General features: G+C 54.6%; 24 protein-coding genes across 25 annotated transcripts; 13 read left to right on the top strand and 11 right to left on the bottom strand.

Moving 5' to 3' along the window:
* Positions 1-23,582: 23,582 nt before the first annotated feature.
* On the bottom strand, positions 23,583-24,438 carry IUM83_16812 (uncharacterized protein; the record flags this gene model as incomplete). The annotated part of the gene is made up of 2 exons (XM_067941722.1): positions 23,583-23,764; positions 23,874-24,438. 2 exons carry the CDS (start codon positions 24,436-24,438, stop codon positions 23,583-23,585), a joined length of 747 nt encoding a protein of 248 aa, XP_067781259.1.
* Positions 24,439-33,708: 9,270 nt separating this feature from the next.
* IUM83_16811 (uncharacterized protein) lies at positions 33,709-34,254 on the bottom strand (the record flags this gene model as incomplete). Its single annotated transcript, XM_067941721.1, has 1 exon — positions 33,709-34,254. The coding sequence occupies one exon, from the start codon at positions 34,252-34,254 to the stop codon at positions 33,709-33,711; it is 546 nt and encodes a 181-aa protein (XP_067781244.1).
* Positions 34,255-34,652: 398 nt separating this feature from the next.
* On the bottom strand, positions 34,653-38,378 carry IUM83_16810 (putative integrase; the record flags this gene model as incomplete). The annotated part of the gene is made up of 1 exon (XM_067941720.1): positions 34,653-38,378. One exon carries the CDS (start codon positions 38,376-38,378, stop codon positions 34,653-34,655), a length of 3,726 nt encoding a protein of 1,241 aa, XP_067781260.1.
* An 857-nt stretch (positions 38,379-39,235) lies between these two features.
* IUM83_16809 (uncharacterized protein) lies at positions 39,236-39,850 on the bottom strand (the record flags this gene model as incomplete). The annotated part of the gene is made up of 1 exon (XM_067941719.1): positions 39,236-39,850. The coding sequence occupies one exon, from the start codon at positions 39,848-39,850 to the stop codon at positions 39,236-39,238; it is 615 nt and encodes a 204-aa protein (XP_067781207.1).
* A 4,160-nt stretch (positions 39,851-44,010) lies between these two features.
* Positions 44,011-44,513, top strand: IUM83_16808 (uncharacterized protein; the record flags this gene model as incomplete). Its single annotated transcript, XM_067941718.1, has 2 exons — positions 44,011-44,161; positions 44,245-44,513. 2 exons carry the CDS (start codon positions 44,011-44,013, stop codon positions 44,511-44,513), a joined length of 420 nt encoding a protein of 139 aa, XP_067781219.1.
* Positions 44,514-44,546: 33 nt separating this feature from the next.
* IUM83_16807 (putative Poly(A) polymerase) lies at positions 44,547-45,260 on the top strand (the record flags this gene model as incomplete). Its single annotated transcript, XM_067941717.1, has 1 exon — positions 44,547-45,260. One exon carries the CDS (start codon positions 44,547-44,549, stop codon positions 45,258-45,260), a length of 714 nt encoding a protein of 237 aa, XP_067781222.1.
* A 9,372-nt stretch (positions 45,261-54,632) lies between these two features.
* IUM83_16806 (Cyclic nucleotide-gated channel cone photoreceptor subunit alpha) lies at positions 54,633-56,098 on the bottom strand (the record flags this gene model as incomplete). The annotated part of the gene is made up of 2 exons (XM_067941716.1): positions 54,633-54,653; positions 54,758-56,098. The coding sequence occupies 2 exons, from the start codon at positions 56,096-56,098 to the stop codon at positions 54,633-54,635; spliced, it is 1,362 nt and encodes a 453-aa protein (XP_067781193.1).
* A 629-nt stretch (positions 56,099-56,727) lies between these two features.
* On the top strand, positions 56,728-58,749 carry IUM83_16805 (Integral membrane ankyrin-repeat protein Kidins220 (protein kinase D substrate); the record flags this gene model as incomplete). Its single annotated transcript, XM_067941715.1, has 2 exons — positions 56,728-57,468; positions 57,562-58,749. 2 exons carry the CDS (start codon positions 56,728-56,730, stop codon positions 58,747-58,749), a joined length of 1,929 nt encoding a protein of 642 aa, XP_067781192.1.
* Positions 58,750-58,982: 233 nt separating this feature from the next.
* Positions 58,983-60,929, top strand: IUM83_16804 (uncharacterized protein; the record flags this gene model as incomplete). The annotated part of the gene is made up of 1 exon (XM_067941714.1): positions 58,983-60,929. One exon carries the CDS (start codon positions 58,983-58,985, stop codon positions 60,927-60,929), a length of 1,947 nt encoding a protein of 648 aa, XP_067781221.1.
* A 1,993-nt stretch (positions 60,930-62,922) lies between these two features.
* IUM83_16803 (RING/U-box superfamily protein) lies at positions 62,923-63,754 on the top strand (the record flags this gene model as incomplete). Its single annotated transcript, XM_067941713.1, has 2 exons — positions 62,923-63,499; positions 63,723-63,754. The coding sequence occupies 2 exons, from the start codon at positions 62,923-62,925 to the stop codon at positions 63,752-63,754; spliced, it is 609 nt and encodes a 202-aa protein (XP_067781220.1).
* Positions 63,755-66,146: 2,392 nt separating this feature from the next.
* On the bottom strand, positions 66,147-69,314 carry IUM83_16802 (Voltage-gated Ion Channel (VIC) Superfamily; the record flags this gene model as incomplete). The annotated part of the gene is made up of 1 exon (XM_067941712.1): positions 66,147-69,314. The coding sequence occupies one exon, from the start codon at positions 69,312-69,314 to the stop codon at positions 66,147-66,149; it is 3,168 nt and encodes a 1,055-aa protein (XP_067781233.1).
* A 583-nt stretch (positions 69,315-69,897) lies between these two features.
* On the bottom strand, positions 69,898-70,881 carry IUM83_16801 (Catechol O-methyltransferase; the record flags this gene model as incomplete). Its single annotated transcript, XM_067941711.1, has 4 exons — positions 69,898-70,068; positions 70,155-70,232; positions 70,324-70,726; positions 70,805-70,881. The coding sequence occupies 4 exons, from the start codon at positions 70,879-70,881 to the stop codon at positions 69,898-69,900; spliced, it is 729 nt and encodes a 242-aa protein (XP_067781190.1).
* A 609-nt stretch (positions 70,882-71,490) lies between these two features.
* On the top strand, positions 71,491-72,544 carry IUM83_16800 (Catechol O-methyltransferase; the record flags this gene model as incomplete). Its single annotated transcript, XM_067941710.1, has 6 exons — positions 71,491-71,552; positions 71,626-71,791; positions 71,871-72,005; positions 72,064-72,165; positions 72,226-72,303; positions 72,386-72,544. 6 exons carry the CDS (start codon positions 71,491-71,493, stop codon positions 72,542-72,544), a joined length of 702 nt encoding a protein of 233 aa, XP_067781191.1.
* A 7,744-nt stretch (positions 72,545-80,288) lies between these two features.
* Positions 80,289-82,110, bottom strand: IUM83_16799 (WD40/YVTN repeat-like-containing domain; the record flags this gene model as incomplete). Its single annotated transcript, XM_067941709.1, has 2 exons — positions 80,289-80,314; positions 80,496-82,110. The coding sequence occupies 2 exons, from the start codon at positions 82,108-82,110 to the stop codon at positions 80,289-80,291; spliced, it is 1,641 nt and encodes a 546-aa protein (XP_067781205.1).
* Positions 82,111-82,257: 147 nt separating this feature from the next.
* Positions 82,258-84,896, top strand: IUM83_16798 (TKL protein kinase; the record flags this gene model as incomplete). Its single annotated transcript, XM_067941708.1, has 10 exons — positions 82,258-82,439; positions 82,522-82,593; positions 82,656-82,721; positions 82,798-82,923; positions 82,988-83,053; positions 83,129-83,200; positions 83,278-83,343; positions 83,420-83,586; positions 83,659-83,697; positions 83,776-84,896. The coding sequence occupies 10 exons, from the start codon at positions 82,258-82,260 to the stop codon at positions 84,894-84,896; spliced, it is 1,977 nt and encodes a 658-aa protein (XP_067781206.1).
* Positions 84,897-86,672: 1,776 nt separating this feature from the next.
* IUM83_16797 (Elicitor-like transglutaminase M81-like protein) lies at positions 86,673-88,445 on the top strand (the record flags this gene model as incomplete). The annotated part of the gene is made up of 1 exon (XM_067941707.1): positions 86,673-88,445. One exon carries the CDS (start codon positions 86,673-86,675, stop codon positions 88,443-88,445), a length of 1,773 nt encoding a protein of 590 aa, XP_067781203.1.
* A 172-nt stretch (positions 88,446-88,617) lies between these two features.
* IUM83_16796 (TKL protein kinase) lies at positions 88,618-91,421 on the bottom strand (the record flags this gene model as incomplete). Its single annotated transcript, XM_067941706.1, has 9 exons — positions 88,618-89,948; positions 90,032-90,213; positions 90,284-90,349; positions 90,416-90,487; positions 90,562-90,627; positions 90,699-90,827; positions 90,899-90,964; positions 91,037-91,102; positions 91,183-91,421. 9 exons carry the CDS (start codon positions 91,419-91,421, stop codon positions 88,618-88,620), a joined length of 2,217 nt encoding a protein of 738 aa, XP_067781204.1.
* Positions 91,422-93,018: 1,597 nt separating this feature from the next.
* On the top strand, positions 93,019-94,047 carry IUM83_16795 (1-aminocyclopropane-1-carboxylate deaminase; the record flags this gene model as incomplete). Its single annotated transcript, XM_067941705.1, has 1 exon — positions 93,019-94,047. One exon carries the CDS (start codon positions 93,019-93,021, stop codon positions 94,045-94,047), a length of 1,029 nt encoding a protein of 342 aa, XP_067781201.1.
* A 2,137-nt stretch (positions 94,048-96,184) lies between these two features.
* IUM83_16794 (Cation-transporting ATPase) lies at positions 96,185-100,465 on the top strand (the record flags this gene model as incomplete). Its single annotated transcript, XM_067941704.1, has 2 exons — positions 96,185-99,509; positions 99,612-100,465. The coding sequence occupies 2 exons, from the start codon at positions 96,185-96,187 to the stop codon at positions 100,463-100,465; spliced, it is 4,179 nt and encodes a 1,392-aa protein (XP_067781202.1).
* A 479-nt stretch (positions 100,466-100,944) lies between these two features.
* On the top strand, positions 100,945-102,597 carry IUM83_16793 (uncharacterized protein; the record flags this gene model as incomplete). The annotated part of the gene is made up of 3 exons (XM_067941703.1): positions 100,945-101,355; positions 101,437-101,851; positions 102,578-102,597. 3 exons carry the CDS (start codon positions 100,945-100,947, stop codon positions 102,595-102,597), a joined length of 846 nt encoding a protein of 281 aa, XP_067781199.1.
* An 822-nt stretch (positions 102,598-103,419) lies between these two features.
* IUM83_16792 (uncharacterized protein) lies at positions 103,420-108,297 on the bottom strand (the record flags this gene model as incomplete). The annotated part of the gene is made up of 4 exons (XM_067941702.1): positions 103,420-103,558; positions 107,399-107,488; positions 107,557-107,744; positions 107,818-108,297. 4 exons carry the CDS (start codon positions 108,295-108,297, stop codon positions 103,420-103,422), a joined length of 897 nt encoding a protein of 298 aa, XP_067781200.1.
* Positions 108,298-109,437: 1,140 nt separating this feature from the next.
* Positions 109,438-114,332, bottom strand: IUM83_16791 (Centrosomal protein; the record flags this gene model as incomplete). Its single annotated transcript, XM_067941701.1, has 8 exons — positions 109,438-109,468; positions 109,566-109,642; positions 109,728-109,793; positions 109,872-113,040; positions 113,111-113,643; positions 113,717-113,857; positions 113,980-114,162; positions 114,237-114,332. The coding sequence occupies 8 exons, from the start codon at positions 114,330-114,332 to the stop codon at positions 109,438-109,440; spliced, it is 4,296 nt and encodes a 1,431-aa protein (XP_067781223.1).
* Positions 114,333-115,301: 969 nt separating this feature from the next.
* IUM83_16790 (uncharacterized protein) lies at positions 115,302-116,596 on the top strand (the record flags this gene model as incomplete). Of its 2 annotated transcripts, none has more annotated exons than XM_067941699.1 (6): positions 115,302-115,337; positions 115,409-115,596; positions 115,680-115,994; positions 116,339-116,369; positions 116,434-116,502; positions 116,588-116,596. In XM_067941699.1, the coding sequence occupies 6 exons, from the start codon at positions 115,302-115,304 to the stop codon at positions 116,594-116,596; spliced, it is 648 nt and encodes a 215-aa protein (XP_067781198.1). The 2 variants fall into 2 exon arrangements, with proteins under 2 accessions (XP_067781198.1, XP_067781197.1); XM_067941700.1 differs by having other exon boundaries at positions 116,434-116,526.
* A 784-nt stretch (positions 116,597-117,380) lies between these two features.
* On the top strand, positions 117,381-119,054 carry IUM83_16789 (Protein phosphatase 1, regulatory subunit; the record flags this gene model as incomplete). The annotated part of the gene is made up of 4 exons (XM_067941698.1): positions 117,381-117,548; positions 117,630-117,890; positions 117,970-118,080; positions 118,152-119,054. The coding sequence occupies 4 exons, from the start codon at positions 117,381-117,383 to the stop codon at positions 119,052-119,054; spliced, it is 1,443 nt and encodes a 480-aa protein (XP_067781232.1).
* Between the last annotated feature and the right edge of the window lie 19,144 nt (positions 119,055-138,198).

Here is a 138,198-nt window from a genome sequence, read left to right as displayed (position 1 = left end):
CGGACGTGAGAAGACTTACGTCCTTCTCACGCGCGACTTCTACTGGCACCACCAGTATAGTGGGTGCGCAAGTACATCCGTGCTTGCGAGGTATGCTAACGCGTGAAGCCTGCGCCATTCGCGCAGGCTCCACTGTAATCACTACCGACTCCGTCGGAGTGTTGGAAGTCCATGTCTTTGGACTTCATCTTTGGTCTTCCCCGGATAGCGGAGGGAACACCGGTGTTGTGGTCTTTGTAGACCGTTTCAGCAAGATGGTACATCTTGCTGCGGTGCCAGCAGAGGTGACCGCGAAGCAGACGGCTCGTCTGCTCGTCGACATGGTGTTCAAACACCATGGCATGCCGTCCGACATTGTGTCGGACAGAGACCCGCGCTTCACAGCGCATCTGTGGCAAGAAGTGTTTACACTTCTTGGGAGCCAGCTTTCCATGTCGACTGCGGATCATCCGCAGACGGACGGTCAAACCGAGCGCATGAATCGCGTGCTCGTCGATATGTTGAAGAGCTACGCTCACTCGTTCCAATACTGGAGCGAGTGCTTATCGATGGCAGAGTTTGCCATCAACAACTCAGTGCATGCCTCGACCGGGCATACACCGTTCTACGTGAATGCCATGCGGCATCCACGTCTACCGAGTTTACTCGGAGTGATGGCTCCCACTTTAAGTGGGGGAGGATCTGCGACTGCATCACAGCAGTCGCAAAAAGCCGCTGACACCTGCACAGTGTCAGCCGCGACAACAAGGAACACCACAACCAGGTCTGCGCGGGGCGCAGACCTTGGCAGGAAGAACCAAGGGGCAGCGCAGTGCGCTGACCCCCAGAACAAGGAAAACGAGTCTGTGCAGAGCACAGACTCCTGTCGTGTAGGAACACGCGCTAAATTATATATGGCACACTTTCCCCACCAACAACACCCACCGAGTCACCGAAGACTCAATGGGCTTGTTAGGGTTAGAACCTGAAGGCCCAGGAACTTTCCCTTGCACCGGGTTGATGTTTCCCCTGTGTACCGAGCTTTCACTAGTCGACCGACGGAAGACTCAGCGTCACTAGCCACGAGCAAAGGCTAGCACGCTCTCACACACAAAATATACCTCGCAGGCCCTCAGAAGGAAGGGTCCCGGCCTTTTACGGCGTGATACGAGGGTGCCGGAGCTATACTCCGGCGGGAAGAAATAAACGGAGTGCGCTCTCGCTCCTCCAGTTCCTGGCGACGACTCGTCGCTACCAATACACCGGCCACTAACTCTTGGCCCTGCCAGGGATGAACACACGCTACACTAGTAGATGTGCCCACCGACAGTCATAATCCTACCTACCAGGTTTACCTTGAGCTGCAGGTCGTTCACTGCAGGCACTGGTGTCGCCCTTGCGTGGTTGGGAGGAAAAGCTGTTCTGTTATTGTTGCCCGAAGGCTTATCTTGTCTTCTCTTAAGTTTCCTATCGATCAATACAAATATCAAGTATAAACGCGTCCGTTTTGGACCACCAGTTGTAACTCACGACTCTTCGGCGCTTTCTCTGCGACGTGGCGGCGTTACCGACGACTCAAACGGCCGTTGAAACGCCACCGACGACTCGGGACAGGCGCCGATGACTCATAAGTTCGGATCTTGCCAGTAGGTTCGCCCCGCACTTAACGAGCTGCAACCGCCCGCTCTTGACTTGGGACCGTCGACGAGTCATCGTCACCGGCCTATTTAGGCCAATCAGCGATCAGGGAGTTTAGTCGATTGACTGGCGATGGGTTGTGACTTGCCAGTCGGTGCCGGAGCCTCGAGTCTTCTGCGCACCCTGTCTCGGCTACATTTCTCGACACCACAACTGCCCCCACCACTATGCGAACCATTGTCTGGCGAGCGTCGTGGTGCTCCTTGGGTCTGCTTCAACGTTCGTGGTGTCCAGCGTTCTCGTACAGGTTTCGCGAGCTTTGCCTGCCTTGGCTCAACGAATGTACCTATCTCTGACTTGGTAGCACAGGAACATGCCACAGTAGGCATCCGCGAAGCAGGTGTGTCTTCGAGAGTCGCTGCGGTCGGTGCAACAGCTCGTACTAAAGCTGTAGCGATCACTCCCGACGACTCGCAAAGTCACGCCGCAGCCAGGGTCATCGGCTGCTGAGTCTTCGGCGGCAACTGAGTCATCGGTGCGGTTTTCTGCTACAGCGCCATGGCACCTAACACCGCACCGCCTCCGGAGCAGCTTCAGTTCCTTCTGCTGCTTGGTGAATCTGAGGGTGCACGTGCCCTGCTGGCCGATTGCACGTCTTGAAGGCTCAGAGCCGCGAGCTCCAGCTGACGCTAACAACGTGACACCCAGTGACCGCTCGAACTGTTTCTGGTCACCCAGCTGGTTATTCAGAAGCATATGCTGATCACTTGATTGACACCTGCTGATTACGCGGATGAGTTTGTTGAACCCGTGAACATCGTGTTGGTTCCGGCATCCGAGTCGTCGGGAGCCGCCTGCGCACTCCCGGGGCAGCTTGTAAAAGTACTCGCTGCCATCAGTGTCGTCTTCAGGCTGTCGTAGTCTGTAATAATCCATCGATTTTGTGATTTCCATCCAAATTGGCCGCGTTCAGTCTCCAGTCATGCAATACTGCAGTAGTCATCTTCGTCTGTGGCTTGGGCTGCATTGCCCCAAGTACAGGTCATGGTGGCGACGAGTCTTCGTCACCTATTCCGCTTCGACAACCAGAACCATTTGCGGGTGCTGACCGCTAGTGGCTCCAGGATCGGTCGTCCAAAACGATTTTAGGCACCCATACACGAGAAAGAGAGCTTGAGTCATCGGTTGCACCACTCCCAACATCAAATCCAAGTCGCGAGTCTTCGGCGACGCTTGAAGCGGCTCGGGACGTTAGTTGAATATTATCATCGCACGTCCGCTTCAATTGAAAGTCGTCACCTGATGACTTGAGCTCGCATTTGAACTTAGTCACGGCTGGGAACATATGGTTGTGTGGATGCCCCTGTCGCTTGGGGGACAGTGATTTGCCCCGCTCCATGTACTGCCAGATGCGGTTGCCTGGTACAATGAGAGCTTCTGGAACGCGGTGTTCTTGTCCTTTGTATGAGTTAATCAACCAGTGGGCGGACGACTTGTTGTTTTGAGTCGTCGGCCACGGTGGTTTTGCCTTCGGTGGCTTGCTGCGAGGTCTGGTCTGCTTCTTTTTCACCTCAGCTTGTGCGTGAGTCGTCGGCATAGTGGCGAGAGCCTCCGTATACATAAAAACAGAGTCGGGAACATTGGGCTCGTCGCGATAAATGTCTGTTCGGGTACCGCCAATGAGTCGTCGGGGGCACGGGCAGGTATCGTTTGAGTCATCGAGGCATGTACCGGCGCTCCGTTTGCCTTCTGTACTTCCTCGCCACCATTCGCCGTCGACTCACTAGTACTCGAGTCTTCCTCAAGTGCTTCCGAAGATATGGCAACATCCTTTTCGGCGTCGGTCACCTCCGCTGAGTCGTCGGCGGTGGCAATGAGGTTCCGGTAGTGCTCTTGCCTGCTGATTCCGAGTCGTCTTCCACCGGCGAGTCATCGGGGTTGTTACTTCCGTCGTCAGCATCGACATTTCCGCCTTCTTGCCCCTTAGCGACCGCTTCTGGACGTCGTAGGATGCCCCTGGGCGTGGGGTAGCTCGGTCGATCCACTATCGGTTGTTGTTTGACTAATCACTGTTGATAGCGTTCAGCCTCCCACTTCAGCAGGGTCTCATCACGCGCTTTCTTGTCCGACTTCTGCACCGAGCACCATCCCATACGCTCGCCGGGTAATAATCGCACTGCAGTAGCGAGTCGTCGGGGCATGTCTCCGTGCACTGCACTTATCAGCGAGTCATCGACAGTATCTCCAATCAATTCATCGTCATCTTCTCCACTTGTAACACCTTCACTGAGGCTTCTGCCTCTCTCCTCTTCAAGCACCGTCGTTATCACATCGTTGCCTTGCTCATTTTTCGTCCATTCGCTCTTGCCCACGAAAGCGTAGATACACTCCGCTTCAATCGCAGGCTCGGCTAACTGTGGCAGCCCGATTGGGACCAACCCAGTTGTAGTTGGCGGGCTGCCTAGTTTAAATGGTCCGAAAACAGGAGTTCTTGGAGCTTGGGTGTGAGGTCTTTCTTGTCCACCTTGGACTTGACGATTTTCGTGAGTTGTTCGAAAACCTCGCACGTGTCAACATCGTGGACCTGCATGCACAGCTGGTAACGGTGTCGACAGTAGTGCGCTAGGTGATGTAAGCCTCCGCAGGCTGCACACGGCCCGTACCGGCGAGATTTCTCGTCGCGGTAGCCACGACTCTGGAGCCGATTGTCCCGGCCTTGACTGCGGCCAGCTGGGTCACTCCTGAGTTGTCGGTTGTCTGACCACGCGCAGGTACCTTCAGCGGCGACTCGTCGCCCCTTGTCGTTGGCTGCTGCGAGGTAGTCGTCGCTGCCGTCTGACGAGTAGCTGTCACCCCAGTCTTCGCCAGAGTACTGTGAGTCGTCGCTGCCGTCTGACGAGTAGCTGTCACCCCAGTCTTCGCCAGAGCACTGTGAGTCGTCGGAGCCGTGTTCACTTCCATCGTCGCTGTTGCTGATGCCATTATATCGGTGGCGCGGGTGCTGCAGATCGCTCCGAGCGTCCCTCATGTTTCGTCCATGAAGTTCGGCGATTATGTCGGCGACAGAGGCTTCAGCTAGGTTCACTTGAGGCATATTGCGTGAGTCTTCGCGACGACGCTCATAACCACGTTCGCGTCGGTCACGACGGTTGTAGGCATCTCGCGAGTCGTCGCGGCGGCGGTCATCACGTCGGCGAGTGTCTTCCGAGCGTTCGTGGCGTCGCGAGTCGTCGCGACGCCTGTCATCACGTTGTCGAGAGGCATCGCGAGCTCGGGAGTGAGACAGCGACGACTGGCGGGACGAAATGCGCTCGTCAATCTTCAATATCGCTTGGATCATTTCCTCCAACTCATGGATATCCGCGATACGCAGATGGCACAAACGCCGTTCGAGTTCCCGGTCGCCGCAGGTCTCGAGGAACCGCTTGACGTGGTCGCGTGCTTTGCGGCCGTTGCTCTCAAACCGGATTCCGGCGTTCCTGGCATAGCCATTGAGCCGGTTTAGGTAGTCGCAAACATGTTCCTTGTCTTCGCGCTTGGCTGAGTAGTAGCGAGTCTCCGCCGACTGGCTGAACTGGGAGCAATAGTATTTGATGAAGGCTTCGCTTAGAAGGCTCCATGTTCGCTTGGTCCCCTTGGGCAGTTGTCGGTACCAATGTAGAGCGCCGTCCCGAAGACTCAGCTCGAAAGGCAGGCACCATTCATTGGGTGATGCTCGCGTCCCTTTCATCTCGTAGACAAAGGCGCGAAGCCATTGCATCGACTTGTCGCTCTCGTTCCTGGTGCCCGAGAATGCTTTGATCTGCCCCAGTGATCGATGTGTTGCCACTTCGATCCTTGGGGTTGCGTTCAGCAACTCGAATTCGGTCACTTCATAGATTTGACGCAGGTATTCGTTCGTCTGCGCCCTTCCATCACCGGTGAAGACTGCTTCTTCGTCTGACGAGTCGTCGGTGGACTGGTAGCGACGGCTCTTGCTCCGTCCGGAACTGTTTCGCGTGCTTCTGTACGGTTTTGAGTCATCGGTGGTGCGTCTAGCGCGGTCCGAGTTGCCCGTATGTGGTGGGGTCACCATGTGGGAGTCTTGAAAGTACGGGGATCGCTCCCCAGACGCACTAAACACCCTCCCAGTGGGGTTTTGGCTTGGGTTTTCGTGCTTTGTCCTTTTTTGAGTCGTCGGCAGCGGTACGCTAGCCGGGTTGACCACTTCGCGGGTCGCACAAGTGTTCCGCAAGTCGTCCAGAGTGAACGAGTTCACGCCAAAGGCTGTGCGGAGTCGCTTCTTCCACTTCCAGAGCTCCGCGCCCGCTTCGGCCGGCACCCAGCACTCCAGAGTCGACGGCGAAGGGTGCTCCAGAGACCGAAGCCCCAATGCTTTCAGAAATCGCTCGGTTTCCTTCACCACTTGTTCGATTGTCACGGAACTCACTGGGCGAGCCAACTCGTGACACAAATCGGCCCAGACCGCTCGGCGAGTCATCGTTGGCTCGAATAGCTCACCCCAGTCGCTCTTCTTCATCTCTTCGTAGAGTCGACCGAGAACCTTGTTGGCTGCCGGCGTGTCACCGTTAAGTGGCGGCCGGTTACCGGAGGTTTGCTCAGTCACTTGAGTCGTCAGGACCGGTGACCTCGAGTCGTCGGCGGCGTCTTCAAAGTCTTCCAAGTCGTCATACGCTGGCCCTGGGCCATCCACATCATCCAGTTCATCCGCGAGATTGCGCGCCACGGAGCGCGAGTCATCGTCAAGCTCAACCGCGAGGTTTCGCGACAACGAACGCGTGCCCGCACTGCGTCCCGCAGACAGCACTGCATCTTCCGGAGACTCGGGTGTCACCACCGCTGGCGCAGGCGCCTTCTCCTCCAGGTAATTTTCATAATCTTCATCCATTTCTTCGTCCTTGGCGTCGGACCCAGTCATCGAGTCGTCGAAGCTGACGGTCCGCTCAGCAATCGAGTCGAGATGCGGCGTGATCAGGGCCGCAGTCGAGTCGTCGCCACGCGTTCCGCCAGTCTTCATTGGGGTTGCTGGTACCGCTGAACGTGATCCTTTCGCCATCCTTCTTCTCGTCTTCTTTTTCTTCTTCTTCTTCGCTTCTTCTCTTGGTTGCTGCTCGTAAAGTCGATCGACCTGCCGTTGCACGAAACACAGAAGGTCACACCAATCCCGGGTCGCGGCACCAGTTGTCGTGTAGGAACACGCGCTAAATTATATATGGCACACTTTCCCCACCAACAACACCCACCGAGTCACCGAAGACTCAATGGGCTTGTTAGGGTTAGAACCTGAAGGCCCAGGAACTTTCCCTTGCACCGGGTTGATGTTTCCCCTGTGTACCGAGCTTTCACTAGTCGACCGACGGAAGACTCAGCGTCACTAGCCACGAGCAAAGGCTAGCACGCTCTCACACACAAAATATACCTCGCAGGCCCTCAGAAGGAAGGGTCCCGGCCTTTTACGGCGTGATACGAGGGTGCCGGAGCTATACTCCGGCGGGAAGAAATAAACGGAGTGCGCTCTCGCTCCTCCAGTTCCTGGCGACGACTCGTCGCTACCAATACACCGGCCACTAACTCTTGGCCCTGCCAGGGATGAACACACGCTACACTAGTAGATGTGCCCACCGACAGTCATAATCCTACCTACCAGGTTTACCTTGAGCTGCAGGTCGTTCACTGCAGGCACTGGTGTCGCCCTTGCGTGGTTGGGAGGAAAAGCTGTTCTGTTATTGTTGCCCGAAGGCTTATCTTGTCTTCTCTTAAGTTTCCTATCGATCAATACAAATATCAAGTATAAACGCGTCCGTTTTGGACCACCAGTTGTAACTCACGACTCTTCGGCGCTTTCTCTGCGACGTGGCGGCGTTACCGACGACTCAAACGGCCGTTGAAACGCCACCGACGACTCGGGACAGGCGCCGATGACTCATAAGTTCGGATCTTGCCAGTAGGTTCGCCCCGCACTTAACGAGCTGCAACCGCCCGCTCTTGACTTGGGACCGTCGACGAGTCATCGTCACCGGCCTATTTAGGCCAATCAGCGATCAGGGAGTTTAGTCGATTGACTGGCGATGGGTTGTGACTTGCCAGTCGGTGCCGGAGCCTCGAGTCTTCTGCGCACCCTGTCTCGGCTACATTTCTCGACACCACACTCCACAAAGAACAAGGACCACGGGTCTGCGCAGGGCGCAGACACCGCGAAGAACCACGCAGAGGCCGGGCCTCTTGCGGAGAGCGAGCTGAACGAGTTCAGCTCGGATGCGATTGACTTTATCAATAAAAGACAAGCCGTAATTCGGTTTGTCCAGGACACGATTGCAGCTTCTGTTGATCAACAGAAGCTGAACGCCGATAATATTGGCAGGGGCAACACAAATGAATTCAACGTGGATTCATTGGTTTTGTTATCTACTCAAAACCTGCCCAAACATGCAGTTTCGGATTTCGGGCCATTCACGGTGATGGCACGCCACGGTAACGCATACACGCTAGACATACCGTCTAGCATGCGGATCCACCCGACATTTTATGTCGGGCGGTTAAAGCCATACCTCCAGCACGAGCCAAGTGGCTCGTCTGACCCGAAGAGACAGCCTCGACAGGGGAAATACTCCCCTCCAGCGCGTAGTCGCGCTGGAGCAGTTAATACAGTCGGGCCTACAGCCCGACCGGCACGTTCAAGGCGGTCTGGGAGACCGCCAGAGCCGGGACACGAAGGAACAGAGCGGCAACCGCCGCGCTCTGAAAGTACTCCAGATGAAGGTCAACACGGCGTTGACCATCGGAGCGTGTTTCCACCACCTCCGCCACCGCTGCGAGACGCACGCGGAGAAATTCGCTGGATCGTCCAGCGAATTGTTGATCATAGGAAAACAATCCGAGGTCCGGATTGTTTTCGCATTCGTTGGAGAGGTTTCCCTCCCCAACACGACACGTGGGAACCACGGAACGTCCTGATGGAAGACGTTCCGGACATGGTGAAGGAGTACGAAACCCAACACGCACTGCCAGCAAGAAGGTAGTGCGAGCGCTGTAGTAATCTACAACGCCTGGCAACTCGCGTGCTAGATAATTAGCACGGAGATCATTGAAGCTCTCAGGTATACATATAGTATACCTGTTGTGGTCGCGGTTGCTAATATGCACCGCCACCTGGACGGACAGTGCGCACGGCGCACGGACACCAGCCTCCACCGCAACAGCGTGGAGTTGCTAATACTTGCCACTTCGAGAAGGACTCGAAGTGCTTTGGTGTTTGCTTACCCGATCACGGTAAGCAACAGAAATTCGCTTAGAGATGTCGACGCATAGACGCAGTCGACATCGAAGAATCGTACACAGACACTGTGTTGTCTGTCCCCGTGGTAGCGGCGCACCTCGCGCTATCGCGCATTGTACACAGCAACAGAGAGTTTACACTCTGTTGCAATAGTGGTCTTCAACTTGATCGTGCTCATTGCAGATGAGCACGGAAATCCCCAGCACAAACAATTGACAAGCAGTCAATATTAATTGACGTGTCGATACCGACACGTCTAAGCTTAACGGGGGGATGGTGTAACGGGGTTACACACACAAGTGACAACAGTCACTTGTGCATGACAACGGTCACAAGTGACAACTGTCACTTGTGCATGGCAATTGCCGCTTATGGTTTAACAGATAAATATCTGTTAAAGGTTTTAGATACTTCCTCACATTGGTGTAAGACACACCAATGGATACATTGAAGTGGACCACCACAGTGAGTGGTCCACACATACCCAAAAGATCCTATTGGTAGAAAGCAGCATCTTTCTACCAATCAGAGACATGCATATTAGCGGGGCTCTGACAGCCAGCCGCTGCCAACCCTTTCATAGATGATAAACAGTTTTTAGCAGATTTTAGAGGAAGATCAATTTACAAACAATACAGTTCTCATTTTACCTTAAACTACCTATTTGGTGTTTTATTTGATTTATATTATACTTGTGGACTCAAGTATAATTAATTCAAATTATTAATAAACTCCTACGCTTCCTCATACACGTAGCGCGACGTGTAAGCTAAAGTAGTGAGCCAAAGTAGGCCCACTACACTAATTACCATTCTGATCTAGCATTTGCATCTTGACCAGTATTGTGTGACCTCCGTGTCACCCGTGCCCCCTCTCCTCCTCCCTAGGAGCTCACGCTATCTCGTCCCTTTTCTTCTAACCACTGCTGTATGTCTCCATAAACTCTCTCCTCCAGTCCGCGACGCAGCGTTTGCGCTGCGCCGTCCTCCGCCAGTTCCACCATTACACTGCGTCTGGTGTCCATCGCCACATTGGCGAGCCAGTCCGCCATTTTGTTGTGCCGTCTGTAGTGGTGTGACCAACCGGCCACTCTGCATATGTCCGCCAGTCTTCGACAAATGCGATACCAATGACGCATTTTAACTGACTTCGGCTCCGTTCTGTTCCTCATTATGCGCAAGATCATGGCGCTGTCTCCTACAATAAAGATCCCTGTGATGTCTCTCTCCACTGCGTGTGCCAACACCCTGTGGAGTCCAATAAATTCCGCCTCGTTGTTCGTGGTGGTGGCCTTACCAAGCGCAGTCGTCGCCGCCCACCTCGGCCGTGCCGATGCTGCCTCCGCGCCAACGTCAACGATGACACTTCCACTGCCCCCCGGACCAGGGTTTCCTCTAGATCCGCCGTCGAAGAAGCCCACTGCCAACCCGGTTGTCAGTGTGTTACTCCCGTTACAGCTCCTCCGATCCATATACCCCAGCCTCCACTTCTTGAGGATGAAATCCGTAACTCGCAATTTTGATTCTGTTTCCGCCGTGAGCGGAAGTAACCCCATTCGGTACCGCGCCATCGCCTCCAGCACACTGCTATGTGCTCCTGTGCTCGCCTCTCTTACTGTCTGTTCTTTCCTTCCGTCAGGGTGCACTCTCTCCACATTCCGCCTCCAGATGTGCGTCAGAGTGACTGCCACTCCGATCTGCCATAAGTCCTGCGTTACTTCAGTCAGCAGGTCCCACTCCTCGAACTTGGTGTGTCTTCCCCACCTCGTCAACCATGCCGGTATCAGTCGCATTTTGAAGCCGAAGATATCTGGTACTGCTCTGGATCGCTCTTGATCTCTACCAATGCTCTCCTCCGTGCCCAATCTCCAGCCCTCCAAAAACTTATTCCAGAACTCCTCCGCATCCTTGCATGTCCATGCAACATGTAAGGTTCCCTGCGACTCATCTCGCTTGCATCCTGCCACCGTGCACCCATAGCCATGTTCCGCACCCGCCCACATCCGGAGCCTGTTGTGCTTGAGCTTTATTATGTTCTGTGTCTGGTAAGGCGTTACGCCCTCCATTCTTTGTATTTGAGTCCGCGATAAACATTTTGAGCGCATTCGCCACTTGCTCATGTCCCTGCTCCAGTTTCCTCTGTACTCGCTGCAACGCTTCTTCTGCTGCTTTCCTTCGGTCCTTGTTCATAAGTTTCTTATACTGTTTCCTGTTTTGGGTCCATCTCCGCTTCCCTGCCCAGATCGGCATGCACCTCTGTAGCCATGGGTGTGGTGCAATCCACACCGTCAATTCCCCGACTCCGAGAAACCGGGCACACGCCTGCTCTGCCGATTCTTGGCTCCGATCCCATGGCAATCGCGTGAGTTCCGACCCCCACGAGTGATCAATCTGCACCCCGTTTCCCTTATCCAGTAGAAAGACATGGTGCGGGTCCTCCAACCTGTGCTTCACCTGCAGCACATTTTGTTGGGGTCTGTCGAAAAGTAGCTCGGGGTAATTAGCCACCATGTTAAGGCATACTTCCCTGAACACATGGGCCACTCTGCTTTCCATTGGCATGCTGTGAGTCTGCGGGTGAAATATCACTCCGCCATCTTCTGTAACGGGGTTACACGTACAAGTGGCTGCAAGCCACTTGTGAATTTAACAGATAGGTTATCTGTTAAACGTTTTGGATACTTCCTCACATTGGTGTAAGACACACCGATGGATACATTGAAGTGGACCACCACAGTGAGTGGTCCACACATACCCAGAGATCCTATTGGTAGAAAGCAGCATCTTTCTACCAATCAGAGACATGCATATTAGCGGGGCTCTGACAGCCAGCCGCTGCCAACCCTTTCATAGATGATAAACAGTTTTTAGCAGATTTTAGAGGAAGATCAATTTACAAACAATACAGTTCTCATTTTACCTAATCTAAGTCACTTGGAATCCTTTTGTTACTTAACTTATATTTGTGTATTCAAATATAATTAACCTAAGTAATTACTAAGTACTTACGCTTCCTCATACACGTTGCGCAACGTGTAAGCTAAAGTAGTGAGTCAAGTTAGACCCACTACACCTGGTAGCACTTTGTAGTCCGTCTAACGACCGACTGCTTGACGTTCGTACGCGGTGTACGAACGCGGAGCCGAGAACCACATGAGCACGGAGGTGCCCATGGAGAGCTCCAACACGCCTGCAACGCATGTTGCACGCGCTGACTGCCCCCGCCTGTCTGACCCAGAGTGGGAGGCCCTCCAACGACTGTCAACAGTCATTGGAGAAGCGGCGATAGCTACAATGCTGCGTACGCTATCGCCGACGGAGCAACATGGTGTTGCTCTGGGATTCATCATGAAGGAGCAGCGTGACGCTGCTTCCTCAGTGACGGCGTCGTCAGGGACGACACCGCGTGCTCAACCATTAAAGTTGAGCGTAAGCAATTACGTGGGAAGAGAGGGCGAGCCTCTCCTCCGATGGCTTGTCGAACTCGACACAGCCATAGCGGCTCGACGCATCGTCGACCCGCTGTCGAAGGTCGCGTTCGCCATGTCCTGCCTTGGCGGACGCGCAAGGAGTTGGGCGTACGGACGCCGACTCTCAGATCCTACGTGCTTTAGCACGTACGAGATATTCAAAGAGGAGCTCAAACAAGCGTTTGAGCCCCCGCAAAACGAGTTCCGGTCGAGGGCGGAGTTCCTCGACCTTCAGCAGGGTAAGCATGACGTCCATGCTTACGCGCAGCGCGCACGATATTTGGTATCAAATATCGTGACTAACCGATTGACGAGGCGACCAAGGTCGTCACGTTCATGAAAGGGCTTAGAGATGGGCCTGTGAAGACCTATCTCTTCCGAGAGTACCCGAGTACTCTCGAAGCTGCAATCACTCTTGCCATGCAAGAAGAGTTTAGCCTGCGGCAGGCTAAACTCCATGTAAACGTACCGAGGCCGCAACCGCGCCCGGTAGCGAGGCCGGGAGGTCCGGAGCCAATGGACCTCTCGAGCGCAACAACTGCTGGTTACCAGCAGCAGGGAGGTAACGTGCGATGCTTCCGTTGCGGAAGGATCGGTCACTTTGCACGGGAGTGCACAGCTCCCATGCCCCCCTGGAGGTGGCCGTCGTGGCGATGCTAGGCATCGCCGCGGACCAACAAAAAACGCGAACATCCAGTAGGCGCGGGGCGCCCTACTGGTAATGCAGTCGCGCGTGCCGACATCGGGCACGCGACACTGAGGACTGCAGCCGCCAGTGAGACCAGCTCTCACTGCAAGAAACAAGATGACAGGCCGAACCTAGTCATCTTGAAGGTTTACTCGAAGAGAGCGAGTGACTCTCTTCGAGCTTTGGTAGACTCAGGCGCGTCGAACAACTTTGTTCGACTACGAAGCCTGTCGAGACTTGACTTCGAGGAGGTAGATACACCTCGAAGTCTTCTGGAGATACGACTGGCAACAGGTGCCATCGTGAAGACCGAGAAGCGCGTCGTGAACGTGCGCTTCTCGTACAAACAACGAGTGTTTGTCGAACACTTTATCGTCCTGGACCTGGACGATAAGTTCGACGTAGTAATGGGCATGCCGTGGCTTGCACGGCATGATCCGGTGATAGACTGGAAGAAGCGCACGCTCGTGCGCTTCGGACGCGATAGCGGAACAGAGAGCGATGGCCCTGTTACCGCAGCGCGCGCACCAGCAGGTGCGCGCGGCTCACCAGTCGAGACAGCGCTTCATGCTGCTGTCCCGGAGTGCCAGGAAGTGCGCGAGGGCGCGCACAAGTGAGACCCACGTCGGCAATGCTGCCGACGTCGGAAGAAAAAAGATGTGTTGGTTCCGGGAACCAACACCCACGTTCAAGCGTGTAAGGGACAGTCCCTGACCCGAAGCGGTCAGGTCGACAACGACGCGTCGGCTCCGGGAGCCGACGCACCCTCGGTCATGAGGGGCTCCGCCAATGATTGGCGTCGAGGTGACGAAGGCGTGTCAACTCCGGGAGTTGACGCTGCAAACAGTGCGGACGGTTGCAAACGTACCGCACTGACGCAATTGCATGCTGTCGTGCAGCCGGGCTGCACGACGAAGCGCTCATGCGATCAAGCCGGGCTTGATATCGCGCGCCCGCAGACAGGGTCTGCCGGCGAAGGACACAGTACCGTGCAGCCGGGCTGCACGAAGGAAAATGCGGTCAAGCCGGGCTTGATACCGCGCGCCCGCGGACAGGGTCCGCCGGCGAACGACTGTCCACGGCCGGGCCTGGACAAGAAGAACAACTGTGCGGAGCCGGGCTCCGCACAACAAGAAAAGACGGCGCAAGCGGAAAACGCTGCGCAAGTCTCGGTCCGGGACCGAGACGCAACAAGAAACAGTCTGCTGGGCAGACTGCGGCGGTGACGCCGAATGTCAAGACGCTAAGCGTCTTGACGCGCACCGATACTGGATTCCAGTACCGTGACATGGAACTCGCTAGTCCTCCGACGACGGCGTCGGAGTTGACTTCGCTTCCAGCCATGAGCTGGAAGCGCTTCACGCGACTTGCACGATGGACGCATCGAGCAAGTCTGCGTTCTTTCGGACAGCGAAAGAACGGCGAGCGAGAGCGAAGAGCTGAGGCAGCTCTTCATGGGAAGTACCACTGAGAGTGAAGACACTCTCAGTGCGAAGACGAAGCGAGAGCGCTTCGAGGAACAAGGTTGGGACTCGCTGAAGTCGAGTCCCTATTACGAATTGTTGAGGGAGTACAAAGACGTACTCCCGGAAGACATTCCTGCGGAGCTTCCGCAGGATAAGGGCATTCAGCACGAGATTGATCTCGTGCCGGGCACGAAAGTACTGTGTCACGCGGCAGTGGCCACTGCCGCGAGAGCAAGTGAAGGCGATCGACGACTTCTTTGAAAGTCGTCGTAAAGCAGGACAAGTGCGGGAATCAAAGTCCCCGCACAGTGCTCCGACGTTCTGTGTCAAGAAGCCACAGGGCGGATGGCGCATCGTTCATGCCTACAACAAGCTGAACGATGCGACGGTACCGGCGCAGACGCCGATACCACGAAAAGATGTTATCATCGATTCGATGGCCGGGAGCACCGTTTACAGTGCTCTCGACTTGCGAGATGGATTTTATCAAATCCTAATGCGTGAGAGCGATATCCCTCTCACGGCAGTGAGCACGCCAAGCGGCATGCTCTGGGAATGGCTAGTAATGCCACAGGGGCTTAAGAACGCCCCTGCGACTTTCAACAGGTGCGTGACGCACTTGTTGCGCTCGGTGCGCGACTTCGCACCGAGCTACTTCGATGATGTGTTCATCCACAGCCGGGCTGTGGACGGGAAGACCGACGTAGAGATGCACAGGGTGCATCTCCGGAAGCTATTTGAGCTTATGCGAAAGCATAAGCTCTACGCGAACCTGAAGAAGTGTATCTTCGGGGCGAGCGAGATACCCGTCCTCGGGTGTCTCGTAGGGAAGAATGGTGTTCGCCCTGACCCGGAAAAGGTCAGAGTGATCAACGAATGGCCAACGCCTTCAAGTGTCAAGGAACTGAGGCAGTTCCTTGGCCAGCCACGTACTTGTGCAAGTACGTGGAGGACTATGCGGGCAAGATCCGCCCGCTGTCACAGCTTCTTAAGAAAGAAGCTGTGTGGAATTAGACACCCGATTGCCAAAGGCATTCGATGCAGTCAAGCGGGGCTTGACTGAGGCGCCGATCTTGGCAGTGGCTGACCAAGATCGCCCATTTCACGTAGTGTGTGACGCATCCGATTTCGCGATCGGATGCGCGTTAATACAGCACGATCACGAGGGCCGTGATCGTGTCGTCTACCAATCGCGTCAGCTGAAGCCAGCTGAGCGCAACTATCCGGTGCATGACAAGGAACTCCTTGCCATGAAGTATGCACTCGCAAAGTTCCGAGTGTACTTGCTTGGGAGTAGACCATTTGTGGTCTACACCGACCATGCTTCACTGCGCACCGCAGTGAAGTCGCCACATTTCACAAAGAATGGCGAGATGGCTCTCATTCTTTGCGGAGTATAACTTCCGGGTCGAATACAAACCCGGAAGATTGAACGTGGTGGCCGACGCGTTATCACGTCGGCCGGACTATGCAGAAGCTGTTGACGTCAATGCCATTGACGCCATGCGATCGAGCAAAGCCACATCATCTCTGTTGGATGATGTGAAGGCCGCGTACGCGCACGACGCGGACGCGAAGCTCTTGCTGGCCTATGGCACAGCGCCTTCTGACAAGTCCCGTCAGAAGCTGCCCAAGCACCTTCGAGCGCGTGCACACCGCTTTCGTGTGCACGAAGGACTGCTACTTTACAACGCAGTCGACGACAACGCGGATCGCGTTGTCGTGCCAAATGACCATGACCTCCGACTCAGGATCATGTACGAGTATCACGATGCCCCGACTGCGGGACATCTCGGACGTGAGAAGACATACGTCCTTCTCACGCGCGACTTCTACTGGCACCACCAGTATAAGTGGGTGCGCAAGTACATCCGTGCTTGCGAGGTATGCCAACGCGTAAAGCCTGCGCCATTCGCGCAGGCTCCACTGCAATCACTACCGACTCCGTCGGAGTGTTGGAAGTCCATGTCTTTGGGCTTCATCTTTGGTCTTACCCCGGATAGCGGAGGGAACACCGGTGTTGTGGTCTTTGTAGACCGTTTCAGCAAGATGGTACATCTTGCTGCGGTGCTAACAGAGGTGACCGCGAAGCAGACGGCCCGTCTGCTCGTCGACATGGTGTTCAAACACCATGGCATGCCGTCCGACATCGTGTCGGACAGAGACCACGCTTCACAGCGCATCTTTGGCAAGAAGTGTTTACACTTCTTGGGAGCCAGCTTTCCATGTCGACTGCGGATCATCCGCAGACGGACGGTCAAACCGAGCGCGTGAATCGCGTGCTCGTCGATATGTTGAAGAGCTACGCTCACTCGTTCCACTACTGGAGCGAGTGCTCACCGATGGCAGAGTTTGCCATCAATAACTCAGTGCATGCCTCGACAGGGCATACACCGTTCTACGTGAATGCCATGCGGCATCCACGTCTACCGAGTTTACTCGGGTGATGGCTCCCACTTTAAGTGGGGAGGATCTACGACTGCAATACAGCAGCCGCAGAAACCGCTGACACTTGCACACTGTCAGCTGCAACAATGGACAAACCACATGAGTCTGCGCAGGGCGCGAACTCCCCAACAAGGCCAACGACCACGGGTCTGCGCAGGGCGCAGACACCGCAAAGGCTCACGCAGAGGCCGGGCCTCTAGCGGAGAGCGAGCTGAATGACTTCAGCTCGGATGCAATCAGTTTCATCACCAAAGACAAGCCGTAATTCGGTTTGTCCAGACACAATAGCAGCTTCTGTTGATCAACAGAAGCTGAACGCAGGCTAATGCGGGCAGAGGCAACACAAATGAATTTAAAGTTGGTTCATTAGTTTTGTTAGCTACACAAAACCTGCTTAGACATGCAGTTTCGGATTTCGGAGCAAGCAAGCTTGCTCCGCGCTTCATCGGGCCGTTCACTGTGTTGGCACGGCACGGCAACGCATACACGCTAGACATACCGTCTAGCATGCGCCTCCATCCGACCTTTTACGTCGGACGGCTGAAGCCATACCGGCAGCACGAGCCATCTAGCTCGGCTGACCCGAAGCCTCGGCAGGAGCCGAGGCAGAAGCGGAGAACTTGGCCTCGGCAACGAGCAACCTCTCCTCCAGCGCGCGGACGCGCTGGAGCAACCCCTTCATCTGGATCCCCAGCTCGACCTGGATATTCGAGGCGGTCTGCGAGACCGCCGCGACTTGGGCCTTCTGGTTCGCCAGCTCCTGTTTCAGGGCGGCGAACTCAGCGCCCTGCAGACTCTCCACGACGGTCACCCGGTCGTGGAGAGGCGCATACTGATCAGCCCGGGGCTGATCATACCCGGGGCGTGTTCCCACCTCCGCCACCGCCGATCCGTGACGCCCGCGGCTCAACCCGCTGGATTGTTGAGCGGATTGTTGACCATAGTATCCCGAAACCGAACCCTCAAGGGGCTCGTTTTCGTATTCGTTGGAGAGGATTTCCTCCCCATCGAGATACATGGGAGCCGCGGAACGTCTTGCTGGAGGACGTTCCGGAAATGGTGAGGGCGTACGAGGAGCAGTACGCACTGGCACAGCGGAAGTAGAGCGAGCGCTGCGATCATCGCCAGCGCCCGAACCCTCACGTGCTAAGAACTTAGCACGGAGCTCTTTGAGACTTTCGGGCACACGGAACGACGTGTACCCGTTCAGGTCGCGGTCGCTCAAGCGGACCGCGCCTGGAAAGCACTTCGTGCACTGAAAGCCCTCGGGCACAGCGCACGGCACATTTGCCTCCTCAGCAGCAACATAAAGTTGCTCCAGCTTTCCACGCTTCGAGTACGTCTCGAAGCGATCACGCGCTTGCTTAATCCGATCACGGTAAGCACTCGGCCTCTTGTTGAAGTTCGCAACAAAGGCATTCCAGCTTTGACAAAGTGCCTGCCATTCGGGCACTTTGCTGCGAGAAGAGGTCTTCTTGCTTTGAAACCATCGGAGCTCATGAAAGAGTCCGATGTAGTAATCGCGCCTTTGATGCGTTTCCGCATCAAAGTGCAGCTCAGCAGCCACAACGTCATCTTTGATGGCGCTGCATACGTACAGCGGCACCTCATTCGGAGGTACCGAGTTCCCAAACCGGTCCGCGATCTCGGACGCGGACGGCATCCATGGATCGCGCGCTGCAGGCGCAGCGCGCGGAGAGCCTTGAGCTTTAACATCACGCGCTGCAGCAGCAGCGCGCGGAGTACTGAGAGCCCCAGCCGAAGCGAGTGGGGTATCACTCTCAGTACGCGAACGCTTCGAGCTCGAAGCGTCCGATTCGTCCCCTTCACGCGGGCGAACGTTCTTGGCGTGAGGGTCGAGCGATTCGCTCGACACTGAGTCTTTACGCTTTGAGGGCGAGTCCTCCTCGCCCTCCATGTCTTCATCGTCGTCGTCGAAGTCGACGACGTCACCGTACTTCGCCTTCTGGCGTTCGAAGTAGTCGTCGATGGAGAGATGACTCCCCATCGACTTAGCGGACTTCTTCTGAGGCGCGCTCATCGTTGAATGAGCGCGGATTTCTTCTCCAAACGCGGAGAATTGACGAATGGTCAATTCCAAAGATTGACGTGCGGGGACCCCGCGCGTCTAACCTTAAGGGGGGATGGTGTAACGGGGTTACACGTACAAGTGGCTGCAAGCCACTTGTGAATTTAACAGATAGGTTATCTGTTAAACGTTTTGGATACTTCCTCACATTGGTGTAAGACACACCGATGGATACATTGAAGTGGACCATCACAGTGAGTGGTCCACACATACCCAGAGATCCTATTGGTAGAAAGCAGCATCTTTCTACCAATCAGAGACATGCATATTAGCGGGGCTCTGACAGCCAGCCGCTGCCAACCCTTTCATAGATGATAAACAGTTTTTAGCAGATTTTAGAGGAAGATCAATTTACAAACAATACAGTTCTCATTTTACCTAATCTAAGTCACTTGGAATCCTTTTGTTACTTAACTTATATTTGTGTATTCAAATATAATTAACCTAAGTAATTACTAAGTACTTACGCTTCCTCATACACGTTGCGCAACGTGTAAGCTAAAGTAGTGAGTCAAGTTAGACCCACTACATCTTCTGTCATCCCGAAGCTCAATACGTCCTTGACCTTTAGTCCCCTCACCGTTTTGAGCAACTTGACGCATTCTTTCCACGTGAGTTGGACCCCCTGAGAATTTCCGAGCCATATCTGCTGTAGTGGCACCTCCGCGATGGCATCCACCCTGCATTCCCCCCTCTCTGCGTATCTTCGGTTTCGTCGTTTGGCTAGTAGCTGTCTCGCCTCCCCCTCACACTGCACATGCAGCCCTGCGTTGGTCCACCTGGTTGTGACCCCTTTGCTTGCTCTGAGAGCCACCCTGAGCTCCATGAGTTCCTCTCCGTTTTCATGCGCATGCCGCTGGCCTTCATGCAGCTACAGCTCTACCCATGGTCTACCTGTAGCCCAGATCGTGTCCAGCATCTCTTGCTTCGGTGTGCCCTTCATCGGGACCAGCCAATCAGCCGATCCAGCGTCTCTAGTTTGTAGTATGTCCCCAAGTCGCTGCAGTTGTTCATTCTGTGTCAGCGCCCACGTTCCAACCATAGACGCACTGAGCGCCATGAGCTCCACTTTTATATTCGGTACCATATGCCGCCGTGCCTCGGGTTTAGACCAGCCACTGCGGACTGTATCCATCCCGCCGGTGACCTGTCTGGGACCGAGAATTTGGACTTCCATACGTAATGCCGGATGCAGAGGTCCGCTTTTTTGACGATTTCCTCTGTAGGCCACGCGTGACGGCCAACGTACAACATCTTTGGAATGATGATAGCGGCCGCTATTGCTGCTCGTTGCTGCACCGAGTTAGTCTTGGCTTCCGCTAGCACCAATCGCACTCTAAGTGCATCAAAGGCTTTTTCCCAGGCCTCCTCTGTGGTGTCACCAGACCCCGCTATGTGCCCCAGATATCGCACAGTGTCTGTTGGTTCAATCACGGTGGTGTCTGCTTCCTCTCTCATCGGTGTCTGGCCTGCGTCCTCTAGCTGCTCTTCGTCCCCTTCCTCAGTTTCTTCTCTTCTGTTGCATCCAATGTCTATAGCTGCCGATTTTTGGACGTTCAGTTTAAGGCCCGAGATTGCTGAGAACTGGTGCACTGCCTCGATCACTTTCTTCTGCATGTTCCTGTGCGCCACATAGATGGCTGTATCGTCCGCGTATCCTGCAACTTTCAGGGGCTGCTTCGTCAGGGACCCTCCTAATTGTATACCTTCCAGCTCCTCCATTCCTTCAATCACATCGTAGAGCAAGTCTACTGCAATGATGAAAAGTAGCGGTGCTAGAGGGCACCCTTGCCTGATGCCGCTGGTCACCGCTACTTTGTCGGATAAATGCCCGTTGGCCAGGAACTGCACTGTGGTATTGGTGTGAGTGGCGCGTATGATGTTGCACCACTTTGGCGGAAACCCCTTTGCATTCAGTATGGCCATGAGAAAGTCTCTGTCAAGCGAATCATACGCTTTCGCGAAGCCCAGGAGCAGCACCTGGGCCTCCGTGAGTTCCCCGTTTTCTTTGCATATTTCTTTGGCCGCTTCCAGCATGTCAATCACCTCGTGAATTGTTCTGCCAGGTACAAAGCCACACTGTCTGCGGTTTACCAGTTTCGCGATGAATTTCCTAACTCTCCAGGCTAAGATCCTCGTGAATATCTTATAATCCGCGCTCAAAAGAGCAATTGGGCGGTAGTTTAACGGATTCGATGTGTCGCCTCCTTTGCCAATGCTGAAGATGTAAGCTTCAAGGAAGCTTGAGGGTGTGTGTTCGTTGTCTAGGCAGTCATTAAACAATCTCGTAAGTATTGGAGTGAGCATCTTCGCGTGATCCGTGTACCACTCATTGCCAAACAGGTCTGGGCCACATGCTTTGCCCGCCTTGCATCTTGCAATTGCCGCCGCCACTTCCTCCTCCGCCGCCGCCACTTCCTCCTCAGTAATCTCGTCATCCAGGTCTGCTAAGTCCACTTTTTGCCAGTCGTGACTGTATTTCCCAATGAATGCAGATATATTGTCTGGCATTTCCGCTTTCCCGCTGAAGATCTCTGCCCAACTGTCTGCGAGAATGTTCGCTTTATCTTGGACGTTCCGTTGGCAGTCAGCCCTCCTTGGTCTCAGTGTTGGAATTGTGTTGTCTCCAAATTTTGTGCACACCCTCCTGAAGAAACGTCGGGTGGACGCTTTCGCGCTCCACGCATGGTTAGCCACTAATACCCTCCGTTTCAGCCCCCTGCGGGTCTCTTGAATCTGCATCAGGGCATCGATTAAGTCTGCTCTGGTGTTGCCCTCCTCCTGTCCCTCTGCATCGAGTTTCACCAGTTGCCCCTTGATTCTTTGAATCCTCTGCCTGAATCCTGAGGTCATTCGTCGTCTGGCCTCTTGCTTCAGAGTTGTCATTTTAGTTCTCAGACCGCTTTTGAGCGACTCCCATTCCGTGATAGAGCTCTGGTTGGGGTTTTCAGCAATCCGGGCCCCCATCTCCGTGATGGTTTGTTCGATCAAGCTGGTTGTTGCTGCCTGTTCGAAAGCCGGCGGCGGATTCAGTTTAGGTCTCCTCTTCACTCGAATGCTCCCTTTGGGCGAATGAAGCTCCAATAGTACCGCCCTGTGGTCTGACCTACATAGTGATTCCTCTGTTGCAACGCCTCTCACAAGAGTTTTGCTCGCCGCGCTGACGTAGAACCGATCCAGCCTTGATGAGCCCTTTCGTCCACTTGCAGCAGTGTGAAAGTGCGTGTGGCACTCTCCGGCGTACTTCCTCCGCTCCTTGTTTCCGTTGACCCTTGGTAGATTGTAGTATCCCGCATCCCAGAGTGTGTGTTTGGCTGCGAAGCATTCCAGTTCTTTGATGCCTAGTTCACTTTTGCGGGATCCGCCGATTCGGTCCAGTCCATTTCTCGGCACACAGTTAAAGTCTCCTCCACAGATAATCTCCACTCCCGTCGGTAGATTTAGTTGCAGCAGTTTTCTGAAGAATTGTATGCGTACTGCTCCGTGTACCGGGGCGTATATGTTGATGAATAAAAACGTTTTCCCCGCAATCTCTCCCATAACCATAATGAGGTGTTCTGTCCAGAGCTCTTCATTCCATGGCTGCACGTTGCGCACTGCACCGTAAGGATTTACAAGGAAAGCCACCCCCGCTCTCCTGTCCGGTCCCGACGCCCAGAAGGAATACTTCTGCGCAGTGGTGTAGTTGAATCCCCACATTGCGACGTGCTGACTTGCCGCCGCTTCATGTTCTGCCGGGTGTAGATGTGTTTCCTGTATGAAAACGAAGTCTCTGTCTCCTCTCTGGTGCTTCTCCTTCAGTCCCTGGAGTTTCCCTCCCAGATTCCTCATGTGCGAGGCCAGCCCCCTCACATTTAAGGTCGTAACACCAATTGTGCAATCCTACTTATGTTGTTTTGCCTTACCACTGACCTCTTGTCGTTGCTGTCTTCTCCTGTTTCGCTTTACCTGTCTCCCGAATCTTCTGAATGCGATCCTGGACGCTCTCCCCCATTCATCCCTCGTCTGTACTCGGAAGTAGTCGTTGATCGATCCTTGTCCGTTCCCCTTTTTTTTTTGTTTGTTTTCTTGTTCGAGCCCACTCCGGCAATCTGTCTTGGGAGGCTACTCATACTATTGAGTAACCTCCTTTCCGGACTCATCTATTCTCGTTTGGAACGAAGTCGTGGTCTTGCCTGTGCTTGGTGCTGCGCCTGCGGCCAACCTTGGAGTCTCTGCTGTTCGCTCCGGGTTACTCTCTGTTCCGGCCTCTCTTGGTAGTTTACCTGGAGCAGCCTCTGTGATTCTCACCTCACCCTCTGAGCTGGCCACTTCCGGTGTTCTCTTTTTCTGCCCAAAAGAGCTCGTCCTGCTGGACTGTTCTGGCGAGAGGTGTGCCTGGTCTTGCAGTCGGGACTCAGTGTCACCCGTCATCTTCAGTCTGCCTTCTCCTTCTACCCTCGCATGACCGGCCGCCTCCTGCTGTAGTGCGCTCCTAATTGATCCGTGCATTCGCGGTTTCACTTCCTTCGCCTCTTTGATTGCTCTTCTCACGGCTTTGATGACTTGGGCAGCGTCCTTTGCTGTGACGTCTTCATCGTACGCAATTGATCGAGCGCTTTCCATCCGTGCTCCATTAGAATGTCATTCCTCACTTTGGCCAGTGTGGCGATGTTCTCCGCGTAGTGACCGTGGAGTTCCTGTGGGTAGTGTACTGCCTGAAAATGATTGCCTGTTTCATTCCACCTCAGCACCATGACAGGGGGGGGGGGTGATTCCGGCATCCACCAAATCGTGAAGTAGCACTTTCGCTTGAATAGTCGGCACTGTGGAAACTGTACCAATCTCCACCGGTTTCCCTTTTGCATCCTTGACCTCGTTGTAGGCGTAAGCCTCGATCCACGCTTGTCCATCTTCATGCACGTCCAACACATAGATGGTCTCCCTCGCGAACTGTGCCATCGCCTTTATGTGCGCAGGACGTACCCAGAAGTGCATCGGAATCTTAGCCTTCACTGACTTGTCTCGTTGTGCTACAAGGTGGTTGACTAGTGCACAAATTTGCTCTTCGTAGCTGCCATTTGCCTCCTGGTGGTAGCCACCGGCATTTAATTCTATCGTCAGCTCCTGCGGGTGAAGTTGCATTTCCTCCACGATATTCGCAATCATTGAGTTCAGGACCCTCTTCTTCAGTATGTTCGCGCCTTCTGCCACTTCATTCGAGATATTGACGAGCCCCATATTCAGGTTGTACAGTGCCGCGTGAAATGCCAGCCAGCCGCAGTGTCCGTTGGCTGCCACTTCTACTGTTGTTGCCTTTAACACCTCGAGCCATTGTGCGAGCGATGCTCCGTTGTCCGTTGGTGGCGTGACGTGTAGTATGTGGCAGTCTTCTTCTGCCTTCATCTCTGTGGGTGTGCTGCTGTTTCCGCCGGCATTCGTGGTGCAGTTGTCATCGGTCCACACTTGCTGTTCTTGCACTTCCGTTTCACATTCATCACTCCTTGCAGTTGCACAGGTGTTTTTCTTCTTCTGAATCTGGGTTCCCGGTTGCTGCCTGCATGTATTGGTGAATGAACTTCTGCGTTGTCATCTTTTCACCCCTTCGTGCCGCTTCTGTCGTTCTTCTCTTCGGTGACAGTGAGCGAATGACCCCTGCATGTCTTGCGTTGTCCGTCCGTTCCAGGATGTCCTCCGCCATGTCTTGCGTTCTATCAGTAACCCAGTGCGATGCTGCTTTGCGCTTTGGGGAGAGAGATATTCTGCGCAGTCTCACACCCTTGCCTTTTGCTCGCCCAGCTACCATATTTAACCTGGCTTCATTCGATTCTGCCTTCCACTCCGCTGTGCCCATCTTGCGTTCGGCTGCCTGACTACTCTGCCTGAACTCAGCCTGTAACTTGGTCCTGTTGCTCGGGCTCCTTGGTGCTCTCGCAGTTGGAGAGCTTCCTCGTTGCAACACCCTGCGACAACTTCTTGTTTCGGCCTTCATTTCCTTCCCCGCTGCAGCCAACTCTTCTGGTTGCAGGGTCTCCTCTTCTGCTGCTGCCATTTCCACATCCATTGGCGCCTCGCTGGGCGAACAACTCTCGGTCTTTTGCTCAGTTTCTGCTTCCTGGCCTCCTGTCCTGCTTGCATCTTCGAAATTGGAAGCGAATGCCTCTCCTCCGCTCAGTATGGTCCTGGTTTGCGCATTTTTGCTGGCCTCAGCCTTTTCTTCTTCTGCATCCCCTCCCGTTCCTTCTGCATGCTGTCGTCGCTCTTCCTCGTTGATGTTCGGCTGGAGGTGTTCGTCCTGTAAGTCCTGCGTGTTGCTCTCTCCATTGTCCTCGCATCCGTGGGTGAAGGTGTTCGCCGCTGTCGCTGTCACTTCTTCTTTGCTCTGCTGGTTCCCCTGAGAGCTTTGTTCCTCTGATCCGGTTGTCACAGTCTGTCCCCATTCGGGTGGGAGGGTCAACTCGACTACGGGGGCCGTGGAGCTGCCTCTGACTGGTGAGCTCGGTCTGTTGCTTCTTGAGAATATGGTTTCTTTGCGTGCCACCGGTTTTTTCTGAAATGCATTGCTCTCTTTGCGCAAGATTGCTTCGAGTTCTGACATTGTCTTGGGCTGAATTCCTGCTGTATATCCTGTGCTGCTATGCCCCAGGGAGGACGGCAGCTTCCCGTCCAATTGTATGGTGCATTGGGCCTTTTCGGTGTCTACTTCGGCTTCCACCGTTCTGCAGAACTTGGCGGGGTGTTCTGGTGAATAACACCGTCTGCAGGGCCAGTTGACATGCGTGTTCATCCGGTGCAGCACGATTTCAGCCGAGTCCACCTTTATGGTGCTCTTCTGTTTCAGGATATCGGGGCAGGTTGATGCGTGGATCTTGACCTGCCACTGTTGCGCCTTGACGCCTTTTGCTTTGGTGGCCGTGTGGGTCATCTCTTGCACCCTGAGTCCTGTTTTTTCGTAAGTACCCAGTACATATCTCTGGATGTCAGCTCTCCTTTCCGTACTTCGACTTCAAAAGAGAAGCAGTCCAGCAGCACTAGTTCGTGAGTGACTGCTGCACGTTCTCTAATGCCTTCGTAGTCGATGAGGGTGAGTAGTTTTGAGGCAAGTGGCATTTGCCACCCAGCCCAGCGTGCAGCCGACTGTCGTCCCTTGAAGGTCACCTTCACGAGTCTCACCTCCATGTCCAGGGTGACCCTCGACACTGTTCTCTTGAAGTCCTCAATGTCCCTCTTTTGAGCCGGTGCTGCCTCTCCCCCCGCGTAAATCTGCATTAAGATGGCTCCTTTGGTCATGTTGTCAAAGAATCTCTGGCCCGGCGCTAAGTGTGCATACAGCGGGTACTCGAGCGCCATGAAGATGTCCGCAAAGCAGGCCAGCTCACTTGGGTCCATGGACTGCTTTAAGAATGGAGGTACTTTGGGTACCTCGATCTCGTGGTTGAGAATCATCACAATGGCTTTGGTTTCGTCCTCCGTTCGTTCACGAAGTTGCGTAGTTGGGTCCGCCGGCCTCAAACACAGTTCCTTCAGTCTTGCTCGCTCTTGCACGAGTCCTGCATCTTCCTTTCTCCCTTCTTCCTCCGCTACCGCTGCTCTGTATGAGCTTTTATGTGTGGTGTGGTCATTCGCTTCAAACTCATTGTCGTTGTCCCTGCGTTCAAATTTAAAAAAATGCAGTCGGTCCTCCACTTCTCTTTGTCCCGAATCTCCCTGTAGGATCTGTAACGGGGTTACACGTACAAGTGGCTGCAAGCCACTTGTGAATTTAACAGATAGGTTATCTGTTAAACGTTTTGGATACTTCCTCACATTGGTGTAAGACACACCGATGGATACATTGAAGTGGACCACCACAGTGAGTGGTCCACACATACCCAAAGATCCTATTGGTAGAAAACAGCATCTTTCTACCAATTAGAGACGTGCATATTGGCGGGGCTCTGACAGCCAGCCGCTGTCAACCCTTTCATAGATGATAAACAGTTTTTAGCAGATTTTAGAGGAAGATCAATTTACAAGCAATACAGTTCTCATTTTACCTTAAACTAGCTACTTGGAGTCTTGTCTAAGTTAACTTATATTTGTGTATTCAAATATAATTAACCTAAGTAATTACTAAGTACTTACGCTTCCTCATACACGTTGCGCAACGTGTAAGCTAAAGTAGTGAGTCAAGTTAGACCCACTACACCTGGTAGCACTTTGTAGTCCGTCCAACGACCGACTGCTTGACGTTCGTACGCGGTGTACGAACGCGGAGCCGAGAACCACATGAGCACGGAGGTGTCCATGGAGAGCTCCAACACGCCTGCAACGCATGTTGCACGCGCTGACTGCCCCCACCTGTCTGACCCAGAGTGGGAGGACCTCCAACGACTGTCAACAGTCATTGGAGAAGCGGCGATAGCTACAATGCTGCGTACGCTATCGCCGACGGAGCAACATGGTGTTGCTCTGGGGTTCATCATGAAGGAGTAGCGTGACGCTGCTTCCTCAGTGACGGCGTCGTCAGGGACGACACCGCGTGCTCAACCATTAAAGTTGAGCGTAAGCAATTACGTGGGAAGAGAGGGCGAGCCTCTCCTCCGATGGCTTGTCGAACTCGACACAGCCATAGCGGCTCGACGCATCGTCGACCCGCTGTCGAAGGTCGCGTTCGCCATGTCCTACCTTGGCGGACGCGCAAGGAGTTGGGCGTATGGACGCCGACTCTCCGATCCTACGTGCTTCAGCACGTACGAAGTGTTCAACGAGGAGCTCAAACAAGCGTTTGAGCCCCCGCAAAACGAGTTCCGGTCGAGGGCGGAGTTCCTCGACCTTCAGCAGGGTAAGCATGACGTCCATGCTTACGCGCAGCGCGCACGATATTTGGTACCAAATATCGTGACTAATCCGATTGACGAGGCGACCAAGGTCGTCACGTTCATGAAGGGGCTTAGAGATGGGCCTGTGAAGACCTATCTCTTCCGAGAGCACCCGAGTACTCTCGAAGCTGCAATCACCCTTGCCATGCAAGAAGAGTTTAGCCTGCGGCAGGCTAAACTGCATGTGAACGTGCCGAGGCCGCAACCGCGCCCGGTAGCGAGGCCGGGAGGTCCAGAACCAATGGACCTCTCGAATGCAACAACTGCTGGTTACCAGCAGCAGGGAGGTAACGTGCGATGCTTCCGTTGCGGAAGGATCGGTCACTTTGCACGGGAGTGCACAGCTCCCATGCCCCCTGGAGGTGGCCGTCGTCGCGATGCTAGGCATCGCCGCGGACCAACAAAAAACGCGAACATCCAGTAGGCGCGGGGCGCCCTACTGGTAATGCAGTCGCGCGTGCCGACATCGGGCACGCGACACTGAGACTGCAGCCCCAGTGAGACCAGCTCTCACTGCAAGAAACAAGATGACAGGCCGAACCTAGTCATCTTGAAGGTTTACTCGAAGAGAGCGAGTGACTCTCTTCGAGCTTTGGTAGATTCAGGCGCGTCGAACAACTTTGTTCGACTACGAAGCCTGTCGAGACTTGACTTCGAGGAAGTAAATGTACCTCGAAGTCTTCTGGAGGTACGACTGGCAACAGGTGCCATCGTGAAGACCGAGAAGCGCGTCGTGAACGTGCGCTTCTCGTACAAACAACGAGTGTTTGTCGAACACTTTATCGTCCTGGACCTGGACGATAAGTTCGACGTAGTAATGGGCATGCCGTGGCTTGCACGGCATGATCCGGTGATAGACTGGAAGAAGCGCACGCTCGTGCGCTTCGGACGCGACAGCGGAACAGAGAGCGATGGCCCTGTTACCGCAGCGCGCGCACCAGCAGGTGCGCGCGGCTCACCAGTCGAGACAGCGCTTTATGCTGCTGTCCCGGAGTGCCCAAGAAGTGCGCGAGGGCGCGCACAAGTGTAACCCGCGTCGGCAATGCTGCCGACGTCGGAAGAAAAAGATGTGTTGGTTCCGGGAACCAACACCTACGTTCAAGCGTGTAAGGGACAGTCCCTGACCCGAAGCGGTCAGGTCGACAACGACGCGTCGGCTCCGGGAGCCGACGCACCCTCGGTCATGAGGGGCTCCGCCAATGATTGGCGTCGAGGTGACGAAGGCGTGTCAACTCCGGGAGTTGACGCTGCAAACAGTGCGGACGGTTGCAAACGTACCGCACTGACGCAATTGCATGCTGTCGTGCAGCCGGGCTGCACGACGAAGCGCTCATGCGATCAAGCCGGGCTTGATATCGCGCGCCCGCAGACAGGGTCTGCCGGCGAAGGGACACATTACCGTGCAGCCGGGCTGCACGAAGGAAAATGCGGTCAAGCCGGGTTTGATACCGCGCGCCCGCGGACAGGGTCCGCCGGCTAACAATTGTCCACGGCCGGGCCTGGACCAGAAGAACAACTGTGCGGAGCCGGGCTCCGCACAACAAGAAGACGGCGCAAGCAGAAAACGCTGCGCAAGTCTCGGTCCGGGACCGAGACGCAACAAGAGCAGTCTGCTGGGCAGACTGTGGCGGTGACGCCGAATGTCAAGACGCTAAGCGTCTTGACGCGCACCGATACTGGATTCCAGTACCGTGACATGGAACTCGCTAGTCCTCCGACGACGGCGTCGGAGTTGACTTCGCTTCCAGCCATGAGCTGGAAGCGCTTCACGCGCGACTTGCACGATGGACGCATCGAGCAAGTCTGCGTTCTTTCGGACAGCGAAAGAACGGCGAGCGAGAGCGAAGAGCTGAGGCAGCTCTTCATGGGAAGTACCACTGAGAGTGAAGACACTCTCAGTGCGAAGACGAAGCGAGAGCGCTTCGAGGAACAAGGTTGGGACTCGCTGAAGTCGAGTCCCTATTACGAATTGTTGAGGGAGTACAAAGACGTACTCCCGGAAGACATTCCTGCGGAGCTTCCGCAGGATAAGGGCATTCAGCACGAGATTGATCTCGTGCCGGGCACGAAGTACTGTGTCACGCGGCAGTGGCCACTGCCGCGAGAGCAAGTGAAGGCGATCGACGACTTCTTTGAAAGTCGTCGTAAAGCAGGACAAGTGCGGGAATCAAAGTCCCCGCACAGTGCTCCGACGTTCTGTGTCAAGAAGCCACAGGGCGGATGGCGCATCGTTCATGCCTACAACAAGCTGAACGATGCGACGGTACCAACGCAGACGCCGATACCACGAAAAGATGTTATCATCGATTCGATGGCCGGGAGCACCGTTTACAGTGCTCTCGACTTGCGAGATGGATTTTATCAAATCCTAATGCGTGAGAGCGATATCCCTCTCACGGCAGTGAGCACGCCAAGCGGCATGCTCTGGGAATGGCTGGTAATGCCACAGGGGCTTAAGAACGCCCTGCGACTTTCAACAGGTGCGTGACGCACTTGTTGCGCTCGGTGCGCGACTTCGCACCGAGCTACTTCAATGATGTGTTCATCCACAGCCGGGCTGTGGACGGGAAGACCGACGTAGAGATGCACAGGGTGCATCTCCGGAAGCTATTTGAGCTTATGCGAAAGCATAAGCTCTACGCGAACCTGAAGAAGTGTATCTTCGGGGCGAGCGAGATACCCGTCCTCGGGTGTCTCGTAGGGAAGAATGGTGTTCGCCCTGACCCGGAAAAGGTCAGAGTGATCAACGAATGGCCAACGCCTTCAAGTGTCAAGGAACTGAGGCAGTTCCTTGGCAGCCACGTACTTGTGCAAGTACGTGGAGGACTATGCGGGCAAGATCCGCCCGCTGTCACAGCTTCTTAAGAAAGAAGCTGTGTGGAATTGGACACCCGATTGCCAAAGGCATTCGATGCAGTCAAGCGGGGCTTGACTGAGGCGCCGATCTTGGCAGTGGCTGACCAAGATCGCCCATTTCACGTAGTGTGTGACGCATCCGATTTCGCGATCGGATGCGCGTTAACAGCACGATCACGAGGGCCGTGATCGTGTCGTCTACCAATCGCGTCAGCTGAAGCCAGCTGAGCGCAACTATCCGGTGCATGACAAGGAACTCCTTGCCATGAAGTATGCACTCGCAAAGTTCCGAGTGTACTTGCTTGGGAGTAGACCATTTGTGGTCTACACCGACCATGCTTCACTGCGCACCGCAGTGAAGTCGCCACACATTTCACAAAGAATGGCGAGATGGCTCTCATTCTTTGCGGAGTATAACTTCGGGGTCGAATACAAACCCGGAAGATTGAACGTGGTGGCCGACGCGTTATCACGTCGGCCGGACTATGCAGAAGCTGTTGACGTCAATGCCATTGACGCCATGCGATCGAGCAAACCCACATCATCTCTGTTGGATGACGTGAAGGCCGCGTACGCGCACGACGCGGACGCGAAGCTCTTGCTGGCTTATGGCACAGCGCCTTCTGACAAGTCCCGTCAGAAGCTGCCCAAGCACCTTCGAGCGCGTGCACACCGCTTTCGTGTGCACGACGGACTGCTACTTTACAACGCAGTCGACGACAACGCGGATCGCGTTGTCGTGCCAAATGACCATGACCTGCGACTCAGGATCATGTACGAGTATCATGATGCCCCGACTGCGGGACATCTCGGACGTGAGAAGACTTACGTCCTTCTCACGCGCGACTTCTACTGGCACCACCAGTATAAGTGGGTGCGCAAGTACATCCGTGCTTGCGAGGTATGCCAACGCGTAAAGCCTGCGCCATTCGCGCAGGCTCCACTGCAATCACTACCGACTCCGTCGGAGTGTTGGAAGTCCATGTCTTTGGGCTTCATCTTTGGTCTTACCCCGGACAGCGGAGGGAATACCGGTGTTGTGGTCTTCGTCGACCGTTTCAGCAAGATGGTACATCTTGCTGCGGTGCCGGCAGAGGTGACCGCGAAGCAGACGGCCCGTCTGCTCGTCGACATGGTGTTCAAACACCATGGCATGCCGTCCGACATCGTGTCGGACAGAGACCCGCGCTTCACAGCGCATCTGTGGCAAGAAGTGTTTACACTTCTTGGGAGCCAGCTTTCCATGTCGACTGCGGATCATCCGCAGACGGACGGTCAAACCGAGCGCGTGAATCGCGTGCTCGTCGATATGTTGAAGAGCTACGCTCACTCGTTCCAATACTGGAGCGAGTGCTTATCGATGGCAGAGTTTGCCATCAATAGCTCAGTGCATGCCTCGACCGGGCATACACCGTTCTACGTGAATGCCATGCGGCATCCACGCCTACCGAGTTTACTCGGAGTGATGGCTCCCACTTTAAGTGGGGAGGATCTACGACTGCAATACAGCAGCCGCAGAAACCGCTGACACTTGCACACTGTCAGCTGCAACAATGGACAAACCACATGAGTCTGCGCAGGGCGCAGACTCCCCAACAACAAGGCCAACGACCACGGGTCTGCGCAGGGCGCAGACACCGCAAGAACCACGCAGAGGCCGGGCCTCTAGCGGAGAGCGAGCTGAATGACTTCAGCTCGGATGCAATCAGTTTCATCACCAAAAGACAAGCCGTAATTCGGTTTGTCCAAGACACAATAGCAGCTTCTGTTGATCAACAGAAGCTGAACGCAGACAATGCGGGCAGAGGCAACACAAATGAATTTAAAGTTGGTTCATTAGTTTTGTTAGCTACACAAAACCTGCTTAGACATGCAGTTTCGGATTTCGGAGCAAGCAAGCTTGCTCCGCGCTTCATCGGGCCGTTCACTGTGTTGGCGCGGCACGGCATACACGGTAGACATACCGTCTAGCATGCGCCTCCATCCGACCTTTTACGTCGGACGGCTGAAGCCATACCTGCAGCACGAGCCATCTAGCCCGGCTGACCCGAAGCCTCGGCAGGAGCCGAGGCAGAAGCGGAGGACTTGGCCTCGGCGACGAGCAACCTCTCCTCCAGCGCGCGGACGCGCTGGAGCAACCCCTTCATCTGGATCCCCAGCTCGACCTGGATATTCGAGGCGGTCTGCGAGACCGCCGCGACTTAAGCCTTCTGGTTCGCCAGCTCCTGTTTCAGGGCGGCGAACTCAGCGCCCTACAGACGCTCCACGACGGTCACCCGGTCGTGGAGAGGCGCATACTGATCAGCCCGGGGCTGATCATACCCGGGCGTGTTCCCACCCCGCCACCGCCGATCCGTGACGCCCGCGGCTCAACCCGCTGGATTGTTGAGCGGATTGTTGACCATAGTATCCCGAAACCGAACCCTCAAGGGGCTCGTTTTCGTATTCGTTGGAGAGGATTTCCTCCCCATCGAGATACATGGGAGCCGCGGAACGTCTTGCTGGAGGACGTTCCGGAAATGGTGAAGGCGTACGAAGAGCAGTACGCGCTGGCGCAGCGGAAGTAACACGAGCGCTGCGATCATCGCTAGCGACCGAACCCTCACGTGCTAAGAACTTAGCACGGAGCTCTTTGAGACTCTCGGGCACACGGAACGACGTGTACCCGTTCAGGTCGCGGTCGCTCAAGCGGACCGCGCCTGGAAAGCACTTCGTGCACTGAAAGCCCTCGGGCACAGCGCACGGCACATTTGCCTCCTCAGCAGCAACATAAAGTTGCTCCAGCTTTCCACGCTTCGAGTACGTCTCGAAGCGATCACGCGCTTGCTTAATCCGATCACGGTAAGCACTCGGCCTCTTGTTGAAGTTCGCAACAAAGGCATTCCAGCTTTGACAAAGTGCCTGCCATTCGGGCACTTTGCTGCGAGAAGAGGTCTTCTTGCTTTGAAACCATCGGAGCTCATGAAAGAGTCCGATGTAGTAAATCGCGCCTTTGATGCGTTTCCGCATCAAAGTGCAGCTCAGCAGCCACAGCGTCATCTTTGATGGCGCTGCATACGTACAGCGGCACCTCATTCGGAGGTACCGAGTTCCCAAACCGGTCCGCGATCTCGGACGCGGACGGCATCCATGGATCGCGCGCTGCAGGCGCAGCGCGCGGAGAGCCTTGAGCTTTAACATCACGCGCTGCAGCAGCAGCGCGCGGAGTACTGAGAGCCCGAGCGGAAGCGAGTGGGGTATCGCTCTCAGTACGCGAACGCTTCGAACTCGAAGCGCCCGATTCGTCCCCTTCACGCGGGCGAACGTTCTTGGCGTGAGGGTCGAGCGATTCGCTCGACACTGAGACTTTACGCTTTGAGGGCGAGTCCTCCTCGCCCTCCATGTCTTCATCGTCGTCGTCGAAGTCGACGACGTCACCGTACTTCGCCTTCTGGCGTTCGAAGTAGTCGTCGATGGAGAGATGACTCCCCATCGACTTTGCGGACTTCTTCTGAGGCGCGCTCATCGTTGAATGAGCGCGGATTTCTTCTCCAAACGCGGAGAATTGACGAATGGTCAATTCCAAAGATTTGAAGAAGGTCGTACTGGGATCTTGCACTTGTTGGTCTTGGTCGTTGACACCGCCGAGGCTTGGGGCGAGGCGAGGAAGGTCACTTGGGGGGTTGAATCGAAATTCAGAAGTGATTGGATTGTTGGAACTTACACCCTAGGCTAGTGCTAAAGACACGCGGCCGTGCGTCCTATCAACTAGTGCGTCTAATCAACCATCATTCTACACTACTCGTCCAATCAACCTACTCGTCTAATCAACGTGTGGTCGTATTGGACCGGTTCGGTTAACCGGTTCGGGTACCTCGGACCTGGTACAGTGTACCAAGGTTCAGTACCCTGCAACACGCCCCCTCAATGCGAACACGCGTGAACGCCGAGCGCAGCCGTCAAGTCCTTGTGGCGTGGTCCGGCAAGTCCCTTGGTCATGATGTCGGCCAGCATGGTGGCAGTCTCGCAGTACTCGACGATCACTTCGCCGCGCTTGACTTCGTCGCGAATGTGATGGTACTTGATGTCGATGTGCTTGGCGCGACCATGGTTGACGGGGTTCTTGGTCATCTTGATGCACGACTGGTTGTCTTCGAAAATCTTCAACTCGGGCGCAACTCCGCCTGCAGCAACCAGGATCTCGCACAGCAGCTTGTGCACCCACTTGCCTTCTTGAATCGCCAAACTCAGTGCGATGTACTCGGCCTCGCTTGTCGAGAGTGACACACTTGATTGCTTCTTCGAACCCCACGAGATCGGTCCGCCGGCGACTTGGAACAGGTAGCCCGACGTAGACTTGCGATCACTAAGATCACCAGCCCAGTCGGCATCCGAGTAACCTTGAAAGTCGATGTCCTTGCCCGGCGAGAAGCGGATTCCGTGCGACTTGGTCCCTTGAAGGTAGCGGAAGATGCGCTTGACCGCAATCCAGTGCTCGACTTGCGGGTTCTCCATGAAGCGTGACACGTAGCCGACAGCGAACGCAATGTCCGGGCGAGTCGATGTCATCAAGTGCATGAGTGCACCGACAGCCTCGCGAAATGGCGCATCCAACTTGGTCATGGCGTCGCTTGAGACTAGCTTCATGCTGATGTCGACCGGACTTGCAGCGGGTTTGCAGTCTTGCATGCCGAAGCGCTCCAGGATGTCGTTGATGTAGCGAGCTTGGCTGAGCGTAACACTGCCATCCGCGTTGTCGACCACCTCGATCCCGAGGATGAAGGAACACTTGCCACTGTCGGTCATCTCGAACCGCGACTTGAGTTGGCGCTTGGATTCCGCGATCATATCAGCTGAACTTCCGGTCACCAACACGTCGTCCACGTAAACCAGCAGCAGAACGCATTCGCCGTCGACGACCTTGATGTAGAGGCAGGGGTCGTAGCTTGACACGCGAAAACCGATGGAGCGCACATACTCGTCGAAGGTCTCGTTCCAAACACGCAAAGCTTGCTTGAGCCCGTAAATCGCCTTGAGCAGTTCCACACAGTCGAAACTGCGCTGGTTGTTGGGCAGTTTGGCGGCGCGGAAAACACCTCGCAGCCGCATCGACTTGAGTTCGGCGCGAATTGCCTTGCGCCACTGGACTTGGTCTGGTCCGTTCACAGCTTCTTGAAACGTCTTCGGCTCCGCGCTGTCACTTGCTTCCACCGCATTGGCACTTGCACGCCAGAACATGGGTGGGGTCGAGCCGTCTTCATCGTCTTCTTCCGATTTTTCTTCTTGCGTCGCCGTAGATTCACGTTGGTCTTCATCTTCCGAGCGTCCAGGCGCACTTGCTTCTTCGAGTCCAGCACTGCGACGAGGACGCCGAACATTGTCGCGATCTTGGTTGTCCGGACGCGATTTGCGCTTCCCCGCCTGCGTGAACACCCTTGTGCCGGAGTCCTCGGAGACTTGCATGTCGTCGAAAACGTCGGTGAGTCGGTTGACTTCTTCACCATCAGCAGTCTTGGAGTCATCGAAGCTTGACTCATCGAATGTGACATCGCGAGAAATCACCACCTGCCCCGCCTCGATGTCATAAACTCGGTACGCCTTGGAACGCTCCTCGTAACCCATGAAAATTCCTTCACGAGCTTTCGGGTCCCACTTGAGTCGCTTCTCCTTCGGCGTCAAAACGTAGGCCTTGCACCCGAAGATCCGCATGTGCTTGACGTTGGGCTTGGACTTGTAGACGATCTCGAACGGAGTTTTGTCGGGCGACTTGGGTGACGGCAGACGATTCTTGATGTAAATCGCCGTCATCGCTGCTTCCGCCCAGAACGTCTTGTCCAACCCAGCGTAGTGAAGCATGCTGCGGCCGATGGTCACGATGGTTCGGTTGGCGCGTTCAGCCGTCGCGTTGGTTTGGTGCGCATACCGAACCGTGGGCTGCACTTCGATGCCGTGGTCTTCGTAGTACGCCAAGAGCGAATTGGTTGCGAACTCCTTGGCTCCGTCATGGCGCACGAACTTCACCCTGGCATCGAATTGCTTCTCCACCTTGGTGATGAATCGGCGCAAGCAGCCTTCACTCTCCGACCTGGCTCGCAGACAGAATCCCGACATGCAGCCGCTGGCTTCGTCCGTGATCAGCAACAGGTAGCGGCTGCCACCCAGCGACTCTTCCTCCATGGGCCCGCAGATGTCGAAGTGGAGGAACTCGAACGGCTTGTACTTGCGCTTGTTCGGGTTGCTTGGGAAGGGCTTTTGCACCATTTTCCCTTGTTGGCACCCACGACATTGGCTTGACTTCTTCGACGATGTCGGCATTTTCGCACCCGTCACCATGCCACTTGAGACCATCTTCCGAAGAACGTCATTCGGCGCGTGACCCAAACGCGCATGAAGATCCACCGCGTTGACTGACGCCTTGGACACCGAATTCGCAGCGCAGCTTGGGACTCGGAGCCAGTAGAGGCCGTCGATCAGGTCCGCGGAAGCCACGATTTTCTTCGACTTCTTCTGTGCGATGTGCATTTCAGCACCATCAAACACCACCTTGAACAGTCCGCTTCGGTTGATCTGCGGCACCGAGAGCAGGTTCTTGTTCATGCTTGGCACGTAAAGTGCATCTTGAATGCGGATGTCGCGCTCCTTGCCGTTGGGCAAAGTGACCCGCTGCATGACCGTCCCGACTCCCATGATCTTGGCCGTGTTGCCGTTGGCCACCGTGAGTCCACCTTCGTCGCACACCTTGATGTCGACAAACTTGGCCTTGTCGTTGCAGATGTGGTGCGTGGCACCACTGTCGATCGCCCATGAGCCTTGAAACTTGTTGGTCCTGGAGACTCCACACTCCATAGAGACCGCGAACGCGACGCAGTCGTCATCGCTGTCGTCACGCCACTGGACGTTGTTCGCACCGCGACCAGACCGGCCACGTCGTGCACCTCGATTCTCTTCCTTCTGCTTGGTCCAGCACTTTTCCACGACGTGCCCCGATTTTCCGCAGTACGTGCAGTGGCGACTTTCACGCTCGGCATTGAAGGCCCTCGCAGCGTCTTCAATCTTCACCTGAGCCGTCTTCTCGCCCTGCCGCTTGATGTGCTCATTCGTGAGCACCTTGATCACATCTTGAGTGCGCAGCTCTGCGTTGCTCATCTCCAAGTTGAGAACGACGTTCTCGAAACTCTTGGGCAGACTCCTGAGCAAGCAGATCGCCACGTCTTCATCCTCCATCTTGGCGCCGATGTTGCTGAGCTTGGCGCTGATGTTGAGGACTTCATTGCAATGATGAAGCACATTGCTGCCTTCTGCCATCTCCATGCTGAAGAGCTGGCGCTTCAGGTAGATGCGTCCAGCCTTCTGCGACCCCCCGTAGAGCGAACGCAGTCGCGTCCAGGCCACCCACGCTTCCTCGCAGTCGTCGACCACATGATGGTAGTCAGCATCCATGTGGAGCAACATCAGGCCGAACGCGATGTTGCTCGACTTGACGTAGTCGTCCTTGGCCCTCGTGTCCGCGAAGTTTGGTTTCGTCTCGCGGTTCACGACGCTCCACACCGACTTGGTCAGGAACACGCCACGCATGTAGCGGTTCCACGTGGCGTAGTTGTCGCCGTTGAACTTGTCGATGGAGATCTTGGTGTCTTGGACAGAGGACATGGTGCTTGGGCTCATAACCTGAAGAAGGTCGTACTGGGATCTTGCACTTGGAGACTTGGTCGTAGACACCGCCGAGGCTTGGGGCGAGGCGAGGAAGGTCACTTGGGGGGTTGAATCGAAATTCAGAAGTGATTGGATTGTTGGAGCTTACACCCTAGGCTAGTGCTAAAGACACGCGGCCGTGCGTCCTATCAACTAGTGCGTCTAATCAACCATCATTCTACACTGTTCGTCCAATCAACCTACTCGTCTAATCAACGTGTGGTCGTATTGGACCGGTTCGGTTAACCGGTTCGGGTACCTCGGACCTGGTACAGTGTACCAAGGTTCAGTACCCTGCAACAAGATTGACGTGCGGGGACCCCGCGCGTCTAACCTTAAGGGGGGGATGGTGTAACGGGGTTACACGTACAAGTGGCTGCAAGCCACTTGTGAATTTAACAGATAGGTTATCTGTTAAACGTTTTGGATACTTCCTCACATTGGTGTAAGACACACCGATGGATACATTGAAGTGGACCACCACAGTGAGTGGTCCACACATACCCAAAGATCCTATTGGTAGAAAGCAGCATCTTTCTACCAATCAGAGTCATGCATATTAGCGGGGCTCTGACAGCCAGCCGCTGCCAACCCTTTCATAGATGATAAACAGTTTTTAGCAGATTTTAGAAGAAGATCAATTTACAAGCAATACAGTTCTCATTTTACCTTAAACTAGCTACTTGGAGTCTTGTCTAAGTTAACTTATATTTGTGTATTCAAATATAATTAACCTAAGTAATTACTAAGTACTTACGCTTCCTCATACACGTTGCGCAACGTGTAAGCTAAAGTAGTGAGTCAAGTTAGACCCACTACAGGATCCATTGCACCATGAGTTGGTGCAAGCGTTCTCTGTGCTCATGCTTGTCCAGGTGCCACACGCTGCTCAGGCCTGCATATTTTTCCTGCCGGTTGGGCGGCGCTTCGTCCTTCCAGTCCTTGCGTAACTCCTCTGTAGTCGCGCCTTTTCGCTCCAGGATCGTGAACGATCGCTCATGCGCTCTGAAACGCCGTTCTCGAGCAAGATCGCTCAACCTGAGCACGGTGTGGATGACGTAGTCCTGGTCCGCTCCTGTGTTCAGGTACTGCTGTAGTTGGGTGAAGACCCTGCTGCCGTCTCCTTGGTCGGCCCCTCCACTCTGCTTAGGACCTGCCGCCTTGCTCGCCTCATTCTGCTTGAAATCCAGCTTCAGACGCACCGGCGAGTGCTTCCTGGTGCGAGATGGAGCCCCCTTGCGTCCAGCCCGACCTTGCTGTTTCTGGTCCACTCCTTGCTGCTGCTGGTGGAGTTCCTTCTTGGCCTTAGCCCCCACCGTCTTCCAGCCGTCGTCATGTTGCATGTCGCTCCTCGTGGCCTCCCGCTCGGCTGCCGGAGCCGCTGCCGTCGTTGCCGTCTTCGTCTCCTTCGCTGGCACCGAGGTGTTCATGCTTCTCCTTTTCCTTCCGCGCTTTCGCGCCCTTTCCTCTATTATACTTGTCCTTTGTATGCCGGGGGTTTCTGAAGCCTTCCAAGCGCCCCCCCCCCCAGGTGAAAGATCGGTTCGCCGCCTGTCTTGATTCCGCGGAGTCTTGAGCAGTTTGCGTCCGATTTGGAAGTGGGTTCTTCGAGTTCTACGTTATGCACTTCGACTATGCGAATCGAGTAGTGACCGTGCGATCTCCGACGACGCCGACGCCAAAGGGCGTGTTGTGGTGACCCGAGCACGCGACGTCGCTGAGTATCCGAGATCCGCTGCAGACGTCACGCGACGTGGGCGGTGTTCTGCAGGAACCGCAGCACGAGACTATACAAGAGCCGTGTTCATGAGATGCTGGTGCAGAGCTTGAGCTTTGCAGATGTATGTGGTCATAGGTCGTAAGACCACCAAGCTTCCCAGAGCTTACAGCTCCGCTGCCACTCGAAATTCTTGGGTGAGTGTTTCATGTTTGGGCTTTATGAGTGGGTCTTACCCAATTGGTTGTTGCCCAATTGGGGCAACTTCAACTTGCCCTTTTCTGGGCTCCGTCCTTCAAAACGAGGTGCACAAGTTTTTATATTTTCCAAAGCACCCCCAAACTTTCCGTCTACGCACAAACTTATATATTGGCGGAAGTATGCAAAACAGTTTCTACAGGATGCAGAAGAATCTATGCCGCGTTCTTGTGCGCCGAGTTAATTTCGGAAATGGGTTATTCCCGCCTAATTTCGTGCCCGAACGCTTTTTTACGGGTCTCCTGTGACACGATACCCGAAAAGAAGTGTTCTAGATTTTATTTTCGGGTCCGACATTGCCAAGCAATTTCCAGAGGGGATATTTTTCAGTTAGCAAGGAATTGCGTTGTTTTAGGAAACACACAAACGCGCTATGGCGCGCTCGTGTGTCGTTTCCGATCGACCCGAAAATAAGTTTCTCCCCGACGAATTTTCAGACACGCATTCGGATTCGAAGGGCTATTAAACAGGTCAAATATTAATTTTCACGTTTGAAGAACGATCCAAAACCTTTTTAAGAGTAAAACTTCGCGCGATTCGATTCGACGTTTCATCGATTCTGGCAGTGAAACGCGAAATAGTACTCGTTGTAAATTGATCGACTTATTGTTATCGAAATTTTATCAATGTAAATCAGGTAGTAGTACCGTCGGTACTATTTTAGCTAGTACTCAGAATAATATTTTTTCTGAATGGTGAATATCATTATTGTTTCAGAGTACTACCACGAGTACTAACTCGCGTTTCACTGCTAGAATCGATGCAACGTCGAATCGAATCGCGTGACGTTTCACTCTTAAGATGTTTTGGCTCGGTCTTGAGCCGTGAAACATAATATTTGACCTGTTTAATAGCCCTTCGAATCCGAATGCGCGTCCGAAATTAGGCCGGGAATAACCCATTCCCGAAATTAACTCGGCGAGTTTTCCAAACAGGCGGACACAAGATCTCGCCATAGATCCTACAGGATCCTGGAGAAACTGTTTTGCATACTTCCGCCAATATACACGTTTGTGCGTAGTGAGTTACGTCTCTGGGTAGTACATTTGGCCCCGGCCTTGTGAACTTCGATCTTCGGCTGCTCGCCGCCGCGCGAGCCTCCGCGGACCCGCAGGTGAGGCAACAACGGCAAGCGGGGGACGAGCACAGGCCCGGCAAGGTAGCGTCGCAGCACACGTAGCGTAGCTATTAACATTTGTGATTGCTACTAGAACTACGGGACACTGCGAGACGCTGAGTGCGTTTAGTGGTCACTCTGTTTGCTACGGCGTGTGTGAAAGGTGAAACTGGTTGAGTGCCGACTAGTGTGTTTGTTGAGCTAGCGAGTGGTGGTCGAGGTCTTGACCATGATGCCTGTGACTATATGAGAGAATTAAGAGAGTTCTGCCGGATAAAAACCTGCGGTGTGCAGACTCCTTCTATGTCTGCGGCCCGTGTAGTCAAGAGTATTCAACGGGGGTTTTGTGGGTCGAGGTGCTTTCTCCTACAACAACACATAAACAACAATAATAGAGAGGTTTCGAAATTGCGCCTTCACTGCGACTACACTCATAGCCCGAGCTTGGTGATAGTGAAAGTATGTCGAGTTTGTTAGTTTTCGGAGGCTCACTATCCTGTTTGAATTCCTCATCCCTCGATTTCGTCACTAGTGTGCCATATCGGAGACCTCTTCTTGTTCTGTGCTGCTACTAGGCAGCCACGAACTGTGTACCAAAGGCAAGCTAACACTAATTTTCACAGTCGCTTCTTGTCACTCATTATGGTAGTACGAGGAGAGTCAACAAACAGATGCTGTCGCGCGTGTTCTGGTCAGGTCTAGAATTAAATGCAGTCCTATTGCTCGTGACGGACATGACGAGGTTGAGCACGGTGCCGTGCGCTTGCGACTTGGACTGCACTGCTGGCAGATGAAGACGGTTGATTTGAGCGAAATGGCGAGTTGGGTGTGATAAAAGGAAATTTCTACAACTACTCGTGCTTGGCACGACCAGTATTCAGTCGCACCCATAACACCGCCGTAGATGTTGCTTTTTAAAAGGAGGGGGTGGGGAAGGACGGTAAGTCGTAGTAGGAGGTGGAGGAGGATGGCACGGGGGAGGAGAGGTTAAGAAAGAAAAATATATTAAATCGTGAGTAGTTGACTTACACAACTCAGCCAGAAGTTGGTATGCTAACCGGTATGTGTCAAAGAATTAGAGATGCAGAACCGATAACACGTTGATGTGCTGCGAGGGATACCACGTTCTGTTGGCGTTGGGCACGCTTTTATTACTACCACGGTGAATAAGTAAGTTTTGCACAAGGTAACGGAAACTATTATTGTAGCATGTACCAATCCACGACGTACTAGCAAAACCAAGTCTCATACACCCACGCAACTAGAGCTAACGTGCGAAGATGTAGCGATTAGATATTTTACAGGCCCTTCGTAGGTCTGCTAGATGTAGCTCACCGAGTTCGCTTTACTCACGCATAATACAGTAAGTTCACCTAAGATAACGGAAATTCCCGATTAATACCCTCTACCCAAATAGTACCCTCTCAGAGTAACCCGGTAGTAACCCTACAGTAACTCACGTACCCTACCCTGCTCTGATGACCAGTCATCTTGTTACACCTCACTTCACTATAGAACGCAGCCACGAGGATATGGACGACTTTAACCTGGACGAGCTGCACGACGCTCGTGATGATGCTGCACTGATCGACGAGTAAGCTAAGGTAGCGATGTAGCCTTTTGGTAATACAGAGTAACCTTTCGAGATTTTGTGAGGGGTACTATTAAATAGTGCCCGGGGTATTATTCCGTAATTTCCGTTAATGAAGCACACCAATACGGTAAACTATTTATCGGGTCGGGACCCGACCGTCGTGTACGGGTCGGGCCTGGGGGAAGCCCTCGACAGGTGAGCTCCTCGTTAACACCGCCAATTTCGCTTCGCTCATGGCGGGCAAGGCGTCGGTAAATAGATAATAACTACTTCGAAGTGCAACTACTCTGGCCCACGCGCCGACCATTGTAGACCTCTGCCCCGCTCCGATTGCAAACGGTCTCTCTGAGGTTTCTTCGCACAGATGCCGTCCATCCTGTGTTCTTTGTCTCTACATCACGCCGAAACGCACCTAGTTTTGAGTATTGAAAAGCCTGGCCTAAGCATCAAGCCCGACCCGTATTCGACCTGATAAATAATCTCCCACCGTCCCTTGCACTGAAGTGCGGTTTATAACAATAGACCGCCGTGTACTATTCGGCATTCTACGTTAGTTCGTCCATGCATTTGAGGCGGTTATGAAGCGGCCTGGGGACAGGACACTATCGGTTGCGGCTGGGTTGTGTTTTCGTTTGCATCGAGGTGCGGCTTCGATAGCGATGAGAGTCTCATTGAGGATTGACGGTCCGATGGGACCGAGAGGATACGCACCCCGATCGCCTTCGAACCAAATCGCGGTCCAGATATCCTCATCGACGCGAAACCATTCGATAAATTAAGTCCTGGTCAGCAAGCAGGACAGGATATCTCTCGAGGACGTCCCGGACGTCTACTACACGGCGCCGTGGTTCGAGGCGGGTGGGGCCTCATCTTCGCCCAGTGGCTGCTGGACCGCCGCGCCGACTTGTCCGACGTGGCGACGCCGCTTGGCCGCGAGGCGTGCGAGCGCGTGTATCCGTGGTTCACGATCCGCCAGCGGTTGCGCGTGGAACTAGGTCGCACCAGCACGGAGGCGGACACAGAGGAACCCATTCGCCAACCGTTGTGGAGCGTGGGTGAGAGGTGGGAGAAGAGCTTCGGACGCTGCGCCGGGAACTCGCCGACTCCGGTTCGCGGGTTGTGGGCATGCTGGAGAAAGCGGCAGTGGCCGAAGTGGTGGAGACCTCCACGGAGCTGCTCGTCAGCCGGGCGAATACGGGGGATAAGGCGGAGCTCTACGAGTGGACGGAGCTACTGGAGGTCGAGCACTTTGGTGCGGGGCATTGGCTCAGGAAAGGCAAAGCCAGAGACGCGGCAGTAACCGCGTGCGAGCAGGTGGCCACATTCGTGGAGCTGCTAGTTGAGGAGCCTACCAGTGATGGACAACAAATCATTAGCGTGGCAACGGTGGAGCCGGACTCGGAGTGACTGTGGGCTTTGGAGATGCAGCAGATACCGAAGATGAGCTCCCGAGAGGAAGCGAACAGAAGCAAAGTTGCGAAGGACGTTGAGTACACGGTGTACGGCATGTGGCCGGGGTGCAAAGTGGAAGTTTTCGGCAGGTCACTGTCGCTGTATGGCTCGTCGAACTCGGATGTGGACATGAGTGTTTTGACCAAAGGTCCGTGTCGTGGACGCAAGTTGTCGAACGAGATGCTGGGGTTTTATTATCTTAAGAGGCTCCCGGATCGAAAGATTTGGGACGAAGAGAAGAAGGGGACGATGGTTGATACGGATATCGGCCAGATGAAAAGGGTGCGCTTGCAGGCCTTTGATGGCATCGGCAAACTTTTCACTTCTAAAGATCCAAAGCAACCAGATAATGCGGCATTCTTCGAAATGCAGATGGAGCTACTTGATGAAGCCGTCACCTCTTTACTTGATCACATTTACGAGCAAGCACGGTTAGACGGTGAACCCGTCACTTCTTCAAGAGCCCAACCTGTGGCTAAGCTGTTGCGCGAGAGCAAGCGTCGAAAGAATGAACTCTTTTACCTCAAATCCACTTTGGAGGCTGAACCTGAGTTCAAGGTCCAGTCGCTAACCTCTCACGCACGCGTCCCCGTCATTCGCTTCCAGTACACACAGGGTGGCCTCGACTACAAGTGGGATTTGTGCTTCGACAACAAATTGGGTCTGCGAAATACACGACTATTGCGCGCGTACACATCTTAGGACAACATAGCTCGTGAATTGGGTCTCGCTGTTAAATAGTGGGCAAAATAGCGTGGTATCAGTGACCCCGCGTCGGGGTTTCTGAGGTCTTACTCGAACGTGCCGCTGAGCATATACTACCTGCAGGTTGTGCACGTGCTCCCGAACCTGTAAGACCCACGACTTCTGGAGCTCACAGGCGTTTCAGATACATCACTCTCAGGGCTGCTGTTAGGATTCTACGAGTTTTACGCCTCGCAACTCGACTACGTCAAGCATGCGGTGGCCATCCGAACCCCCAACAAACCAGTGCTGAAGACCTCGCTTTGGGGGACAAAGGCGAAGTCGTGGCGCATGAGCATTCAGGACCCACTCCAAATATCGAGTGACCTTGGCAGCGTGCTCCACTTCAACGGCCAACAGAAGATCACCCACGAGATGCGTTGAGCTCATGAATTGCTTGTGCAGAGTGGGAGTTTTTTGGACATGGTCTGTTGAGCAGTAGTTGAGGGAGGAATAAGTTAATCCATAGAGTGTATTCCTTGCAGCTTAATACATGGACCAGATATGCTGTTTCAAGTTTGCACAGTGCAAAGTCTGTTTGCGAAGGTGGCAAAGCCGTCATATTGAACACCCTCAAGCAAAGAACCTAGCGGTGCTGTAGGCACAAACCTATTGGTACACCAAGAGGTTGTACACGCAGCTCGTAGCAATCGCACTTGGAAAAAGTCCGCTCACGAGGACCGTCAGCACTCCGTGTCAGTGATAGGGCGGCTGAAGATTTGGGTTCTTGAATTAGGCTCTTGAAGAGCTCGCATCGGATCCTATGGCACCAACTAAGGCCGGGCCTACCGAAATGATCCTCGAGGATGTTATCCAGTTATTTGACATGTTGACTCAGGAGGTAGTACAGCAAAAGGATCTAAACCCGTATCGTCTTGCCAACAGTGCAGTCAAACGTTGTGGTGGTGGTGGGGGGGGGGGGGTCAAGTAATAAAGGACACGACGAAGCTGGTAATCTGTCGCTGCACAATCCAGCATCAGTTGCTCTGGCGCCGCTGCATGAACATCCTACTTTTAAAATTTGATGGCAAGGTACCTCACCTTTCTACGATGTGGTTGTGGAATGGCAACGATAAATCGTACGAGGAAGAGCTCTGTGACCAGGTGAAGTGTTTCCTCGCGTTGCTACCTGAGATCTCTTGCTTGAGTGTGCGTCTTGCTCAAAGTTCAGAGGCACCAGTTGCCCGATCTAGACTAGTGTTTCTTGGTTGTGGTTGCAGCACTGGGAAGATCATCGGTTCGCCACCGGCGAATCCAGACTTCATGTACAAATGGCTCACCCCTAAAATGAAGACGAAGCGATGGTAGAAGATAACACGTCCTAACTGGTGTCCTAAACGTCCTATTTGTCCTAAACTCGCCCTTACTTTACGGTCACTATCGGTCACTAAACTGAATTTTTTAGGACAACACAGTCCGAATTAGGACAACTTCGTTTGTTTTGTGTTGAATCTTGCACTTGTCGCAGTAAAGTATTTGAGCATTCAGCCATGCTTCGGGCGAGGGAGAGCGGATGCGAGCGCAAGCCTCACACAGTGCATTCACCCGTTTCCATCACCCGCCAATTAGGCGGGGGCGTGTCTGTGCGAGCGAGCGTAGCGAGCGTTGCAACCCGATATTTTTTTTTTCCTGGACACCGCGCCTGGGTGAGTCGAGGACTTTGCGTAAGGGGGGTGGGGCAGGCCGCGTAGCGGCGCTCCCCGAGTGTAGCGCAGCGAAGCGAGAGAGGGGCGGGCCCCCCGTCGCGAAGTCCGCAGGCGAGAGCCAACGCGCGAGTGTCCTGCCACTTAAGGGGCGATGCTTCTTAGTATTCTGTAATTGTCCTAACGTAAGTTGTATGCTATAGTAACAGTATAGTAGTACTGTCTGACCGTACTGTCCTATTGTCCTAATGTCCTAACGATAAAAAGTAGTAGAAAGTGTTTTATTATGGTTCCCTGGGTTGTCCTAAATATCCTAATGTCCTAAAGATAGAAGTAGTAGTTAGTGTTTATTATAGTTCCCTGGGTTGTCCTAAATGTCCTAACTGTCCTAATGTCCTAATTGTCCTAATGTAGTCATATGTAGTAGTAATCAGTGTCCTAACCGAGTTTAGGACAACCAGTAGGACGTAATTTAAAACGCGTGTTTTTGGACGATTTATGTCTAGGTAATATTTGAATTTTAGGACAACTAGGACAGTTTAGGTCGTCAGTTAGGACGAATTAAACGGCACCGAAGCGATCACAACAACTACTGCAGCTACAAGATGAGGCGAGGGTAAGCATTGACATGCTTTCTGTCAACCTAGAAGGAGCTGAGAGCGCTCTTCAGTGGCCCCTCATTCACAACTCATAACTATCCCCATCGTACGCTGCGTGTTGCGATTCTTCGATTACCACCACATGCGGTTGCTGTACAATGCAACAATGAAGCAATTGCCGCCCCTACCCGAGCCCATTTTCCCCCTCGACAACGCAGCTGATTCCCACAAGATAGCCGTAACTGATGAGTCCCGAGTCGATGATTTCTACCGTTTGAGCCAAGTTTTTGCAAGCTGCTGAAAACTGCGAGGTGTTTGAATGGTTCGGCGCGCCCTCATTCGTATTATTCAACGTACACAATGGTCGTGAGAAATCTTGCGATTTGTCTATCAACAACGAGATAGCAACGCGAAACACTACTTTTTACGCGCGCGCGTACGCAAATTTCGACGACCGAGCGCGTGCATTGGGTATTGAGTTGAAGCACTGGGCCAAGCAGCGTGACATTGTTGGTACACGTCAGGGGTTCCTTAGCTCCTACTCGTTTGTACTGCTCGCCATTTACTACTTGCAACTTGTGGGCGTACTACCAAACCTGCAAGATCCCCGACTTGTGGAGTTTGCTCGAGTCTCGCCAGTGTACATCAACGGAATCAGTATCACTTTTTGTGAGGAAGTCGGTGTCGCTCGCGGCTTTCACCCAAGTACTGAGAATCACAGGAAATCACAGGATCACGGCGGAAATGACCTTGCCTGGCCTACTTATCGACCTCTTCAAGTTGTACGCGACGCAATTTGACTACACTAATCGTTTCTGTGGGGCATCGGAAATTCCGAACCGTGGCGCTTCAGCATTCAAAATCCGTCCCAGACAGCACGCGATGTAGGCAGCGTTCTAAGAAACAAGTCGAACAAACGTACCATTGGGGAGTTTCGTCGCGCTCATGCTTTACTCGTCAGCGGTGAAAATTTCGTTGACGAAGTATGTAGAACTCCGACATTCCCGGCGGAGGCATTCGTGCCCTTCGTAGTAAGTTATATTTTTTCATACATCATCGTAGACCTCGAGAATCTGGAGGGTTTGAGCTAAACACTAGTCACTGTATCATCTTCGAGTTCAGGAGTTTGGTCCATGTGCGCTGATTCCAGCGGTGGCGGCCCTGGTAAAGCCCGACCTGATTGACGAAATGAAGCCACATTTCGTGCGGACTCCCGCGCTGATCTGTTCTCAAGCGGTTTTATGGTTGGCGGGGGAATTAAACGAGCTAATTCATGCTGCACCAAGCTCTCTGCCACCTCGGAGGGGACAGACGCTTCTCGCTTGGACCGATGACTGCCCACCGACTTACTGCTGACTGCTGTGGGCACTGGTGCAACACTGCTATACTTTCTGTGAAAGACCCGTCGAATAATCTCCAACGCCTGCAGTTTCTGATCATCGGTCATCACCTCACTTTCACATGTTGGCCTTGTTTTGGAGGTTGGTAACTCGACTTTTGCTCCGCCCGGATTCTGCAGCTGCCCGTTGGGCACTATAAGCTGGAGGAGGGATCGGAACGCGCCAAAAGCATCAATTGCTCTCTCTAGGCACGTATAGTACTCGATTTGCTCCAGAGCCAGATTATGCGCACGTACTGCAGCAGCAACCTCGTCCTCCAAAAACTCCCCTGCTGGAATATCGGCAAACGTGGGACTGCCTTCGATGAGTTCGGAGTGTTTGAGACGAATTGCACTGATTAATGCTTCGCCCCATTCTGTTTCCGTAGCTGTCACCCCAGATGACACACGGTCCCGGGCACGGACAGTTTGCACTGCCTGCATCGCTATCTCGTAGACTAACTTGGTCACACGATGACTTTGAAACACGTGCAGCAGTGAATCCGGGCCCAAAGACAATAAATCGCATGCGCGTAGTGTGCGAATAGTACAAGTGCTGACTGAACATACCAGTATCCCCTTGTCACCGAAGTATGTTCCTTTAGCAAACGACGAGCCACGGTTCGGATAGGATTCGCTCGACGAAAAAAGATAACCACGCACGACAAAATACATCGACTTCGTGATGTTCCCTTCCACTAACACATTCTCTCCTCGAGGGTATCCTTCAAACTTGAGGTGACGCGCAATATCCTGCATTATTTTGTCAACGATGCCTATGTCGTCACTGCGGGGTAAAGGTCGAAAAATATCGTTGGAGAACGAGCGAAGCGGTGCTTGTGCGATCACGAGGATCGAATCCGTCCGGATGCACAATGGCACATCTTCTAAAAAGGACTGGTAATCTACACCTCGGTGCGACGACCATAATGAGGACAAAAAGGCATGCGTACGCGCTTTCAGCTCGCCCGTTATCTTCCAGCGCCCTAGATAGAGCTCAACCGCGATGTGATTCTTTCGGTATGCCACCTCGTTATTGATGTACGAAATGAAGAGGTTAGCGAATTCACCGATCATGAATGCCATGGTCATTAGTCCGATAAAGCATACAACGATGCAAAAAGCAAAATGAAAGATTGTGTCTGGCCGGAAGGTTCTGCCCTTCTTGATAAATGATGTTGTCGCGAAAAAGCACCCTCGCAACAACCTTAAAGTACGTTTTCCCTCCGGATCGGCTAAACTGGCATCGGGCAGCCACGCGTTCCAGCTGTCGCCGAAGTGGTCGTACACAGCGATGGCAAAGTACGCGCATGCACTCCAGTACATAAGTACAACGTACAGTATTGATGCTGTTCGCAGGCGGTGAAGCTCCTTGTGAATGCTTCGGCGATTGATTTCATCCATATAGTGCAAGAAGTTCCGCAGCTTCAGGCAGCGGTTGATTCGGTACAGCGGGTCGGTGGAAAAACTTGAGAAGAGATAGTCCAAAGGGATAGCGGACACAATATCGTATAATAATCGCTCGCTCTTGTAGGATTCACGATGATCTTGCTCGTACAAGTCCACCGACTCACTAGAGCGCTGTATACGCCAGTTTATCCAGATGTCTGCGAGGTAAAGCACTTCGCAGAAAATCTCCACTTCCCGCACGACTACCGGTAACCACTCCGTATGATCCATCGAGTCAAATGAAATGCGGTACGGCACAACAATCGACATGAACAAGGTCGCAAAAATGATAACTTTGATCCAGGCCACGTGATAGGAACTTTGGGCTGGGGCACCTCGAAACAGCACTGAAACAAATGGAGGTATGCCACAACGTTGTTTCTGTACCTTCTCTCCAGGTTTGGCCGGGGGAGGTGATTCTGGCCCTACCTGGCGAGAAATTGTTTCTTGCTTACTAATTGCGCTAGCAGCACTTGAGCGCTTGTATCGAGCTGATATGACTGCCTCTTCCATTCGTTCAGCATACGCATTCATGAGGTCTTCCTCTGTCATTGTTGAACCAATCGAGTTGTGTCTCTCCTGCTTCGCGATGTGGGTTAGGCGCATTTGCTGCTGTTGAAGGTTGATGACTCGGAGCACCTTCTTCTTCCACTCGGGATAGCGGTTGAATACCGTTTCAAGCGAATTCCGAGATAATTTATACAGAATAGATGTGGACTTTGCCAGAACGAAGGCATTCCTTACACTGTCAACAAACAACGCGTTCTCGCCAAAATAATCCCCCGCCGTAACTTGATTCAGTTTTGTCAACTCGCCAATATCCAACTTGTCACTAGTCCACTCTGATTGTGGCCGGGGGTGCACTTTGCGACTTGAAAGCATGGGCTTAATACTCGGCTTCTTCGTGAGGCTAACTGATGGTCGACGACCGATCATACTAGAGCGTTGCTTTAATTCTTCCTCACGCGGAATTAACGTGTCGAGGATCCCAGCAAATACAAAGTACATGTCACTCCCTTCTTCGCCATACCTGTAAACAAACTCGTCTTTGACGACCATTACTTGGCTGAAATGCGAGACCAGCATTCGTGTGACGCTCCCATTCATACCTGACAGAAATGAAACTTTCACGATCATTGGCTGGAGGTGTACCATGCGAATGTCTGTCAGCAAAGACGGAGGGAGGCAGCTCTCGAGCAAGTGTTCCTGCGTGATTGAATGAAAACGCTTGAAGAAAAAGTAGGCTTTGAAGCGTTCTTGAATCGGAATAGGAAGGCTGAAATGTCCAAGTAGATGCCTGAACGAGCTCAAAGTCGCGTAGTATTCTCGATTCTCAGCGTCCATAAGCTCGATGATATCTGAGAAGTTTCCGATCACGTACGCAAACAGAAAAAAACCTAATGTAAGAGTAATTGTGCTGAACAGGCACTGAGATGTGGTCTTCGGTAGTTCACCAGGGTAAGTTGCGGACATTACCCCAAATGACCAAAACAGTGAAGTAAAATACTGCAAAGAAAACCCCTTTTCAAGTAACGACTCTTCTGGTAGCCAGTATATGCCGATAGTGTCAGGTGAATCGTGCGTGGATTCGTTATCCCATGATCTATGAATATGAGAAACGTGTGAGCGATAGTCGAACCAAAAACATCCCAGAGTGTGGGAGAGTATGAACGTGTAGTACACCAACTTAAAAAGGCGGAGCTGAAGGGTAAATTTGATATGCTTGTTCTCTAGGGAAGCGAATTGCGCAGGTACTTTGAATAGCCGAATCAGTTTGTTCAAATTGAGTATTTCCCAGCTCTGCTGACCGAGTCCGACCAAGCCCCAATCGATGAAGAAAAGTGGAACCAAGGCAATTGCGTCGATGACAAAAACACGTGAATGGACGTAGTTTTTCTTGATCATTCTCGAATCCATGACCTTGTTTCCAAATTCATGAAAACCAAGTCGGAACCTGACGAACATGTCGATCACAAATATCACCTCAATTAAAAGAACGATGATATCAGCGCTTTCGTTTGTTTTAGAAGGTAAACGAAAGCACATTATAGAAACAGTGAGCAGACACTGCAACGTCATCATCAGAAATACCCAAACTTCCCAGGCAATAATAACTCCGGAATCTGGATCAAATACAAGATCGGCCAACCACGCGAAAATGAAAGGGCGGCCACTTGTAGTCCTGCTTGAAGTCGCCATTTCCGATGCCTTCAGAAACTTTGGGTCTAAAAATCGTTTTTCAAGCGCCTCCAACGCATCTGGAAGAGCAGGAAAAGTAACCCGCATCAGTTGTAGGTGTTCTCGCGACAGGAAGACAACGATGCACCCACTAATGGCCATTACGCGTTCTAAATAGCTAGGTGAGCTGTTGTCAAAGTCCAACACTGCCGTTCCAATAAAGCTTCCTTGTGGGATACTTCGGGGTGCACCTCCGTTTGCAATCACGCAAAGCTCCCCTTCCAGTAGGAAGAACAGCCCACCTGCAAAATCTCCTTGGCGATAGATAACCTCTCCCTGTCCGTAGAGGATGAACTTGACGTTGTCTACCAGTACCTGTTCTAACTCATTTAGTACCGGGCGGACTCCTGCCAATAGTGCTAATGTTTGCAGTGCTGGTTTGCATATGTTTTTCATTATATCATTCTTGATGGTCGTGGGGAGATCTTCTAGCAACGACCCGATGACAGCCCCACGGTGAGCTGACCACCAAAAATCAAGGAAAGCGCTCACTCGTTTGTGTATTGCAAGCGGTGCATTCTGTCGCATTAGAAACAGCTGGATGCGCGTGCGATTCGAGAAAAACTCCTTTTGCTCGAACGCAGAAGCTGTAAATCTCTTTTGGACGTTGTCGACAACAATTGCTGTGATGAAGAAGCCAATCAGCATGAACACGAGAGCAGCTCCAAACTGGATATCGCTAGCAGGTTCCACTGGTCTGCCTAGGGCGGTAATCACGTAGGACGCATAATACAGCGAGCGAAAATATTGGTTTAGTCCGATTTCAGTGATCGCAGAAGAGCCGACTGCGTAGGTCACATTTGTCGAGTCGATGTAGTATGACTCATTTAGCCGACGTAAATGTAAATCGCTTGACGGAAGCCATGCGTGAGCGCTAGAGCTGAAACCTTCCAAGTACGATATGCTGAAGTGCAAGCAAGCAAAAGTGTGGTAGAGCATGATCATCAACCAGCCGAAGAACATCAAACGTCGTTTGTTGTCTAGGTGCAGAAATTCGTCCACTTCCTGAAGGTGATCCTTCACGCGCCAAAGTCGTAGCAAGCGCAATAGGCGAAGAAACTCCGAACCCATTGCCCAATGTGGCAGAGCGCACAGCAGATCAAACGCGAACTTAGTTCGTAGATATCGCCGCGCTGTCCAGGCTGTATCCCAAATCTTCTCCGAGTTTTCCATGTATGATAAGTTGAAGTTCAGATAGATATCTATCCACAACGCTATTTCCATCAGCACGTTCAAGACAGTAATTGTCCAGCTTCTGTAGTTGAGAATCGCAAAAACCAGGCGTGTCGGAATCACGAACCAAAAGTAAACAAGATTGATCTCCAGTGCAAGGATCCACCACATCCGCTTAGTAGACTCGAAATCAATTGCCTTGTGCAGCAACCAAAACGGGGCCTTTGGATCGCGTTTCCAAGTCAGTTGTGCAGCCACCATTTGCATCACTGGTAGCATCCTCAAGCTCGTTTTTCTGACAGGCCCCTCTTGAGTTGGCGGGGGCACAATTGCAATCAGTTGGGTGTGGGGACTCGGCGACTTTTTTGAGTTATCAGACTCATTGCCCATGCGAGCTCCAGCTAACGGGACTGCTTCTACTGGCCGAGGGGGTTGTGATCGAGGTTCAGTGGGGATTAGATCAGCTGTCGGGGATGGAGTTCTCTGCATCGGTTCGTGAGTGTGACTATTCAGGGTTTTCGCAAAACTTTGATGTGGTGGAGTCTGCGAAATGGCATTAATGGACAAATCCGATTTGGTAGATACTGCGTCATTTGCCTCTGTCGCTTGAGCTTGCAGGTTTGAATCCGTTCTTGCCATCTCATTTGCCACCACCCACTCCAGTGACGGCTTTGCCGTTTCATTTTGAACATGTTTTCGAAGAAGTTTGGAGATCGTTTTTTTTTTGCCCGTCGTTACCAATCGGGTATCTGGATATTGTTGTGCGTTCTCGCTAAACATTTTCTGTGCCATGGCCTCCACTTGCTTTGGGATCGATTGGGCATACTCTGGATAGCCATCAAGCACGCGCTCAAGATGAAATCGAGCAAGTCTATATAACGTGCAATACGTTGTTGTTACCACAGTGGCAAAGCGAGGACGGTTCAAGAAAATGCTCATTTCTCCGAAAAAATTGTTTTTGCGTTCCTCCCTCACTTTCACGCCGTTCACGAGAACGTGGAGTACGCCAGAATTCACAAAATACATGGCGTCACCTGTGTCCCCGGCGTGAAATACAACAAAAAAGGCTGGTAACGAGATCATCTCAAGCAGGCTGGCAACGGCGACGATGAATTGGTCACTGCACCCCTCAAAAATGACGACCTTAGCCACTGCGTCTTTCATCAACGCGACTTGAATATCCTTCCGGATAGACGGACACAGCAACCGCATCGCTTCACGATCATTGGACTCTGTGTACGTGTAATAGCGCTTCAAATACTCAATCGCTTGGTTCTGCAGGTCTTCTGGAACATGATGAAAGGACAGCATGTGCTTGAACTGGTTTATTCGTGCCTCAGACGCCTCATTTTGGCCGCTTTCGCATTTGGAGATCATAAAGAACATAGCGCACAGGTACGTGAACAGCAGAAACCCACAGATCGCCACGAAAATCGTGAAAATAAACGCTGCTATCGTATGTGGCAGCTCGCCCTCAAACAGGCCCGTCATCACGCCAAAGGACCAGAAGATGGACATCAAGTACTTGGTGCGCGGCGTCTGCTCGTGGTCGGGCTTGTGCGGCAGCCACTGGTCATCTCCATCGTCGTCGTACCCGAACAGGAAGCGTATGCACGCCAGGAAGTGCGACAGCAGCAGGATCCCCACCAGCACCTTGAACATCTTGAGCACCACAAAGTACTTGGCGTACACGTCGTCCAGCTGCGCGATGTACTTGGGGATCCTCCATATCCGGAGGAACTTGTGCATCTCGTAGAAGGCGATGGACGCGGATCTCCGCACGGGGAAGAGCGACGCGGGCACGAGCGCCACGACGTCCAGCAGGAACCGCGGCGACTTGAGGTACCGGAGGCGGGACTTCGTGGCGTCGCGCGTGACGTCGCCGCCCTCGTAGAAGCCCATGTGCAGCTCCACGTAGACGTCCGCGAGGAAGAGCAGCTCGCAGGCGTACACGAGCGCGAGCTCGGCCGCGGCCCTGGACACGCCGCTGTCGCGGAAGACCACGAGGTAGGGCAGGATGGTGATCTCGTACAGGACGCCCGCGAGCAGCAGCTGGTGCCACGCGTGCACGAAGCTCGAGTTGGGGTCCAGCGCGTTCTGCACCTCGAAGAGCAGCAGCTCCACCGAGTTGGAGCGCGGCCGCGTGAGCGACGTGCGCAGCGGCGACGACGACGTCATCGTCGTGCTGCGCCGGATGCGGTCGAAGGCCGATTGCATCGAGCTGCGCGGCGCCTGGCGGTCCACCGACCGCCGCGACTTGTGGAAGCTCATCTCGCTCGCGGGCACGGGCACGGGCACGGGCACGGGCTGCGTCATGGCGGCGTCGTGGCCTACTCGTCCTGCTGCTGCGGCGCACTCGGCCGCGCCCTAAAGATAGTGAGCGCCAGTATAACGCCGCGGAAACCAAAATGCGCACAGGAGTGATGGTCACTTCAACTAGTTGGACGCAGTATTAACAATGGTATAGCACATGTACTGTATCAGTCCAGCGAAGGCGGAGAGAGGAGAGCGCAGCGTGGACGGCGACTTGCCGTTTGGTGCGAGCCCTGCGCGCGGCAGCCAGCGGTAGCGGTGAGCCCGCGGCGGCGCCATTCAGTTGACGCAGCAGGAGCAGCAGGAACAGCAGGCACGCGTGACAAGCGCCGCTCGGTTCCGCGTGTTCGCGCGGATCCGAAATTTCTCAATCGCATACAAACGCCGAGTCACGTGGCTTCCTAAATATCGACCACGACGCCGTCACAGAGACTTTTTCCCCTCGCTATAAAAGAGAAGGAGGAAGCGCTCGCACACAGCGACGGCCAGCGCCCGACAGCCAAGGCAAGGCGACGCGCGCCACTTCCGCTAGCCGTACACCGTCTAACTCTCTCTCTCTCTCTCTCTCTCTCTCGCTCTGTGCAGCCGTCTCCCTCGCCGCAGACAGCAGGCGCCGCCCAGATCCCTCCCCCATGAGCGAAGGGCTTTCTCCGCCGAGGAAGCGCGCGCGTCTCGGCGCCGAAGAAGAGCCGCCGTCGTCGACGTCGACGTCCATGCCGCCCGCCGCGCCGCCCGCCGAGGCCTTCCGCGTGGCGTCATCGTCGTCGGCGTCGGCGTCGTCCTCCGGGCCCGACGCCGCCGCCGCCGCAATAGAGACAACGACAAGAGAGGAGCCGGAGCCGCGTGGACGCCTCGACATGTCGTCCTTTCTGCTCATGGCGCGCGGCCGACTGGACGCGCAGACCGAGGCGCTGGCCGACCCAGCGAGCGCCGAGGCCGTGTCGGCCGCCGCCGGCGCGCTGGAGGCGCTCAGTAGCAGCCTCGTGCTGGCGCCGCCCGACGAGCCTATGCCCATGGCGGTGGCCGTGGCCGCGGAGGAGTCCACGACCGACGACGAGGAGCTGCAGCAGCTGTCCATGGTCAAGCTCGAGCCCTCGGGCGCCATGCTGTGCGACGGCGCCGTGGCCGTCGAGCTCGAGTACGAGGACGTCGTGACCTTCCTGTTCAACATGGCGCGCGAGCAGCGCCTGCAGCAGCTGCACAAGGGCATGCGCACGGTGCGCAAGGCCCGCAACGCCGAGGAGCTGCTGCCCAGGCTGCTCACGGCTGAGGACGAGACCGGCCTCACGCTGCTCATGATCGGCGTGCGCAGCAACGACCGCGTGTTCTGCAGCCTGCTGCTGGACGCCGGCGCCGACGTCAACTTCAAGACCGTACGTGGCTGTGGTGCTTGGAGGGTTTGCTGCTGAGAAACTCACTCGTGTCTTGTGTGTTGTTGTTGTTGTTCTGCTTGATCTCTCCCGCAGGAGAAGCGCACCTATGCTCTACTGCTCGCCGCGCAGAAGGGCTGGGAGGACATGACGAGGTTCCTGCTCGAGTGCGGGGCCAACGAAGAGTCGAAGAACATGGCTCTCATCCCGGCAGCCCACTTCGGTCATTTGCCGGTCGTCAAGATGCTGCTGGAGACCGGAGGCCACCAGAACTACGCTAATAAGAAGGGCACGACCCCGTTGATGCGCGCGGCGCAGGAGGGGCGCGACGAAGTGGTCAAGTTCCTCATCAAGAAGGGCGCCGACACGTGCGCCGCGAACAACGAGGGCATGACGGCGCTCATGCTGGCAGCCCAGCGCGGCCACGCGAACATCGCCACTACGCTCATGAAGTCGGGCTCCAATGTCAACAAGCAGACCCGGCAAGGCAGCACGGCGCTGCTACTCGCTGCCAAGCGTGGCCACACTGCCGCTGTCGAAGCGCTCATGACGGCCGGTGCGGACATTTTCCTCAAGGACGATCGGGACAAGACGGCGGCCGAGACGGCCCAGCGGCGAGGGCACGTGGACTTGTTCTTAAAGATATCGGTGCAAAACCAGCTTCGACTGATGCGCGAGGACCTCCGACGGCAGAGGTGCTACACGCTGATGCGGTTGTCGACGCTGTACGTGTTATCGCGCGCAGAGCTGACACCGGCATTCAAGAACCGCAAGCGACAGCAATACAACACGTTGATGGACCGGACGCTGCGCTTGCCCAAGCCGCTGCTGCAGAACATCGCGCTGTTCCTACCGCTGTGCCGCATGTGGGACCGCCAGCTGCGCTATCTAATTTATGAGGCGGCACCGCAGCCCAACCGCGTGGTGCAGCAAGGCATCCGCATTCTCGACGAGGTGCTGCTGAGTGTGAGCCTGGAGCTGCGACCAAGCCTTCACCGCATCAAGCAGGAGTGCGGCGGGCCGCTGCACGTGACCGGTCAGCTAGGGCTGCTGCGCGACAGCGCGGAGTACCGCGGGCTATTCACGACGGAGACGCGGACACCCATGTCCCCGCGCATGCTGCATCAGCTGCGGCGCATGGCCGACATCCAAGGCGCTCTGTGCACGTATGCGGCTGGGTCGGCGATCCAGTTCGGTGTCGAAGTCGCGCAGGACGTGGTGTCGCTGCTCACGGACCTGTTGAGCTGGGATACTGGTCGACGGCAAGCGGAGCTGTTGGATTGAAGACAGCACAGAGTAACCTAGTAAAGTAACCGAGCAGCGAGCGAGGCGGTAATTTAGATGAGCAGGCCGAGTGATAAGCAAGTTGCAGTCAATCAATCAATGTGGTGTTCAAGCAGATGTAGCCAAGCGTGACGTCGGCGACACGACAGCCGCAGCAGCAAAGCCGCGCCTTCTGCTGAGCTCAGTTCGCATCTTGGTATTATCTCGCGCGCAGGTGGCGGCTGCGTTGAAGCATGGAGTTCCTCGTGCACAACATCTCGCACTCGGACCTGGTGGTGGAGCTCTCGTGGCTGCGTCAGGACGGCTCCACCAGCAGCAGCAGCAACGGCGCCAGCGTGCCCCCGGCGCAGCAGAGCGTGGACGGCGCCGCCGTGCCGCTGAGCGTGCTGGGGCGCCCCAAGTTCAGCCTCTTCCAGCAGACCAGCCAGCAGATTCTCGAGCGCGTGCAGCAGCTGCGCCACCCCAAGCGCGAGGCCACACACGCCGCCGCCGTGCTCAGCGTGCCGGAGGCGCCGTCGCTGCTGCACCCGAGCCTGCTGGACATCAGCACGCCCGGCGAGCGCTGGAAGGCGCGCTGCCACGAGACGGCGTCGCCCATCGGCTTCAACCTGGCGGACGCCCCGATCCCCATCAGCACCGAGGAGCTGCTGCGGGACTTCCAGCTCAGAGGCGAGGTGGAGACCACGAGGCTCGTGGAGAGGCACTGGGACCGCGTGGGCATCACGGCCGTCTACTTCCCGCTCGTGGCGCTGCTGCTGCCCAAGTGGACGCAGGTGCTCAAGGAGTTCCAGTCCGAGGGCAGTCGCCAGCTCGTCTATCTCATCAGCGGCGCCGGCATCCCGCGCAATGTGCAGCACTCGCGCAGCGGCAACTCGACGGAGATCACGGCGCAGCTCATCGCGCTGTTCGTGCACCAGTACTACCCGCACATGACTGCCATCCAGGTGCACTCCGGCTCCAACATCTTCCGCTTCGACGACAATGTGCAGTTCATGACGCGCGAGCTGAGGCCGCTGCTGGAGGCCCATCGAGAGACCCTCGTGGACCGATGCGGGGAGGCCTGGAAGGCGCACTTCCACGTCACTATTGCCTACGCGGACGGGCCCCCGGCGCGGCTGAGCGCGCTGAACGCGTCGCTGCGCATGTACAGGCCGTCCTACCTTCACATTTGGCAGCTCAAGACGTTCTGGCACCAGCGCATGCTGTCCATGGCGGACGTGGACTTCCACTCGTTCGAGAACATTGAAGCCTCGCCGCTAGTTGCGCCCAGCAAGGCGGACGCGATGACGCAGATGGTCGTCCGCGAGATGCGGATATTCCGCGACCAGTTCCTTGCGGCTGAGGGCGACGGGGAAGTCACCAGCTTCTGGCTGCGCAAGTCGCGCAAACCCGTGCTGGCGGTGCTGTTGATTGAGAAACCAGCCGCCGTGGTCGGCGAGCGACCCACGATCGTGGTGCAGCGCGGGATGAACTGCGAAGTCTCTATGCCTACGGGATCGTTGTGTGCAGAGCGCAACGCGATCGGCAGCGCGCTGGCCAGCGATCCAACGCTGAGTCGCCGCGCCTTGAAGATGATCGCTGTGCTGGGCTTAAACCTCACCGCGGAGGGCCTCAGCAGCAACGCCACCAGCCCCACCGCGTCGGAGACCAGAGGGAGCGAGCGAGAAGGGCCTGCTACCAAGGACAACGGCAAGAGGGAGCCATCTGACGCCGAAGCTACGTTTGACAAGGCGACTTCAACTTCAACTGAGCCTGGCACAACGACCGAGCTAGTCGCGCAGCCGTTGCAGGTCCAGATTCGTCCTGCTGGCGTGCAGAGCTCGGCTGAGCGAAGCTCCCTACCGTCGGCCGTAGTAGTAACAACAGCGACTCCAAGCGCTCAAGCGGAGCGAGACGGTGTCGGTGGTACTGGCCGAGGACGCGGGAAGCGCGGACCGGAGAATAAGAACGTCAACTTGACGTCTCCCAGGAAGCCCAAGCGTCCACGCACGTTCTCGATGGACGAGGTGGCCGTGGACGAGATCATGCGCGCGAGCGGACCGCCAGATCGGAATCCGCTGGCGCCTTGCGGCGCCTGCAAGGAGTGGCTGGTCAAGATCGCGGAGGCCAACCCGTCGTTCCGCGTCGTCACGTTCGAGAACTCGCGTTGTCGTAACGTGTACATCAACCAGCTCATGTGAGCTGCGTCCTCGCCGGCCTATCGCGAAGGTAGAGAGAAGGGCTACCATCACCCCCAAGCGAACAACAACAACCGATAGCAGTTGTGGACGACGAGCTTCTTATCGTCACAGTACTTGCGACGCCTATTGATGTCAAGCCCAACGTTAGATTGAGTGCCGGACTAACATTCAATCCTATACCAACCAACAACCCACCACAAGAACTTGGCGGGTGAACCTGCTCATGTGACACCCCCGCGTCGCGGCACGCTGTACACCAGGCACCCAGCAGCGATCGCTGGTAGCTCTTTTCCTGGAAGGAACGCAGGCGTGAGTTGCGCAGGCAACTCAGCCTTGCTTCCCCGTACTCAGCGGTTACCATGTACAAAATGGCGCTGCGTATTCACACGGCGGACTAGGCGCCACGGCGGACTTTGCTCTACGGCGGACGTTGCCGCCACCTCGTTAAACCGCAGGTTGAACTTGACTCGTCGATTGTCGAAAGCCGCTCGGGCGAAGAGCGCAGTCGTCCGTTTGACGCCGAGCAAGGAGAAAATCCACTGCATTACGGCGCCGCTCCGACACGCGAGCTCCGGTGTCTCGGGGCACGCCATGCACGACACGACATGCCGAGCATGGCGTGCTCTCAAGTCGGGGGCCGGCTTTGCTGCCGTTCCACCCGCGCATTCGTCCACTGAATCTGAATCGCACGAGTTGAAGATGCTCGAACCGGCGATATATGTAGACGAGCCGAGGGCGGAGTGTGTGGCCAAGCTGCTGCACGCTGCAAATGGAGAAGGAAATCAGCGCGGCTGCGGTCGCGGCTGCAGTGCTGCCGCGCCCAGTTGCAGTACGCGGTGATATTTGCAGACTCTGCAGAGAGGGGCGAGCGAGTTGAAGCGCGCCGGCAGAAGCGTCTTGAGCAAACAAAGCACCCAGAGGTGAGATATTTAGCTGCATTGGCACTATCCAGCACTGCACAAGGAAGGCCGTCAACAGCACTGCCGCGCTGCAGCCCGTTCTGAAATAACACGGAGACGACGGTGGTGGATTCTGGCGTGACCGAGTGCGTCGAGCTGCAGGCGTTTTCGGTCCTGGGTGGCGCCGGCCATGTGGCGTTTCTCTTCGGCCGGTGTTTGGTCGAGCAGCTCTACTACAACATGCGCCAGGGGTGGCTGTCGTCGGCTTGGCTGGAGCCTTGACGGCTAGCCTTCGAGGACGTCTCATCGGGTGGCCGCCGCTGTTCTCATTTCTGCGGCCGTTTTTGCATGGTGCTTGGCGAGGATGTCGCGGCGCTACTTGATACACTGGCGACTGCTGTTAATTTTGCATTGTGAGTGCTGCTGCGCTGAATTAACACGCCTGCGAAGCTCGCATCCGGGATAAGCTTTTCGGCACGGTTTTCTCAAACACTGCCGAGCGGAGACTTCAACATCGCTTGGGGGAGCTGCTGTTGCCACGGGAGACGAGGCCCGCCGCTGGTGATTGAAGTTGTCGGCCGGGACCGGACATTTGCGCGCTGCGCGATTGCTGCAGGCATAAGACGGCCGCGCTGCAGTCGCTGCTGGCGATGAATTGATTGAGAGATCCTCTTGATCATCTGCGGTGCCGTTTAGCACGCAGGTGTTTGCCCCGCGCAGGTGTTGCCAGCGCCTCGGTCTCGACCATAGGGAGGAGGAATCCGGTCGGAGGCAGACCGCAAGCAACGCGCACCTCCAGGCCAAAGACAAAGCAGGCGGCAGGCGCTGGAGCTCGACAATCGATCGCCTCGTTGTTGCTGTGCCGCGCAAACGCACGCGCCTTCGTCAGCAACGGCGCTTATGTCCGCCGCCGCCACCTAACCCATCGCCTGTCGCTTGCCGTGCACGCCCGATATGCAGATGAAGCCTGCCCGCAGCTCAGCTCGGCCCATTCTCGCCACTGCCGGTGCCGGTCCCATTCGCCAACTTGCTCCTCACAGCCGAGCGCCAATACGGAGCGGCGGGCGCACCATAACAGGCTTTGCACTCACTCAATGGGCATCGACGCCGACGCGCTCTTCCACAGCATGGCGGCCCCACTCCACCCCGAGACGTACGAGACGCTAGGCCAGGCCTGGATCTGGCCCAACAAGCAGCAGCAGGTCGAGGCATCCACCAGCGCTGCCGCGCGCACCGCCTCACTTAAGCGCCGCTCGGGCGCGCAACGCGCGCTGCGCAAGAGCTGCAGCGAGCGCCCGCTGAGCTCACCCGTGCGGGCCAAGGAGCTGCTGGCCGCAGGCGGCAGCGCCAGCGTGCTGGACGTGGAGGACAGCGCCACCGCCAGCAGCAGCAGCAGCAGCAACGCGGACGAGGACGACGAGCAGCGCCGCCAGCGCATCACGGCGCGCGCCGAGGAGATCCTGCGCGGCAAGCGCTGCGTCGGCATGCTGGTCGGGGCCACGTGCCCCGTGTGCCTCGCGGACGACGTGGACACGCAGCTGTCCGAGTGCGGCCACCTGATCCACGCCAAGTGCATCAAGCGCTGGATCCAGTCGGGCACGTGCTGCCCCGTGTGCCGCGAGGAGGTCGTGGACGTGGAGGAGGCCTTCACGTCGCCCGCCAAGGGCCTGCGTCCGCTGACCAAGGACCGGCTCACGTCCTCGTCCGAGGCCACGTGCCTGCCCGAGGACGAGGAGGACAACCAGACGGAGGGGGACGCCGGCTACGAGTGGGGCTGGTTCGAGGACTTCGACGACGACGCCGACAACGTGTCGGACGCCGGCTTGTCCGCCAACAGCAGCGATATGTTTTACTCGTCGCGCCGCTCGCTGCCCACGTTCCCGGCCTCGGCCAGCATGCAATCCGCGTCCACGACGCCCATGCTGAACCGCGAGATGTCCGCCACGTTCGACATGTGCCGGACGTTCCCGCCGCTGCGCGAGGACTACGACACGCCCTACCACCAGAGCAAGTACGCGTGGATGCGCGTGCTGCCGTCGCACCGCCACATCGCGGCCAAGGTCCAGATCCGCAGCTTCCGCATCGTGGAGGCCAAGGGCTCCAAGGCGCAGCACGCCGAGTACCTCATCGAGCTGCAGCTGGACGGCCGCTACTTCAGCCGCTGGCGCCGCTTCTCGGAGATCTACCGCTTCGTGTGCTCGCTGGACCCGAACCAGTTCCGCCAGTCCATGGTGGCGTGGCAGCCCATCGACGCCAACAGCCGCTGGTTCAACCGCCTCGAGCTCAGCTACCTGCACAAGCGCTGCCGCATGCTCGAGGAGTTCGCTCACGTGCTACTCGTGGATTGCTCGAACGCGCACCCGCTCGCCGAGCTGGTCGAGTGCTAAGCCACCTTCCTAACTTATACACCCGAGAGGTTTTGCATCCTGTAGATAAAGAGTACTTAGAGACGAGAGTAATAGACTTAAGAGAGACCGATAGAGGACAATGAATTCATGCTGAAAGTGCATCGATCCCCAACGTTCTTCCTAGTTCATTCATCTAGAGCTCGCCTCGCTTCCTATTGCTACCGCCATTACTACGAAGTATTTCGGAGCCGAAAGGAAGACGAGACCCCTGCGTGAGAAATACGTCCTTCCGTTGATGCCGAGGATGGCTTGATCACGCGATTCACGCACGTGGTGACCATCGGACAGCGCCCGTATCAGAAAGACACGGTGCAACCGCGACAAGTTTTGGCCAGAGTCCGGCGGGTGTGCTAGCAAGCGACGTCAGTGTAGGATGGCATGACGCTCTTGTTTCTGACGCGCGCTGCGACCTCCGCGCGCTGATCCCAGCCGCCTCGACCAACCCGACCAAGCAGCCTGGCGTGCGCGGTGTCGCGCCTGTTTTAACAAACGCGGGCCAAGTGACTAGCCATAATTCGCTGTGCATGCAGCGAAGGTGTCGGTGACCCCAAGATCGGGGCTTGTTGGCGCCAAGGTGTCCCCCGTCAAGAGGGCCAAAACCCCGCGGGCAAAGTTCTTGCGGGCATCGAAGACGGTGGGATTGACGAGCACGATGGCCGGCCTCGCCTGGTGCCGGTGTGCCGCATCAACAGCGGTCCTTCAAGCAGATCAAAAGACAACAAGACCGCTTGATAATGTTGTTGCTGCCGCCGGGCAAGCGTCCCACTCGGTCGCGGGCCGAAGCCGGCGCCATGACGCCGCGGCGTGCCGGCCGCAACTCTGGTCGCGGCAGCCGGCTCTCGGCAGGATGCACACGCCTGCGCATTGCCTCTCGTCGGGTCGCCGGCCGGCAGATCTCTTCGCCACGTCGAGGAGCTTCACGTGATGTCGCGGGCTCGTCTCTCCGGGCTGACGCAAAAGTCTTGCAGATGGGCCGGCTGGAGTGTAGGTGATGGGTGGGTCGAGCGAGCATCGGGGCTGTCCTCGAGGACCGCCGTGCGCGTCTCTGCGGTGAGCCTTTTTGGTGGTGGCGCGGGCTCCACGGGCTGCGACACCTGAGCAACGCGGTGAGGAAGCGAAGTCGGTGCTAGCTGATCCCTCGGCGGTACACACAGCGTTCATCACGAGGTGACGAACTCGTCGGCCAGTCTTCAGCCCTCGCCCTCTCGACAGCTTCAGCTGCCGCCAAGGCGCCCAACGTGCTGCTTGAAGCGCGAGGCCAAGTGGCGGTCTTATCGCCGCCACTTGGAGCTGCGCGCGCTCAAGATCAAGGGCAAATCTGCGCGGGCAGCTCGGGGAAGGACTGGCGACTGGCGAGATGTGAAACCACAACCAAGTGACGACACACCTGAATTTCGAGCCCTACTTCAACCTAGGTATGCCGCTCCGGTGGTCGTCACCGCTGAGGTGAGCTCGCGTTAGCTGTCCGGAGACCTCGAGAAATGAGCAACACAGTGGCCACGCTGGCACGAGCACGGCACTAGAGGCAAAACATGGTTCAAGGACCGTTTTGACTGTCGCTTTTGATACGCTTCGGTGCCGTAAGCCTCGCGTCAAGCAGCAGGTGCCTGCTGATGGTGGTTGAAGCGTCGATTCCTTCTGGAGATAAACCTTGTGGTCTTCAGGGGCGTGCTGTGAACGTTAGAACTTATACCGGTAGCAGCGAAGCTTACTCAGTAAACACGTCGTATGGCAGCGAAAGCAAACGTTTAGAACTCGGATCGTTTCGCGAGCTTTTGTGGCGCATGTGTACGTTGTTGTTGATGTTGTTGTTGTTGTTGTTGTTGGCGATGATGGCAATGGTAACGGTGAGGCGTTCTGGCTAACAGCGAAAAAATGGATGGACATGAAGGCGCTCCGTCGGCCTAACGCTACACGTTGGCAGTCCAGAGCTTCCACGACGACGAGCGGTCACGAGGACGGGAGCTGCGCGAGCGCCCGCGGCCGCCCTGGGATCCCTCAGCGGTCGGTTCGTGCTGAAGCGAGTGGTTTCGCCTTGCCTCGCGCTCCTGGGCGTCACGCAGAGCTGAGCTCAGCTCCTCCATCTTGGACTCGTAGGCCAGGATCACATGTTGCGACTGGTTCAGACGGCTCTTCATGCTCAGCACGTTGCCCTCCAGCTTGCGGATTTCGATATCCTGCTGGGCTAGTTCCTCCTCCTTCTGCTCCAACTGCAGCGTCAGGCGGCTCACATCCGACAGCTTCACCGCGTCGAACATTTGATCGTGCACAACGCTGCCACGACGCTTAAACTTGAAGCGCACCTCGCTCGCCGATGAATCGGACACTGAACTCGGCGACATCGGCGGTTCGTCCACAAGACGCTGCTGAAGCAACTTGGCCGCCGACAACGGAGGCTTGTTGGCATTCTCGAGGTCGTCTTCGTCCTTCAGATGGCGCGTCTCCAGCAGTGTCATGCGGTCCTCCTCATCGTCGACCGGGATTTGATGGGCTGAGTCGACGTAGCTGGTCTGCATCGTGGACTCCACAGTCTTGGCATTCGACACGAATGACTCCACCAGGAAACCGACGAAAATCGGCAACAAGATGTTACTCATCGTGATGCGGTACGCGAAGAAGAAAACGTAAGTCGAGTCCGAGCCGGTCATGGCGTGAGCAGCGTCCATGATAACATCCCATCCAGCCAGGTTGGCTACACCGAATAGTGTCACGAGGGTGCCCTCGAAAGTCTCCGCCTGGAATTCCTCGCGCTGCGAGTACCAACCGGGCGACATCGACTGCTTGCTGGCGGGGAAGTCACGCAACTCGATTCCGTAGTTGGCCTGCGTAACGATGGCGAACGCGTACATGACGCTAAAGATCACGAGCAAAAGCTGCATGATCAGCGGCATGATCGCCTTCATGGTGTACAGGATCTCGTGGAACGGCGGGAAGAGGTTCAACAGCTTCAGGAAGCGCAGCGATCGCACGGCCAGTGCCATGTCGTAAAACACGAGCGAGATATTGGGCGGATTGGAGAGCGTCGTGAGCACGTAAAACAACCAGCCCACGCTGACAACTGCCAAGTCGAGCTTGCAGAACGGTCGTGTGAAGAACTCATTGTAGCCGAACGCGAACATCTTCACTAGAACCTCAATGGTAAACAGGTTCAGCAGGAAGAAACCCAGCAGACGCCACGAGTGGTTCACGGAGAAGGCCAGCTCGATGTTGTTCACCTGCACAGCCTGGACGACCGAGAGACAGATGAGCATGCCGACCACCAGCTCTGCAAGCACCACGCGATAGCGGCCAAAGAGGTAGACTTCGTACAGCAAAGTGCTTCGAACCTGCGCGCGGAACCGACGGATAGCCTGGCGCTGGCGTGAAGTGCAGCATCGACGCATCAAACTGTTGGAGAAGAGCGTCGGGCGTTCGAGCTTCACGCTGAGCAACGAGCAAAGCTGGTAGAAATCCGTCAGGTCCAGAAAGCCCACGTGCTCGATGTCCACGGTGTTGAACACCAGCTCGGCGTCGGTGGCCGTCCACTTGGGCTTCAGGTACTCGCAAACACTAATCCACGAGTCCAGCGAGATCTGGCGCTTGTTCACAGGTGTCACAAGGTTGGTATTCAGACCGGGGTTGGCGATGTTGAAGGACGCACGCTTGTCGAAGGTGCCCAGGAAAAAGCGCGAGGATCCACGGCGGTTCGCTGCGTTCAGCATGGGCGCATTCGAGACCAAGCTGATGTCGCTTGCTCCACTGATCGATGCACTGCCGATGCCACCTGGGGCTGCAGGGTTCGTGGGGACGTCGTCGTCGAAGTTGACGTTCTGCGCGAGGATGTCGAAGGCGGCATACAGCGCAGCCTTGCGCTTCTGCAGTCGCTTGTACAGCATGCTCTCCGTGTTCTTCTTGTACGACTTGTACGACACGGCAATGGTGAGCTTGAGTAGGAAGAGGTTCGTGAGCAGTACGAACAGCACGAAGAAGACGGCGCTCCAGTGGGTCATCTTGTAATACGGGTACATGCTCTTGGCCATGTACGGCATACAGTTGTGGATCAGCAGCATGGTGTACATGGAGGACGAGAGCGAGTTGAAGAAGGTGGCGCTCGGGTCCGTACTCGTGTCGGAGAAGATGAGGTACCCTACCAACCCGAAGAAAGCGATGAAGCAGAAGCTCAGCCCCAGCACGATCAGCACTTCCCTGAGCGCGTGCAGGAAGCTGCTGAAGATAATGCGGATATTCCTGCCCCTTGCAATGAAGAAGAAGGGCCTCAGCGCTCTTGAGTACCTGTAAGGGTTGATGGTCGGGAAGAGCAGGTTCACGAGCAGGTCGGCACACGTGATGAGCAGCAGGATCATGCGCACGACCGCCCAGGGCTGCCGGGAGATGTACTTGTGCTGCGTCTCCACGGAGCTCATGTACCAGCGGATGGCCAGGTCGACGCCGAACACGAAGAGGCACAGCAGGTCCACGAGCAGGTACGTGTTGATGTCCTCGTCGCCGGGGTTCTCCACGAAGGCGAGCGCGCACATGACGGCCACTACGAGGATGTACACGAGTCGGTAGGACTCGGAGTGGAACAGCTCGTTCAGGAAGAGCGCGTCCCGGTCGAGCCGGTAGCCGATCTTGCGGCCGTGCACGCCGTCCTTGATGAAGGCGGCGGCGATGAGGTAGCGGTCCTCCTCGAGCGCCGTGCCATAGTCCTTGGCGGCCAGCACGGGGTCCTCCTCGGCCTCGTCCTCGGCGTCCGAGGCGTCGAAGTGGTAGGTGGGGACGCCCGAGCCCAGGCGGCGCTTCTGCTCGTGCGCGAGCTGCTGGCGGTGCTTCATGAACTCCAGTTGCACCTCGCTGGCCATGCTCTTGGCCGTGCTGTTGTCGTCGTCGATGTCCGTGAGCCGCTTCCACTTCTTCTGGTTGTCCAGCACGGCGGCGTCCAGCCCCACGCGCACGCGCGCCTTGGGGCGGCCCGGCGACGCCGCGGTCGCGTCGCCACTGGACAGGGCGGACAGCAGCGGGCTCTCGTGCGCCTGGTAGCTGCGGGCCGCGCCCGCGGCGCCCACGAGCGGCGTCTTCTCGTCCTCCTGCGAGCTCATCGGCCGGCGGCAGAGTCCGATACTGGTGCAGTGACACTGGGCGATGATGCCTTATTGCAGCCGGCGTAACGGTTTTCTGGTGTGGCGCACGCAAATTGTAGAGCCCTGGTTTCGCGCGGGGACGTTTATATGTATAGCAGGTGGCAGGTTTATGATATGTAAAAGTATGTAGGTGGAGGTAGTGTTGCGGATTTTGTAAGGTGATGAGATCGGATTCGACGGGTGTTTGGAGACGGGGGTGCGGGACAGCAGTTGGGGACGAGTTGACAACTCGTGTTCCGCCCACGACCTGGTGGAACGGACGTTTGGGCACAGACCAGGCTGGGAGGACAGCAAGCTGCAAGTGGCAGTGGCGCCACGGTCAGCTGGGTTCCAGCAGCGAGCCAAACGCGCAGCCTAGATTCGACTGCGTCAGCCTCGACATGGCAGGTGCTGGCCTCAATACTGTAGTATTTCCTGACAAGAGCGCATTTTCTCCACGGCGCAACCTGCGTGGGTGTACATTTAGATGATTTTCGTTATTGGAGCGAGGAAGCAACGCGTTTGCGTAGCTGTTCGTTCTCTTCGGCTGGATTTATCCGCTCTAGCCCACGTACGTGGAGACCTCGACGCCGTCCTTGAGCTCGGCTTGGTACTCCACGAAGGACTCGTGCAGCACCGACGCGAACTTGGCGTTCGACCGCACGTACTCGAGGAACGCCGGCAGGCCGCCGGGGCCGGGGGAGAGCACGTTGTCGGTCACCACCACCGCTCCCTGCAGGGGACAGACAAGCAAGTGTGAGTAAGTGAAACAGTGACCCGCAGCAAGTAACCCAGTAGTAAGTTGCCGCCGCGCTTTACCGGCTTGAGAAGGCCGCTCTGTTCAATCAGCTTGAAGTCGCTCAGGTACTGGCGCTTGTCGTGGTCCATGAAGAAGACCTGTGTGTAGATGGATACCGTAGAGCGGGCCCCAATACGGTCATTCACACAATAACTGCTACCACAATTCAGGTCGAAATTGTCAACGTACGTCCACGTGGTCGACCCCCAGCTCCTTGAGCTTCGTGTGGGTCTTGGAAAAGGGGCCGACGAAGAAGGTCACGACGTCCGAGAGCCCCGCGAGCGCCACGATCTGTGACGCGATGTTGGCGAAGTGCGGTGAGAACTCGAACGAGTAGAAGCGCGCGGAGGGACCCGACACCGATCGCAGCTTGCTCGCGAAGCGCACCGCGCTGTAGCCGCAGAAGGCGCCGATCTCCGCCATCACCTGGGGCTTGGCCTTCTCGATCTCGGCGTCCACGATGGCGCCTTTCACGTCGCCGATGTTCATCATCCATGACTTCGTGTAGGCGAAGTCGTCCATGGCGTCCACCACGGACTGGGCGTCGCCCGAGGTCGCGTGCTGGCGGACGTACTCGAGGCACTTGTCGCCCCTGGTCGTTCATTGACGCGCACCGAAATACCGTTACAAACTTCAGAATCGATCAAGTTGAAGCGAGTATCATGCGTACACAGCTTCGAACTCGCCCGGGCGGGGCGGGGGCGGCATGCCCTGGTATCCGCGGCGAGGAGCTCCTGGTGCAGTCATGGATGCTGCGCGTTTATCAGGTTGGGGGGAAGCACGAGTGAACTCTTCGACTGCAAGTCATGGGCTGGTGATCCTGCACATCAGCGTATCTGCCAATCATGCGCGGCGACAGCGGGATAGCTTGAGAGCCGAGGCTCACGTCACGCCTGCCTCGATCCCCGTCGAATGCTTGTCGGAAATGCGCTCAGAGTGTCCTTGGGCAGGCTGGCTGGTTGAAAAGTTGCAAACACCAGGTTACGACTGGGGTGACATTGTCAGGGTACATGTGATAACGTGCTGTTTCTCCGACACTCGGCTACGCGAAAATGTAGATCCTTTCCTTTTACCACACAGACGATGAATACGCTACGAATATCTGTTAGTACATTCATCGCAGCCAAGTATATGTATTGCAGCGGAGATGGCAACCTTTACTATACTGTACAAGCGAAATGATAGCTCCTCTGGGACTTCAAGCTGAATGGTGGTTGTCTGCTTTCTGGGGGAACAATCGAAGCTGGTCTCCTGGTTCTCTTGATTACGGGCCGCCATTAGCTCTACGCAAGCTCCCCAGCAGCGCTCAACGGCTGTACTCACTACCCATTCATTTATCAGCCGCAAGCTCAGAAGATGGCACGTCGTGTTGCAATAACCAAGCCGGGGCCGCCTCCTCCAGGCCAGCTTGAGATCATGTACGTGGACTTTTGCTTGTCCAGCGTTTCGATGCCCGGTTGACGAGTGTTGGGTGTTGTCATGCGTACACAGTGGACAGAAATGCCTGGCGTTCGTGCGCGAGAACGCAACGGCAGGCGACCCAAAGTCCGTCCTCGACGCCATTGACACGTTCGGCTACGAGCACCACTGGATGATGAATGTGGGCGACGTCAAGGGTGAGCTCGTGGACCAGGAGGTCGCCAAAGTCAAGCCCAAGGTTCGTCATCACTCAAGAACTCGTGCTACTTGCCCAACAACCCAAAGCTGATGATTAAAATTGCTATCGATCTCTGCAGATTCTGGTTGAACTGGGCGGCCTGTTCGGCTATAGTGCTGTGCGTTTCGCTAGCCAGATGCGCGAGCTCTCCGGCTCATCAGTGCACGTCTATTCTTTCGAGATCTCGCCCGACTTCGCGGCGATTGCTACGAAGGTATGTGTTGTATGGGAAGCATCGACATTGTCGGTTTGCACTAACGATGCGCTTGAAGATGGTCGAGTTTGCTGGTCTCTCGGAGTTTGTGACGATTTTCGTCGGCACGTTCGGCGACAACTATCCTAAGCTGAAGGAGCTTGGTGTTGACCATGCTGATGTAAGTTGCAGTATTCCGTGTTTGGCGGTGATATCTTTCTAACTCCGCCGCTAATTCCAGGCATTCTTCCTTGACCATGACAAGAAATGCTACAAGAGCGACCTGCAGATCATTGAGCAGAGTGGCTTACTTCGATCGGTAAGACGGTTAAGCAGCACTTTGCTGTATACCAATCTAGAGGTGCTTACTGTTTTCACCGTCGTTGTGTTATGTGACAAAGGGATCTGTGGTGATGGCCGACAACGTTGTTGCAGCCCACATTACCGACTACCTCGAGTACGTCCGCGCACACGACAAGTTTAAGTCCGTCATGTACGATTCGTATCTCGAGTACTCTGATATCAAGGACGCACTGGAGGTCTCCACCTACGAAGCGTAGCAGGTGGAGTGTGACTACGAGAGTTTGGGACAGCGCGAAGCGCTTTTCATGACGTGCTGCGTTGAATACGTGCTGATCGGCAAATACTTCACGCACTCTCTGCTGTGAAACTATTGTGTAGTGCCGACAACGACATTTACGCTGACGGCACTGACTTTCTGAGTGTTAAGTACATAAAGTATTGGATGCCAGTAGGTCTTGGCAATAAATATCAAAACCTGCGCTTATCATTCTTTCTGCTCCAAGTCAGCCGCATTTGTCGATCCTTTCTCGGTAGCATTGATGCGTCTGGTTTGCACGAGAGATGTTCCAATCTCCCTAAAACGTTGGGAGCGGGGCAACGGGTCCAGACTTGTAATACTGTATGCCACAGGTCGTGGGGCAGTTATCGCTACGCGAATGTTCGCCAATCCACCAGTGCTGGCGCTTTTTTCCAGCTCACCTCCTGCAATGGATGTATGGCGCAGTGGTGCAAGTTTCTGCTGCAGTCTAGCGGCGACAACCCTGCGCAATTTTTGCCGTTTTCCTTGCAGAGTCAGCCGTCGCTCGGTCACCACTGCAATAGAGTCGCGGTGACCATGAGAGCCATCCGGGCAGCTCTTTGGTGGCGAGAGTCTCCGATGCATCTCTACCAAGCGCTGGTCTTCATCCTGTACAAACTCTAGGTGCTCGTCACTAGGACCAGCAAGCAAGATGGATGCTGCACGAGGTGACCCAAATCCTTTCTTCTCACTGAGAGTCTCGAGTAGATGCTGGAATGACTTCAGCTCTTGCGGATCAACTCCATCATCTGCGCCTCTCTTCGACTTTCGCCTCTTCATTGCACCTTCGGCAGGATTAGTCTCAGTGCTGTCACCATTGTCGTCATCTTCGCCTTCCCCTTCATCCATTGTGTCACTATCGTTGCCAAAAGAGGACCGCCGTCGACCATTAATACCACTTCTTGTACTGCCTTTTGCAGACATAGCTCGAAGCTTCGAGCTAGATGCAGCAAAAGGGATTGTCGATTGTCCTTGAAATGACCTCGCAAGCATGTTGAATCTATCGATGAGGTAGTCGACGGTTTGAATTGCACGTGATGACTGCATTTTTTGTCCCGAAGACATAATCGCTAGCGTGAATGTCGTACCCGCCTCCAAGGCAACAACAGACAAGTAAAACCCGACTTTTAAAGACGTAGTATCAGGTTGTCTCGGGTAGAATGATCGTAACGAGGCTGTACTGGCGTTAGATTCCACGATGGCGGCTGCTTGCTCTGTAGGTGCAGCATTGGCTGTAGCTGCAGTCACCACGCGAAGTAAATCGTGTGGATAGAGAATAATTCGGTGCCCTTCACCTGCGGTTTTCGCCATTCTTTCAGATGAACGCCACATGAAGTCAGTACTGCAAGGTACCTTAGTGTCCGTCGACATAAAAACCTCGGCATCTCCTCGCAGGACGTGCATTTTCAAGGTGATAATCGATCCGTGGCCTTCAGGCAAGTAGTAAAAGTGGAAGAATTCCATGTCCTTGACTTCTTGGAGGTCCCGTTGCACACTCACACCGAATTGGAGTTCTTCTGTCAGTTGGCGGCAGCTCTCCCTGTGAATTCTTCTTAGTCGAAAGCTTGCGTCCACAACGCCATGTGTTGAGTTCGTATTTGTAGAGGATACAAGGATGCTGTGGTGACGCGAGATTTGCAGTCGCTGGAGATCTTGGTCTCTCTGTTCCTGCCACTTCTTACGAAGCCTTCTCTGTCGCTCTTCAGCCTCCCATTGCTCCATATGTTTCTTCTCAAGATCATTCCTCATTGCTGCAAACAGCTTTGACTCGGAGTCATTAAAAAACTGCTGCCATTTCTGCTGCATCGCAGCTTCAGCCTCTGGACTAAACGCAATACCTTCACCGAGTGCGTTCAGTAGCCGATCACCATAGAGTGCTCGCTCAGCGTCTTCATCTAAACGTTTATGCTTTATTGGCTTCAGTGGATCGCTCGTGATATTCTCCTGTTCGACTTCGTCTTCGTCTTGAATTGATGCCAGATCATCCAAATGCGAATAATCCAGCCCATTAATCTTCTTCTCCTTCCTGTGGCGCAGGGTCGAATGAAGACCACTATCGAACCTGGATAACTGGGAATATGACGACTGTGGTTTCAACATTGCTACTGTTTCTGATGTCTTAGGTTGTGCAGATGCTGACGGCGATTTTGCAGGCGATTTGGTCTCGCCTTCACCAGATGGCTTACGCGTCTGCGTGCCGTTGACCATGTCATCAGTTCTCTTTACCACGACGCAGTCATCCGCGCTACTGTAGATTGGGTCATCCACGTCAAAGCCACTCCCACTACTTGCATACTTCTTTCTGCCTGAGATCTCGTGAGTGTCTTCGTCGTCACTTTCGCTGTCGTCATTTGGGTTCCACATTGCTGTACGATAAGGGTTGTTCGACACTGCGATGCTGTGTAAGAAAGTTGGTTGTTGAGAGAACCTGAACGTGCGGTGAATCTGAATTTTCTCTGCCTTGATGGCTTGTGGCTTGTATTCAGATACATTTCTGGCGACGGGTGATTCCTCGCTCTCAACATCGCTTGCAGCATTTTGATCAGGTTCAGGAGCTATCGTGGGCGAAGGTTCTTCAGGTGGAGCAGGTGTTGGGATCATTTCTTCGACTACAACAGGGTCAATTGTTTCAATAACAACAACTTCATGAACTAGTTCGGGAAGAACCACAGGCTCAACAACAGGCTCGGCAACACGCTCAACAATTGGCTGAACTTCGATTGTTTGCTCGATAATTGGTTGCACGACACTTGGCTCCGCTACTTCGACAGAAATCTGAATAACGGGTTCAGGTTCAATGAAAACTTCTTCAACAGGAATTGAGGCGGGTTTTGGAAGCTCCACTGGAGGAGTTATCTCGATGGGTTCATTACTGGCCTGGAATACTTCAACAACAACTTCGGACTCGTCATTGGAGATGACATTTTCACTTTTGATATCCGGTAGAACTTCTTCATGCGCTGTTTTGACAGGAAGTACCGGCGTTGGTAGCCGAGGCGGAGGAGACAATACCTTCTCAGCCTCAAGTTGGCCGGCTGCCTCCTCAAGTTTGATTCGTTCAGATACAGCGCGTTGAAGGCTACGCGACGATTGCCGCTTCATCAACTCCGGTCGCGAGCTCGTCCGAGAGATCGATTCTTCGGACTCGACTGTGGGAACCACAACAACTGCAGTTGCGCTCCGTCTCTTTTCTAAGACCGGCCTCGGCGATGGAGGTGTCTGCTCCTCTGCGACTGGTTCTTCCGGAACGATGTCCTCCACCAGCACGACACTTTGGGAGGAAGGTGTACGATCCAAAAGCGGTTGGACAGCTACAGGCATTACCTGTGGTTGCTCGTGGGTCGGCGAGACGTTGTAGTGAATGGAATCCTCTCCTTCACTTTCATCTTCCATAGGAACTTGTCTGGCTGGAAGCGTTCTCACTTCGTTTGCACCAACGCGCCAGCGGACTGGAGGAACCTGCGGAAATTGAATGTACATATTTGTGTACGCGGGTGTAGTTCCCCCCACAGGCGGCACGTTATCCATGCGCCATGCGTTCGTTTGGGTTTGCACAAAGCTTTTTGTGCTACTCGGCTCTGACAAGAGGTCGCTGTTGCCCATGACAGATACGTGCAAAGGTGCAACTGGCTTCGGCGTGGGTCCAGTTGGGCGAACACCAACGACTACGGGCTCACGACCGCGACGACTTGAAGCACTACTGGATGTTGCTCGATATTCGTCCTCCACTGAAACCGGTCGAAAACGATCTAGTGCCGTCGTACTTGCTGTCTGTCTGATGGCAGGGACAACACCGTCGAGGAATAACCCAAGTGTTTTAGTCTCTTCGCTTGACAAAAGCTCTTGAGTCGATAGCGATCCCTTGAGCGTCTTGGCGATATGAAACATTCCGTCGTGCAGGCCGCCCACACGGCGGCGATGCTGCCGTTCCGCCTTTTGGTCTATTGAACTTTTGCCGACTTGAAGTCCCTTCGGTAGCAGTAGCGTGCACGACAGCTGCATGTAGTTCCACACCATGTCGCTCAGCTCTGGTAGTACTTCCAACCGGTAGTCTCTGCAAAACGACGGGATTTCGTGAAAATGAATCAAACCCCGAGTCTTGACACCGACGATGTAGAGCATTGCCCAGAAGTCTAAATAGCAGAGCTGTCCGTCGTGATTCAGATCAATAAACCGTTTCCTGATGGCTAAGGTGGCATTTTCAAACAGCTTTTCCTTTATGGGAGGGACTTGTTCCACCGTACCCTCCTCCGACCAGAGATAGCGTAGCTTGAACAAAAGGACTTCAAAGTCGCTGATGGCCATTGCTCCGACACGCTCGTGGTCGTAAAACACAAAGCAACTGAGCATGAGCCGGAGCTTTTCTAGCAGATCGCCCTCCAATGCCGCGTCGCGTTGGGGGTGCACGAATAAAAGCCTCTCTACCACTCGAAATTGGGCGTTTTGCTGCTTCCATTCGCCTACAAGAAGCCGCAAGAAGCGATGCAGCTCGATCCAAAGTGCAGGCCCACGATAATAGTGCGAATTCCCACCTGAGAAATCTGGTGACTCCGTTCTCAACAACCGAGTGGGTGCATATTGCGCGTATTCCTGCATAAAAAGCATGATATTCCTCAGGAACCCAGGACTGACCAGAGGATACAACAAATTATCCTGGGCGCAGAGAAGAGCGTGCTCAATCCTGACGAATTGCCAATGTGTTGTTCCATCCGTAGCTGGTGCCACTTCAGCAGTGATAGCACCGTAAATAATCCCCCATTCACCACCGCGTAATCGACCTGAAAACGATTCGCCGTTCACTATCATCCCACGCGAATACAACCACGAATAGCAACACACGCATAACGCGACCAACGTATTAGGTGCTTGATCGTATTCGTCCGCATGTTCGGGTGTGTGAAGCCCCAACAGCTCGCCAAACACTGCAACAGCGTCGTATTCACGCAGATAGTGACACATCGACACGAAAAATAACTTCAGCTTTAGCTCTACAGCACTGCGCATCCCGTAGGTGGCTAGAAACACCTCGAATAGTGCTCCGAAGATTGAAAATTCCGATGTACGTTCTTTTCGGGGAGATGATGTTTTATACAGACGCGTGTGTGCGGTAGTAGTGAGTTTGTTGTATACTTTGACGATAACATCGAATACAGCTTGCCGTGAAAAGTGTAGTGCGGATCCCACACGAGGCAATTCAATTGTGTGCAGCCGTTTATGACACACTTTGCACTTCTTGCTACGTCGTTTGGCACCATCCGATTTCTCGCTCTCGCTTTTTGCTTTGGCATTGTCAGTCCAATGAATACGCAGGCGAGGTGCCGGTAGGCACCAGCAGTAGCCTTTCGTCCAGAACTTTTGAAACATCGGTGAGAGCCGAATACCGTTCACGAGTGGGCTCTCAAATATGTTTTCCACAGAATGACTGTGGCGTTGACCGTGTGTAATACGGCGTATTTTGTTCGATGAAGTTATAGCAGGGATAGCTTTAGTTGAAGTAGAACGCTCCAATGCAACGTGATTTTGACAGTCGAGAGGAATATTATTCTCACCACTACCACCATCCCCCGTCTCGTTATCATTGCCACCAATATCCCCATCCTCTTCTTCTTCCTCCTCCTCTTCGTCAGTTGACTCGACGCTGGTATTTATCTGACTGGAAACAATCAACCGAGGGCTAGTGAGTATCGGTTCGGTGATATCCGTCGCGGGAATCTCGTTTGATTCCGGCGAATTTCCTTGAAAGGCAGATGCATCATCTTCGATATTTGGATCAGATAGCTCCACAACATTTTCAGCTGTTGAACTGGGTGTTTCTAATGGCGGGGAAACTTCGTTTTCGACATCACCGTACAGGGGATCATTTTCGAAGCCCACATCATCTCGCAAATTAGGACTTGGAGGCGTATGTACAATTAGGCTATTTGCTGGACTGGGTGGAGATTGATTCTGGGAAGTAATACTTTCTTCTTCCGGGGCATCCTCCCAGCGAACATACTTCTCACCAAGCAAGTTATAGGTCACCACTGGCTTTCGCTTCGTTTGTTTTTTCTCACGTATGCGTTGAGTGCGAGCTTTCTCACTAGAATGATCGTTCAGCTTCAGAGAGCGTGCCATCGTTGGTGCATCAAACGACGGACAGGAAGCTGTCGACATCGTGAGCAGTAGTCTCATGACCTGAAGCGCTTCTTCCGAGTCTACGCGAGTTTGTGCAGTCAATTTCAGGTCTTTTAAACTTTTTGCAAGTGCAAATCCTGGACGCTTGACGCTTGGTAATTCCGGTCGAAGAGCTAAGAGATGCGTTATACGGTTAGCTGCCATTGTGCCGCCAGAGCCGTGACGAGCTATGTAGTCTTGCAGATACTGCCGTAAGACGTCGTCGCTGATCAAATGCCGTTGAAGTTTATCCGCACTTTTGTGTCCTCGATGCCGTGACGTCATTTCGTTCCGTGGGTTGAATGCACTGTCATCTTGTTCCGACAGTCCAGTTGCGGGTGCACTATCACTGGCAGTCGTCGTAGTTACAGCACTTAAAGAAGCCGCTTCAAGGTGTAGTACTGCGGAGGGGACATGCAGAGTCAGATATTCGTCTACCGACCGAGAAGTGTGGCGTGGCTGTGTTCCCACATCGTTGTAGTCTTCAATAGAACGAGTTGTGGGAGTACTGGGATATTCGTCAGCTCTCACTGGAGCAGTATCTTGCTTAGTTGAGTAGTTATCAGCGTCGCTACCACACCCCACAGCTACCTCAGGCTTCATCAGATACTTCATATCGCACTTGCTACTTGGGGCAAACGAAAACTTACAGACTTCGTGAGCTAGCGCGAGTATGGCTTGTTCTTCAACCAGAACCATGTCGACAATTGCGGTGCCAATATCAAAGTAGCGTTTTTCCTGAACGCTGCCTGACTCCAAAACCTCCCATTGAATGACCGTCATATCCAGTGAGCAGCTCAAAAACTCGGCTGACCCAGCCGAAACTACATCGCTAGTGACGCGACATATCTTAGATACACGCCGTTCATGCTTCGTAGAAACTTGAAGTCGTTGGAACGATACTCGTTTCATGTCAACACACCAAATTCCCATCCCACCATCCTCATAACCAGCAATCACATAAACCTTTGCATCGCCTCGATTTCCGGCAGCAATTATCGTTGATTGGCCTCTCATAACTTCTATACATGATGCTGGTGATGTGTAACCTTCCGCGGTACTGCTAACGTATCCAATCATTTTTAACGAGGGTACTTGCCAGAGCTTGATGATTCCATCAGCCGCTACCGACGCCAGTACGGCACGTTCCCCAAGAGCTACAGCATCCATACGCGCGATTTGAACAATGTGTGATAAGTGAGCGGCTTGAGCTCTCACATTAGCTTTCGGAATCGATTTGAATGATAAATCGCCATTGTAAAGAGCTTCTGCTTTCCATCCGTAAAGCTTCCCGGTCTCTGTTCCAACAACAATTACCGTTTTACGAATCGGCTCCTCCTCAGTTTCATCAGATGGATCGACATCAACGAGTTTGTTGGTGCCGTTTAGATATACATCTTCATACGATCGCGACGACAAATATCCCGTGGGATCTGATTCAGTTGGCGCGCTTTTTGTAGCGACTACTTTCTGAAAGGTGACAACCGATAGAGCGCTGATCTGATCTGTAAGACGATTGTCTTGAAGTTTCATCACGTGTTTCTCATGTATCAAATCGTAAACGTCCACCACCCCACTACTCCAGGCAATCACCACAAAATATATCTGCATGATTTCGTTTGTCACTGTTTCAATGGAGCACACGTGTGGCGATGCGTCTACAGCATGTGGCGTAATAAATAATTGTTTGGTAGAAGACGATATAGGATTTTCAGGCTCATCAAGCGGGAAAACGAGAAGCTTGCACGCAGCCGTACTGCTGAGTGAGATAACCTTGGACTCACCCTGTTGAGTGATAGCCCGCACTGAGTACGCTTCTTCAATGGAGGCGTATTCCTGCATTACGTAGAGGACTGTCTGGACCTTTAACACGTGAATCACATCCTCACGCACTACCAGTAAGAGCTTTTCAAAGCAGCTTCCCATGTCGATCGTAACGCACATCACCAGAGTCTTAAGCGGAGGGCCCAGAGTGTCTTGATTCTTGAATTTGCTGGGACTTTCATCTTTTCCGATCTGCTCCTTCCCTCCAGCGTCGAACTTCCCAACAAGATTTAGTCTCGGATACCGATGCTCTCCAGAATTCGTTCCGTTATTGTTGTTCCCAAACACCTTCCGCTCGACCGAGAACATCCAATGCCTCACGACACCAGTGTCTCTCTCCGCAGCAATTACAATCACATCCGTCGGAGCTGGGGCTCCATTGGTACCGTTTAAACCTGGCGTAGGAGTCGTGGTGACCTCAATGGACGATATCACCTGTGCCTGCGCCTCCGCCACACCAGCCCCAGTAGGTTCGTACGGGTCCGCATCGATCGTAAACAACGCCGATCCGTTCGTCCTGCTCCCGTTCACGTTCCAGACCCTCAGCCCTCCCTTGCCATGTCCGACGAGCAGCCAGTCTCCGCAGGGCGACATGGCCATGGCCGTGATGCTCTCTCGGAGCATGACTCTCCTGGCCAGCACAAACTTGCCCCCACTCTGCGTCTGAGTCTGTCTCCACTCTAGCAATGCATTACCCGTCTCCGCCGAAGCCGTGTAACCACCGCTCACGGCGCCGTAGAGCTCCCGCAGGCCCCTGGACGCACAGATGAGCGCCAGCGTGTCCGGATGCCGCAGCGACGTCCTCGTGTTCTCGACGAACAGCAGCGTGCTGGGCCGCTCGTTCCGGTCCTGCGTGAGCCCCGCGGGCCACGTCACGTGCCTGTCGTCCAGCCTCTTGGACAGCTGCAGCACCTCCACGACGTTCCGCGGGGCGCTGGGCAGCATGGCGCCGCCCTCCCCGTCGTGTTTGAGGTGGCTGGCCAGCACCAGGCGGTCCGTCAGCGCGTCGTAGTGCGCGCACTGCAGCGCGTGCGTGTCCGGGCCGTGGTACACCAGCAGCCGCCGCAGCGTCGCGGGCTCGAACAGCGCCACGCCGTGCGTGGTGGCGCGCGGCACCTTGGCCGAGCCCCTGGGCCTCCGCGCGCGGCTGAAGACGCACACGAACACGTCCAGCGCCGGCGCGTACTGCAGCAGCACGCTGGGCACCACCAGCTCGTCCTGGGGCTGCCCGAGCCTCTTGTCGTGCTCGTGCTGCACCTGCTGCAGCTGCAGGTCGAAGAATGATGGTCGCCTGCGGGAAGTTGAAGTTGCCTTTTTCGGCTGATAATGACGCTTGGTGGTACTCTCGGCCTCGCTTTTGTCAAAAAGCGGTACGCTCTTCAGCTCGCGCCGCAGCGAGAACAGCCGCAGCGCGTGCGGCCGCAGCGGGTGCGAGTCGAACGTCAGCACGTGGTGCCGCCGCGTGTCGTACGCCGCCGCGCGCAGGCTCAGCCCGCTGGCCGAGAGCTGGTGCCGCAGCTGCAGCGTCTCCTTGGCCTGTTGCGGCATAACGACCGAAATGGCTACACCCGCCGAAAATCATTTTTCCAGGTTGGCCCGTTTCTGCGCGAAAGGATCACCTAAATGGCGCAAAAATTCCAGTACACGCTGGAAGACATGGATACATCTCATTAGTCAAATCAAATTCGGACGGCGATGCAGGACGGTCGCAATGCCCGCCGCGTCATGGCTACAGCGGCGCTGGCGGCGGCGCTGCTGGCCGCGAGCACGCAGGCGAGCGCGATCCGTGTCAAGGTGCACCACGTGCAGCTGAGAGGCGGCGCGGCGACGCCCAGGAAGCAGGCGGCTGAGACGACGGAGACGACGGAGACCTCGATGTACTGTACCACAGACGACCATGCCATTGCATCTATCACTTCTCTGACGACGCGGTTGCTGCTGCTGCTGCTACTGCATCAGTGATTGGACGGACCAGGGGCTGACGTCGTGGAGCGAGGTGGAGGGGAACTTGACGTCCACGGTGGAGACGCTGTACGAGGCACTGACTGGGTGGTGACAGGACAGTGGACTGATGCTGCCGGTTATTGCTGCAGGGACGTCTCTTTCAATGCAATGGGGGCGGTGGTGTTCACGGAGACGTTTGGGGAGCTGCAGACGCTGTATGTGGGGTTGAGGGGGTGAGGCTGTGGTGGTGGTGGGGCATTGGTGCTGACGAGTGTGGGGCTGGTGACGTAGGGTGTGCTCGAACGCGTCGCTGACGCAGCTGGACGTGAGCATGACGTACTTGGAGGCGGTGAACGCATCACACAACCTCTTCTCGTCGTTCGACGAGGTGGTGCTGGCCACGACAGTCAAATCGCTGTGAGTGACTGAGATATTGGTGGGGAAGGCGTTGGTGGGGGTCTGACAGACTCTTTTGTGGTAGGGACTTGTCGTGGAACCAGCTGTCGGACTGGATGAATTTTAAAATGCCGAGAGACCTTGAGATTTTGTACGTTGCTGGATTAGAGGATGGAGGAGATGCGGGTCGTGATGCTCATTTGCCTGTACAATTATCGTGTTACAGGAACCTCAGCCACAATGCGATTGGGGACCTCTCGGGCTCCAATTTATCGTCGTCAACCAACCTGGCATTAATGTACGCACCTGTTCTTCCCGGGGTCCTTCGTGAGTTTGTTCTGGAGATTGCTGACGATTTTCGATTTGTTGGCGCAGCGACTTGTCGTCCAATAATTTGACCTCCGTGGTTGGTGTGATATTTCCGAGCAACCTTACGACACTGTAAGCACACTCTAGTCTAGTCTAGCATAGGTAAGTTTTCTCGTTAACTGTTACCTTGTTACCTATCTGTCGTCAGCGATCTGAGCAACAACAGTATCGAGACATTCGAGGTTCGCGAATCCGACTTGGCGTTGCTATCCAGTCTTACATCCTTCAAGATGGATGACCTCGAGCAATCCGATTGTCCGACCAGTGGGGCGACTACAGAAACAATCGGCAACGTCCAGATTTGCGTTGTCTCCGGTACGACCTTCGTTAACGTGATGTGGCATCGCGCGTATATTATTCTTGTTGACCGCTCTATGATCTTGGCAGACACTGTTTTCCAAACGGCGTACTTCCGTACTAAAAGTGGTAGGTGATCTCATCAATTGAACGCGTACCCTCAATTCCCATCTAATCAAGTGTCGAACACTTGTTGTCCAATTCAAGCATGGCAAGCAAACAAAAGCGTCGTCTACTTAAGCGTGATCGTGAGCGCCCTGATAAGTCTCTGGTTCGTTGCTCTTCTGGTGGCCCACACAATTGAGAGGCATCGGCTTCGACGTCAGCATGTGGATAAGAATTCGGATGAGATGCAGCGCGACACAGTGGAGATCTCGTCATCTCTTACGGCGTCGAGACACTGGTCTTTGTCAAAGGAGGTTGAGTTGCCTAACGACGTGCGCTTTGACAAAGACTTTGCATCGTTCCGCATCGACCCGTCCGATGTGATGCAAGTGCGCACGCTGGCTCACGGATCCTTTGCGATGATTTCACTCGTCTACCTCGGAGACAAGCAGGCTGTCATGAAAAAGGTGTCAGTTCACACACAAGGTCAGGATCGTGACCAGATGATCGCGTTCATGGATGAGATCCGCGTGTGCGCGAAGTTGGAGCACCCGAAGGTAGTCGGGTTCCTCGGCATCATGTGGGCCAGCCTCTCAGACCTCTCAACAATTGTGGAATACGTTCCTCGAGGCAGTCTAGCGGTTTTTCTGAAAGAGAAGAAACCAGCACGAAAAAACTCACGATCAGCATTTTCGTGGATGGAATCGTCGAACGAGACGCCGAGCAAGCTTTCGTTCGCACTGCAAATTTCGGAGGCGCTAGTTTATCTACAAAGCTTTGCACCGCCAGTGATCCATGGGCATCTGAGAGCAGACAGCATGCTTCTAGGATCGTCATGGGAGATCAAGCTGAACCGACTTGGCTACATGTTGGACACTTCGTCGTTATCCACGGAGGTCCGCGCATGGGTCGCACCAGAGGTGCTCGCAAGCGGCGAGTTCGACGAGAAGTCCGACGTGTACTCGTTCGGTGTGGTGATATCCGAGCTGGATCGTTGCGAGCTGCCGTATTCGCGCAAGACGTCCCGTCGACAGAGCGTGGATGACGCTACAGCTTTGAAGCCCGAGTTCCGAGACGACTGCCCGCCTGAAATCCTCGAGATAGCGCAGTCTTGTCTTCGAGACGACCCCACCGAAAGACCCACGGCCATGGAGCTGCACTATTCTCTCCGGCAGCTTCAGCGTCAAGCTCAGGGCCAGCGCAGAGCTTCAACGGAGAAGTAGCGAATGGCAGACACTTCGGCAGTAGGTACCGTAGGTATAAGGTAGTGGCCGTGAACGTACTCGTAGTTGTACTGAATTTTCGTTTGTCGAGTTTTCATTGAAGCGCGCCCGTCGTTCGGGTGGTCGAACTATTAACTGACCTCTTGGCTTGTGCCGCGCAGTATCCTTTACACTCCCGAGTTGTTTGATGCACTGCCCCACCGAAGAATGCTCGAGCGTCGAAATCTGACGTTGCACCATGTGTGAAGAAGCACCGCCAAAGATCGCCAACTTCAATGCAAGTCGCAAAAACGCCTTCGCGGTGACGCGTGCTTAATGTATGTACGGCTAAGCTGCACTGTGTACACACTGTAAAGCTTTTGTGTGGGCGTACTGTATGATAAGTGTCGGTCTGGCTCATTTACCTTCTCGTCGGTTAAGGCGAGTTATTAAGCGGGCCTGCGCGCAAGATGAAGCTTGAAGTCAATTCCACGATTGCAGCTGTGTACTTATTTGGTCTCGTAAAATCAGAGTGAGTCGCCCTGTGCTTTCATGAGAGGACCTTCAGAGTGTTGCTGCCCCCGCTCACGGTTGTAAAGTTGCAATGCAACACTGTCAAGGGCAAGATCAGCACCGGATCGAACTGTAGCGTTGCAGAGTCCTGCAGCAGTACCGTACGCTACGAAACGTGACCCAAAGCTCACAACAGCAACACTGTACATGTATTCTACGATGGCCCACAGAATACTGTACTGAAGGAAGTTCACATCACAGAGTGCGTAAGCCAGGATAGCCTCGTCTCGCCTAAAGAAACGTCCGCCGTAGAGTCCCAAGATAGGATCGGACGCTGGGGGAACCTCTCTATGATCTCTTGTGAGGCTTTGACTCGAATGCTGCGCGACCCAACAACGTGAGTTCGCCCCGACTATCGCGGACACACTCGCAGAGCCATGCAGAACGCGAAACTTTCAGGAGAACCCCTCGCCGCTTATACAGCGAGACCCATATTATCAATAGCAGCAGGGACCCACGGTTGGTCCGCCGAGTTTCTCAGCGCAATTGTAACTTTTGACCAGCGATACCGAGCACATGTATCCGAAATTACTCGACTGGGAAAGCGGCTTCTGCGAAACCATCGTACAAAACAGAGTGCCAGCGACAGTTATGGAACAATGATTTACTAATACGCGTTCGCGTAACCAGTTACTCTGCACCTAAATTAACGAGTGTTTTATCCAGCCCGATCGTTCGCCCAACATCGCAAGCGCTCAAACCTGTTGGCATCGGGATCCGCAGGGAGTGTGGCGCTGGAGAGGGTGGATTGGCGAACTTTCATCGCATCTTGGGCTCACTATGGAGCAAAGCTTGGAGAGAGACAGAAATTACTTCTCGAGTCAAGACAGTGCAGTTCGACGTAGTTTTGTATGGAGCTGAGCGCAATTCCCACCCAAACTCCCAATAGTCCCATCCGTCCCAGCTTCCGCTTATCCTGGGCCATCTGGCTATCCCAAACAGCAAAACTATCCATTAGAGAACGGCCACGCCATACTCGAACGTAGTGAAGGCCTGGGCGGTGCTCCAATCTCAAGAAAGCCCACCTGGAATGCAAGAATAAAACGGGCTCTAGCCAAACATTTCGCGCTTGAGTACAACCTGGTTACGATGCCGTTTGCAACAATTCGCCGCTCAAACGACAAACCGCTCGCTAGGCAGCAAGCAGCTCAGCTCGGTTTACCCTCCGAAACACACGCGACGCACAGCGTCCCGACTCGCTTGACAACAGCTTTTTGATCGAATATGGTGCAGTGGAGACTTGTGTGCGGACTTGCAGCGCTGTACGCCGCCGGAACGGTGAAAGCGCTGCCCATTGGCCAGGACCCCATCCAGTCGCCCGATGAACTTCTGTGCATGGATGTCAACTTCCCCGGTATCGGTATGTACATGAAGCCGGATACGAAGCCTACGTCCGCCACTCTGGCCACGGGCGGCAGCGTTGGGGCTGATGGTGAGTATAACCCGGGCCAGCTGCACGCGCCCCGACAGGAAAATCGCCGACTGGAGGTGACCAAGAGCACAGACATGAAAAAGCTGGAGACATTCTTCGGCCTGGAGCTGGAGACGGACATCACCAAACTGCCGACCAAGTACCAGCACGACCCGATCCCGTGGCCTAGCAGCTACTGGCCCGTGTACGCAGACAGCATCAACTACAAATGGGCGAAGGGAAAACCCAGTCCCGCGGAGAAGTACGCGAAGGCGTTCGGCCACGACGCGACCAAACTGATGGACGCCATCTCTGCGAAGAACGGTATCGACTCGCAGTCGAAGCGCCAGAAGTGCACAGCCGACGCCGAGTGCAAGCCGCTTAAGGATGGCAGCGTGTGCGCCAAGCGTGACGGTCAGGATTCGGGCTACTGCATCCCGACGTGGTTCGGTATTTGTCACGCCTGGGCCCCGGCTGCCATTCTGGAGGCTGAGCCCACCTGCGCCGTCGAGCGCAACGGCACGACGTTCGAGCCGTACGACATCAAGGCTCTGATCACTCTCGCCTACGATGGCTCCAAGATTCCCACTATTTTCACGGGCTCGCGCTTCAACGGTAACGATAACGCCCCCAACAACACGGACGAGTACGGCCGCTTTTACGACGACCGCCGTCGTGATATCAGCCCCGGTTACTTCCACGTCGCCGTGACCAACATCATGGGCCGCTTCAACCACAGCTTCGTCGTCGACATTACCGCTGGTAACGAGGTGTGGAATCAGCCCGCGCGTAGTTACGAGATCCTGCGACTGTCCTGGACGACCCCGACCGCCGCCGCCAAGAAGTACTTCAACGTGGACAAGTACCCGTTCAACGACGCCGCCACCAAGATCGCCGTCGTCACCACGCGCTTCAGCTGGATCGTCGAGTCTGGCGTGAACGGCCCCCTGGTCGCCACCGGCATCGTGGACAAGTACACGACCAGCGCCGACTACGAGTACATCCTCGAGACGGATGAGACGTACCAGATTCTCGGCGGCGAGTGGCTCTCGGGCTCCAAGGCCAACCACCCCGACTTCTTGTGGCTGCCCGCCAGCAAGCCCGACAACTCCACGGTCACCTCTGTGGGCCTCATGTACTCTGAGATCGAGGGTCTGCTGGACGAGTCTGTTGGCGGCGACTGCAAGGGTGCGGGCACCGGCCAGACGACGACGGTGACCAGCGCCCCTGCCGCCTCGACAGAGTCCTCTGGTGCTACTTCGACGGCGGCCTCCAACACTGCTTCCACCGATAACTCGGCCTCTGAGTCCAACGAGAACTCCGCTTCTGAGTCCAACGAGAACTCGGCCGACGACTCTAATGAGTCCTCTGCTTCTGGCGCAACCCCGGCTCCTGCTGCTCCTGGCGCAACCCCTGCTCCTGCTGGTCCTGCTGACTCGACCGAGTCTTCTGCTTCTCACTCGACCGAAGCCCCGGCCCACGCGTCCACGCCAACTCCTGCTGCAGACTCCACGGAGTCCTCTCAGTCAACCGAGCCGCCTGCTGCTGCCTCAACGGAGGCGTCGACAGCATCCTCCTCTTCCTAGACCCGAAATCGAGTTCTTTATCTCTGTGCATATCAGGCGTACATCGGCGTGGTCTCCAAAGCATAAGTGAGGCAATAAAGCATGTTTGTAGATGAAAAACAAAGCCTACTTTGCACCTACACTTCGCGTACCGTCAAGTCTCTCGTCTGCCCACACACAAACACTCATAAGCTCATCGAACCATCGTTCTCACGTGTCGAATGGATTCAGTCAGCGTAGCTTTGCGGGATGAAATGAGCAAAGCACCAGGAGCGGTGAGGTCTTGCAAAAGACGCCACAATTCCTTCGCCGTTGGTCGGTCTTCCGGGTCGTAGCTCAGGCACACTTTCGCCAGATCCAGGATCGCTCGCGGACAGTCCGAGTGGAAGGCAGGAGTCACCCCCTTGTCACTAACCGCCAAGGCTAGTGCAGCATTGGACGACAGCAAACTTTTGACTTCCTCGTCTGTACCATTTGAAGCCGACACAAACGAAGTCATCCCAGAGGCGGAGTGCGAGTTGGCAATTCCTAACGTGTACGGCTTGGTGCACGTGTCGAGTTCGCACATTACGATTCCAAAGGAGTAAATGTCCGCCTTCTGGTCGTACCGCGCACCTTTAATCACCTCAGGCGCAATCCACGCTGCAGTTCCGACCTCCGCCGTTTGCGGACCGCCAGAGGACACACCTAGTTTTTCATCTCGCTGCTTCCGCCGCTTGCTGACTCCAAAGTCGCTGATTTTCGCAACCCACTTGTTGCTCAAGAGCACGTTTTGGGCCTTCAAGTCGCGATGCATTATAGGCTCTGCAAACGAGTGAAGGTACACCAAAGCGTCTGCAATGTCCAAAGCCACGGTCAGTTTGCTGTGCGTGAAACCTGAATCTTCGTCCGTATTCCAGTTCCACCCTCGGCGCTGGCTGTCCAACTTCCGTTGTCTTTCGAGGAACTGCGCCAAATCACCATTAGGCATGTACTCGATCACGAGCGACAAATCTGCTAGTGAAGACCAGGCAATTCCACGGAATGCTACGATCCTGGGGTGCTTCAGGCTGGAATACAGGCGAATTTCTCGAGTAAATCGTTGAAGCTCGCGCACACTTTTCGACTTCTCGGGTGCCACCTGCTTCACCACAACTTGCTCCTTCTTTGACTTCCATGTTGCCAACTTCACTACACCACCAGCTCCCTTGGACAACTGCTTCACGAACTCGAGATCGCTTTGCGCTATACGGTATCGCTCAAAGTCTGGGTCGCTGCGTACATCATCGGTGAGTATAGCCGAACTCTTCATCATCTTATCACTGTCCTCATCGCTGCTGTCGTCGTTTGCAGCGTGTTCTGCTTTCAGTTTCTCAGCACGTGCTGCCTTTGTCCGACGTTCGTCGATAATTTTACGCTTGATCACGAAAAGCATCAACAGTACGAAGACTGCCGACGCAAGTGAGAATAACAGCAGCAACAACGTCGTGAGAGACATTGACGATGAAGCTTTGCTGTGTTCATACTTCTCGTCGAAAGCTTTATCTACAGGGTGAAAAAAACAAGCCACCAGCAAAATGTCAGCTTCCAGGAGCTGACCCAGAAAACAACAGACACCGAATCTCCACCTGTGAGTACGCACAAAGAGTACGATTCGTTCGCAATTGTGACCGTCATTGGCGTGGCTGCATCGGAGCATGCATCATTCTGAAGCGTAATGGCTGTGACTTTGAAAGTTTCCAGTCGCTCCAGAACATCCACGTCTGCCTTGCATATCTCGAAGTTCGTCACGCTGCTGCCATTCAGAAGCCTTTTCACGTAGTCAAGTTAGCTTTGTAATTCGGTGAAGTTGTTCAGTAGCTGCAGAATCGAAAACTTACAGGGTGCGAAGGTTGGGTGGAAAGCGTACACCCAGTATACTAGTAATACTGTTTCCCGATAAATCCCTGGAAGGCACTCATGTCAGACAAAACCACCATGTCGATCATGATCACCTTGAGGCAACAACCTACATGGTGAACGACCGCTCACAGGCGGTGAAGTTCGCAGGCCCAAAAAGCTCAATCGAGCTGTCTTGCACAACACTTTCGACACAAAAGAGGTAACGTCGTTATGAAGGCTGACAGCCTGAAAAATAAATCCAGCCCCATCAACTTACAGCGTGGACAAATCCGTCGGCGGCGTAAAGTTTCCCCAGTTCTCAATAGCCGTCGACGACAAGTCACTACAACCCATAATCAGCATCCCATCAGCCTCATTCTGCAACATCACCATCTAACACATCGACACCCTTACAGTTGCCGCACTGAGTCCGGAAACGCCGCTTTGTCCAAAGACTGGAGACTGGTGTTCCTCGCAATCAGAATCTTCGGTCCTTCCTTCCCAGCCGCTGAGAAGTTGGCAATGGGGTTGCTGGACACATCTCTACGGAAGCAGCAGCAGTCAGTATTTCCAGCGTTTTCTTCTTCTTCTCTACCTTACGTCCTTTAACTCACAGCAGCTCGAGCTGCCCCCAGCTCTCCGGGATCTCGAGGCTCGTCAGCTGGTTGTCGACTAGATATCTGCACCCAGAGCCCCAACAACAATGAGCAAATAGCCCCCGCTCAAGCGCGAGTGTGATGCAAGTGTCGTACAGCTTCTGTAGCGTCTCTGGGAGCTGCAGGGCGATCGCGGCGGCGACGCTGTTGTCCGTGAGGTTCCTGCGGCATTTCAACAGTCGTAACTCGGTCAATTCTGGGCGGTTGGACGCCGTTCCAACGTGGTTGCACAGCCCACGCACAGTTCTGTCAGCGTGGCGTTCTGCAGCTCCGCCGCGTGGATATCCAGGCCGGAGAGCGCCGAAGCGTCCACCGCCGACACTTGGGAGCAGCTGTCGGCGTCGCTCTCGCGCTTCAGACGCCGCCGCCGCGCGGACGACGCCACGTAGAGCGTGGAGGACGAGGCAGATGCACTGCCGCTGCAGTCCGCGAGCAGCGTGGGCTCCGCCGGACACGCGCGCGGGCACGAGACGGTCGCCATGGGCTCGGGAGGTCAAGTGAGTTCTGATGTGAGACTGTAGCCATTTTCAAGCGGATTGGGTGACAAATGGTGTGGCGCACACGCTGCAGCAACGCTGGCGCAACGCAAGCGCTTCAAGTGCTTCTTGCCTTTTGACTGCAAGTGTTTGGCGTGCGGTGCCAGCAAGAGGAGAGCGTATCGGGTAGACTTGGCTGCCGCTCGCTGCTCTCTGAGATTGTGTACATGTAGTACAGTATTGTGCGTCAATAAGGAACTCCTTATTTATAAACATTCCGAAAGTATATTTTTTTTATTGAATTAGTGAAATACATCTTTCATGTTAGCTTTGCTGACAAGTCCCGAATGATTCCAACAGTGCTGTGTCGTCGCAGGACTAACCTGACTCCAGGCCGTCTCGCACCACATTAGGGAAGTGAGGAGGTCGACTTTGTATGGATTACCTGCTCCTTCTCCTAAGCGATCCAAAGCAAGGAATATTTTCTGAGATAGTACTTGCGTCTTGATACAATGGATATGCCTTGATCCATCAGATGCGCTTTGGCCGTGGTGTTTGGCAGCAACTTCTCCACTCGCACATTGCGGAGGGTTAGACCCGTTTCATCGTGAGATGAAGTGTTATCTACCACTGGTAGACCACCAGTATCGTGTGGTCTGATTTTTTTTGCTCATCCCCAGTTCCTGGTTTTACACCTCGACCGCGAACCGAACCTATTAAGTATCACAGGCTATTAATTGTATACCCGTTCCTTATTGACGCACAATACTGTAGCACAACGTAGTTTGCTGCATTCAAATCTCGTTGATACATCTACTATAGCAAGCTCGGTGCGATTTGGGGCTTCCTGCCTCAGCGCTGCTGCTGTCCGGCCTCGCTGGCGGTGCTCGATGGCCCCAAGTACATGTATTGCTGGCTAGGAGCCGCGAACACATGCACATGTAGCTGCATGGACTCCTACGTCGATGAGACTGCGCAATCGCGTCCGATCTCACTTTGCATCCGGGCCCGAGGCGCGAGGAGAGATCCAGCTTCGTCGTGCTGCATACCGCGTCCCCGAGCGGTTCGACTCGGTCCGAAAGCTGTTGCTCTGACGCAGATCGACGTGGCCCGGTAGTACATGTACAGCGGGCCGGTGCACTGACGGGGCCTGCAGCCATGTGCACGGACTCTGCTTGCCAACTTCGACGTTGAAGCGGCCGTTGCGATGGTGACGTACTGGAAATCCTCGATAACGCGAAGCAAGCGCCCATTCCGAGCCCTCTGCGCTGCCACCTGCGTGCACAAACTACATGTAGCGACGCCATCTTGGGAGTGCCCTAACGGAGTTCACGCACGCAACTGAGCTTGGACATCGCGGAGCCCGTTCCGGTGCCTTGTCTCTGCATTAGTCGAAGTTGATGGTGCCTTCGCGCCGAGACTAGTTTTTGTTTTGCGCGCAGGTGGCTGCGCCTTCAACACCAGGAAGGCGCTCATGGCGCTCTTCTTGCAGTTGCGTCAGATCCTGCTCGGGCTACAACTCCGCTTCTGCTTCGGAGAGTGGAGAGCTCATTCCGAGTTCGGCCCTGCACCCCCCAAGTCCTCGTCCTTCATCGCACCACCATGAAGCTTTCCAAGTTCGCCAAGCACGCGCTCACGTTCAACGGTCCGTCGCCGATCCAGCACCTCGAGCGGCTGTCCAAGGCGCTGGGCGACAAGGTGCAGCTCTACGCCAAGCGCGAGGACTGCAACTCGGGCCTGGCGTTCGGCGGCAACAAGACGCGCAAGCTCGAGTACATCATCCCGGAGGCCATCGAGGGCGGCTACGACACGCTCGTGTCCATCGGCGGCATCCAGTCGAACCAGACGCGCCAGGTGGCCGCGGTCGCCGCGCACCTCGGCTTCAAGTGCGTGCTGGTGCAGGAGAACTGGGTCAACTACCCGCCCGAGGAGGCCCCGGTGTACGACAACGTGGGCAACATCGAGCTGTCCCGCATCCTGGGCGCCGACGTGCGCCGCGACGCCGCGGGCTTCGACATCGGCATCCGCCCGAGCTGGGAGGCCGCCATGGAGAGCGTCAAGAAGGCCGGCGGCAAGCCGTACCCGATTCCGGCGGGCTGCTCCGAGCACCCCAAGGGCGGCCTGGGCTTCGTGGACTTCGCGGAGGAGGTGCGCCAGCAGGAGAAGGAGCTGGGCTTCAAGTTCGACTACATCGTCGTGTGCGCCGTGACGGGCAGCACCATGGCCGGCATGGTCGTGGGCTTCGCCGCCGACGGCCGCGCCAACAAGGTCATCGGCATCGACGCGTCGGCCACGCCCGAGAAGACCCGCGAGCAGGTGCTGCGCATCGCCAAGAACACGGCGGAGCTCGTGGAGCTGGGCCGCGACATCACCGCGGACGACGTCGTGCTGGACACGCGCTTCGGCGGCCCCGAGTACGGCCTACCCAACCAGGGCACGCTGGACGCCATCCGGCTGTGCGCGCGCACCGAGGGCATGCTCACGGACCCCGTGTACGAGGGCAAGTCCATGGACGGCATGATCTCCATGGTGCGCAACGGAGAGTTCCCCGAGGGCTCCAAGGTGCTCTACGCCCACCTCGGCGGCGCGCCGGCGCTGAGCGCGTACAGCTACCTGTTCAAGGAGGGCTGAGTAGTTCGACTGCCGACACTTTCAAATTTTCAAGCCATCGCGAGTCGGGGAAGTGCCCGCCACCGATGCAGTTGGTAGTGTTGTGCAGAGAGGTTAGGACAAATAAACTTGCATACAAATGCGTTTCAAGCAAAGTCTCGAGCCATGTACTTTGGGTCGCCCTTGCTCAACAAGCAGGTCCAACTACTGTAGAGAATTGGGCTGGCAGTGTCCTGGCGAACGTGTTGAACAATTGAAGCCGTTCTCTGCAGGACGATACAGGCGAGATACGACGTAACGTATTTAACCTTTTTGGTAACCCGGATTAACCAGTAAGATATTGTTTAAACTCCATACTGCTGAACTTTATAAAGCAAACGGTGTAGTTTTAGAAGCACCTTGTTGTATAGTACAGTACCTACTTTTTGTGTGGACCACATGTATGGAGCTTCGAATTAATCCCTAATGAAAATTTTGTGTTAATATCTCTAATTTTTTATATCAATAACAATAAATACTTAAAATAAAATGTTAAAATATAATTTGGGTTTTATAAAAAGCCGTATTACTTACATTAGGTAATGTAACCTATCTAAAATACCTAATGGGTTGGAAATAAGCTTTCAGACATACGATATTATTGAGTAGGAAATAAGCAGTCTAACATACAATAATACAATATCGATACAGTAGCTTATTTCCTACCCTCTGCCCCAAAAGGTGGACTCATTGTTGGTCACCAGCTCGCTGGAACTCGCCCTGGACGTCGTTTTTGGTGACAGTGGACAGTGAATCACACAGTGTGACCCCCCAAGCAGAGCGTCAAAACAGTTTCAAAGGTTCTACAGGTACATACAGCACGTTGATTAAAAACCTCAAGTTGAGTCGGTACCAACCTCGAGTTTCAAGCGAGCCCGTCCTGGCATAAGGTAAGCTGACGTGCATTCAACGCCTGGCGAGCAGTGGCATAGGCGCGGTCGCCTCGGACCACACTACGTGTACATTCCGAAAACGCTGATCTGCAAACAAACAAGTATTAACGGCGATGCGCTTGCTGCTGCAAAGCGTTGAATGTGAATTGTCTTCAACTTGGATCTCGTTGCAGTTTTCGTCCACACGGGGAACTTCGAGTCGAAGTTCGACTGCTGCAACGCGTGCAGACTGATTTCGACGGTACGGATGTAAAACGGTGGTGGTGGCGGCGTGTTGGCTGCCACTTGCCGCGGGCCAAAGGCCAGCCAACACGCAGCGGCGGCAAGGATGTACAATACGAATCGCGCTGGTCGATGGCTGTGGTCGTCAGCGCTGGCGAGAAAGGCCGGCAGCGATTGGCGTGACGCTGCAAGACGTGTCCGCGTTGCTGTGCAAGCCCCGGCTGCGGGATCGTTGAAGCGTATGCAGCGAGGGTATCAGGCAGCAGAAAGAGCTGCTGCAAAGCGGGGGGACGTGGCAGTGAGTTGCTTATACTATATAAACAGCTTCAGAGGAAGGTTGCTTGGTGAAGCGCGTCGGCGTTGATCCAGCCACCTCCGAGAACACTTTTGCCGGGTGGGGAGCGCTTTGTCTCGTGATGCAGCTCGCATCGGAGCCCGGTTCTGCTCGCGGTCGAGCCGAAATGCGCGCGAATGGCTGGCTGCTGCGGCGGCTCCATCTCTCTCTCCGGAACCGTACCTCGTCGCGTGCTGTCGACGAAGCCACGCCCAACGCAGAGCACGGGCGCTTTACCGCCACCCCGAGCGTATTTCTGCCGAAATTCGCCGGCTCGCCGCGGTAGTCACAAGTCTCCCGACCGATTTGACATCCATCGCCCGGATGTCAAGACTCGCCGCCTGCAGCCTCAAAGCCGGCAAACAGCAAGCCTTCCAGCCCCCGAAGCGCGCAGTGCATGCACCCACCAACGCCAGCGGCGGTACGCATTCCGAGGGCGGCGCGGAGATGCTCCCCTGGTCCAGTCGAGCGCGGCCCACTCAGCGCGCGAGTTCGTGTCCCTTGGGCAAGTGTGCGCGAGACGAATCACGCGGCTCTGTAATCAGATGTACGTACAGAGCCGTTACTGCCCGTCACGCTTCACGTCAGGACTTGACGGTCTCCAGTGGATCGACGCCATTCCTCAATCCGCCGCGCCGAGCTCAAATCCGTTCGTAGCGCTCCGATCTCCATGACGCGGACCTCGCTGCCGCTGCTGCTGGCGGCGCTGCCCGCGCTGGCGGCGGGCACGGCGTCCCAGCTGGACTACCCGGCGTGCGCCATCAACCACTCGCCGCAGTACTACTGCTGCGACCTGGGCGCGCCCGAGGGCTCGGACGTCTCCAACGGCCTCGTGTACGTGCGCTACAACAAGCCGCAGGGCGCGGGCTTCTCGAGCTTCTACGACGAGGGCTGGCTCAAGAGCCGCCAGGTCAACTTCGACCCGGACGGAGACGTCTCGCTCTACGCGCCCAGCACGCCCAGCTACGTGTACGGCGAGGCCGACCGCACCTGCCGCCTGCACGACGTGGCCGTCAAGGGCGAGGTCGTGAGCACGCTGCAGTGCACGTTCGCGCCGTCCAGCGACGACGCCATCTACACGCAGAACGCGTCGCTGGCCGAGGACTCGACGGACACGTCGGTCTTCTGGTCCTCCACGCCCAACCCGCGCAACAACAACGCGTCGCTGCCCATTGGCGCCGTGTGCCGCAGCATCATGCTGGACGACGGCTCGGTCAACGCCACGGCCAAGAGCCTCTGCACGTCGGCGTCGGGCACGTCGGTCTACCGCTTCAATACGTTCACGGAGACGCCGCTCGTGGTCGTCTACGCCATCTACGCCGCGTGCTTCATCAGCCTGGCCTGCTGGGCCGCGCTGCGCACCTTCCTGGGCGTGCACCGCCCGTCCGACGCGACCGCGCCGCTGACGTCTATTGCGGACGGCGACAAGAAGCTGCTGGACCACCGCGGAGGCCCCGAGACGCCCGGCATCAAGACGTCCGTCACGCGGCCGTCGCTGGCCGACCGCCCGTCCGAGGTGCAGCTGCGCAACAGCACCGAGGACATCGTGCAGACCGGGTACACGGACTCGGCCGTGGGCTACGCGGTCTTCGGCTACTTCGTGCTCATGACGGTGCTGCTCAACATCCCCATCATCCTCACCATCCGCGACAACCAGGGCAAGCTGGCCACGGCCAAGTACGCGGCGTGGTTCAACCCCACCACGGTCGTCATCAAGGTGTTCATCTCGCTCTGGGTCATCGCCACGGTCTGGTTCGTCGTGGTGGTCGTCTACCGCTTCAAGATCCTCAACTTCTTCCGCTACCCGACGGCGCTGGACAAGGCTACGCGCGTGCTCATGTACAAGCCCGAGGTGACGGAGACCATGCTCGCGGACCGCTCGGGCGTCGCGCAGATGGTGCTCAAGGTCGAGAGCTTCCTGTTCCCGCACTCGCGCGAGGGCGTCGAGGAGACCGTGACGGTGCACACCACCGCGGACGGCGCGCGCTACCTCGAGTTCCAGCACCTGCGCTACACGTTCGACGACGTCGAGGGCAAGTTCATCCCGGGCTCCGTGGTGCTGCCCGACACGTACGACAAGATCCTGTCGGACTCGCAGGGCCTCACCAACGACGAGCACGCGCGTCGCCAGGACATTGTGGGCCGCAACGCCATCGAGGTGGAGATGCCGTCGTGGGCCACGTCTATCGTGGACGAGTTCTTCTCCTTCTTCTACATCTACCAGCTCATGTGCTACTACGTCTGGTACTTCACCAACTACGTCTGGGTGTCGGTGCTCAACACTGTGGTCATCGTGCTGGCCGCCGCCTTCAACATCTATGCCAAGCGCAGCATGCTCGCGTCGGTCGTGCAGATGACGCACTACGTGGCGGACGTGACGGTCAAGCGCGACGGGGAGTGGACAACCATCAAGTCGTCGGACCTGGCGCCGGGCGACCTCGTGCGCGTGGCCGAGAACTGGGAGCTACCGTGCGACCTGGTGATCGTCAAGGGCTCCACGGTCTGCGACGAGTCCATGCTCACGGGCGAGTCGATGCCTGTGCAGAAGTTCCCGCTGCCCAACGACAGCAGCGACGTCTACGACGCCGAGGGCAACGGCAAGAAGTACACACTCTTCTCCGGCACCAGAACGCTGGCCTCGGGCCGTGACGAGGAGATCCTCGCCATCGTGCAGGCCACCGGCGCCCACACCAGCCGCGGCCAGCTCGTACAGGCCATCCTGTACCCCGCCCCTATCCGATTCAAGTACGACGAGCACCTCAAGGCCGTGTTCTCCGTGCTCTTCGTCATCGGCCTCATCGCCGCCTACTTCGCGATGAAGTTCCTGATCGAGAATGCCGGTCTCAGCAACACGCTGTTCGCCTTCGTGTATGGCATGTTCATGTTCAGCGCCGTGTTGAACCCGCTGCTGCCCGTGGTAATGACCATCGGCCAGGTGAACGCCGCCAAGCGTCTTCAGAAGCAGGACGTCTTCTGTCTGAACCCGCAGCGCATTACGCTATGCGGCAAGGTGCGCGTGTTCTGCTTCGACAAGACCGGCACGATCACCAAGGAGGGTCTGGACTACCGTGGATGCGTCCCGATCGGCGAGTCGGGCGAGTTCCTGTCGGAGTTCAACGACATGACGGACTCGTCCCTGAACCAGATGATGAAGTTCTCGTTGGCGTCGTGCCACGCCGTGGGCTCGTTGAACGGTGAGCTGGTCGGCAACGAGGTCGAGGTGAAGATGTTCAAGAGCACGCAGTGGAAGCTGATTGAGATCGAGGGCCAGCTGCCCGTCGTCGAGTCCGCTGACGGATCCGAGGAGCTCGAGTTCGTCAAGCGCTTCGAGTTCGACCACCACCGCATGTCGATGAGTGTCGTCATGAAGCAGAAGAGCACGGGCAAGCTCATCGTCTTCTGCAAGGGATCGTACGAGAAGATGGCGTCGGTGTCCAGCAGCGACTCGATCCCGGCCAACTACTTCGAGACCGCCGAGGACCTGGCCAAGAATGGTTGCTACGTGCTCGGTATCGCGTTCAAGGAGATGCCGGCCATGAGCGAGGCCGCCCTCGCTGCCTTCCTGGCGGACCGTGACGCTGTCGAGGAATCCCTGGCGCTGCTGGGTTTGATCATGTTCCGCAACGAGATCAAGGAGGACTCGCGCGACGCCATCTCCACGCTGAAGCAGGGCGACATCCGCCCCGTGATGATCACGGGCGACAACGCCATGACGGGCTGCTACATCGCCCGCGCCAGTGGCATGGTGGAGGAGGACTCGCAGATGGTGCTCGGAGACATGGTGGCCGACGAGAAGACTGGCAGCATGCTGGTGTGGAAGGGCGTGGACTCGCAGCAGGTGTTCTCGTTCGATGACATCCGTGACATGGTGGACTCGGTGGACACCAAGGTGGAACTGGCCGTGACTGGCAAGGCCTTCGACTTCCTGGTCAAGATGGGCGACATCCAGAAGATCCTGCTCAAGACCCGCATCTTCAGCCGCATGACGCCCCAAGGTAAGGTGGACTGCGTGAAGCTTCACATGGGAACCGGATCGGTCACTGGCATGTGCGGTGATGGTGGCAACGACTGCGGTGCTCTGCGTATTGCCCACGTAGGTGTGGCGCTCAGCGACGCCGAAGCTTCTGTGGTGTCTCCGTTCACGAGCAAGGCTCGTTCGCTCAAGGCTGTGGTGGACCTGGTGCTTGAGGGCCGTGGCGCGTTAGCCACCTCGTTCGCTAGCGTCAAGTACCTCATCATGTACGGCCTCATTGGTATCGGCTGTCGCTCCGTCATGTACTACAACGGCGTGTTCATCTCGCAGTTCAGCTTCATGTACCTGGACGGCGCCATCCTCGTTGGCATCTCGTACGGCCTCACGCGCGCTCGCCCGCTTAAGACCATGGGCTCGCAGCGCCCCACGTCGAGTCTGGTGGGCCCCACGACCGTGTGCTCGCTCGTCGGCGCGTCGGTGATCCACTGGCTGTTCCTGTACGGCGCCATCCACGACCTGACCACGCAGCCCTGGTACTGCCCGTTCCAGCCGAGCGACGTCAATCTGGTGCAGTGGTGGCTGCTGCAGGACAGCAACCTGGGCTCGACGCTGTGGTTCATCATCTGCTTCCAGCAAATGTCCACGGGCCTCACCATGGGCCTGGGCTCGCGCTTCCGCCGCCCGATCTGGCACAACGTCTTCCTGCTCTTCTGGTACGCGCTGCTGTTCGTGGTGCTCGTGGTCATGTTCGTGGGCCCGCCGTCGCGCTTCAGCGACCAGTTCCGCGTGGCCAGCAGCACCAACGTCGTGGGTCTGCCCGACATTCCGCTGCCCAAGAGCTTCCGCTGGGAGCTGTTTGGCTGGGGCATCGCCGACACGGCCGCCGTGCTCATCTACGAGTACTTCTTCGTGCTCGGCTACGTGCGCGACTACTTCCGTGCCAAATACCACCGGGACGCGCTCCCCATGAAGCTGTAGGCTGGTAGTAGGAAAAAGCTGTTGCGTATAACGCTGCTTGTCATTTTTAATCGGAAGAAGCTCCCGACATGAACCTCATCTCTCGTGAAGTGTACATTCGTCCAAGTCGATGCTGTTTTATCTCTCGTCATGCAAGAAACTGCTCGTCACCCCCAGCTAAAGTTGGGCCGAGTCGCATTTTGCATGAGTTCCCAGAGATGAAGACAGTCCCAACGGAAGCGCTGTTCGTCCAGCGTGGGCCTGTAGTCAACGAAGACCGGCGAAGTGCTTGGCGATCGCTGACAGCCTCATGGCGAAAGTTGGCAACTTCGGAAGTTGTTCCGTCGGGGTCTTCCTCCCCAGCACAGGACCTCATCAACCACAGGAAATCAACGCGTGAGTTCTCAGCCAATATCGCAGCGCTCCCTCAACGGAGCATCGTGGCGATCAAGTTGACGTTCGTGTCGTTCAGAGATGCGTTTGGCGTGTTGGGGCTTCCTATGCTCGTGGTGGCGGTGGTTTGTATCTGCTGGACCGTGTGGCTTGTCATCCTTACACTCGCACCGAACAAGACAGCCAACTACCTCATGGAAACGGGCGACTTCGACGACGGCCAGTTCTGGCTCATCCCAGAAGAGCTCAACGTCCTGCAGATTTTCACTGTTGCAGGACTGATGGTAGTGGTGACGTTGTACATTTATGTCCTGCTCAAGATGCTGGTCTGGCGCGAATACCACCACGTCGAGGGCTCGTTTGTCGATCGAGTCCTAATGCGCTGCGAGTCCAGTCGAACTGTATCGAATGGCTGGTCCAAGCTCGACCTACTGCACCGAGCTTACAGGTTGATCTGGGAGCTCTACGTGTTCTTGAAAGAGCTTACCGGGTTTCGAGGACGATATCGTAAATTGTGGGTAAGTGCATGCACCATTTTATTGGATGGTTTGCAGCTGCTTACAGCCAGCCTTACGCTTTGTGCTGCAATACTATCCTAGAACCTGTGCCTTAAGGCTTTCGACTTGTTCCTGCAGTCATTCATGCTTAGCGAGCTGCTAGAAGCTGGAACACCAGTTGTACTCACGTTTGGGTTCGCCGTCTTCACGTCCGTGAACGCGTTGTTTTGTGCCGTGGAGATTATCAGCCACAGATACACCGCGTTTGCGGAAATCCTCATCGACTCGCTGTTTGACCTGTTCGCTGCCGTGGTTTTCCCGATCATAGTGCTCGTGTACAGCGCATACAATTTCGACTTCGATCGCGCCGTGTTTCGCATAAACACGGAGTTGCTACCCGTCGGGAGTTTTGAACGACGTGCGCGTATGTTCGCCAATCCAACGGAGATCGAGCTATTCCGCGTCTCCTTTGACTCGCTCCGAATTCGAACGTTACCAGACTTTTTCCTACGCATCGGTATGAATATTGGGTTTGCGTACAGGTTTAAACGAGTGGTGGAGGTACTAATTCAGATGCAGACCCAGCGCCAACGACAGAAAGGGAAACGGCGAGGATCGATGGCTGACAATCAGTCGATGCTCTTGTTAGTTCCAAGAGTCGGTGGTGGCAAGCGTTCATGCCAACGAGCAGCGCCGAAGTCGGTCGCGATTCTGTTTTTTGCCTACAGTGTCGGTGCTGTTGTTGTCACACATGAGGCCATTTCGACATCCCAAAGCGTTTGCTCCTCTCATCCCGAGTGTGTCGTTTTCGCGTACCGATGGCGAGATACCCAGAATTGTCCGTGCCGGGCACTTATCGATGGAAACCGCGCACCAAAAACTTATTACGAGTGGACTCATCCTGTTGATGCCACCGAGACGGTGAAGGCTCTCGCCGCCGCGGGCACGTTGGAGACGCTTCAACTTATTAACAGACAGCTGACGGTATTACCAGACGAGCTTCGCGGATGTAGTAACCTGATTTTCATGTAGGTCATTTTGTACTCAGTTGATGGAGACTAGCTTGCTAAATTGCTGTTGCTGTTGCTGTTTGCGATGACACAGAGCATTAATAAATTGCGCGACGGAGGAACTACCTGTGTGGGCTAAAGATCTTCGCATGCTGCAATATTTGTAAGCCAGTCGTCTGAAGACAGAACAAGGCTAAACCTAACTCACTATGGTGTCTTGTGTCAACATGCAGACAAATCGAAGGAAAAGTAGGAAGTGACAACCTTGGTAATTTGGCAGATGACCTGTTCAGTGATATGCCTGAGCTGCGCTACCTGCAGTTGGGACTTCACCAACGAATGATTCGACTTCCAGCGCTTGATGGCGTACCAAACCTGTCGTGTCTCGTCCTCGCTCGAATGAGCGCGTTTACTGAGCTACCATCGTTTAAGAGGCTTCCCCGACTTCAAAGGCTTGAATTTAGCGTGATGAAGCGCCTCTCCTGCATTCCAGATTTTTTATCTGTTGAAACGATCGTACATTTTGCTGTCTATCAAGGAGCAGCGTTGTGCTGCAATGGTTTTCTCGAGTCTTGCGACCTGACAAACCCGTTCTGCAGTAATGCCACCTGTCTTGAAGACTCTTCACTCAAAGCTACGCCGACAACGTTAGACGTTTTCCAAAAGTTCTCGAGCAATGTGTGTCAACCGTATTCGGGGCTCTCTCAGACTCCAACTGCTGCTACGATCCAAATGTGCGATGGGGTCCCGTATCGGCAGTGTTTCTTTCCCGGCCTCGAGCCTGGCACCTGGGTAGTGGGTATATGCTACAACCACCGTATGCAGGTTCTGGCTTGCAATCCCGATCCCATCAAAATCGAGGTACGACGCCGCCAAATCCAGGAACATGTGGGAGCTACGTGTGATCCGGTCGAGGAAGCATGGCTGGGTTGTACCACGACAAGTTAGAGGACGAAAAGCACATGACAACAAAGGGCGGCAATGAATCCAGCAGCGGGAGGGAGGGATTCAGTTTTTTGCTGTGTTAAGACAGCAACTTTGCTAGGAAGGAACCGCGGACTCTATGGGAGTACTATTATGGTAGTGGTGCATAAAGGTTGAAGGAATCATCCAGCACCACCGTGTTAAGAACCGGCACCCAAACGTAGCCCGTGAAGTACCAGACGTAGTAGCACATGAGCTGGTAGATGTAGAAGAAGAAGAATTCGAATGGGCTATGATAAGGATCGCAGTCCATCTTGATCGAATGTACAGGGTTGTCTTTCTAGCTGTTAATGGTCGATACGTTTGCATGAATGTACGTAACGTGAAGTATCGCCCAAATTGGTTGACTCCCGTCAGATCAGCTTTTTAGCCTACAATGATTTGCTATGCGAAGTGCCCGACAACTTTGGCCAATTAGCATGACATGCATGGCACCACAATGTTTCTGCTTCACTAAATCTCTGATTTCTAAGCTAACTGGAGTATGCAAGCTGCAGTGCTCACATGTGAGCGCGTCGCTGCAGGCCAAACGGGATAACCCCAATTTTGCGTATCAAATTGGATGGGGTGACACCCATATTACTTGTTTTTAGTATCGTAAAAGGGGTGGCATCTGGTGGGCGGTGGGCTCGTTTCGCTGGTTGTCACAATATTAGGAAAGATAACCAATCCCGGTTCTCCAGCTGACAATTCGGCGTTGAACTGTGAAAGTTTCATGCCAAACCGAACTCTTTGTACGAAGGACAGGCTAGCGGCAGAATAGGTGGGTGGTGACTTTCTGGAGCCGCTGTAGATCAGCATTTAATTGAATTAGACTAATTCGTCTAAAGATGTTGAGCCTTTTTTTCAGATCTTCAAGAGGTGTAGTTTCCAAACTCAACTCCTATCGAGACTTATTTTTGCTAACTACATCTTCGTCCAGCGCTATTCTACATGTCGACGGCCATCATCGCCCTCGGATCTTGCTCGAGATGTGAGAAATTTCTGTACAACAAAAAAATCGATGCCAGCGGTTCAAACACGCCAAGCTCCCTTCCTCTTGAACGGTTACCCTGCAAAGGTGGCGCACTAAAATGTTGCGAACTATCTTTTAATATTTAAATGTGTTCCCTAGTGCTTCACGTTCAACTTGAACGTGAAGCACAACCGCATGGCGGTCCGGAGAAGAAGATAGCGCTAATACTGTAGATAGTATTTTTGAGATGTGCAACACTCATCACCGTTGCGAGGACATCGGCGCATATTATAACACTGTGCGTGGCTTTCGATCAAGCAAAGAGAATTCATTGCACCTCTCTATCTGGTTTACTTCAGCAAAACGATAGCACACGAAGAACTTGAAGTTTTTAAAGGGGCTAAATGAAATTCACACACCTGAAGATACGTACTTATAAATATTATCCCTGTCATCCTTTCTGCTCCAATCTTATCACGGTGCAGCATAACGCTACATCCGATTACCACGGTACATTTTTGAAGTCATTAATGCAACTAACGATTGCAACTAGCTCTATAGGGATGATCACGATCAGTAGCGCCAAAGTTTTGGCTAGCTCCTCACGCAATGGTACACTCACTGCGCATTTTGCAAACAACCACCCAACACTACAAAATCACCTTCACCTCGGCCACGACCGAAAATTGGATCAAGTTTCGGCGACCAACCGTGCAGACCTACAATGTTTTTCTGCTCTTTGTTATTTTACTCATGTCGATAACTGAGGCCTTCTCGACGAACCCCAAGCAGGCCCAGGTTCCGGAATCGATCGAACGTGCAGTCCCCCTGGAAAGAATCAACCGCTCGTTGAGAATCGCTGACACGACCAAAGAATCCATGGATGACGATGGCGAAGAGGGAGCGGTGACAATGAAAGCCATGGACTTTCTTCACAAGTTCAAATTTGAATTTCTCATGAAAATAACCAAGAACGCTGAAGCCAAGGAACTACTACAGTTTAAGGAATAGTTTTGCCTTAAGAAAAGCCCCATGGATGTGGCCAAGATAATCGGTCTTTGTTCCAGGGGAGAGGGTGCGGGTTTTCCTTTGTTCTCGCGCTATCAAAGTCACTATATTCAGCACTCCGGGACGAACCACATCGGCCTCACCATCCACGGTTGATATGAATAAACGGGTCCTTCAACGGGGACGTTCAAGACGTTCGAGAATTACACTGGGGACGGGTGCCCTAGAGCAATTACAGCTTCATTCACTCTTGACCTCTTGAACATGAACTACTATTACGTGCTAGCTCTCTCCTGCAAGGGTGCATGAGATAACATTTGTTTTTGATCTCATGTTGCTAACTTTGAAATGATCGTGCAGCGCGGTTTTCACCTCTTGTATGCAGTTTTAAACACGCAACATTGATGGGCAATTGAAACTTTCGTAAATCAATTCGTGGTGATGAGCTGTTGTGTACCTTGCAGACGTTTTGGTTAGACGATAAATCATCTGATTTGTTTTTTGCGTCAGAAATTAACCTGAAAACCTCGTTATTCAGCGCCACTTTCGCCGCAGCCTAACCACGCTTCTTCCACGACGTTACATGGCGCACCGACGTTCAATTTGATCTGCAGTCTGCGCACAGCCATATTGTTAGGGTCGGGATTGCACGAGAGCACTTGCATTCTAAGGTTGTAGCACATGCCCTCTAAAGTTACATTTCTGGTTGGGTCAACGACCTCGCATCGTCGATACGGTACGCCCCCGCACATATCCACCGAGTCTTTCGTCGGGATGTCTGCGAATTCAAGCAAGTTTTCGGGTGTCTGATCACACACCGCGGAGCCAAACCGAGCTAACAGGCTGATCATCGCTGGGCTAGCGCGCAGCTTGTTATCCGTCAAGCAGGTAGCAGCCGGCAAGTTGTGTGCGGTGTCTGGGGTGCAAAACGGATGCGTCAGGTCGCACGATCCGAGATAACCGTTGCAACAGAGAAAGCTTGGACGAAAGACGGTGAGACTGATGAGGTGCTTTAGATGCAGCAAATCCGGTAGTATCTCGAGCAGCGGAAGGTACGCGATGACGATCCCTCGCAGCTCCAGTGTTTTGTCGAGGTCGGGAATTCTGGTCAGCCCAAACAGGTGAGCTAGCTCGATTGTCTGGAGCTTCGGGGTTCCGTCAAGTGCTGGAAGGTTTCTGAGTGACTTGTGCAACGCCAAATGGAGGAAAACCAGATGTGACATTTGACTGAAGAGATTATTAGGCAGGTAGACCAAGTTTTCGCTGCCCTGTTTGCCCTCCACGTGTCTACATCGAACGGATACAAAATCATAAAATACGTTAGACTTGTCGAACAGATTAAACTGAAGATTCATGCTGCGGTTCATACAAGAACTCTAGGGATTTCCAATTGCTGGTCCAGTCAGGAAACCTATTGGTGGACGTGTAGATAAGCGAGCTAAAAACCAAGTAAAAGTGTGGTTAGAGCTGCATTGCAACCGAGTGGGTTCTATCAACTACGTACAGGCGTTCCAGCTGGCAATTCTTCAGTTCAGTCGGCAATTCTATCAACTGTCGGTTTATCAGGTGAAGCACTTTAAGATCTCCAGAAGCAGCGAGGGTTTTCACTTCGTCCGTGACATCCACAGGGTGTATCCACTCATCGTACGTCTTGGGCGCCCGGTCAATGTCTATCAGTGTCCGACAAGGGCAAACACTTGTGTTTGTCGACGTCCACGGGTAGCGGTAAGCGTAGACCAAGCACTCAGCGTAAGGTCTGCAAGCTGCACGTGACGCCTGGATTGCAAAATGAACGTACGGCACCACCAGCGCACTGACTAGTATAAAAAACAGCGCAAACGGTTTGGGCACTCGGCATTGTTGTCGAGGGTGAAACTTCGTGTGTCTCCTGGGGTAAATCAACCGTCGATTTGTTCTCACGAGCACCTCGACGACAGCCTTGAAACGGTGCCAGAAAGACCAGTTCATGAGCAGATGAATCAGGAGGAGTAGCGGTGTTTCATCTCGAAGTGAGTTGAAATTGACGCGGAAAAGTTCCACTTCGGCCGGGTCAGCGAATAGTCGAGCAATAATTTCAAAGCTTCCGGGGGGAAGTACCTCGACGTACGTGCGGAATACCTTGCGGTCGAAGTGGAAGTTGTAGTAGCAGTATATTAGCACCAAAATCGGGTAGACAATCGTGGCGATGAGATCAAAGCTGTTGGGCACAGTTCTTGTTAGTATCGTAGAAACGAGCACCATTTCCCTACGAGGCGGAAAACGTACATCGAATCCGCAAGTATTTCAGCTAACGCGGTGTGCTTGTTCAGTAAAATGTTATGAACGCAAGATAAGCAGTTGGCGCTGATAAACGCTGCCCAGCCATACACCAATACGTCCGGAAAGCCCTTTTCCAAGTAGTTGCCCAGCAAAACGATCTGCGTCGTTAGGTCTGCTATTTTGTGCATTAGGTTCTAGCTCCGCAGAACAATAATTAGCGCGTTAGATCATTGCTAGTCAATGAGGCATCTCATGGACGATGCTTACCCAAAACTTTCGATAGGACCCGTTAATTCCCGTTAATTCTTCCCAGAATTCCGAGGCGGTAGTACTCTTCCATCGAACCGCCACAGTGCCCTTCTTACCTTCGACGCTGGCCTTCCGAACGGCGCCAGCCTTCGCAGCAAAAGGAGCTGGGGTGGTACGCCAGACCAGCATTTTCACCAAAATGTGGAAGTACCCCACCTCAACTACGGATAGTCCGAAAATCCTGACAAGTTTGATGCCAATCTCTTGATCCAGCAGCAACCAGAACTGACCATCGTCGTAGTCGCCAGTGTTCATGAGATAGTTTGCGGTCTCGTTCGGCGCTAGTGTCATGACAATCAGCCACGCTGTCCACACTATCGAGATGAAAAGGAAAAGCAGCATCGGGATACCAAGCAACCCGAAAGCTTGCCAGAATGATAGACCGTAGGCGGTCGGTGTGTTCGACACCTTTCGAGGTCGGTCAAACGACGCCGACATTGGGTTTGACAGTCGACCAAGAGGTACAATTTCATGGGAATTGGGGCCCCGCAACGCCTTCATCCACTCCGCCGATTCGTCAATCGAGCGACGGATATGCGAGTTGCGTTTACATGATGTACCATGCGTAGAGGGTCCTCGCACGGGAATCATGTTCGTTTGGGGCGAAATCGTCTGCTTCATCCGTGGTAATGTCGATTACGTCCGTGAAGAATGTGACTGGCAGAGTAGTATATAGTTTTTAGACAAGTTGGCTTGACCTTCCAGCCAAAAATATTGTAAGAGCTATTTCCACGACGGATTCACAGAATCGTTCACCCACAGTCCTTCCAGGAAACCAGCTTGAAAACGTAGCAGGAATTTACCAACCACGCTAAGCACAGGTTATTTTCCGGGTCTACGATCAGCCAGAACTGTCCGTTGTCGGAGGCCTTGTCACGTGCCGGTATGTTGCAGAATTTACAGCTTATCAACGCGCGTTGCCACGCTAGCCGGAGGAACTTCGGACATGCTATAACCTTCAGTACATGTGTGTTGTCATGTCCCTCGCTGTTCCTGTTGGGGTTCAGCTCTTATTTTACTAAATATCGTTCTTGTACCCCAGCTCTTTGATTTACACTGAGACCGGAGTGGGCAAAGGAGTTCTCGTGGCTGCAATTCCTGTACGTTGATCTGTTTAGTTATTCCACGAAGCTTAGCAAGCTTGTATTCGTCCAGGCATTCGAGGGGAAACAACCTATGCCGAGTTTGGCGTACTTTCTCAGAGATTTATTCAGCGACATGCCCTTCTTGCAATAGGTGTGCATCCAAAGCTGTCGAGTCTCCTACCTCTTTTTGGTGGTCCAAATCTACAGAGTTTGACACTTGCGGGACTCCACATTGTGCCGTAAATCCCTTCTTTTGAGAAGGTGCCGAAGGTTGAGAGGCCTACGCTGGCTCCCATGGAGTCGCTTCAAGCCGTTCCTGACTAGGCTTCCTTGCATCATCTCGTTGGCTTCATGATTTCGAAACAGGAACAAGTATACCTGCTAGACCTCACTCACAACAGTGAAAATAAGAAGTCAATGCCGTCCCAGTACGGTCCGCCACTAACACACATTGTGGAGGAGCGTATGCGCTCTTTGCAGTCCATTTTCAGCCTCATGTCATGGTCGAGAACAGAATCCGTTTTCTATTGAGATGAAGCGGGTACGTCAGAGGCACTAATGTCAACTGGGCGCCTTCGACTAGACGAAGATGACGACGAGGAAGAATGAGATCGTCCCGACCGGAACGATCGGGCGTCAGGGGACACGAAAGATGAAGCGTGGGAACTGCTCTGTAGCTCCTCGATTCTTCGGTCACGCTACCAACAGATAATAAAGAGGATTAACAAAGAGGGATTAGACAAGGCTGCAATAGCATAAGCTTGGAAGCGGACAACTGGTTACCTGTTCGATTTCACGCTCATACTTCGCCGCAAATCGCTTGAACTTACTTCGAGACCGCTCCAGTTGCTGCATCGAGTAAGATAAATGACAAATGAGATGTAACTCTTTCTGCAATTTCCTGCGAAGGCAAGTATCAGCGCGTACCTTGATGGTGTTGTCCTGCTGAGCCAGTCGGTCTTCAAGCTCCTGGCACTTCATTTGAGCTTCTTCCAACGCATGCAGGGGGAGATACGAAGAGCTGCTGGATGCCTTGCCACCAGATTCCGGCGTGCTCCCCACCGCATCAGATGGTGAGGAGCGAGACGGAGACGGTGGGGGCGACAAATGCTCCGCGCGAACATGAGATTGTCTTCGTTCGGACGCGCGGGACGATTGACTGGCTGACGGTGGTGTGTGGTTGAGCTCGGACATGTTCATCACCGGCGTGGAAACCGAAACCTGGCGCTGGTGAGATGCTTGAATTTCCTGTGCCATCGCATCTCGCTGCTCCTCAAGGTGCGAAATGAGGTTGTCGTTCGTGGCGATCTTCTGGCGAAGCGTTGACGCGACTTCCTCCAGACTGCGCCGTTGAGACTGCTCTGCGTGCAACTTGTCCTGCAGCGACTTCATCTCGTACTTACAGTTGCTCAACTTCGCCTCCAGGTGCACTATGCGCTGAGAAACGGCAGCGTTCTCAGCCTGAGCACCGTACCGCTGAGCAGATATCTCGGTGGAAACCTGCTTTTGAGCCTCTAGCTCCTGCACGAGCTGGTGCATTCGCGTTTGGAGATTGTCCTGCTTTTCCTCGCTTGATTGCAGTTTTTCCGTCAGGAAGCTGACTTGATCGCGGTACGTCGCTGCTTCAGTCGTCAAAGTCACATTCTTCTCCCTCAACGTCTGGGTCTGATTGTCAAGCGAAGCCACTTGCTTCCTCAGTGACTCGTTCACCACAGCAAGCTCCTCCTGCAATGAAGAAATCTCTGCCCGGGCCTTCTGCATCCCTTCATGCTCCTGAATCAGCGACCGGTATGTGTGACGCAAGTCCTCTAGCTCTATCTGCAGCGTATCCCTCTCGCGCTCGATTTCTCGCGTGGTCTGCTTCATATTCTTGGTCGACTGGGAATGGGACAGCTCAACATGCTGCAAGCGAGCACACTCTTCACTGATTGCCTGGTTTTCAATTGTCATGTTCTCCAAGTCTTGAGCTAGAGCTGCCAGCTCGGCAGTGTGCATCCCCTTCAGGTGCTCAAGACGGTCTACTTCGCTTTCCAGTTGAGAGCAGTGATCCTGCAATTTGCTCAGCCTGTCCTCAGCCTCGTTCAGCTTGTTCACCAGGTTTCCCATCTGCTCCTGGAGTCCTGTAGCATCCGAGTTTTTGTCTTGCACCAACTTACGAAGTTCGTTACTCTGCTTCTCAAGCTCATGATACTTTTCAGTTAGGACATCCAGCTGATCGTTCACGGTGTCCTTCTCGCTGTCCAACGTCCTTGTCAGCTTTTTCAACGATGAGATCTCGCTGTCTTTCGCAGATACTTCGCTTTCCAGCGAGCTGATCTTTGCGTTAAGGCCATCCATTTCTTGTTGGTGTCGTTGGATCTGCTGCTGCCTCTGCTTCGTTTGGAACACCATTTGATCTCGAGAAGACTCCATTTGCTCGATCAGGAGCTTGAAGTTTTCGACAGCCTCGGTTTTCTCGGTCAGGGCGCGATCCTTGGTCTGAATTTCGGCTCGCAGCTGCTTCAACGCGATTTCTCGGGCGCGGTTCGTCTCCTTCACCTGCAGGAGTTCATCCTGCAGCAAGACTAGCTGCGTCTGAACAGTTTTGTGGCTTGTCTTCTCTTGCTCCAGCCGGGTTTCCAACTGGTGCGAGTTGTTTTGCTTCAGTTTCATTTCGCTCTGCAGCTGGCGGACTTGGTTTCTCAAATCACTCACGGAACTCTGACTTGACTGAAGAGCGCTTTGTCCAGACGACAGCGAATGTTGCTGCGCTTGCACCTCCTTCGACAACTTCTCAAACTCGTTTTGATAATGGTTCCATGTCTGCCGGGCGTTGCGCAGCTCCACCATAGCACTGTCGTAGTTGCTCTGCACCTCCTCCTTCTCTTTCTCGAGAGTAGAGCACTTTTTGCTCGCCACAGCAGCCTCAGTTTGCAGCTTTTGGATTTGGTCCGATAGCCGCTTGCCATAGAGGTCATCATTCTCGACGCGGTTCTTCAAGCTGGCGTTTTGGTCGCGCAGTTCTTCCACGTGTCGTTTAAGCGCCAAAGCTTCGTTCTGCACGACCAGCTTCTCGTTTTCCGTCTCTTCAGCACGACTGAGTAGCACCTGAGCTTGATTCTGCTTGTCCGTGAGCTCGCGAACCTTGTCCTTGGCCTCTACAAGCTGACGCTGGACATCAGCACACTCACGCTTCTTCGTCTCTAACATTCCTTCAGCGTTCGCTTGCATCTTCGACGCCACGCCATTCCTCTCCAGCAGTTTCTCCTTTTCATGTTTTGCTTCTTGAAGAGAGGCATTCGCCTTCTGCAGGTCCTCTTCGAGGGTCATGACCTGAAGCATCAACCCCTCCTTCTCGCGGCGAAGATCGTGTCGTTCCTCCTCCAGCCACTTCATTTCCTGCGCAAACACTGCCTTCCGTCCGTCTTGCACTGCGTCTTCACCATCGGCACCGCTTGCCGCAGCCTCTAGCCTCTCAATCTTGCCAGTCAAGCGCTCCACTTCTCCCTTTTGGATGGTCAATGCGTGGTTCAGAGACCGGCATTCGTCGTCGCGCTGGGACAACAACTTGTCCATCGAGCGTAGTTCGCGATGGAGCGAGGCGTTTTTCTCCTTATCGAGCCCGCTGTTATCTTCGCTTTGCTTTAGAGACTCACGAAGCACGTCAAGTTCGCGCAAATTCGCGTCGAGCGATGTACGTGCGTCTGCCAGGGACTGCTCCAGCTTCGTCTTCTCCACGGTCAGCTCCTTCACCTTCGCTTCTGCACGAGCCAAGTCACTGGTGAGCACGCGGTTGTGCGAGTTGGCGTTCGACAGCGCGTTCGTGTACGAGATCTTGTCGTAGTGCATGGCACGGAGCGCATCTTCCAGGCGGTCCTTGTGCGTCGTCAACGTCTGCACCTGCTCCTTCAAAGACTCCTCGTCAGCATTTTGCTCCTCCTCTTCACCTTCCGCTTCCGGTGGATTGACAGCAGCTCCGGGGCTGAGAGGCGCCGGGGGATTGCCAGGCTCCGCGTGTGGGTTGATGCAGCGGGCGTGCTCTTCCTCCAGCACGTGGTGCTTGGCCTGCAGCACGCTCAACTCCTTGACAAAGTGCTCTCGATCCAGCTCAGCCTGCCTGCATCAACACGAATGGTAAGGTCAGGTCAGCCTCCACTCAAGCCTCATGACACCCGGAGCCAACGCACTGCAGCTTCTCCGCGAGGCCCCCGTTGCGCCGGATCTGCTCCGTGGCCTCCTTGAGGCGGCTCTCGTACTTGGCCACCTGGTCGTTCAGGATGTCCACCTGCGTGCCGAGCTGCTCCACCTGCAGGTCGGCGGCGTCCTGCCTGGCCCGCGTCTGGTACCGCTCCTCGAGGTCCTGCAGCTTCCTGGCCGACGCGTCCTGGTCGCCCACCACCTGCACCGAGAGCTTGGCCAGCCGCTCGATCTCCTGCTCGCGCTTGCGCAGCTTGTCGTGGAACTGGGCGACCTGCGCGTGCAGCGTGGCGTTCTCCCTCGCCACGTCCGCCAGCTGCTGCTGCAGGTCTGTTGCCACCAGCGCCTGCTGCGTCTTCCGGGCCTGCTGGCTGTCCATGGACAACCTCCGGAGCGACTGGGACGCGTCCGAGCCCCTCATCTCCATGGACGGCGAGCTCAAACCTGCTCCTCCGCCGCCTCCGCCGCCTCCAGTGGCCAGCACGCGCTCCAACTGCGCCTGGAGCTTGGCCACCTCCTGCTCCTGCAGGCAGCAAGGGAGCGTCAGTGGGGTTCTACGAAAAGGTAGGGCGGTTCTACCTCCTCGTTCTACCTACTTTCTTGGCGCACTGCTGGGTCTTCTGGCCAATGAGGAACTGCAGCTTCTTGACGTCGTCGCGCAGCCCCTCGAGCTGCAGCTCGCAGGCCTTCTCCCTCTCCGTCACGGCCTCCTCCTGGTGGATGATCTCCAGGTGCAGCTGGCCTCGGGTAGAACGAAGAGAAGAAGAAGAAGAAAAAGAAGAAAAAAAAAACGTCAGTGAGACCCCTGTTCTACCGTTGGCGTTCTACCCGTTCTACCCTCGTTCTACCCTCGACTCACACTGTTGTTCTCCCGCGTGAGCTGCGCGTTCTCCTTGCGCAGCGGCAGTAGAACCTGGGAGAACTCGAGCGCGTCGCGCTGCGCCTTCTCCAGCGCGTGCTCCGCCTTCTCCCGCGCGGTAGAAGCCCCTACCAGGTCGCGCAGCAGGCGCCGCACGAGCGGCACGCTCTCCACGCCCACGGGCTGCACGTAGTCCAGGGAACGAGGCGTTAGCACGTAAGGTAGAACGCGGAGGTAGGGCGAGGTAGAACGCCCACCTCGCTGTAGGACAGCGCGCGCAGCTGCGCCTGCAGCTCCCCGACGCTGCGCACCTCCACGGCCGCCGTCACGTCCTCCCCGAGCGACGGCGCCATGGTAGAACGAGGGGATCGGTTTGAAAAGCGCGCGGTCGTCACTGCAGAGAGGTAGAACGGCACTCTTCCGGGATTTCGGTGCTCGGCGTTACTGGAATGTTGTATGGTATACTGGAGACGAGTAGAACGCAAACTACCCCATCCTGGATAACGTTAATTTAATTTAATGGCAGTGGCCCCAAGTCGTGCAACCTCATCATTTCAGCAACCACAACAAATAAATAAGACCACAGTACTTAGTTCTCTTTACCAGATCAAACACTTTTTGCTGGATTTAGTTTCGGAAAATATGCTTGCAATACGATTCTTACCCGAATCAAAGACTGACTATTCTATGCCTATTTTCAACCGAGCTGAACGACTGAATGTACCATTAGCATGGGTGCTCGCGTTAGTTCAATGGGCAATGCGCGCGGATCGACCACCGTTTCCGTCCCCCACTCTCTTCGTGGTGTGACATCTTCGTCGGGATACGATTCCTCCTTGCTTCGCACCAGCTCCGCCGTCAAAGTTTCTCGGATAGCGCCAGCAGGTTCCACGGGGCCATCGCCATCGTTGAGCCGAGTCAGGTCGCTGTCATCCACCCACTTACGCACCTGGGTCAGCTTTTGGGACGCTTTTGGGGCGTTTGGGCTTCTTTTGGTGGCGGTTGTGCTTATTTCGATAGCATGGACAACGTGGCTCACTGTGCTGACGCTGGCCCCGAACGAGACTGCAAATTATCTCATGAACACTGGCAAATTCGACAACGGACAGTTTTGGTTAATTGTAGACCCCGAGTACAGCTTGAAAGTGCTCGGTGTGGTGGCTCTGGTGGTCGTGGATGCCTGCTACATTTTCATCTTGCTCAAGTTGATTTCCTGGAGGGATCGACATCCAAATCGAACCAAAGGCGCACGGAAAGATCGATGGGCGAGGTTAGCCTGGATTGCTGTACTGTACGAACGGATAACGTATTCGTGGAGAGAACTGGGAGGAATTCGCGGGAGATACCGCAAATTTTGGGTAAGCTACAGCAGTACTGCATCCTTAGCTGATAGATAGCTCTAACCACACTCGTTCGTGCGTGTCAACAGAACGTGTGGCAAAAGACAGTCGATCTCACGATGCAAAGCATTATGCTGCGTCAACTGCTTCAAGACGGGTTTTCCGAGTCCTTGGTGATGGGATACGCCGTCTTTTTGTGCGTGAATTCTCTGTCCGTCGCTGCTGGTATTCTGCTGGGAAACCTGTCGGCTCTAAGTGAGATCCTCATCGACTCGATGTACGAACAACCAATCATGTACTTCAAAAGTACTTTTCCTACGGACATTATTGACAACGACGTTTGTGTTCATTCGTGTCTAGCTTCGTCATGATTGCAGCTGTGTTCTATCCGATTCTGGTCCTTGTGCACAGCTACAATAACTTCGACTTTGACCGGGACCTGTTTAACGTCTACATCGAGGTTCTTCCTCCAGGAAGCTTTGAGTGCAGTGCTCGGCTGTTTGTTGACCCTGCAGAGCGAGAACTCTTTATCGCAAGCTTGAACTCGCTGAGGATCCTGTCACTTACGGATCTACTTTTGCGCGTGAGCATGAACTTGGCGTTTTGTCACCGCTTTGTCACTATCATTAATCTCATGGTGGAGACGACAGTCATGGAGAAGTCGAGACGTTCACGGTGGGAAACCCTCTCTCACATGTTTCGACATCAAAGGCACGTTCCAAAGCTCTCCGCGGTACTCTTTATCGTGTTCGGTGCGGCCGCCATTGCCTACACCCAAAAGTCTATCGCCACCGCACACGAAGCTTGCAATCCGCATCCTGAATGTGTCGTGTATGCATACAAGTGGGGAAATGACAAATTATGTCAGTGCAGAACGTTCGTAGACGTCTATCGCACACCTCGAACGTATCAAGAATGGATGGAGCCTGTGGATGTTTTCGACAAGGTGCAAGCATTATCGCGATCGGGAATGCTGCAGAATATCCAGCTGATAAATCGAGCTCTGTGGCGTTGGCCAGACGAACTTCAACACTGCAGCCTCCAGTATATGTACGTTGCGGCACGCATGGAAAAGAGGTAGCTCGTACTCACTTCCTAACGAATGTCGATGCAGGTCGTTGATTTATACGGAAACCGAAGCACTGCCGGCTTGGGCGAAGGATTGGAAACAGCTACAGTTCCTGTGCGTATTTTGTGCTGCGGTGAAGTATGAACGTACTTGTGAAGAACGAACTAAGATCTAACGTCTAACGATGATGTGTTTTCAGACACATTGAAGGCAAGCAGCTCCGTCCGACCCTGACCCAATTGAGCGACGACTTGTTCAGCAATATGCCATACTTGCAGATGGTGCACCTTGGCGTCCATCCAGCATTACCCAGCATCCCCCCGCTTCTTGGAGTACCGAATCTCCAGAGCTTGACATTGGCGTGTTTGTATGGAGTCACGGCACTTCCCTCGTTCGAGAACATCCGAAACCTACAGCGGTTTGAATTGGCGTATCTGGTGGCACTTCAAACGTTGCCCGACTTGGCCCCGCTGCAAAACTTGGTCGAGTTTACAATCTTCAGCATTTGCGCTGCCTGCTGCAACGGCTTCATGGGTAGCTGCAACTTGACCGACCCATTTTGTACCGGCAACTCTGAAATCGGTGTCTCTGCTTCGACATGTTTGTCTGAAAACGAGCGCGCTACACCAGCCACACAATTGGTTCTTCGGCGGTTCGCTCCGAGCACTTGCATCCGCTCGGGTTTCGACAGCAAAGGCTCTGTCGATCTGTTAACGAGGACTCAAATCGAAATGTGTGACGGGGTCCCATTTCGGCGATGTGAATATCCACCAAACAGCGGACAGTTCGGCATCTGTATGAACAACCGCATGCAAGCTTTGGGCTGCGTAGTCGACGACGATTACGTGCGTCTGCGTCGAGTACAGATTCAGAGGAAAGTTGGTCCGCCGTGCGATATCGTCGAGGAAGCCTGGCTTGGGTGTGAATAATTAGCCGGCACATCGTATTCACGAAACGACAAGGCAGTGGTGACCCTAGGAAGCGCTTGGCCCATGGACAGCTTCGACCTGTCGGAGCAACGGATCGTGCAGCTGGAGCAGATTCCGCCTGAAATCCGCCGCCAGGTGGAAACAGGAGACGGTGTCGAGTATGCGCTAGATCTGTCGCTCAACCGCCTGCGGGGTATCGATCAGATCGGAATCTTCGAACACGTCAGCCAGGTCGGTTAAGGGTAGCGCGTGCTTGGATGTTAATGGTTGCAACTGTAGTGACGTGAATTGGCGGGTTTTGGTGCTACGCAGCTAGATTTGTCGGGTAACCAGCTCGAAAACGTGAATGGGATTCAAGCACTGCGGCGTCTGCAGAGTTTGGATCTGTCTCGCAACTGCATTGCCACAGTGGACTTGTTGGCTCTACTACCAGCGCTGCAAGTGCTCAAGGTCGCGGAGAACAGCCTCACGAGTGTCGACGCCCTGCAACTTCTTCCAGAGTTGCGGGTGGTGGACGCATCCTACAATCGGATCTCCAAGTGGCCTCCGTTGGCGGGATTGAGTTTGCTAGAGGTACCAGATAGTTGAATGCCCGAGATTGAAAAGTGGAAATGCTGATTGTATTCTGTGCTGTGGGGGTGGATGTTTCTAGACACTGGACATGTCGGACAATATGCTTGGGGCGTTCTCGTCTTCAGTGTCAGCGACGCTCTTCCCGTCTCGACTTCGGCGGCTTTCAATCGCAAGAAACCAGATCGACCAGGTGGGTTGTAGTTTAGTACTTGCGGTCGCATCTCTTTGTGGACTAACTAACGCACTGCTGGTTTTGCGTAGCTTTGTGGGATTGCATGCCTTGGATTGCAGCTGCCGATTCTGGAATTCTTCGCTTTTGATGGAAATCCGATTGTGCTCGAAATTGCACGCAGTGGTGGGCAGCTCGAGCGTCTCATTGCGATGTTCTTCTCTAGTTTGCCTCTCAGCAATGACGGAGGACTCACCATGACTGGGCGCAGACACGAAGAGTTCGCAACTCCTTCTCACACGGTCAATGAACTGAAGCGCGCCATACTTGAAGGCCGCGAAGAAGCGCTAGATGAATTTCTTGTAACGGGGTCGATGACGGGTCAAGTAGATTTGATGGGGATCGGAGGGGTTTTAATGCCGCCGCCTCCTCCTGTTGAACGCCCACTTCCTAATCGACCACTCACTGACACTATTGGCGACCAAAGTGCTATCGACAATGCGCTCTCACATGACAGTAAGATGGAGATTTGGAAACGCATCCAGGAGGATCGCAAGGCGCAATTCAGTCAAAGCAACATCTCGGCGTTCGCTAGCAGTGCCGTTAAGCGGGACAAGTCCGTCAGGTGGGAGCAGCACATCGAGCAATCTGTTCCCCCGCTTCAAGACGACGTCCGAAAGCCCGCTCTTACTACTGCGGACTTGGCTGTTCCCGAGTCTTCTCCGCAAGCAATGCCAGCGCTCGATGCGTCCAGCCTCAGTGTGATGAAACCACTGGAGACAATGACGTTCCCCTCGTCAATTAATCCGATGAAAGGCTCGCAGCCACAAAGCAGTCCTGACAGCGACGCACTCGTGAAGAAAGTAAAAACTCTCACAGAACAAGTGCTCACGATGCGGAAGTACATGAAGGTGCGGCTGGAGTTCTCTACCTTCTTCATTGCTTATAAAATAACAATGCGCTTGTGTTCGGACGCAGGTGTGGGTCAAGCGTGAGAAAATGGTGCGCGATGCATCGGCGAGGAAAATACAGCGGTGGCTTCGACAGCTCCATAGGCTGTCGCAACTTCGGCAACGAGTACTGCGGTCAAGGCAGCGTCGCCAACGGGAGTATGGGTTTCGTACTTGCTCTTCAACCTTGATGCAGAATGCCACGTATCGAGGTGGTGTTCAAGCTCGAAGAAAAGCGACCAGCATCCAAATAATCCAGAGCCTTGCTCGGGGGTTCATCACCCGCCAGCGCATGAAATCGTTCAGAAGAATGCATCAAGCGACTACTCGAATTCAACGAGCTTGGAGGGAGCTCCTAAAGGACCGGCGAGCTGTCTTCCGTGCTGACTGTAAGTCTCCTAGACGTGGTCATTCTCCACGGTGGCACGAGCTACTTAATGCGGTGCTTCGATGCTCGCGAGATGTGAAGCAGCTCCAGCAGGTCTGCGCAGTGCAAGACGCAGCCATCAGCTCGCTCTGGGGCAATCAGAATCGTGCGAACGAGAAGAATTCCATCCGTTTAGAGGTATTGGATCATGCTTCATCAAACAACGAACATCGCGACAGTGAAGTAAACGATCCCTCTCCTAAGCTGTACACTGTCACTGAGGTGAATGGGATGAAGAAACAGCTCGAGCAACAATCACATGAGATTGATTCGCTGAAGCAGCAACTGCAAGCACTTCAGAATCTGGTAGCCAGTCTTGCTGCCACCACATTCGAGCATGTTAAGTAGGAAGACTTCATAAAGAACTTAGATCAACGATGCATACACGATGCAGCTTTTGATTCACGCCTACCAAACATGCCGATTTGTTGATGGAAGCCACGAAGGAGAAGCTGGTGCTCTTAGCAGGTTAACCGTTGCGTCTAGCTGAAGCATGAACGTCCAACAATTGAATCGATCCATGCTCGAGCTCGCGACACTCGAGCGAATACAGAGGGCGTTCCGTCCACCGAACAACCGTCGACCAAGTTTGTTTTCACGTAAGCCATGGAATCGGTCCAGCTGACTAGGCCGATTAGCACATCGTCCCCGCTCGGTGATTCCTTGACGAGTGGTCCTCCAGCGTCGCCGTAGCAAGGGCCCTCGTTCAAGACTCCCCCAGCACACACCATGGTGTCGTCTACATTGCCAAGCATCGTGGAGCACTCTTTATTTTCCCACAACTCCATGTCCACTCGCTTGAGCTCGTTCGAATTGGTTCCATTCTCCGTGGTGCTGCCCCAGCCCATGACAGTGGCGCTTTCGCCCGCCTTGATGTCCGAATCATCAGCCGCAGCAAGCTGAACGGTTTGAACGAGCTGGCCTTTTCCAGTTCCAGAACCATGAAGTCGTTCGTGAAGGCGACATCGTAATACGACGAGTAATTCGGGTGGTTCATGATGGACGCGATACGGATCTGTTCGCCGTCGTGAGTTGCGTTCTCGTTGGAATTCGAGTAGTGAGAACCGATCAAAGCCCAGCGAAGCACACCAGCAGCGCAGTGAGAGGCGCAAAGCACGTGCTTGGGTGAGATCAGGGCACCGCCACACCAGTTTATGCCGTTGACTTCGGAGCGAAGTCCGACAGTGTACGTCTTCGTGCCACTGAGGACAACGCCTCCACCAAGGATCAACTTCCGTTCCGCAAAGCCATGGTCGCCGACTGAATTGAGTCCGTATGCATTTGTCCGAGCGTCGACGGCGGACATCAAACCGATTAGGGTGGTGAACGTAATTCCGACAATTTGCATGCTGAATTCAGACCCAATGGTGAAAAGAAGTTTCTGGTTGATGGCAAAACTCGAAATGATGCAGGAAGCTAACGGTAAGCTGGATCCAAGTGAAGGAAAAAAAAATTATCCAGTGACCCAGTGGTGTATCTGCCAATTCCGAGCAGCTCGCTCCCTGTGCAGATCCATTTTGTAATTCATCAAGCGTGACTAATCTAGAAGACACATGTGAGCCTCACTTTTCAAGCTGCTGGGAATTTAGAGCGTGAACAGGTTGGGTTTGATTGCGAGCGTTCAAGAGTTCGTGATCCAGGGCTGAACGAACAGCAAAACAGGGCATTTCTCACGTCTAGCCACCATCGCTCGATCGACGATTATGAACGAGTGCTCGCTCGCAACCAAATATGTCTATCGTCCTTAAATCGGCACACGCATACATACGTAGAGCGTAGCCTTCCGTTAATGCTTTGAGAGTAGCCACGTATGATCCTCGAGCAGAACTCCTTCAGCACAGTGTCATTAAGCGCGGACGACGACCTTCCCGTTAACTTTCACTTCGGAATTTGCCACTGATTCTAAACCCGAACCGAGACCAAACGACATCTTAGCACATGTGGCGATCGGCACCAAGACGTACGTCACGGGTCTTCGCCGAACTGAAGACGGCCCCAATCAATGTGGAGGAGCGCTCATCACTCCCAACCACGTCCTCACTTCGTCGCGCTGCAAGCTGCGTAACATTCGTTGGGCCTCCGTGGGTACTCACTACTGGAACGGCACTCAAGACGGCGAACGCATCAAGATTGTGGCCATGATGTCGCACCCAAACTATTCCCTCGGCGTCCGAGAGTCTAATGACTTCATGGTTGTCGAGCTTGACAACCCACTTGAGTCCTTGTGATCAAATTGAGAACTGAATGATATTGAGATGCAGCGGCTAGCGCTCCGCTGTTCTTACGAGCTAGCCCAGATGATATGCACCCCTGTCGTGCGTACCCTAAAGATCTTATTCAACCTAGTGAAGTAGGTGAGTCTTGATATCCGTTGAACCCAGACGCAACAGGGTGAAGTGGGTGAGATGGATGACTGTTGGCATGTCATTCTCCTCCATGGCGAAGCACACTTCAACAAGGAAAAATACGACGGATGTTCACGCGCGATTCCGTCGATCCGGTGTCCAGTGTCACGGTGCCATTATCGTAAACGGACTTGATGAGGAAGGGTCCACGTGCGACTTCCTCGGTCTTCTTGCGGTCACGAGCAGGAACTCGTAGCATCACTTGGTCGCCGACTTGGTAGAAGTGCTGGATCCGCTTGATATTTTCACGCTCATTCTCTTGCATTATCGCAGCGAACCTCTGTTTAGAGAGAAAGCTCCAGTTAGCGAAATGGAGCTGTCTGGTAATCAAATCTTCGCCAAATAGCAACTGTGCAGGTGAAGCGCGCAGTACTGAGTGGTAGCTTGCTCGAATTGCATAGGCTGCGTAGTCCAGTGCAACTTCCAGCTGGTCGTTGAGATCGGGTCGAGCGCGGATAATGTTGAGTAGCTCCAGGTAAACACGCTCGCATATAGCGTTGGCCTGTGGATTTTTTGTCGTGATCGGCTTTGACTTGATCGCCATAGACTTGAGCAGAAGCTGAAATTCGTCTCCAGTAAACTCAGGGCCTCGGTCATGGACCACACGTTTTGGTCGGGGATAGCGACACAGCCAGCACCGCTCGAAACTCAGTGCCGTCGTAGCAGACGTGCGTCCACGCTGTATGAAGACTTTTAGCCAGCGAAATTGACGTTCAATGGCCGTGAAACAGTAGAAATCGTCCTGTAGCGGTCCAACGAGATCCACATGCACCACATCAAATGGGCGATCGTCGTTGGTCATTGGAGTAGGCGGAAGGTGTCCGTAGGCTTGCTTTCCACCATGCAATTTTGCTTTCTTGCACTGGCGGCACGCGCTGACGTACTTTTTCACCGCAGTCTCCATCCCAGGCCACCAGAAGGTGGACATGGATCGAAATTGCTTCTCACCACCGGGATGTAGGAGATAGTCGTGGTACAGCTCCACCAAATCGTCACGGAGAGAAGCAGGAACTACAACTTGTTTTCGGAAGTGCAGCAGGACGGTACCGAGTGCCGCCCGTAGTGAATATTCTGGATCCGCAGAGTTTTGCTCTAGTCGAACAATAATTTCCTTAGTCGTCGGATCCGCAAGCTGGTGCTTCTTTATCACTGCTCCGTCGATTGCGACGTCTTCTTCCTCCACTGCATAGAGTTCATCTTCGATCGCTTGCTTCACGTAGTCGTACCGAAGACGCGAGAACGCGTCTGCTGCAACATTTTGCTCTCCCGGGATGTACTCGATCGAGAGGCGATACTCCTCCAGTAACAACTTCCATCGCTTCACTCGGAGCGAGGTTTCTTGAGGATAGAGGAGGTTCTTATGGTCCGTATGAATGACGACTGGAAATCCGAGCAACATGGTCCTATATTCCTTGAGAATTTCGACGACTGAGAGCAATTCCCACTCCATCGTGGAATACTTGCGCTGGGTATCAGTCATGGAACGAGAGAAGCAAGCAATAATGCGCCTGCCCTGGATAACCACTCCGCCAATCTGCCGTCCACTCGCATCAGCGAAAACGTGAAATGTGCGGGTGTAGTCAGGAAACGCCAACCACACGTTGCGAGCCAGTGCGGTTTTGATCTCGTGAAAAGCTGCTGACGCCTCTGGTGTCCACACAAACGGCACGTTCTTCGAAGTCAGCCGATTGAGCTGCGCTGTAAGGGCTGACTTGTTAGGAACCATTTCACGATAGTAGGAAACCATACCGAGGAACCGCCGTAGCTCCTTCTTGCTGCGTGGCTCCGCAATTTGCAGGATGGCATCGACTTTCTTTGCTTGTGGCTGGATCCCGTTAGGTGTGAGAGTAAAGCCCAAATACTCGACAGATTCCCGCAAAATATGGCACTTCTTGGCATTCAAAGTGACGTCGTACTGGCGAAGACGCGTGAACACAATGCGTAAATGTTCCAGGTGCTCTGTTTCATTCTCCGAAAAGACCAGGATGTCGTCCAGGTACACAATGACGAATGGTAGATCTCCAAGAATTCGCTCCATGGCTGCCTGGTACTCATCTGGTGCTGTCGATATCCCCATCGGAAGCCGTTTGAATTGAAATTTGCCAAAAGGCAGACAGAAGGCGGTAGCCGCGCGGCTCTGTTGGGCCAAACATCGTGCAAAATAACCCATATTCGCATCAAGTGTGCTCATACACTTAGCTTTTCCAAGCCGCAGCAAAATTTCACGAATCTTTGGCACGAAGTAAGGCGAGCGGCGAAGAAAACGGTTGAGATGACGAAAGTCCACTAGAAGCCGTAAATCTCCACTTGGCTTGACCAGGAAGAATGCTGGCGCTGCTGCTTCGGAGTCATAAATCTGCTCCAGTACATCGAGCTCGAGAAGCCGCTGGATCTCCCGTCGAGCTGCATCTTCTTGGCTGCGTGCGATCGAGTAGGGCTTTGCGTGTGAAGGCACGTAATCTTTTGTCAGTGGCAAAACATAGTCCGGCAAGCGAATTCTCCCGAGGCGTCCGTTGTACAAATCGAAAAATTCTTCGAGGACCTTGAGGTAGCAGTGCTGGATAGCTGATTCGAGATGCACTGGTAGCAGGTCAGCAGGTTTCAAGTCATGGACATCTCCGGCAAATAGCTCATCCACTTCGTCGGTGGCGACAGCCACTAGTCCGCGTGCACCAGATGATGGTTTCACACCTTCCTCGGTCTGGATAGTCATTTCACTTCCGTCCCAAGACACTTTTCCTGCTCCAAAGTCCACAACTAGCCCCAGCGCCGACATTATATCGCGACCAATCACCATTTCGTCGCGGAGGTTGGGCAATACCTCGAAGTCGTGAATGATAATTGAATCGCGCTTGAGATTTGGAATGCGGAAGCGAACAGTCATTCGTCCGGTGCTGCTTGTGTTCCCTTGCGCCAATTGGTACGAGACACGAGAATCTTGCAGTTTGCCGCCTTGGGTTTGGAGTGTCTGCATAAAGTCGCTGCGGATGATGCTTCGCGAGCATCCCGTATCCAAGAGCGCGTGGTAGCGGGTTTTACCGTGCTCTAGCTTGATCGTGATTCTCATGGGCGGTTCTTGAGCGGGCCGCTGAGCGTTGAGACCGAGAAACATGTATTCCTCGTCACTGGAACTGTCGCTACGGTGGGTACGCTGTTCCACTCGAGTTTGCGCTTGACGGCGAACTACTTGTCTGTGTCCGCCGTGACGTTGAGCGTTGTTGCCATGCTGGTGATCAACTTGCTGGTGTTCTTCTTGTTGGTTGTTCTGCTGCAGAGCGCGACAGTCCTGCGTGTTGTGCGTTGTAGTCCGGTGAAAGCTGCAATACTTGTTGCTAGTATTGTTGTTGCCGCTGCCATCGTTACTTCCACGGCCTCTGTTGCCACCCCGATTTTGCTGGCGATTCTGGTTGTTGCGATTGTTGTTGCGAGTATTGTAGTTGCTTCGACGCCCGTTGCCTCGCGAGTTGTGATGACTGTTGTTCCTCCGCTCTTGGCCACTAGATCCACTGGCACGGTGCAGACGCTGTTCGCCCTGCTCAATGCGCTCGAAAAATGGAACAAGCGCAGCGACCGTTGTATACACTTGGCCACTGGCGTCGTACTTATTTTGCCAATCATAGGGTAAACCGCGCTTGAACAAACGACAGCGTGCGTCCTCGCACATGGGGGAATTCATACTCAGTCCAGCTAGGGTGTTCTCCATTCGTGCCAACGCTCGAAAGCGCTTGCTGTACTCAGCGAGCGACTCGCCGCGGGTCTTCTTGATTTCCCAGAGCTCCTCCTGGAGCTTCTCACTGTAGTCCACGGGCAGGATGACTTTGGACGCGGTGTAGAGAGTTTTCCAAAACTCGTCTTCCATACGCACGTCATCGTCGGTGATAGAGGCATCGTCGAAGGCATCGCGGAGATCGCCTTCCAGTAGTAATGTCGTGTTAAGAAACTTGTCCTCCGCGTTCCAGTGCTTGGTGTTGCCGAGCTGTTTAAAGTGGTACACCCACTCCAAAAAGTCCTTCGGCCCGCCGTCGATAAACTTGGGCATCTTCTTCGTCACCACCTCTTCTTCGACACCCTTCTCCTTGTCGGCCGGGCGTACGGTGATGGAGTAAGTCAGGTAGCGTTCTTTGGCATCCTTTTTCCCGGAGCCATACATCGTAGTAGGTTGACGCGACGGGTGAGCCTGGTCGCTTGGTTGTTTGAATCGATTCAAAGTGACAACCCACTTGAGTCCTTGTGATCAAATTTAGAACTGAATGATATTGAGATGCAGCGGCTAGCGCTCCGCTGTTCTTACGAGCTAGCCCAGATGATATGCACCCCTGTCGTGCGTACCCTAAAGATCTTATTCAACCTAGTGAAGTAGGTGAGTCTTGATATCCGTTGAACCCAGACGCAACAGGGTGAAGTGGGTGAGATGGATGACTGTTGGCATGTCAAGCTAGAGAAACCCAGCTCATTTACGCCCGTGGCGCTTGCTGCCGCTGACGATTCCGATCTGAAAGCGGCGGAGTGGGCCAGTCTTCTCGGCTGGGCATACGTTCCCGAGGATCGAATTGTGCGAGCTCACGAGCTGCGGAGTGCCGAGGTGAGGGTTCTGAAGAACGGAGAGTGCTCGAAGTTCATGACCATCGACGACACCATGGCGTGTGATAGCGGCCTGGAAAACGAGGATTCCTGCCAAGGAGATGTTGGCGCCCCGCTTGTTATCGAAGATAAGTCCGGCGATGTTTTTGTAGGCGTGGTGAGCTGGGGCTATTCCTGCTTTTCACTCGACGTCCCTAATGTCGTTTCTCGCGTCTCGAGCGCTCGTCCGTGGATCGATTCCGTCGCCAAAAGCGCTTGCTTCATCTAGAATGATTCTAAAAGTCTGAAGTCATCAATCAGTTTTTCGTCGTTCAGTTCTCAACGTTGTTTCTCTTCTTTTCATTCGAGAATTCTCCAGCCCTCGGACGCACAAAAGCCTCTTTTGTTCGTCCATCATCCATGGGAAACGTCACCGGGTGCTATAGCACCAGAGCGCTGGATACGCGCAAGTCGCCGTTGAACGGCCAAGAAAGTCAATCTGCAACGCCCAACGCAAGCTACAAGGCAGACGAAGAAAACGTTGGCCAGCCACTCGGAAACGACAAAACCCCGAAAGAGAAAGATTGCGCCCGAGAGAGTCAGGCATCCGGCAGCAGCGCTAAACCTTTTCTTACGGTCTGTACTCCCCTGTTGAGCTCCGAAGGTGTGAGCCATGGTGGGGGTGGGAACTATGGCAATCGTCACTGAAATTGAGGCATTCGCGCTTGGCGTCAGTTCGGACGTCTACGCCTTCTGAGTTTTTTTGTCTTTTCTTCTAGCAGATGTGAAGTTGTAATGAGCCATAAGGCTTGTTGTACTAATTACAAGTCCGCGTTTTGATGCATCAATTGAGTGTCGAGTTGATAATAGTTTTGTAGCTAATAATGTCCGCAGTGGGTTTCGGTTAAGAGAGGGTTGAACAGGAGGGAACTACGCAGGTAACATTAGAATGGTCTGGTTCTTCTCGAAGCGGTGGAAGATTGTTCAAGGGCCCACGACCGAGACAACGTCAGATGTGAAGCAAATCACGAAAAGAAACGGTGACTCTGCTACTTCCAGTCGTGATTCGTGGTGGCGATGGCGACTGCGCCGCTTTTCCACAATCGGGTTGGGATATGTTGTCTTCTCGCTTTCGAGTGCGTGGAGTTTGCTCCTGCTCATCCTGATCCTCGAGCCTAGTGAAAGCGCCAACTACATTTTGCAGACCGAAAGCTTGGACAATGGGCACTTCTAGCAATCTCGTAAAGCTTCTTCATCAATTCAGGTCGCAACTACATCGATCCTGCTTGTCGTTGTTGGAGTATACTGGTTTCTGCTGTACATGTTGCAGGTAAGGCCCTATCCACCCGCATCCGTTCGGAACAACCCAAGCCTAAACAACGGAAACTTGCTCTCCGTAGGTTACCGACGGTGGAAAAAAAAGTGGGAAAGCACAAGAAGTTCATGTGGCGCCCACTTCTTCTTTCTGTTAGGCGAATGCTTGGAGCAGCGGTTGTCGTCTACCGCAGCGTTGTGTCCCCAGATGGCAAGTATCGCAAAATATGGGTAAGTACGCCCTAGAACTTTACAAAATAACCAATTCACGCGGCTAACGTTTTCGCGCTTACCTTCCGGAATGTTCTGATGGAGATACCAAAAGTGGCTTTACAAATCCTGTCGCTGCGCGAGTACATGAGCCAAGGGCTCGATCCGTCGCTGCTATGTTGCTACGCTTCTCTAATGGCTTTGAACGCATTTGTCGCCTTTTATGATATTTGATTCCGGTGGAACGAGGTGTCGTGTAGGAACACGCGCTAATTTATATAAGGCACACTTTCCCCACCACCAACACCCACCAAGTCACCGAAGACTCAATGGGCTTGTTAGGGTTAGAACCTGAAGGACCAGGAACTTTCCCTTGCACCGGGTTGATGTTTCCCCTGTGTACCGAGCTTCCGCTAGTCGACCGACGGAAGACTCAGCGTCACTAGCCACGAGCAAAGGCTAGCACGCTCTCACACACAAAATATACCTCGCAGGCCCTCAGAAGGAATGGTCCCGGCCTTTTACGGCGTGACACGAGGGTGCCGGAGCTATACTCCGGCGGGAAGAAATAAATGGAGTGCGCTCTCGCTCCTCCAGTTCCTGGCGACGACTCGTCGCTACCAATACACCGGCCACTAACTCTTGGCCCTGCCAGGGATGAACACACGCTACACTAGTAGATGTGCCCACCGACAGTCATAATCCTACCTACCAGGTTTACCTTGAGCTGCAGGTCGTTCACTGCAGGCACCGGTGTCGCCCTTGCGTGGTTGGGAGGAAAAGCTGTTCTGTTATTGTTGCCCGAAGGCTTATCTTGTCTTCTCTTAAGTTTCCTATCGATCAATACAAATATCAAGTATAAACGCGTCCGTTTTTGGACCGCCAGTTGTAACTCACGACTCTTCGGCGCTTTCTCTGCGACGTGGCGGCGTTACCGACGACTCAAACGGCCGCTGAAACGCCACCGACGACTCGGGACAGGCGCCGATGACTCATAGGTTCGGATCTTGCCAGTAGGTTCGCACCGTACTTAGCGAGCTGCAACCACCCGCTCTTGACTTGGGACCGTCGACGAGTCATCGTCACCGGCCTATTTAGGCCAATCAGTGATCGGGGAGTTTAGTCCAATGACTGGCGATGGGTTGTGACTTGCCAGTTAGCGCCGGCGACTCGAGTCTTCTTCGCCCCTCGTCCCGCCTTTGGGTTTTGGCTTCGGCTTCATTTCCCGATACCACAACTGCCCCCACCGCGACTCGAGCCGCGTGCTGGTGAGCGTCGGGGTGCTCCTGCGCCATGGTCGGTTCTTCGCGCGCTGCCCAATCCGCCGTGAACTCGGCGCTCAGGGCTCTCGGTGTGCCTCGGTCTTCGCTCCAGGTAAGCCGTCTTCTCTTGTTTTCTCGCCGTCTTCACTGCTAACCGGGATTTTGGTATCTTGGTCAGTCTTCGCCAGGTCGAGGAAGCTCGCTTGGTGCTGGTAGTTCGCCTGCTGCTCCTGCTCCCTCGCAGTCGGCGGTGTCCGAGGATGAGAGCGTTGCTGAGTCGACGGCCAGTTCGGCCACGGTGAGTTTCCTGCCGTCTTCTCGCTTTCTGTCAGCTTCTCGTGACGTGCTGATGCTTGGCGGCTTTGTGCGTCTGCTCCCCAGGTTGTCCTGTCATCTCCGGGGTTGAGCTCACTCGCTGGTGGCGATACGCCGAGCCAGGCTTCGCTGGAAGCTTCCGCTGAGTCGTCCGCGTCACTGGCCACCTCTCCTGCTGCTCCTTCGGTACGTCTCGTTGACTGGCACCTTGATCTTGAGCTGCTCTCGCTTACCTTCACGGTTACTGCCTTCGTTTCTTGTCATTCAGGACACTTCTCTGGTTAATGTGCCCGTTGGTAATGCTGCCGGCGACTCGGTTGCGATCCAGTCGTCGCAGCTAGTTGCTCGGCGTTCTACTTCGAGTGCTGAGGCTGGATGTTCCACCACCGACGACTCGCTGGTCACAGTGTCGCGCGAAGCTCTTGAACAAATCGTCATGGAAGCCAGTGCTGAGGCGTCGGAGCGCGTGATCGCGGTGTTGGGTCCTCGGCTGGATCTCATCGGTCGTCTCAATGTCACCCTGCACCAGGGTCCCAACATTCGTGGGGACCGCCACGTGGGCTCTCGCTTGGCTGCTGCTCGCTCGCTGGAAGACGTGGTGGCGGCGGTTCAGCCCAACGTGGGGGTCCACGATGACATCAACTTGGACTTGGCTATGATGCGAGGCCAGTTGCACTCCGCTGAAGCTGCGCGTGCTGCCGCCGAAAACTCGGCGATGAAGGAATCGTTCAAGCACGAGAACACCATGGTGTTCCTCAAGCAAGCGCGCGCAGAGCTCGAGCACTCCAAGAAGGAGGTCAAGCGTCTGCGGGTCTTGGAGGCTCACTACCTCCAGGAGATGGAGGGTCTTCGTGCAGCCGTGGATGCGCACACCGGGACAGCCGCCCGCTTGGAGAACCGCGTTAGAGCTGCTGACGACGAGTGCAAGCGTCTGGCTCTCCAGCTCACTCGCGAGCAGACGGCATTCAAGGCTGCCGTGGCGTCGTCGAGTGCACAGAGCAAGCGTCTTCACGATCTTCTGGCTCGCTTGGATGCCGGCGATGACTCGTCGTCGACTCGCCTCCAGCGCCGAAATGAAGACCTTCAAGAGCAGGTGAAGCGGTTAACGCGCGCCAACCGGACGCTTCGGGCGCATGTCAAGTTTGAAGACATGGACCCAGACGTCCTTGTGCTGATCTCCGAAGGTTCCTACTGGTTGTTGAGTTGCTGCATGTGCTGGCTTGTGTTCTGATTCTGGGCGATGACTCATGCCTTACAGGTTTGTCGACTGGCGAGTTGAACTGGAACCTGCTGGACATTAGCCACGAGACTCGGCGGGGCCTCAAGGACATGCTGGCTAATGCGGATCCGTCTCGCACCGAGGATGCCATTGCCGTTGACTTGGCCCACGCTGCCTTCCTGGAATCGGACTCTCATGTTGAGTTGTCGTCGGAGGAGCGGTCGGCTGAGGCGAACAAGACAACGCCTGGAACTCGTGCTGCCGATGTCGAAGCGGACCGGGCTTTACGCGCCGCGCAAGTTGATTGCTCACGCAAGCGCTCCTCGCAGGGGGAAGCCGGTTCTCGTCATCTTCGTGGTCGGTCAAGCTCTGTTTCTCGTTCGGCGTCGCAAAAGCGGGTTCGTTCTTCGTCACTCCGTCGCAGTCCGACCGCCAGTCGCCCGGGCAAGAGAACTCGCCGCCCCGCCGAAGACTCAGCTTCTGCTGTTCGTGGATCTCGTATGTCTTCTTCTCGTCGAGGTGGTAGCCGTGAGTCTTCGGTGACAGCTCCTGGTGATTCTCGGACTTCTTCTCAAGATGGTGAGCACTTGGAAATGGAGGTGGAGGTTGTCGAGTCTTCCGGAAGTGTTCCTGCGGCCGCAGAGTCTCCGTTCGCGTTGGCAGTGCAAGCCCCGAGTGCTTCTGGGGCTTCGTCGTCCAAGGGCAAGTCGAGGCGGAAACCCAAGGGGCGATGGGCTCGTTCTCAGCCATCTACCGGTCCGCCAGCTCGCGCCGCCTTCTCCGGGGCCGCTGCCAAGTCTTCATCGGATAGTTCACCTGTTGTTCCTTCCCGCAAGCCTTCTCGTGTGGTGGAGTCATCGGATGAAGATGCTGTCTCGTCGAGCACTCTTTCTCCTCCTTCCGAGCAAGTTCACGTCGACTCTGGCGCTTCTCTCGAGTGGTTTCCAGACACTGGTTCGGAGGCGGAAAATTTGGTCGTTGGATCAGTGATTGAATTGCCGGAGGGCGTTCCCCAATCCTCTTCTCTCTTGGTGCTTCCAGGTTCCGAGTCGTCGGGAGGTGTCCCGGTTGTTGGTGTGGAGCCTAACAAGACACCTCCTGCTCCACCGAAGACTCACACGAGTCGCCGTCGACAACGCCGTTGTCCTTCCGTTCCACGCCAGCCTGCGTCTTCCGGAAGCAATCGAGTCGTCGCCACTTCGTCGTCCACCCTTGGGTCAGATTCGAGCTCCCAGCGTCGTCCTGTGGTGCCGTCGCCGGCGCGGGGCTTGTTACCCCTCGTCCGATTTTCCAAGCAAGTGGCCAAGTGGGTTGTGCCTTTCATCGAGCCGCCTTTTACGCGTCCTGGGGCTCTCAAGTGCTGGACCCAGATGCTGAATGCTCGGTTGCCTGCACCGGTGCCCCGGGATCTCCGAATTATTTCCAGTCCTGAAGGCATCGCGGCATTCGCGGATTACAAAACCCCCGATCATCCGTGGCAGAAGCTTCGCCGGCGACTCCCGTCTCAAGCGTGTCTTTTTGACACTTCAGAGTTCGATCCCGACTCCAAGGTGTCCCAGCGGGCTTCGCCGATGACTCGGGTGATGGGATACTGGAGCAATTTTCGTGGGAGCGGCGACTCGGACAACGTCGACCTTGGTTTCTCGCTTTGGGAGCGCGATCACTGGATCCTTCCGAAGGCCGTGGAGACTACGTTATCCGCAGTTGCTGCTGACTTGGATATGATGGACTGGACCGCCGCGCAGAAGACTCGGACGAGGAAGGACTTGGATGCTTTGAAAGCTGCCTGGTCGAGGTACGTGGTCGAGCGCAACAAACGCAGCGACCGTCTCCGCGCCAAGGTGATCCCGTACACCTGGAAGTGGGGCAGCAGCCAGGATCCGGGTTTCTCGGAGGTGATACCCGAGTTCATGCTCGAGCCGACCATGCCCGGGTATTCTCTGGAGTACTTGCCTTGGGAGCACAAGACTGTCGACTGGTTGAGCGAGGTCGCGGCCCTGGATGCTGCGGAGCCTTGGCGGATCGGCTGGATCGATGTGCCGGAACATCACCCCTACAACACCACGTTCGTCCCGTGCAACCCGTCGGCTCCGCCCTTCGTCCCGGCTGGTTCTTCGCGCGCCGATGTTGGTCGTCGAGTCGTTCCAAGTTCGTTGCTGCAGCCGGGTGAATTGAGCCCAGAATGGGTGGCCGAGTTTGGTGATGCTCGTGTTCCTGCTGCGTCTGAGTCTTCGCCGAATGCTGCGTCAGTTCTGGGAGGACAAGCTCTGGATGCTGCTGGTGGCTCCGACGACTCGAGCTTGCTTGGTGTCTTGGCTCGGGCAGCTGTTGCCTCCGATCCTGATTGAGTTGAAGTCGGGTTCAAGCGAGTCGTCGGCAGCGTCTTCTATCCATTTGGTTTTCATTTCTAATCCCGCTTCTGAGTTGTCGTTGAGTTAGCTTGTCCGTCTTGGTAGCGTTTTAATTTTTAAATGCAAAAGATAATGCCGCAGTAGCTGTTTTCGTCTGTGGTCTTGGGCTGAGTTGCCCCAAGTACAGGTCATCATTGTGGTGACTCATAGCCACCTAGTCTTCGCCGGTGACTTGAACCATCTGCAGGCGCTGTTCACTTCGTTTCCGCCGCAGGTAATCATAGAGGAGCCCTCCGCAAGAAAGGTTAGCGGCTGGCTCCCACGTCGATTCATCGTAGCCGACCCATTTGACTCTAAACTCGCGTACTGCTCTTTCAGTTCCCGTGGACAATGGCACACGGTCGTCGAGGATGGCTTCAACTTCATATTCTCCTGCCACGTGATCTGGCTCCCAACTATCTTCAGGGAGCAGTTCTTCGTCAAAGTCTAGTCGCGTGTCGTCGACAAGTCCGGGCGCGAGACGAGTCTTCGGTCGATCTCCAAACTCATCAACCAGCTTCAGTCGGGAGATATGGACGACTGGATAGAATCGGTATCCACTGCGGTTCGGTAACTCGAGTTCGAAGGCATAGTCTTCGATCCTCTTTTTTATCCGGTAGGGTCCACGCCACCGGTGTGCCAGTTTCTTGGTAAGGCCAGGCTTGACTCTCTCCATGTACAACCAGACCCTGCTGCCGACATCAAACGGGACCGGCAGCATTGATTTCCGGCCTGCAGTCGGCTCAATTCCGCCAGTCTTCGGTGGATCCACCCTGTCCCGAGAGACATGTCCCCCCTGTCCCGCAAACGGTTGGTTTTGGGCACTCGCCGACGACTCGCGAGTCGTCGGTGGCTCATGCGTACTTGGTTTGAGCGACAGGTCACTTGGGACGGGAATGTCTTGTCCCGTAGACGGTTGATCTCGTGCCACCGCCGACGACTCGTGATCCCGAGTCTTCGCTAGTATCGTCTTCTCTTTCCTGCTGAGTTTGGCATTGTGTTCCCGTGCTCTGCGAGTCTTCTCGGTGGCTTGGTATTCCCTGGCCATCTCCATAGCAATCTGCTGTTGCTTGTTGACTTCGCGGCGCCACGCCAGTGCGTCTGACTGCTTCGGCGTGCCGTGTCGGAGCGAGGATGACATGGCTTTCAGCGTTGACTGGGCATCCCACCCGTGCACCAAGTAGAATGGTGTTTCCTTCCGAGTCGTGTCTTGTGAGTTGTTGGTGGCGAAGACTAAGCGCTCCACGATGTCGTCCCAATCTTGTTGGAGCGGGTCTTCGGCATATACCTTGACGGATTGCATTACAGTTTTGACTGACCGTTCTTGCTGTCCGTTGGCTTGCGGCCGGTAACTCAGCGTTGCTCGGGACCTTGACTGAATAATTTCTGCGAACGCTTGGAACACTTCGTTCATGAACCGTGGGTCGCGGTCATGGCGGATGAGTGATGGCGCACCGAATCGTCGGTATATGCATTCTTCGAATGCTTGTGCCACCTTGAGTGCGCTCGTATCCGCCATGGCCTTCGCAATGATGAAACCAGTAAAAGAACATAGGAAGAGCAGCAGGGCTGTGTTGCCCCTCCGAGTCTTCGGCAGTGGTATCACAAAATCCATAGACACTAACTGGAAAGGCCGTTCCGCTAGCACGTTGCCAGGAGAGTATCCTTTCAGTTGGGGGCGGCTCTTGCTGGTGCTGCAATCGGGGCACGATCTCACGTGCTTCTCCACGTCGGTATAGAGTCCCAACCAGTAGTAATCTCGCTTGACTCGCTGGTAGGTTCTCACCACACCCTGATGGCCACCTTCCAGCGAGTCATGACAATTCTGGAGCACTTCTTGAATCATCGTGGTGGGTACCACCAGACGCAGCGTCACGCCGACGACTCGTTCCCATGTAGTGTAGCAAATTGTCCTCCGACACCACGAACTTATCTGCGATTTTCCATGCAACTCTGGCGGCTCGGTATCCAAGTTTCTCGACATCTCCACGTAACAAGGTCTTCAGGTTAGCCCATCGCAATTCTTCGTCTTGTGCGGCAGCTATGCGTCGTCGTCTTTCTTCTTGGACTTCCACAGGATCAATGTCTTGTGCGTTAGGAGCTGCTGGTGGAGCTTGAGTCGTTTCTGGGGTTTGAATCTCGGGAGGTTTCCGGTTAGGTCGAGTCTTCGGCGGTGGCTTCTGCTTGTCGTGTGTGAATCGAACATGTTTTTTCTTGCTCTTGGTCTGCGCTCGAGTCATCGCCAGTAGCGTTCCAGGTTCTGGACGTACGAAATCAGCAAATGTTTTGCGTTTCACGGTTGAGACGCCGTTGAGAATTTGAATAGAGCCTCCTGGAACCAGGTTTTGTGCTTCTGATCCTTGCGGCGGCGACTCGTAGATCACTTCTTGTATCCGATTGAGTCCGGCCAACTCTGCTTTTCGGTTTTCACTCAGAATGACCTTGGAAACCTTTGACTCCAAGGCTTCTGTTGCCAACGAGTCCGCGGCAGCATTGTATTCGCGTACCACGTGCAGGTATTTGACTGACCGCAATCGGGCCGTGATTTCCTTGTGATGATTCAGCTGTGTCATCAGTGATTCCTTCCGGCAAGCTATCACCCCTAGGGATTGCTGGATCGCGAGTCTCGAGTCTCCCACGACCACTAAGTCCTCGGCGCCGTGTTCGATCGCGGCAAGAACGCCATTGTTCATGCCGGTATACTGGGCGATATTGACCGTGGTTTTCTCGAGGTAAGCGTTCGCTGCAATGACTATTTTCCACTCCGGAAGGCTCCACACGATCCATGAGCAACTGCCGTAACTACCGTACTTCTCAGTCTTCGCTGACCCATCGAAAGAGACCACGAAGCCTGTATGAGTCGTCGGTAGGCGTGCATAGAGCAAGTTTGGGTCCATGCGAGTCGTCGATGAGCCTTTAGTCGGCGGGGCAACCAGTTCCAATGAGTCCTCGAGATCCACGAAGTTGGTCACCGTCGACTGGAGCAGTTGGGTGAAGGCAAAGTCCTTCTCCTTGACTCGTTGGACAATTAGGTGCCACGGGGAGAGCAATACCGCGAATTGTACAGCTCTCCCAAAGAGTGACTTCGACTTGGTAATCCATTCCAATGTGGAGAAGCGAGCGTAGACTCGTATTGTCCGTCCCGCCAACTGGGTGTAGCAAGTCTTCAGTAGTAGCAACAACGCTAGCACCTCTTTCTCCGCTGCATGATAGTTCATCTCGGCATCCTTCAATACACGTCCGCAGAAGCGAACAGGGTGCAACTTGTCATCATTCAGCTGTAGCAGCGTGGAGCTCAGTGCCCACTCATTTGCGAACAGCGTGACGTGCACTTCCTTGGTGCGGTCGAAGTGGCGGAGTATCGGCGCTGCAGCAACCTTGTCTTGGAGAGCTTGGAAGCTCCGGCGGGCAACTGTGAGGTCACCCTCTGGTGCGAAATCGTCTTCTTTCAGCTGGTACAGCGCCGCGCCGTAGACAGCGAAGTCTTGGATGAAGCGGCTGTAATAATTCAGCGCACCTAGGAAAGACTGCATTCCCTTCTTCGTTCGTGGGAAAGACAGCTTGGTGATCGCGTCCAGCTTCTTCGGGTCGGGCCGAATGCCGTCTTTTGACACTTCATGGGACATGAAGTCGACGCGTCGTTGCACGAAAATACTCTTGGTGAAGCTGACGCTGATCCGGCACTCTTCAAAACGACTGAGGAGTCGATCCAGCGTCGCCAAACAACTGTCGAAGTCTTCGCCACCGAAGCAGACGTCATCCCTGAAGGATCGCCGGTCGATCACAGGCACCAGCGACGACTCGTCGGCTTCGTTGGTCGTAAACACATCGACTTCTGGGTTGTTAATGATCCGAGTAATGGGTTCAGCCGTCTCCGAGTCATCGCGGGCGGCTGCAACCTTGATTCAAGTCGTCGCTGTAGTGCCTGGTAGGCGAGGTGACGACTCGAGTCGTCGGCAGTGCTCTGCCGAGTCTTCGGCGGCCTTCATCTTTGCTGCAAAGGCGTTCCAGCCGCCCTTCGGTTGTACAAATCCCCACAACGCGTTGTCTATCATCCGTTGGTAAATCATCGGCACATTCTTAAGGCCGAAAGGCATTCGTAGCCACTCGAAGTGCCCCAGAGGACACACAAATGCCGAAATCTTGCGCGCACGTGGAGTCATCAGGATGGCCCAGAATCCGCTGGCCGCGTCGAGCGAGCAGAACCACAGGTAAGTCTCCAGGTCCGTGAGCAAGTCGTCGACGAGTGGCATGGCGTACTCCAGGATCGCCGTTACTGCGTTGACCATCTTGTAGTCGATGCAGAGGCGGATATCTTGGCCATTCTTCTTGAGGACAATGACGATTGGCGAGGCCCACGGGCTGTCCGAGAACGCGATGAGCCTTGCCCTGAGCAGTCCCTTGAGTAGTTCGTACAATTTTTTGAGATGCTTGAACGGGATCCGTCGGGCCCGTTGTTTGATCGGCGAGTGCCCCTGCACATCTATGTCGCAGACAACGCCATATGCTGGCGGTGGGAGTGCATTCCCGCTTGCAATCATGATACTTTCATGGCGTCGGAGTACTTCGATTAGCCTCCCTTGTTGGTCTGCCGACAACTCGGGATTCTTGACGTTCACCGCCGAGTAGTCGAGCGTTGTCGGCTCCGGCTCCGATAAATCGGGGAGGAATGCTAATTCATGCGCGTAGTCCTCTAGGTCGATGTCCGCTGCCGGGTGTTCAGTCGTCTCGTCGTTTCTGTCGTTGGTACGTTCCGTGGCCAGTACGCGCATTACTGCTATGAGCGTCTGGTCGAGAGTCGTTGAAATGTCTCCGGCGTCTCGGCTGGATGCAGTCTGAGTCGTCGGTGGATGCCTCTTCGGACTGCACTCTGGTCCTTGGTCTTCGTCGCAGCGCACCGTCGACTCAGCAGTCTCCCGTCCTGGTCCAGCTGCTTCTGGAGTCATGGCTTCATCGTAAGTCGTCGTCACCCCCGTCGAGTCGCCGGCAGTAGCGTCGAGTCGTCGGTGATGTTCTTCCGCTATCCATTCTGAGTCATCCGTCACCGACGAGTCGTCGGCACTGTCACGTTCACTGTTGACGGGTGG

Source organism: Phytophthora cinnamomi, assembly GCF_018691715.1.
Source record: "Phytophthora cinnamomi strain GKB4 chromosome Unknown Contig119, whole genome shotgun sequence".
NCBI lineage: Eukaryota > Oomycota > Peronosporomycetes > Peronosporales > Peronosporaceae > Phytophthora > Phytophthora cinnamomi.
Note: the sequence above shows the minus strand (reverse complement) of the source record. Positions and strands in the feature narration are given on the sequence as shown.